Genomic DNA, 118,667 nt, shown 5'->3' with positions numbered 1-118,667 from the left:
GTTGCTTCTTGACCTGCATACAGATTTCTCAGGAGGCAGGTAAGGTGGTCTGGTATTCCCATCTTTATGAATTTTCCACAGTTTGTGGTGATCCACACAGTCAAAAGTTTTGGCATAGTCAATAAAGCAGAAATAGATGGTTTTCTGGAACTCTCTTGCTTTTTTGATGATCCAACAGATGTTGGCAGTTTGATCTCAGGTTCCTCTGGTTTTTCTAAATCCAGCTTGAACATCTTGAAGTTCATGGTTCATGTACTGTTGAAGCCTGGCTTGGAGAATTTTGAGCATTACTTTACTAGCATGTGAGATGAGTGCAATTGTGCAGTAGTTCGAACATTCTTTGGCATTGCCTTTCTCTGGGACTGGAATGAAAATTGACTTTTTCCAGTACTGTAGCCACTGCTGAGTTTTCCAAATTTGCTGGCATATTGAGTGCAGCACTTTCACAGCATCATCTTTTAGGATCTGAAATAGCTTAACTGGAATTCCATCACCTCCACTAGCTTTGTTTGTAGTGATGCTTCCTAAGGCCCACTTGACTTCACATTCCAGGATGTCTGGCTCTAGGTGAGTGATCACACTATTGTGATTATCTGGGTCATGAAGATCTTTTTTGTATAGTTCTTCTGTGTATTCTTGCCACCTCTTCTAAATATCTTCTGCTTCTGTTAGGTCCATACCATTTCTGTCCTTTATTGAGCCCATCTTTGCATGAAATGTTCCCTTGATATCTCTAATTTTCTTGAAGAGATCTCTAGTCTTTCCCATTCTGTTGTTTTCCTCTATTTCTTTGCATTGATCACTGAGGAAGGCTTTCTTATCTCTCTTATTGTTCTTTGGAACTCTGCATTCAGATGGGTATATCTTTCCTTTTCTCCTTTGCCTTTAGCTTTTCGGAAAAATAGGGACCCTTTAATCCTTATTTTTAAAGAATATGTTCTTTAGACTGAAAGCTCTATAAAGAAAGAAAATAACTTTTTTAACCACTCTAAACTTATCTCGATGTATGGGACATAGTGGATACTTCATAAATTCTTTTTTTTTGAATGATTGAAAAAGGGGTGAAAGAATAATATTATCAACATGAAGTAAGGGGTAAAGGAAAGTGCATATTTCTGTGGTCAGGCATGATCTAATTTGCAGTGGGTGTAGACTCTGTTAGGACCTTCCCAGGTGGCTCATGTGTAACAAACCTGCCTGCCAATGCAGGAGACACAAGTTCCATCCCTGGGTTGGGAAGATCCCCTGGAGAAGGAAACGGCAACCCACTCTAGTATTCTTGCCTGTGAAATCCCATGGACAGAGGAGCCTGGCGGGCTATAGTCCATGGAGTTGCAAAGAGTTGGACATGACTGAGACTCAGCATACACACACACACACACACACACACATGATTCTGGTGGAGGCCCAGGTATGTCTTCAGCAAGAATGTAGTAGGTGGGCCTTAAATAGGAAGGCGACTCCTCCACTCTCCGAGATTCAGCCTCAGGGTTTCCACTCTGAGCAGCCGAGACTTTTGGATCTGTGTTCCATGGAAGTCCTTGCTGAGATCCCCCCTCCCCTCCCCTTCATGGGAGGAGTGTGGGAGACAGAACAGGACCGGGCCTGAGAGCCTGAGAAGGAACTTTGCCTACAACCAGTTTATCTAGTTTCATGTTTCTCATGCTGTTTTATGGTTTCCTTCCTTTAGCTCGGTGGAGCATTTCAGCTTTGTCTTAGCTATGCAAAAGGACATCAAAGGAAGCAGGACACACCCCAGGGCTCGAGGTCCAAAGGCCAGCTGGGTGGCAGCATCCGCAAGTAAGAGACCTTAAGAGGAAATTGGCAGTCAGAGGATCAGAGCCTGACTTTGTGGCCTTGCTGTCCTTTTTTTAAAAAAAAACAAAACTTTTTGGCCACACCCCTCCACCTGTGGGATCTTAGTTCATTGGCCAGGAGTCGAAAATACACAGTCTGCATTGAAAGGCAAAGTTTTAACCACGGGAACGTGAGGGAAGTCCGCTGTCCGTTTTTAATTTGGAGATTTTCTTTCCAGTGATAAGCTTGGAGGGTTTTCTTTTCATTTTAAAAAGTGGGATGTTTCTTTCATCTGGTGGTCTGATGCAGCTGATCCCTATTCCCTTGAACAATTTTCTATGTTAATGATTTCTGCCTACCAGGCCAAACCAATGGCCAGTTAGATGGATGAAGATCAGCCTGCCACTGCCATTTATAGGAAAGCAAGGATCTACCTGGTGGCTTTATCCTGTGGCTCAGATGGTAAAGAATTTGCCTGTAATACAGGAGACTCGGGTTCGATTGTTGAGTTGGGAAGGTCCCCTGGAGAAGGGAATGGCAACCCATTCCAGTATTCTTGCCTGGAGAATTCCATGGACAGAGGAGCCTGGTGGGCTACAGTCCATGTGGTTGCAAAAAGTCAGACATGACTTAGCGACTAACACTTTCACTTTTCAAGGGCCTACCACGGTCACTTTTGTTGAACCAATACAGATCAGCTATCTGGCTGGAGATGGTGTTATCAACAATCATCTACTGAATTTTCATACAAGCTTGTGCGAGGACAGTTAGAGTTGGTGTGGAAAGATTTCTTCCCTAGACTTCACAAGGAAGGGAACGCGGGCAGATTTGTCCTCACAGACTACCAGCCTGTTGGATGGCATATTTGGCCCAGACAGAGAGAACAGATACTAGAATTCAGCCTTGTAGGGTCTAGATGGCAGGCCTTCTATGAGAAGAAGCTTCCTCAAGGGCTGCCCTGGTGGCTCAGTGGTAATGAGATTGCCTGCCAATGCAGGAGATATTGGTTCGATCCCTGGTCTGAGAAGATCCCACAGGCCGTGGAGCAACTAAGCCCGTGCACTCCAACTATTGAGCCTGTGCTATAGAGCTGGGGAGCTGCAAATACTTAGCCCACCTGCTGCAACTACTGAAGCCCATGCACCCTAGAGCCGTGCTCTGAAACAAGAGAAGCCCCCTCAATGAGAAGCTCCCCACAAGCAGAGAGCAGCCCTCACTTGCCTCAACGAGAGAAAAAGACCTGTGCAGCAACAAAGACCCGGCACAGCCAAAGATAAATACATTTTTTAAATTATTAAAAAGAAAAAGAAAAAACTTCCTCAAGTGCACCACCCAATATGAAAAGCATGTCACACACCCCTCAGGTTAGATCATGACACAGGAATTTGATCACTTGGTCAAACGCCTTTCCCTATGTAAAGATGACAGCAGTTCTACCCAGAGTAACCCTGACTCTGACTTTGGTGATGTTTCTTTGGTTTGACTTTTTCTTTTTTCCTCTTTTTGGTGGGACTGAAGCACTGGAAAGTAAAAGATTATTAACTGCAAGCTTTTGTTATTCTGCTGTTTGGGTGGAGTGTTTGCATTTAAGGAGGCAAGAACTGATCGTTATTTGGGTTGATATACTTTTGTTATTTTTGCTTTGCCTACCGTGGGTTCGTGTGTTGGAGTGGAATGAGGGTGGGGAGTGCTGGAACATGAGCTGTTTTGGGGTTGGATTGTTAGTGGAAATGTTCCTACTGCTTAGCAGAGAAGGCATGTTAGGTAAAACCACTCTGTCCCTTTGATCCTGAAGTCTTAAGGTATTTAAATAGCCTTTCCATCAGTGTTCAGTGCTCACACATGCCTGGGAGACTGAGTCAACAATCTGTACAGTAGACATAATCCTGTAACAGATGTTCCTTGTAAGTGAGACTATAAAGCTTGGTTCTTTTTTTAAAAAATTATTTTATTGTGGTTGATTTACAATTTTGTGTTAGCTTCCAGTGTGCAGCAAACTGATTCAGTTATATGTATGCATATATACTTACATATATATACACACATACACATATATACACACATACATATATATATATATGCATGTGCTTAGTTGCTCAGTTGTGTCCAACACAATCTTTTTCATATTTTTTCCAATATAATTTATTACAGGATATTGAATATAGTTCCCTGTGCTATACAGTAGAACCTTATTGTTAATCCAACCTATATATACTACTTTGCATCTGTTAATCCCAAACTCCCAACCCATCCCTCCCCTGCCAACCTTTCCCTCGGCAACCACAAGTCTCTTCTTTGTGAGTCTGCTTCTGTCTTGTAGATAAGTTCATTTGTGTCAATTTTAAATTTCACATATATGTGATATCATATGATACTTGTCTTTCTCTTTCTGTCTCACTTCACGCAGTATGATAATCTCCAGGTCCATCCATGTTGCTGCAGATGGCATTATTTCATTCTTTTTTATAGCTGAGTAGTATTTCATGTCATATATGTGAGTATATATTTATATCACATCTTCTTTATTCATTCATTTGTTGATGGACATTTAGCTTGCTTACTTATCTTGGCTATTGTGAATCATGTTGCTGTGAACATAGGGGTGCATGTATTTTTTTTGAATTATAGTTTTGTCCAGATATAGTCTTAGGAGTGGGATTGCTGTATCATAATGATAACTCTATTTTTAGTTTTTTAAAACAATTTTTTAAAGTGTTTATTGAATTTGTTACAATATTGTTTCTGCTTTACATGTTTGTTTGTTTGTTTGTTTCTTTATTTTTTTGGCCCCAAGGCAAGTGGTATCCTAGACCCCAACCAGAGATTGAACTGGCAAGCCCTGTATTGGAGATGAAGCCTTAACCATTGGACTACCAGAGAAGTTCCCTATTTTTAGCTTTTTGAGGAAATTCCATACTGGCTGCACCAATTTACCTTCCTCCCAACAGTGTACAAAGGTTTCCTTTTCTCCACACATTCTCCAGCATTTATTGTTTGTGGGCTTTTAAATGATGGCCATTCTGACTTGTGTGAAGGGATATCTCATGGTGGTTTTGATTGCATTTCTCTAATAATTTAATGTGCTTAGTCATTCAGTTATGTCTGACTCTTTGCGTCCCCATGGACTGTAACCCGCCAGGCTCCTCTGTCCATGGAATTCTCCAGGCAAGAATACTGGAGTGGGTTGCCATGCCCTTCTCCAGGAGATCTTCCTGACCCAGGGATTGAGACTGGGTCTCCTGCATTGCAGGCAAATTCTTTACTAATGGAGCCACCAGGAAAGCCCAGTACTTTAAAGCCTGGTTCTTAGAGAAAAGAGAGCACCGTCTGTTCTACTGGGAACAGAACAGAAGAATTGAGCTATGTTATGATTTGCTAAACATATGTCAGATCATCACAACAGGAAAGGGACCCTCCCCCACCCCCGTGGCCCAATGGCTGGGATTTCACCTTCCTTTGCAGAGGGTGCAGGTTCAAACACTGGTTGGGGAGCTAGTATCCCACATACCTCGTGGCCCAAACACTGAAACATAAAACAGAAGCAATGTTGTAACACATTCAATAAAGACTTTAAAAATGGTTCACATCAAAAATGTCTTAAGAAAAAAATAACAACAGGAAAGTTCCACATTTGGGATATTATGTGAGGATGTGTAGATCTTATCAAACCATCATGGCAGAAGCTATTGGTTACCTAGCCAACAACCATGCATTTCCCCCTACTTGCTTCCTAACAGAACGGCAGTTTTGTTGGAGCCTGTCATGGGTCCGGACCTGACAATGCGTCATAATCAGTCTAAGCCTATTTCCACTTTCACAGCTTTTATGACAGCTAAGGCTGATCACACAGCCCAGATACGGCCAATGAGATATGAGCAGATTTCTGCTGAGAAATCTGGGAAAGCTCTTGCTCTCCAGATAGGAGGAGGCAGAGGCAGCTGGCATCACCAGTTCCTCTTCTTCCTGGCTTGAATACAGACCTGAAGTTCAGAGCTGCATCAGCTGTCTTTTGACCATAAAGAAACATGCTAAAATCATGAGGAAACAACCTCTTATATAGTTAAGCCACTATCAGTTCAGGCTTTCTATAAGATATACACGAATGAATCTCTAATATGCTGTAACAATACAAGAGATATTTGAGTGCCTCACATTAACGTACCCAGCATTCTGACAGGACGGGGGCAGCAAGTGCGAATTATTTCCAGGGATTCTTTGATGACAGACCTGAAGATTCTAAGTCGAAACAGCTAACATTTCAGACATGAGTTTATTCGATCTTGCGCAGCTGGGCTTTCTCATGTGTTGTCCTAGATTGGCTCTGCTCGGTTGAGGAACCATTGTAGGATTCTGGGTGACCATTTATAGTTCCTCTCGTCACGCTCAAAGCCTTTGTCCCCTGGTCTGTCTCAGCACCTCTCTCCCTTGTCCCAAGTCTGTTGTGTGGGCTTGCTATATTTAGACTTACTGGAGAGTCAGGAAAATTCCTTTAAGACAGAGACAAGAACCCAAAGATAGATGAGGACTGGATGGGTTCAGGCATTTTTTTCTCTAGTTAGATGGCTGATCTTTATTGGTTTTTAAAAATTGACATGTTGGAGACCCTTTGCATGCATCTGTGTGCCCAGTCACATCCAATCCTTTGCGACTCCATGGCTTGCAGCATGCCAGGCTTCCCTGTCCTTCACTGTCTCCCAGAGTTTGCTCAGATTGACATCCGTTGAGTTGATGATGCCATCCAACCATCTCATCCTCTGTCGTCCCCTTCTCCTCCTGCCCTCAGTCTTTCCGAGGATCAGGGTCTTTGCCAGTGAGTTGGCTCTTCACATCAGGTAGGCAAAGTATTGGAGCTTCAACTTCAGCTTCTGTCCTTTCAATGAATATTCAGTGTTGATTTCCTTTAGGATGGACTGGTTTGATCTCCTTTCTGTCCAAGGGACTCTCGAGAGTCTTCTCCAGTGCCACAATTTGAAACCATCAATTCTTCAGTGCTCAGTCTTCTTTATGGCCCAGCTCTCACATCTGTACATGACTACAGTGCAATGAAGCAAATACTGTTATTCATGTTTTACCAGCAAGGAACCTGTGGGGAAAAAGAGAGGTTAGGTAATGAATAAATCACATAAGCTGTAGGCAGCAGAACTGGGATTCCACTCAAATCTGTCTCACCGCAAAGCTCTTCCATTATGGTGCCACCTCTCCTGTCTTCGGGGCTTCCCTGGTAGCTCAGCTGGTAAAGAATCTAATTGCAATGTGGGAGACCTGGGTTCAGTCCCTGGGTTGGGATGATCCCCTGGAGAAGGGAATGGCTGGTTACCCACTCCAGTATTCTGGCCTGGAGAATTCTGTGGACTGAATAGTCCATGGGGTTGCAAAGAGTCAGTCACAACTGAGCGACTTTCACTCACTCTCCTGTCTAGATGAATTTCTCCCCTACCCGTGTATCTTTCAGTCATGGAGCCATGTGGCCAAATTGCTCTAAGTTTGCAGATTAGGCAACCACCTTCTGCTCCCCTCTAGGAGAGGATCTTGGTTCTGAGGGCTCTTGTCAGGCTTCGGTTTCCTTCTGGAATTACTAGTTTCAACAAAATCAAGAATTTTATTGGACCACTTTCCTGGGTTGGCATGGGTGGACCTGGGGGTTTAGAATGGTGCTGTCAAGTCTGTTTCCCTTGCCATCTTTCAGCAGTGCTTCTCTCAGAGTCTCTCTGTGTTAGACTGACCCTCACCTTGGTGAAGAGGCTGCAGACAGGCACCAAACTGCAAAATTAAAAAAAAGAGAGAGAGGGAAAGACCATTCTCTGTATGAATCCATATACCAAATTTTGAAAGGGTTCTGTGCAGTCCTTCTTGGGTATTTCTCCACAATACTGACAAGCACTCCAGGAAAACACAGACTGGACCAAGCCTAGGATGGGATGCTGGCAGCCATAAACTCATCCATATCAATGCCTCCAATCATAGAGTGGAGAACTGTGGTCTGTTTCCTCCTTCTCAATATTACACCAGCACTTTATTAGCAGTTACCACCCTACCTAGAAACCTCAGGGGTTCCCAGGTGGTGCAGTGGTAAAGAATTTGCCTGCCAATGAAAGAGACTCAAGAGACTTGTGTTCCATCCCTGGGTTGGGAAGATCCCCTGGAGAAGGGAATGGCAACCCACTCCAGTATGCCTGGAGAATCCCATGGACAGAGGAGCCTGGCAGGCTACAGTCCATGGGGTCGCAGAGTCGGACATGACTGAGCGCAGCACACAAGCCCTGCCTAGGAATTGTTTACATCTCGTCTTCCTCACTAGGCTGTGAATATCTGTGGAACCAGGATTCCATCTTTCATTTTGACCTCTCAGAATCCAGCATATTGCCTGAGATAGAGGAACTCAAAACATATTTACAGAATATAATACAGGATAATGCTATGGTTTGCAATGTTGTGGTTAAGAAAATATTCTCCAGAGGTCTGGCAGGCACCACAAGGATAAAAGCCACTCCTTAGAGGCCTCAGTATAATTTACAAAGTAAATGATAGCTACTTTCCTGAAAACTTTTATATGTGCATCTCATTTAAACCTGAACACAATGAGAATGCATGTACCAGTACTTAGAAGCCTTGCAGTTAGCGGGTGTAGAGGAGGGTGAGGGAGGTGGTAGAGGCGGAGGATGTGATCTGTGAGGAGACAGTGGTCCTGAGGATAACTAAGGCAATGAGAAAATCACTAAGACAGTGGGGGACTAATTCCTTCATTCAAATGGATGCTCAGGTGCTCCCTGGCGAAGGCCCAGCGTCAGCTCAGGTTCCAAGGAGGAACTTCGGGATCTATTCAGAGCGGAGTTAGAAGGGTGACAAGAAGATGAGCTAAAAAACATGACATGTGTGGAAAGGTTAAAGGAACTGGGATGACTCAGGTTGAGAGGAGAAGGCCAAGAGGAAACTGAGTCATTTTCTTCAAGACAAAGAAGGGATCTCTCGCTGGGGGCTGGTGACCAGCTGTCCTCTGTTGCCTCTGCATGTGGAGCAAGGGGAAACGGGCTTAGACCGAAGGCAGGGCTAAGATTAGAGACAAGGAAGAACTTGGCAGTGAGGGATGTTGTATAACCTACTTTACAGACACTTGGGGACTGAGGAGACTCCCACATTCCTGGTCCCGGCCCAGTGGACTGGATGTGGGGATGGTCTGGCAGGCTGGCGGGGAACGGAGGAGGAAGGGATCCTGGGGGCCCTCCGTCCATGGCCTGATCTTCCTCGGTGTCCTCAATTTCCCGTTGGAAAATTCAGTTCCCCAGTTTTGGAGCTGGCAAGGCAGCACCTCCCCCACCCACCACGCACTGCACCAGTGTTCTGGGCTGGGTAATAATGCCTGTCATTTCCTCTCCCGGGGGAGTGGGGCTGCAACCGCCCTGACAGCCCCAAGGGGTTGAAGGCAACTAAAAATAGTGCATTAAATATAATCTATTGAGGGGCACGTTTGCATTGCTTTTCTTTCCCCCTCTGGTCTTTTTATCCTGCTGGGCAGGCCAGGCCCAGGGCCAGCTCCGGGGCCCTGGGAATCAGGTTTTGAGCTCCAGCAGCTCTCATTTTGTCGCAGAAGGATTCTCTCGACAAGAGATTTGAGGGAGCAAATCCACAAAGCACAACCGGGGATCCTCAGGGGCCACCCCTCCTCACTTCCCAGGGGGCCCTCTGGGTCCTTTAGGGCCCGAAGGTACAAGGAGAGAAGCTGGAAGTGGGGGAGGCAGTGTTGAGAAGGAGAGCCAGCTCCGGCTTTGTTCTCCCATCAGCCACTTCCGTCTGCTGCACAATCTCTCTGAGGTTAAATATTAATTAAGAGCAGAATGACAGTGAGCGCTGAGCAGTGTCACTTTCTGTCCCAACACAAATGCTAATTTCCTTCCCGGTATGAAGTGACTTTGGAGTGGGATTGGCAGCGCAAGGAGAAAAGCTGGTGGAGGGGGGTGGGGAGGAGAGATGGGTAGCCCAGCTTTAGAGAACTAAGAGGAATGATGCAAGGGAGGGGGAAGAAAAGGGCTGTCAGGTAACAAAATGTGGTCATGATGCCAGCAGCGCCTTGTGGGACTCCTGGGCATGGATGCCTTTGGTTCCCCCATCCCTTGCAGGCAAGATTCCAGCCTCCATGACCTTCTCTGAGTTCCAGAAGGGAGAACAGTTTCTAATCAAAAGGGAAGCAGCAATGAAACCCCCTGAGCCAGAGGCTCATCCAGAGTAGGAGTTGGCCCACCTAGGACCCTGCACACACCCTAATCTGTCAGCAACCCCGCCCTTTTGAAACTGCAGAAGAAGGAAGAATGCAAGATTGTTACTGCCTTGATCCTTATCCCATCCTCCTGCCTGACTATATAACCTTTCCCTACTCACCAGGAAAGAGAGCACAGTTCTTGAGGCGCTAGCCTACTTACTGTGTTCCCCCTTTGCCTGGCAAAGTAATAAAGCCACTCTTTCTTTCTCCTCCATAACTCTGTCTCCGTATTTCTGTCTGGCATTGGTGCATAGAGAACCAAGATTTTGGTAACAGTCACAACACAATCCTAGACTTTCTCCACTTTGTTTTTTTAAAAAGCTTTAAATTTTGTATTGGAGTATAGCCGATGAACAATGTTGTGATAGCTTCAGGTGGACGGCGAAGGGACTCAGCCATACATATCCATGTAGCCATTCCCTCCCAAACTCCCCTCCTATCCAGGCTGCCACATGACATTGCGCAGAGTCCCCTGTGCTCTACCATAGGTCCTTGATGGCTATCCATTTTAAATACAGAAGTTGTACATGTCCATGCCTAACTCCCTAACTATCCCTTGCCCCGTCATTCCCCACTGGCAATCATAAGTTCATTCTCTTAAGTCTATGAGTTTCATTCTGTTTTCTAAATAAGTTCATTTGTATCATTTCTTTTTAGATTCTGCATATAAGGGATGTCATATGATATTTCTCCTTTCCTGTCTGATTACTTCACTCAGTATGATCACTTTAACCTGATGATCTAAGAAGCTGGGATAGAGCTGGGTGTCCCTACATCTATAACGGAGGGTTCTTGACCTGGGTCCATGCATTGGTTTCAGGGCTCATGAAACTGGAAGTTGTTTGCAAAATTGTGTGGGTGCACATAAGCAGCTTTTTGAGGCGATTTCTGAATTTCCATCACAGCTGGTATTATGTTCCACGGGGTCAGCCCCAGTGTGTGGCACCTATCTCATAGCTCAAGATGGCTGCTAGAACCTTAGCCAAACATCTGTCTTCTAGGCAGGAGAAGGAAAAAGGTGGGATGAAGAGGGGAGGCCAAAAAGTTCCACTCCAGCTCTCTGTCTTCCTATCAATGAACTGTCTCAGAAATCCATAGTGGCTCAAACAGTGAAGAACTGACCTGCAATGCAGGAGACCGAGGTTCGATCCCTGGGTCAGGAAGATCTGCTGGAGAAGGAAATGGTTACCCACTCTAGCCTTCTTGCCTGGAGAATCCCATGGACAGAGGAGCCTGGCAGGCTGCAATCCATAGAGTTGCAAAGAGTTGGACAGAATGAAGCAGCTGAGCACGGCAGCACCGGGAGAGGTTAGTAGAAGAGAGAGGGATCTAGGGAGGAGTACTGATTTGTGTGAGGCCTTAAGTCAAAATCAAGCCCCCATTTTTAGGGCAGCACCTGGGAAGGAAGGGGCAGGAGGAAGAGAAAACATAATCTTTGGAGATCAGGTGTTTTGGCAGGGCTGGAGAGTTCCTTTGGGAATCTAGAAGTGTTTCTATTTGTTTTCACACGGGAAAACTATGCTCTCTGTGTTGGGTTGAGTACAAGGCCTGACTTTTTTTTCTGGAAGGAGACTGTGTTGTTCTTTTTTATTTTATTTTTTAAAATATTTTTTTGCATTTGCTTATTTGGCTGCCTACAGTCTTAGTTTTGGCATGTGGCATCTTAGTTCCCCAACCAGGGATAGAACCTGCAGCCCCTGCATTGCAAGGGAGAGTCTTAACCACTGGACCATGAGGGAAGTCCCTCTTGTTCTTATATAGCTTGAAGGTGCTGGTCAAGGTGTCAGGACGGCGAGATGGAGGTGTTCAAGGAGAGGAGGCGAGAGGCCAGGGTGGGGGCTGGGGTGGGGGCCACCTTGGTCCGAGTGTCTTGCAGGCCTCTGGGAAGGAGATCCCATGCTAGGTCCTTCCCTCGCCCTTCCTTTTTCTGTCTTTCTTAAAATACCCTGTGTCTCTGCAGCAGTGCGGCTGCTAATCTAAAATAAAAACAGCAGGAAATGCAAATGGTCAGGTTCTCCTAGCAACAGGAGCCAACCCACGCAGGGCGTGTGGAGCAGAGAAAACTGTCCTGAGGCTGAGATGTGGGTGGCTGGGCTGAGGAGCAAGTCTCCTCTGACAGTCTCGCCCCTCTCCCTGTCTGGTGGGCAGTCACCTGCTGTGCAAAGAAGCCCTCTATGAACTGGACTAGGGCAAAGGATCATGTGCTGGGGAGATGGTGTGAGGGTAGGGAGATAGCAGCAGCCTTGGTTTGCTTAAGACATCTCCTAAGCAACACAACACAAAATGTAAAGCCATTTTCCTCTGATTAAAAAAAAAAAAAAGGCATCTCTTGATGACAGTGGCTGGAGTGGCCTCTTAGAACCTGACAGAGGGGGGTCTAACTAGGTGTGTGATTGGGAAGGGCCTTGATTTATGAACATGTTCCTATATGTCCATTTGAGTCAACCCTTGGAGCCTTGCCATTCCTACAGTTATGAAATGAGGAAGGAGAAAACAGCTCAGATGCTTAGGTAAGGGGAACAAAACCAGGAGACTGCAAAGACCCTTAGAGACACCTGGTTTAGGGACTTACTTGGTGGCCCAGTGGTTAAGAGTCAGCCTGCAATGCAGGGGACATGGGTTTGATCCCTGCTCCGGGATGATCCCATGAATGGTGAAGCAACTAAGCCCGAGAGCCACAGTTACTGAGCCAGCCCTCTAGAGCCCATGCTCCGCAACGGGCTTAGGCAACCGACTTAGGTTCTGAGAATTGGATTCTTTATCTGTAAAGCAAGAGCAATTGTGCCTGTTTCACAGTCACATCTCACAGAGGTATGTGAGGTGCTAGCACCGCCAGGCAGACAGTAGGCCCTCAGCAGATACTGGTTTTTGCACCTCTTACTTGTGGTTGCGGCTGCTCAAGGTACCAGGTGGGAGTTTCGACTGCTATTGCCAAGGAGGGAATGCTATTTTCCAGGTAGCCCGAGATGGAGCTCAAAATGGAATTCTCCCCCCACCACACACACAAAGGAGCTTGCCTTTATTATTGATTAAATGGCTTTTTAATAGATAGGTCTGAGACCATAATGCCTATGTCTGTTTTTCATCATTGTGTCCTCAGCACCTGATACTCAGTAAACAATTTGTTGAGTGAATGAACCAATGTGTTGTTCCCGTGAGGAAAGGCATTTTAAATACAAGATAGCCAGCTTACAAAAGAATATTGAAGCATATGGATCCTGAGTTTGATCTGCTTAGGAAACGTCTTTGCGGCCAGGTCCAGAGAAGACAGGTCATGCTCCAGGGTGGGGACCTGACCTGCTAGTGGGTTTACCAAGCCATGACCTGCAACCCTGCTCTGTGCAGTTTCCTGGCTCAGACAAGACAACAAGCTGTACTGATTCATACAAATGGCTGATAAGGGGGTAGGTCTTTTCAGGAGCTCTCTGATGGGTTGTTGGGGTCAGAAAAGTGGGTCATCACCCTTAGCCTTGGCAACTCCATCCTCCACCCCACTCTTCTAGCAGATGAGGGGCATATGAGGCTGAGGTCACCTCCAAGAAGGGGTTTGCTCTTCCATCTTATTTGTAAACATCTCCCTGACCCTACACCACTGTCTCAGTCCCTCTCTGTGGTTTTTTTTTTAATTAATTAATTTGTTTGGTTGCGCCGAGTCTTAGTTATGGCAGGCCAGAACTTTGATCCTCATTGTGGCATGTGAAATCTTCAGTTGCTGCCTGTGGGATCTTAGTTCTCTGACCAGGGATCAAACCCAGGCCTCTTGCATTGGGAGCAGGAGTCTTAGCCACTGGACCACCAGGCACATCCCCTTTTTCACTTTCTTTTCTGTCGAACACTTCTCTTTCTCTCTCTCTCCCCCACACATGCACACACATACAGGCACACACATATGAATTTGGATATTGATTTTTACTATTTTAACTCCAGGTTCTGTTTTTCAAATGTGGGTAGTTCCAGCTTTTTCATTATTCCCTTGTTGCTGGGGCTGTCATAAAAATGAGTTTCCCGTTGCTGAGATAGTAGCCCCCTGTGTGTCTCAGGGAGATCAGCAAAGGCAAAGACCTTCCCATTGGACCCCTGGGAAATCACAGAGGCTATTGGAGTGTGGGCTCAGCATGTGAAGTCCCCAGGGAATTATGACCCACTCCTCCTGAGAATTGTGGACCTGCTGAGCTGATTTGCAATCTCCGTGAATCCCAGACTTACAGGAGTGTTCAGAGTCTCTTCTTTTTGCTTCCTCCACTGAACACATTAAAGACCTACAAGAGGACAGAGTACATAAGGAAGAGACAAAGTCTTTGGCCTTAGTTTTTTTTCTTTATGATATAAGGGTCTCAGTTAGCGCCCTAGAATCCAGCTGCCTGATATCATTATCCATGAAACAGGTGGAGAGTAAGAACTGTCTTTGTCTTCATGGGTAGAAAATCAGGTCATCCTCTCCAAAGGTATAGAATACTCCCCCAGGCTGTGGAGAGCAGGTTCTGACTTCTACCCAGAAAAGCTAGAGAGGAAAACTGTGGCTGCCTACTAGAGTATCAGGGGAAAAAGCAGAGATATTTTTAACATACGGAATATCAGTGAACAGAATGCTAAGGAACTAGAAAACTTATTCCAATAAATATGAAGCATATGCTCTGCCTAAAGCAAACCCAGCTTCTGCTATATACAAATTTCATGAAGAAAAAAAAATGTCGGAAACTGCAGAAATATCTGGCCTGAAGTGGGCTACAACCACTTACTGCAGGAGACCTGGAAGGCTGCACAGACGGCCTGGGAACAATGACTGGGGGGCCAGGGGTTCTTGGCCATCTTGTCGTGCAAGTTAGGGATTGTCTAGAGCCCTCTGGAGTTTGGGGAGCCCAGCTCAAGATGGACAGTCCAACACACAACCTCAGCTTGTAATGTCAGAGCATGCGTCACCAACAATCGGAACGTCCTCTCCAGCTCCGCTACCCAGAATCCCAAAACACAGAAAATGCCTTTCTGAGTGGCAGAGATTCCTGTCATCAAATGGCCTTTTGGATTCTCTTCAACCTGTTTTTCCTCTTGCAAAAGGAAAGGCGATTTGTATTCATCTCATTAGTAGGGTTTTGGTAACTGGGGCTATTATTAATCATTTCATTGCGAAACCTGACAAATATTTTACTCTCTCCTGTAGTGGGTAATTGCATGCCCAGCAGCCTCTCTTTGTGCCGCCAGATGGAGAGAATGTGTTTGCTATTCTCATTGATACAGTTAGTACCTTTGCATCGCGCCTGTCCTCTCCCTAGCCCCACGCGCTCCCGGCTCGGGGTGGGGAGGGGAGACCGAGCTGGAGGCCTGCTGGGGTGGGGTGGGGGGCGCCTGGGGCCCTGGGCGGAGGTGGGGAAGGCTGTGGGAGGGGCTGGCGGGAGAACCCTGAGAAAGGCGAGGCACTGCGGAGTGCTAAACCACAATAACAACACCGCCGCTAACAACAGGGTGATGGAGGAGAAACAAATCACGATGCTGCCTAAAACTTCCACTGCAGCATCTCAACCCCAGAACAGCTCTCCTGACCCAGGGCGCCAACGGCCACCCCCCCCCCCACCCCAACCCTACAGCGCCACCCCCGCAGCCAGATTGCTGACACCGTGCAGCCACTCGCGCCCCCGGCTGTCCCCGCACCCAGCACTTCGCTCCTCTCTGCCGGGAGATGCTGGGAGCCCCGTCGGGGAAGGGGGAGTGCTGGCTCTCAGCAGGCTGGTATCTGAAAGCCTGTTCCTCTTCCCCGGGAGGAGGAGGAGCAAGGATCGTGCTCTGATAGTCCGGGCCTCCAAGTCTCTCTCTCCATCCCCCATCCGAAGACTGCTAACCTGGCCACATCCTCACGACTTTCCTGGCCCCGCCTCCTCAGCCCCAGCTGGCCCCTGACCAGCAGACGCTGGCCTGATACGGCTTCTCTCCTGGAGGGATGGGGACAAGGGCAGACGCCTGTGAGGGATGTAGTCCAGTCCGCATCTCAGGGTTCCTTTCTGCGGGGTGTCACAAGTGAGACCCATTACACAATGACTGGAGTCTCCTGGCTCCTGTTTTTTCCCAGTTGTCGGGGAGATGGGTGAGGGTTACCCCTTATTCCAACCTCGCCTACTCCATAGGGAAGGCAAAACTAGGCAGGGTATCCTTTCTCTGGTGTCTGAGTGTGGATTTGGGGACCTTGAGGAAAGAGTCCCAGAGAGAAACCACCTCGAGGCCAGCCATAGTCTACTCCTAAGAAGGAGTCTGTCCTTCAGGAGACCTAGATTGTTACCGAATGAAAACTATTTAAAAAAATCACCCTTGGATATAGCAGCTAAGAGTGCCCATAATGCTGCTCCATCCAGGTTTGCCTGGGGGCATCACTTTCTTTTCCCCCATTTTGGGTCACCTCCCAATATCATTTGAGCCAGATATGGCATTGGTGGTAAAGACTGTTACAGTGGGGTTTGGACTTGAAGAACTTGGATAGAAGCAAGCCTATGGTCCCTAATCTTGTTAATGTCACCATAGGGTCCAAAGCTCTGAGTTTGTGTGACCTCTCTAATTTAAGACTGATACTTCTTCCTGAGCCTGAGGGTTAAAAAATTTTTTTTATTGGAAATAAAATAAAATTTTTATTGGAATACATAGTTGCTTAATAATGTGTTATTTTCTGCTGTTTAGCAAAGTAATCAGCCATACGTATACATATATCTCCTCTTTTTTGGGATTCCCTTCCCACTGAGGTCACCAGAGTTCCCTGTGTTATACCATAGGTTCTCATTAGTTATCTATTTCATATATAGTATCAATAGTGTATCTCCTTCATGGACCATAGCACTGTTGTGGAGAAGCATCACTGACTCCATGGACATGATATTGAGCAAACTCTGAGAGACAGTGGAGGACAGAGGAGCCTGGCGTGTTGCAGTCCATGGGGTCACAAAGAGTTGGACATGACCTAGCGACTGAACAACAGCAATCAATAATGTGTATATGTCGATCCCAATCTCCCAGTTCATCTCACTCCTTTCCCTTCTTGGTGTCCATATGTTTGTTCTCTATGTCTGTGTCTCTATTCCTGCTCTGCAAATAGGTTCATCTGTACCTTTTCCTAGATTCCATATATATTATTAATGTACAATATTTGTTTTGAGGTTTTGGAAACAAAACTGAATGAAAATACCTGAGTATTTTAGCGGTTTCCCCTGACTCAGATGGACTCATCTTTCCTTTCCAACATATGATCCTATATTTCTAATTCCCTCAAGAAACTTTCCTTGGGGGAAAAAACCTGTTCTTTTCCTGTGTTCTTTTCCTTGACCTGTTCTTTTCCATGACTTTTTTCCCATGAAGTCATCCTCATGGAGAAGGCACTACCTGTTTCACTCACCATTGATCTGACAACCTTATGATAAATTTCCTGATATGTGAGTAGGAGCAACACGATCATATGTAGTATATGTTGCCTCTAAAATTCGAAGAGGCAAGCATTGTGCTTCTCAGAGTATATCCTGACATGATCTAGACCTCTAGATCCTTAAGAATGTTGCTGATGTGGCGAGTCCTTGAGCTTTCTATCCTGACACCAATGTGACGGACTAGTATGATGTTCTTAGAGTACCAAGACAATCAAGATCTTCCCACTGTCATGACAAAGAGCGGGTGCCTTTACAGTGAAATATATTGTTGTCTCTGCCACCTGAAGTCAAATTGCTTCTGATGAACTTTGGCCATAGAATGGGGAGTGGGGGAGAATTTGTTAGGCTCCTATCTGCATACCAGCTTCCAAGGGCTCTGTTGCTTTGCTCCAGCAAAGTTATCTCATCCAGAATCAGCTGCAAATGGCATCACTGATTAAGTGTGTGATAATCTACAGCCATTCTCCAAGACCATCTGTTTTTTGAAAGAGCCAGAAAAGGAAGTTAAATGGAGATGTGGTTGGAATCACACCTCTGCCTCTTTTAAATCTTTAATGGTGACACTAACTCTGTGATTCCTCTGGTATGGTTTCTAGCTTGTTTTTGGGTTACTAGCTCAGCAGAGGAGAATGGGTTGGGGTAAGGCAGTTCGAGGACCTTCTACTTGGCCCTCCTTTCTGTATAATAGACCGTACTCTACAGGTCATGGAACCACTATGTTACTATGTTCCAAGTATATTTTCTGAGACTGGGAACCATGAAAATAGATCCATGGTCCCAGAGTTTCCAAGGAAGTTTGATCTTTCACCTGACTTTCATAAGCACATTCTGACTAGTGGACCAAGGTGGGGGGGCTTCAGATTTTAGGATTTGTGCGTGCATTTTCCAGGCAAGAATACTGGAGTGGGTTGCCATTTCCTACTCCAGGGGATCTTTCCGACTCAGGGATCAAGCCCGTGGCTTCTGTGTCTCCAAAGAGTTCTGCCAAGCATTGAGCCTGAGCCACCTGGATTAGATTACATTTACCACTGAGCCACCTGGATTAAGATCAGGTTAATTTATTTCTTAATTCCTTGAAGAGTGGAATACCTTCCAGGAACTCTTGAGGAAATATGGCTGCCAGGTGGTTGAGTAAGTTGCATATAATAGATCGTTTTTAGCATTCTCACGTTCTTCATCATTTAGACCTCTATCTATAGAATGTCTGATATTCCAGTCTTACTGGCTATAGTTTACTGTCAAGATTGGCCAAACTAGTTGAATATTATTACCTCTTCCCAAGTGCTCAAACCATAATATTACATCCTATTTTCCAGTTGAGCACCCATTTTGAAATATTTTAGGTAATCAGGCCTTCAATTATGTTCTTGTTTGTCTAGCAACCTTAGAATCTAGTTAAGTGCATGTTCCCCAGAACTCTTTACAGGAGTTGATGTAAGTTAATGAAATCCTGCACTTCTTTTGGCAAACAGTCTGTCTCCTCCAGGCACATGTCTTGTACTTTACGATCTGAACTATGCTGCCATTTAACCCTCCTTGGGCATAGTGGAGGTAGGTTCTGAAGAAAATCACATTTTCTTGGCGTGGTCATTGAAAGGTTTTCATTTGTGGAGGTTTCGGAGGATCTGAGTATTCAAGATCTTAGTTTCATCATGTCTGCACACATGTCTCCATTCCATACCTTGGGATCTTCCTTCTTTCTCATCGGTGTGTGTTTGTTCAGTCACTTGAGTCATCTCCAAATCTTTGGTGACCCCATGGACTGTAGCCCACGAGGCTCCTCTGTGCATGGGATTCTCTAAGCAAGAACACTGGAATGGGTAGCCATTTCCTTCTCCAGGGGATTTTCCTGACTTGGAGACTGAACCTGGGTCTCCTGCATAGCAGGCAAATTCTTTACCCACTGAGCCACCAGGAAGGCCTTTTCCATCAATACCCTCTGCTTATTGTAAGGGACTTAAACCAAAGGGTTTGAGTATTTGATTGGTTTGGGAACTCTGCCACATTAAAGTCATTTTCTAGACTTGATCCTCATCCACATCAATCCAGAGGCTACAGGAGGAGAGGTCTTTAGAGCCAACACAGAGACTTCCTGATTTTCCACCTGGTTCTGACTTTTCATTTATTAAAAGTTTTCAACAGGTCCTTTCCCCTTCCTACTGTCTTTGGAGCCATCAGAAGCAGCCAGCTGACTCTACAATCTTTATAATAACCATTGTCATCATGGTGACTGAGTACCACAGTCACTTTATTTCTATTGCCCACCACCTGAACTTCATCCCTCACAACACCAGTGATAACTTGAGTCACTGTGATGCCACTGAATGCCATGGATTACCAGTACCCATTTTCTCCTGGTAAAGAAGTTAGTTGTGTGCTTCTTAAATATGAGAGTAATGGAGACTTCTCTGGTGGTCCAGTGAGTGGCTAAGACTCTGCACTCCCAATTCTGGGGGCCCAGATTTGATCCCTGGTCAGAGAGCTAGATCCCACATGCCACAACTTAAAAAAAAAAAAATCCCTCATGCCCCAATGAAGATCAAAGATCTTGCCTGCCTCAACTAAGACTCAGCACAGTCAAAGAAATAAATATTTTTTAAAAATGAGAGCTATAGCATATTAGAATCCCATTTTTGGGGACAGTTTTCTTGAGTCCTTGTTTGATATATATTCTTACCTTAGTCTAGAGCCTGGAAGGCAACATATGGCACACTCTAGTAATGTAATTGAGGTGGATTTAATAAAAGGGGCTATTTATAATGACGGAGATGGGACCAGCAGATTGAATAACTGATTTCAATTCTTCATCCTTATTTTTATCCATATCCTTACATAGTATTGTTATTTGCAGAGTGTGATTCCTTGTTTCACTTCTTTGGGTTTAGAGGACTTTTTGGCCAATAGCATGTGGGTGAAAGTGAGACCAAGCCAGTCCCAAGCTTAGCCTTAAGAGGAATCCTATGTTTTGTTTGCTCTTTTGAGGCTCTGCCACTATCATGAGAGAAACACACCTACTGATCCAAGGAGGGTGAGAGGCCTGTGGAGCAGAGTTGCTTCCATCTCGTAGACCTCCAGTGAGAAAAGTAGCTGCCCCAGCTACCAAAGCATGAAGTAAAGAAGTCCAGCTGAGGCCATCCTAAGTCACCGCAGTTCCAGCTGACCTGGAGATCTGTCAGAACAAATGGCTGCTCTAAGACATGGACTCCAGAGTGGTGGAAATGCAGCATTGGTATATGCAGCAAATACACAAGAATAAGTAAAAAACAGTGAGAGATGGGGCAGAGCCTCAGAGATGCTGGTGGAAGGCTTAAAGGGTCAAGGGGAGGGAGAAGTTACTAGAACTTGGACAGTAACTGTAGGAGAAGGTGTTTGATGAGAGCTGTGGCCTTTCACAGAGGGATGTAGACAATCCACAGAACCCAAGTGAGGGGAACAAGTTTCATCCCTTTGCTCTTGTTGCGACCTCTGACCTCCTGGTGTCTTTTGTTATCAAAACTAGAAGGCAAGGGAGCTCACTAGTGCAGACCATGAAAAAAATTCTCTGAGCATACAGAGCAAGATGAAGGTCTGGAAGGGACAATGGAAAATACCTAACACACTTTGCATGTCTGAGAACATCTTTGTTTACCCTCATACTTGTATGATAGCTTGGTGGAGTATAGAATTCTAGGCTTGAAATGATTTCCTTTAGAAGTTTGAAGAAATTTCCAATACAGTGTAGCTATTGAGAAGCTTGAAATTCTTCTGATCTCTTACTCTGTATGTGGGACCTAGATGTATCCTGAAATGAGTAGAATCTTCTTGTCCCCAATAGTCACGAATTTTCTCCACATGCCTTGCAGTGGATTTGCTTTCAGTTGTTGTTCTAGACACCCGTAGGGTCCTCAATCTGGAAACCTATGTCCTTCAGTTGTTTCTAGAATTATTTCATGGATAATTTCTCCTATTCTGTTTTCCTGCTCTCTCCAAATTTCTAATTTTCTCTCTTCTATTTTCCATCTTTTTCTTTTGACTCTCCTTTCTGGGGGCTTTCCTCAACTTTTCCCTTCAATTCTATTGGTTTTATTTTACTAGCATTTTAAAATTGAAATATGCCTCGTATAGCATATTTACAACATTAAAGTGTACACTTCAGTGGTTTTGAGTCTACTCACCATTTTGTGCAACCATCACTGCTATTAAATTCCAGAACATTCCCAATATCCCTGAAAGAAGCTCTGTGCTTATTAGCAGTTAATCTTGATTGCCTCCTACTTTCATCCCCTGGAAAACACTGATCTATTTTCTGTCTCTTATGGATTCACCTGTTCTGAACATTTCATATAAATGGAATCATACAATATGTGGACTTTTGTGTCTGGCTTCTTTCACCCGGTTCACCCATGTTCTAGCATTTAACAATATTTCATTCCTTTTAGGACAGAATAAGATTCCTTTGTACAGTGGTCCCTCACTATCCGTGGGGATTGGTTCTGGAAATCCCCATGTATAACCCAAAGCCATGGCTGCTCAAGTCCTTTATATAAAATGGCATAGAATATAGTCAACCTTCCATATCTGAGGATGTGAAATCCACAAATAGAAAGGGTTGACTGCATTTATTGAAAAAAAAAATCCAGGTATAAGTGGACCCCAGAAATTCAAACCTCTGTTTATCAAAGGTCAAACATGTAGATATACCACATCTCGTTGACTCAGTCATCAGTTGATGAACATTTGGTTTATTTCCACTTTTTGATTATTATGAGTAGTGCTGCTGTGAACATTCATGTACAAATTTTGTATAAACATATGTTTTCAGTTCTCTTGGGTATACACCTAGAAGTGGAATTGCTGGGTCATATGGCAATTCTATGTTTAACTTTTTGAGGAACTGCCAACTTCATTGAGTTTTAAAATTCTGTTACCAAGTTTGACATTTCTGAGAGTTTTCTTTTCATTTCCTGAGTGTTTATCCTTTGAAAAAAATTGATTGTAATGTCTCTCCTCTCTGAGGATATCAATGGAATAAAAAAAAGTTTCTTCTCCCTGAATAGCCTGTGTGTTGGCTCCTTGGTGGTCCAGTGGTGAAGAATCTGCTTGCCAGTGCAGGGGACGTGGGTTCCACCCCTGGTCTGAGAAGATCCCACGTGCTGTGAGCCAACTACACCCGTGTGCTGCAACCGCTGAGTCCACGAGCCACAGCTCCTGAGCCCGGGTGCCCTGGGGCCTGTGCTCTGCAACGAGGGAGGCCACTGCAGGGACAAGCCTTCACACCTGCTCAGCGCACCTAGAGAAAGCCCGGATGCAGCAAGGAAGACCTGGCACAGCCAAAAAAACTAAAACTAAAAAAAACCAAACCAACACTCTGTCTTCTGTTAGTAGCTTTGACCAACTGTCTATATATCTCACAATCCTTGGCCGATCAAGAGTGATTTTATTCAAGAATAAAGAACCAGAAAACTGACTGGATTACATCTGTTATCACATGGGTCATCTTGTTGACTTTGAGTTTCAAAGTGATTTGATGGGCTGTTTATGGAGAACCCCTAATGTCAGTTATTTCCATGAAAGTCTTCAGAGAAGGACCTTCCAGTCTCTCATCTGGAAGGTTAGGATTCTTCTCCCTGTGCTGTGGGGGAGGAAAGGGAAAAAGGGTTGGATGTCTCTGGACTCACGAGTCAGTGTGCTTGTGGTCACGCCACACGCTTTTATGGGCGAGGTGGTTCTGCCCTCAAGGGGGCCTGTATCTCCCAATCTGGGGACTATTCTGTTTTCTCTGGATTACAAACCTCCAGATTTCTGCTAGTGTGTTAGGGCAGGTTCCCACTGGCATGAAATGGAGAAAGGAATCTAAGGATCTGACTGCTGCTCAAGCAGCTTTTAAGCCATTTTCTTTTACATCGCCTCCCGCCTCCCCCCTTTAACTAATGAGTCCCGTATATTCCTGCCAATGCGGTGGTGCGAATTGTGTTGATGCTCAGCCTTCCTCGCATTAGGCTTGGGATTTAGAGCTCTTAGTTCAGCTGAATCTAGTTTTCAGCTTCTAAAATTTGTTGATTTTTGTCTCATTTCCTATTGCACTAACCATGCTTGAATGTAAAAAAAAAAAAAAATCCATTTGCTGTTGCTTTTGTGGGGTTACTGGAGGATACAGAATTAGATGCATGTGTTCAGTCTTCCAACTTCATCCAGAAGTCTGCGTCCCACTCTTCTTAATGAAAAAAAAAACAAAAAAACACAACAACTGATATTTTGATTCCCATCTGAATTAGACACCATGTAATCACGGAACAAAGCCCGCTATAGTTATCTTAATAGATAGAATGTAACATAAAGAATTGTTAATCAGGTGTAAAGAATTGTTAACAAGGTGACTGAAAAAGTTAATAGAGGAACCTCAGCTATTAAGGAGATAGAAATTGCAGGAAGCAGCTACTAACTGTCAGGTCTGGAGGAATAAAGAGAAGAAGCTGGAGTTTTTAAAACATAGACGAGACTCACAGACTTAGAGAAAAAACTTATGGTGGCCGGGGGAAGGAGGCAGGGAAGGGATAGTTAGGGAGTTTGGGGTGGACATGTACACACTGCTATGTTTAATAAAATGTATAACCAACAAGGATCTCCTGTAGAGCAGAGGGAACTCTGCTCAATGTTCTGTGGCAGTCGGGATGGGAAGGGAGTTTGGGGGGAGAATGGATACCTGTTTATGTACGGCTGAGTCCCTTCACTGTGCAGCTGAAACTGCACATTGCTCACCGGCTGTACCACAATACAAAAGTTAAAGACAAACAACCAAACTTAGAAGCATAGTGAAGGGGCCTCACAGAGCTGAAAGTCAGACCTCTGAGGAGGAACACGTCTGGGCTGGGGCTGGCACCTCCAAGGGGGCACGCTGGGGCCGGCTGTGACTGATGGAAAGCTGGGCTCGGCTGCTTCAGGACTGGATGCTGCCCTGAGTTGAGAAGAAGCACAGTGAAACCGACGGGCCAACAGGAAGTGGACAGAAACGAGCACGTGTCACCTTCTCCTTCAGCCTTGCAGTCTCCCTCATGGCCTTACTGTAGGAGCCTAAAAGAGGTCCAGGGCTTCCCTGGTGGCTCAGTGGTTATAGAATCCTCCTGCCAATGAAGGAGACACAGGTTTGATTCCTGGGTTGGGAAGATCCCCTGGAGGAGGGCATGCAACCCACTCCAGTATTCTTGCCTTGAAAATCCCATGGAGGGAGGAGCCTGGTAGGCTACAGTCCATGGGGTCGCAAAAGAGTCGGACACAACTTAGCAACTAAACAAGAAAAGAGACCAGCTTGCAAAGGACAGGTGTGCGGTGTGGCGTGCGGCATCCAGTCCCAGTATCACAGAGCCAACCGGAAGGCGGGCTTGAAGCTGAGGGACAGTCGCTTATACCTAGTATAGTCTATTCTTTCGGGTACTCGAATGCCTATGTATCCTGCTGAGCCTATTGTAACAGCAACAAACTCCACTCCGTGTCTCCATCTTCTCACAAAACCGTCCTCACTCTCTCCCCAAATGGCAAGACGCCAAGTCCAAACAGCAGTTGTATTGATACGTGGGAGATGGTTTCACTATCTATTCTGAGCTATATTAATTGCTGATCAAATTCACTTGCTCAGTCGTGTCCGACTCTTTGTGACCCCATGGACTGTAGCCTACCAGGCTCCTCCCTCCATGGGATTCTCCAGGCAAGAGTACTGAAGTGGGTTGCCATTTCCTTCTCCAGGGGATCTTCCCAACTCAGGGATCGAACCTGGGTCTCCAGCATTCCAGGCAGGCACTGTAACCTCTGAGCCACCAGGGAAGCCCAATTCAGCCACAGTCCCACCCAAATATTCTGTTTCTAAACAATGTCTTTTGATCCCGGTGTTCCTCCTTTTTCTCAGTTGGTTCAGAATTTTTGGTGGGAAGAGAGGGGTATTATATACTGACCTTCTTCCACACTAATGGGTGTGCTTATTGTCGATACATTTACCAGCTTCTGTGCCAATTTATATTCATTCCCAAGAGCAATGTAAGTGACTTTCAACTGTTCCACAGCATCCACTCATTAATTACTGTCAGACTTAAATTTTGCCAATTTATGAATGAGAAATTGTATCCCATTATTGTTTAATTTACATTTTCCTTAATGGGGAGGCTGAAAATGTTTTTGCTGTTTGCTTTTTGGACTCAGGTTTCTGCTCATATTTTTTGCCCAATTGTCTAGTTTTTTCTTCTTAATGAATTGCAAGAATTCATAAATTTTTTTGGCAAAATGTATATGAAAAATGTATACATACGGCTGATCCATGTTGACTGTGAGGAGATACCCTATGTCCCAGGCCAGAGAAGCCCCAGCAAGATGGTAGGAGGGGCAAAATCACATTTAGAATCAAACTCATACCAGTCAGAGATGCTCAGAGGGCTGAAACATACCTTGCGGGCACCAGGACCCAGACACCCCACAGAGAGTAGACAGAACTGTGTCTGAGTGTGTCCTGAGGAGGGACGGGTCAGCAATGGACGGTTGCAGGGTGGGGGCTCTGGGTGCGGCTGACTTGGGTATGGCACAAGCCCTCTTGGAGGAGGTCGCCACTATCCCTGCCATAGAGCCACCAGAGCTTACACAGGACTGGGAAACAGACTCACGGAGGGCACAACCAGAACCTTGTGTGCACCAGGACCCAGAAGAAAGGAGCAGTGACCCAAGAGACTGACCCAGACTTGCCCGTGCTTGTCCAGGAGTCTCCGGCAGAGGTGTGGGTCGGTGGTGGCCTGCTGCAGGGTCGGGGGCACTGAGTAAACTGGTGTGTGCGTGGGACCTTTTGAAAGAGGTTGCCATTTTCTTCATTACCTCCACCTCAGGTCATATAACAGGGAGGGAACACAGCCCTGCCCCTAAACAGAAAATTGGATTAAAGATTTACTGAGCATGGCCCCGCCCATCAGAACAAGACCCAGTTTCCCCCCTCAGTCCGTCTCTCCCATCAGGAAGCTTCCATAGCCTCTTATCCTTCTCCATCAGAGGGCACACAGACTGAAAACCACAATCACAGAAAACTAACCAGTCTGATTACATGGACCATGGCCTTGTCTAACTCAATGAAACTATGAGCCATCCTTAGTAGAGCCACCCAAGACAGACAGGTCATGGTGGAGAGTTCTGACAAAATGTGGTCCACTAGAGAAGGGAATGGCAAGCCACTTCAGTATTCTTGCCTTGAGAATCCCATGAACAGTATGAAAAGGCAAAAAGATAGGACACTGAAAGACAAACTCCCCAGGTTGGTAGGTGCCCAATATGCTACTGGAGATCAGTGGAGAAATAACTCCAGAAAGAATGAAGAGATGGAGCCAAAACAAGAACAGGAGATGGTAGGAGTAAACATCGACATTTTAGGAATCAGCGAACTAAAATGAACTGGAATGGGTGAATTTAACTCAGATGACCATTATATCTACTACTGTGGGCAAGAATCCCTTAGAAGAAATGGAGTAGTCATCACAGTCAACAAAAGAGTCCAAAATGCAGTACTTGGATGCAATCTCAAAAACAACAGAATGATCTCTGTTCATTTCCAAGGCAAACCATTCAATATCACAGTAATTCAAGTTTATGCCTCAAAGAGTAAAGCTGAAGAAGCTGAAATTGAATGGTTCTATGAAGACCTACAAGATCTTCTAGAACTAACACCCCAAAAAGATGTCCTTTTCATCATGGGGACTGGAATGCAAAAGTAGGAAGCCAAGAAATAATAACCTGGAGTAACAGGCAAATTTGGCCTTGGAGTACAGAATGAAGCAAGGCAAAGGCTAATAGAGTTTTGCCAAGAGAACACACTGGTCATAGCAAATACTCTCTTCCAACAACACAAGAGAAGACTCTACACATGGACATCACCAGATGGTCAATACTGAAATCAGATTGATTATATTCTTTGCCACGAAAGATGGAGAAGCTCTATACAGTCAGCAAAAACAAGACTGGGAGCTGACTGTGGCTCAGATCATGAACTCCTTATTGCCAAATTCAGACTTAAATTGAAAGTAGAGAAAAACCACTAGACCATTCAGATATGACCTAAATCAAATCCCTTATGATTATACAGTAGAAGTGACAAACAGATTCAAAGGATTAGATCTGATAGAGTGACTGAAGAACTATGGGTGGAGGATTGTGTCATTGTACAAGACCATCCCCAAGAAAAAGAAATGCAAACAGGCAAAATGGTTGTTTGAGGAGGGCTTATAAATAGCTTTGAAAACAAGAGAAGTGAAAGGCAAAGGAGAAAAGGAAAGATATACGCATTTGAATGCAGAGTTCCAAAGAACAGCAAAGAGAGATAAGAAAGCATTCCTAGTGATCAGTGCAAAGAAATAGAGGAAAATGATAGACCAGGAAACACTAGATATCTTTTCAAGAAAATTAGAGATGCCAAGGGAAAGGACAGAGGTTTGTGACACTGCACAGGAGCCAGGGAGCAAGACCATCCCCAAGAAAAAGAAATGCAAAAAAACAAAATGGCAGTCTGGAGGCCTTACAAATAGCTGTGAAAAGAAGAGAAGTGAAAAGCAAAGGAGAAAAGGAAAGATATTCTCATCTGAATGCAGAGTTCCAAAGAATAACAAGGAGAAATAAGAAAGCCTTCCTCAGCCATCAGTGCAAAGAAATAGAGGAAAACAATAGAATGGGAAAGACTAGAGACTAGAGATCGCTTCAAGACAATTAGAGATACCAAGGGAACATTTCATGCAAAGATGGGCTCAATAAAGGACAGAAATGGTTTGGACCTAACAGAAGCAGAAGATATTAAGAAGAGGTGGCAAGAATACATAGAAGAACTGTACAAAAAAGATCTTCATGACCCAGATAATCACGATGGTATGATCACTCACCTAGAGCCAGACATCCGGAATGTGAAGTCAAGTGGGCCTTAGGAAGCATCACTACAAACAAAACTAGTGGAGGTGATGGAATTCCAGTTGAGCTATTTCAGATCCTAAAAGATGATGCTGTGAAAGTGCTGCACTCAATATGCCAGCAGATTTGGAAAACTCAGCAGTGGCCACAGGACTGAAAAAGATGAGTTTTCATTTCAATCCCAAAGAAAGGCAATGCCAAAGAATGTTCAAACTACCGCACAATTGCACTCATCTCACACGCTAGCCAAGGAATGCTCAAAATTCTCCAAGCCAGGCTTCAGCAATACATGAACCGTGAACTTACAAATGTTCAATCTGGTTTTAGAAAACGCAGAGGAACCAGAGATCAAATTTCCAACATCCGCTGGATCATTGAAAAAGCAAGAGAGTTCCAGAAAAACATCTATTTCTACTTTATTGACTATGCCAAAGCCTTTGACTATGTGGATCACAATAAACTGTGGAAAATTCTGAAAGAGATGGGAATACCAGACCACCTGACCTGCCTCTTGAGAAACCTGTATGAAGGTCAGGAAGCAACAGTTAGAACTGGACATGGAACAACAGACTGGTTCCAAATAGGAAAAGGAGTCTATCAAGACTGTATATTGTCACCATGCTTATTAAACTTATATGCAGAGTACAGCATGAGAAATGCTGGGCTGGATAAAGCACAAGCTAGAATCAAGATTGCTGGGAGAAATATCAGTCACCTCAGATATGCAGATGACACCACCCTTGTGGCAGAAAGTGAAGAAGAACTAAAGAGCCTCTTGATGAAAGTGAAAGAGGAGAGTGAAAAAGTTGGCTTAAAGCTCAACATTCAGAAAACAAAGATCATGGCAACTGGTCCCATCACTTCATGACAAATAGATGGAGAAACAGTGGAAACAGTGGCAGACTTTATTTTGGGGAGCTCAAAATCACTGCAGATGGTAGTTGCAGCCATAAAAATAAAAGATGCTTACTCCTGGAAGGAAAGTTATGACCAACCTAGACAGCATATTAATAAGCAGAGACATTACTTTGCCAACAAAAGTCCGTCTAGTCAGGCTATGGTTTTTTCAGTGGTCATATATGGATATGAGAGCTGGACTATAAAGAAAGCTGAGTGCCAAAGAATTGATGCTTTTGAACTGTGGTGTTGGAGAAGACTCTTGAGAGTCCCTTGTACTGCAAGGAGATGCAACCAGTCCATCCTAAAGGAGATCAGTCTTGCGTGTCCACTGGAAGGATTGATGTTGAAGCTGAAACTTCAATACTTTGGCCACTTGATGTGAAGAGTTGACTCATTTGAAAAGACCCTGATGCTGGGAAAGATTGACGGCAGGAGGAGAAGGGGACGACAGAGGATGAGATGGTTGGATGGCATCACTGACTCAATGCACATGAGTTTGGGTAAGCTCCAAGAGTTGGTGATGGACAGGGAGGCCTGTTGTACTGCCGTCCATGGGGTTGCAAAGAGTCAGACATGACTGAGTGACTGAACTGACTGATATGAAACATACAAATTAGAATAGAGGATCTGCTGTTGTTCAGTCACTAGGTCATGTCTAACTCTGTGACCTCTGAAGCAAGCCAGGCTTCTCTGTCCTTCATCATCTCCTGGAGTTTGCTCACACTCAGGTCCATTGTGTTGGTGATGCTATGCAACCATCTCATCCTCTGTCACCCTCTTTTTTTCCTGCCCTCAGTCTTTCCCAGCATTAGTCTTTTCCAATGAGTTGGCTTTTCGCATCAGGTGGCCAAAGGATGGCGCTTCAGCATCAGCATCCGTCCTTCCAATGAATACCCAGGGTTCATTTCCTTTAGGATTGACTGGTTTGATCATCTTGCTGTCCAAGGGATTCTCACATGTTTTCTCCACCACCACAATTATTCCATAGTTTTCTTTATGGGCCAACTCTCACTCATCTGTATGTGAGTACTGGAAAAACCATAGCTTTGAATAGAAGATATTAAGAAATACTGTCATGTTTTCCTCACCCAGCTTCATTAAATTGTTGCATTGGTTTTCTTTCATTATCTTCATTTGCTTCAGATTAAAGAAAACAGAGAAACACAGTGGACCCTCTGTATCCATGGAGGGTGCTGCAACCAATCCCCCACTGGCTCCCAAGGGATGACTATATACTTTTGAGATCCCTTTGGTTCCCTTCTCTGCTCTTGCTCTTCTCTGATCCTTCCACAGTCATCTCTATCATGGATTTAGTGTTTACCGTTCTCATGCACAGCTTTTATACTGAGTAGGAGTCATATTCTGGATACTAATCTTTTGTTAATTTTATGCATTTTGAATTGCAAATATCTCCTCTCGCTCTGTGCTGTGTTTTTCCTTTTGCTTATGGTGTTTTTTTGATATTTGAAAGTTTTAAATTTTAATGTGATCACATTTATCAGCTGTTTCCTTTATGGTTTGTGCTTTTTGTGTCATATTTTTAAAAATTCCTTTCTCTTATCTTCCCTGTACTCTTTTTTTGGTAGATGCTTTGTTTTATTTCCTTGATGAATGTCTGTGGTTCCTTGAGGAAAGACAAAATCATGATTATGCATGTCTTTCATCCTCTCCAATGTTAATAATTCCAGTGACTCCCAAACGGTAGGTGGGAAAGACCAGATTGGTGGACAGTCGCTTGTTGTCTTTCTCTGCAGATCGGGCTGTAGCTGCTGTTCTCTTTAGTTGCTATCTTAGATTCTTTCCTCTCTTTCCCTTTTTTTTCATATCTACATTTCTCCTTCCCATTCTTTTACACAGTACTCAACAGTTTAGAGGAACATCAGTTGCAACTGAAAACTACTAAAAATAAAGGGGATTTGCCATAAACAGTAAATGCTAGAGAGGGTGTGGAGAGAAGGGAACCCTCCTACACTGTTGAAGGGAATGTAAAGTGGTACAGGCACTATGAAGGATAGTATGGAGGTTCCTTAAAAAGCTAAAATAGAGCTACCATATGACCCTGCAGTGCCACTCCTGGGCATGTATCTGGAGAAAAACATGGTCCCAAAGGACACATGTGCCCCAGTGTTCATTGCAGCACTGTTTACAGTAGCCAAGACATGGAAGCAACTTAAATGTCGATTGACAGAGGAATGGCTAAAGAGGATGTGGTACATATATACAAAGAAATATTACTCAGACATTAAAAAGAATGAAATAATGCCATTTGCAGCAACATGGATGGACCTAGAGACTGTCATATTGAGTGAAGTGAGTCAGACAGAGGAGGAGAAATATCCTATAACATCCCTTATATGCATCCCTGGTAGCTCAGATGGTAAAGAGTCTGCCTACAATGAGGGAGACCCAGGTTCGATCCCTGTATCGGGAAGTTCCCCTGGAGAAGGAAATGGCAACCCACTCTAGTATTATTGCCTGGAAAATCCCATGGACTGAGGATCCTGGTAGGCTATAGTCCACGGAATTGCAAGGAGTTGGACACGACTGAGCGACTTCACTTCACTATGCAGACTCTAAAAAGAAGTGATACAAATGAACTTATTTACAAAACAGAAATAGACTCAAAGAATGAATTTATGGTGGCCGGGGAGGGGGGCGGGGCGGATATGGGGGGAAAGGATAGTTAGGGAGTTTAGGTGTTGGGATGGACATATACACACAGCAATATTTAAAATGGATAACTAACAAATACCCACTGGAGCACAGGGAACTCTTCTCACTGTTATGCTAAAGCCTGGATAGGAGGGGAGTTTGAGGGAGAATGGATACTTGTAAATATGTGGCTGACTCCCTTCACTGTCCACCTGAAACTATCAGAACACTGTTAATCAGCTATAGAGTGAAAGTCGCTAGGTTGTGTCCGGCTCTTTGTGACCCCGTGGACTATACAGTCCATGGAATTCTGGACTGTATACTGGAGTGGGTAGCCTTTACCTTCTCCAGGGGATCTTCCCAACCCAGGGATCAAACCCAGGTCTCCCACATTGCAGGTGGATTCTTTACCAGCTGAGCCACCAAGGAAGCCCTACTCAGCTATACCTCAATATAAAATAAAAAGTTTTAAATGGTATAAAAAAAGTAAAGGGGATTAATTGGCTCAAACAAATAGAAAGTCCCTGGACTTCAGCTTTGATTCAGCAGGTCACTGATGTAACACCATCAGTAAAGGAACAGATATGTGTCCTTCCACCTTTTTGCTCTACTTCCTACCAGGTCAGTTTTATTCTAAACTTGTTTTCCCTCTCAAGCGCATGACATTTTTAATGCCTAAGTTAGGATTTCTTAAACTTGACACTAGTGACATTTGGGTTGTCTAATTTGGGGATGTGGGGGTCTGTCTTGAGCACTGTAGGATGGTAAGAAGTGTGTGGAGAGAGGAGCCTGGTGGGCTACAGTCCATGGGGTCACAAAGAGTCAGACAGGACTGAGTGACGAACTCTAACAAGAAGCATTCTGGGCTCTACCCATTAGGTACAAACAGCAGAAATCCTCCCCACCCTGAGCTGTGACAACCAATGTCTCCAGACATTGTCCGATGTCTCCTGGGGCGAAATCACCCTTGGTTGAGAGCTTGTCTCCTAATTAGATAGGCTTAAATCTCATCACATGTCTGGTCTTGGAATAATGAGAGTCGCCTGAAGGGATGAAGGTGCTAATTGGCTTAAGCAGATCTGGATTTATTTCTAGAGCTGGCTCAGCCTTTGGTCTGTGTTGATGACTGGTAGACACTGAGAGTAGAAAAGAGGACGGTGGAGGTGATACTGAACAGTTAAGAAATGGCTCCCCCCAAAAATCTGACAGGAAGCCCAAAGTGACAGCTGAGCGACCTTTGCTACTCTTTCCCACTTTCATATTCAATTGTCAAGTAGAGGTAAGCCTTCACCATTAGCTCTTCCATTGTAATAGAAACAGAGGGAAGATGGATGGATAGACAAACTGGTGTATACATACAATGGAATATTATTCAGCTTCAGGATTTTCAGAAGGAAATTTGCAACAGCATGGGTAAATCTGGAGGACATTATGCGAAGTGAAATAAGGCAATCACAGAAGGAAAATACTACATTATTCCACTGGTATGAGGTATTAATAATAACTAAACTTACAGAGCAGAGAATGCAATAGTCATTGCCAGGGGCTGGGAGAAGGGGATAAACCAGAAGTTGGTTAATTGTTATAAAATTTCCATTAAGCTAGATGCGCAAGTTTGAGGGATTTGCTCTACACCAGTGCCTACAGTTAGCAGTACAGTACTGTGCATGTCAAAATTTAAAAGGGTAAATCTCACGTTAAGTGGTATTACACAAATAAATAAGAAATAACTTTTTTTTTTAAAGAGACGTAAGAAAACTCTGGAAGGTGTTGGTTATGTCTATTATTGTGGTTGTGATGACAGTGCCTCAGGTGTTTGCATGTGTCCAAACTATTCAAATAGTACAGGTATTATATATATGTTATATATATATTATATATATATGTTAAACATATATGTTAACATATATATATATGTTAAATATGTGCAGGTATTTATATATCAGTTGGATATCAATAAAGCTGCTTATAGCTATATATCTGTATAAATCCATGGTTCAAGAAAGACAGGGAGGGTTGAAAGGAGGGAGACAGAGATATCTGGAGTGACTTTTGATAAAAGTACTAATTCCATCATGAGGTAAGCCCTTCATTACCTCATTTAAACATAATTATCTCCCAAAAGCCCCAAATAAATCACATTGCCCCTTAGGACTTCGACATATGAATTTTGGAGGGGACACAATTCAGTACATAGCGTTAGTGTTTGCAATTTCGGTACTTAGAATTCATTTAAAGAATAGATAGAAACGTATATTCTTCTGTTACAGATTAGCCTCTGATCAGGTGTGTGCCCATCATAGAATTTTTTAACAGTTAAAAAAGCTATTTATTTTTAAAATTAATCTTTATTGGCATATAGATGACTTACAATGTTGTGTTACTTTCTACTGTACAGCAAAGCCAATCGGCCATACGTGCACATATATCCACTCTTTCTTGGATTTCTTTCCCATTAGGTCAGCGCAGAGTGCTAAGCAGAGTTCCTTGTACTTTACAGTAGGTTCTCCCTAGTTACCTATTTCATACATCAACAGCATACATGTCGATCCCAAACTCCCATTTCATCCCACCCCCCACCCCTGAATTTTGATACAGATGACATTAGAGGAAGAAAAGATTTTTGAAATGTGCAGATATATCAGAGATTTTCACCTTACAGGTTACGTGCCCTGGGAATGGTTTTTGAGACCAACTGTTTGGAGAGTTGGCGTGGAGGGGATTAACAGGAGAGTACATTCAGGACTGATATCTATTAGGATGGTAGGGACGCAGGACTGGATAGGACTGTGATAAAATTGCAACACAAGCTCAGTCAATGCTGTGACTGAGAGCTGGAATGGTCCTGCAGGGTTGCCTCGTTTCCAGGCAAAAGGCCAAGCCCTAGTACCACTGCAGTGACTAGTCAGTAGACGCAAGCTGCCTTGAGGGAGGGTGTAACCTAGACTGAAGTAGCTCCTTACTGCTGAAGGCTTAAGTTAGCAAAGCAATCTAAACTCACCATCAAGATTGTACCGTAGTTAACTGTGTTTCTTTTTTCTTTTTTTGAGTTTGTTTTATTTTTTATTTTTACTTTTTTTTGAGAACTGTGTTTCTTTAACAATTGCTTGTTAGGTCTCCAGGCAAGCAAGCTATTGTCTCAAAAGCAAGTTTTCTGATAGCTTCCAAAATTGGTTTAATGCTTGATTTATCAAACTGAGCCCTACTTTTTAAAAAAAATAATGTTTACTTATATATTTTTGGCTGCGCTGGGTTTTCGCTGCTCCGCTGACTTTTTTCTAATTGCAGTGAGTGGGGGCTTCTCATTGTGGTGGCTTTTTTTATTGCAGCACACAGGCTCTAGGGCACACGGGCTTCAGTAGTTGCAGCTCCCAGTCTCTAGAGCGCAGATTCAATAGTTGTGGCTTTTTGGCTTCGTTGCTTCACTGCGTGTGAGATTTTCCTGGACCAGGAATCGAACCTGTGTCTCCTGCATTTGCAGGCAGATCTTTTACTACTGAACCACCAGGGAAGCCCTGAGCCCTACTTCTTAGTAATATCATTTCAGTGGAGTAAAATGCCTTAGTTCTTGGTCAGAATCCTCTGAGACAGGAGCCTTCAGGGAGAGAATGATGGCCAATGTTGACACCTTCTCCTTATATATGATCCCCTTCGGGTAGTGTTGATATAATTCTCTGGTTATCTCTTGGTTTTGGAGTGTTGACCATCGTTTGCCAAGGTGTGTGGTAATGAGTATGCTGGCTGTCCAGATTTTAGTTACTATGACATCACCATCTGGCAGGCGTTTGCTTTTTAAGCTCCACACAACAGAGAGTGGTTACTCCCAAGTATGGTTCATTCATGAAAATCATTTCAAGTTGTGAAATACTGTATTTTGCATGTTAAGTCTCTTCTGAGAGCCTCATGGGCATAAATAACTGTCAATCCCAGTAGCTATATTTGTCTAAAGTACTTCAGATTTGAAATGTTTATCAACATCATAAACTGATACAAATTGGGTCATCATTATACACTCCTTAGACACAGATGGGAAAACAGGATTAAAAATGAAGAGTGACAGTGCTTGTCCCATGTTTGTAAATTGCTCTTTAGAAATAATCCTCCTGTCAAGACAGCTGCATGTGGGAAATTAGTAGCTGGCTCCTGTGTGGCCTCTCCTCCTTCCCATAAAATAAGATCTTGGGAAAACTTCACAGGAGAAAACCCACAGTTTGAAGAAAATATGGTACCTGCTGAAATGTTTTCAAATGTTAAGAAACTCAAACTCAAGTTGTTTTGAGGTACAGAGAGGAATGACTGGGTGAATTTTATTGAGAAATTAGGGAAGTAAGTATTTATTTTGCTTTAGAAAAATGACAAAAGTGAATGATATTATTGAGTGTGGAAAATTATTAAACATTGAAAGAGATGTTGGTTTAATTAGCAAATTTTGACATTGATGCATGTTCTAAAATATTTTTTTTTAAATGCAGCACTTTAAAATGAAGGTTATTTTAAACTAAAGTGTTCTGGGAAATTCCCTGGAGGTCTAACGGTTAAGACTACAGACTTCCACTGCAGGGGGTATGAACTCAATCCCTGGTTTGGGAACTAAGATCCTGCATGACATGGTAGGGCCAAAAATTTTTTTTAAATTTAAAAATTAAAGTATCTTGGACTAGAATAACTGTATGAAAAGGCAAACATATTTTGTTATAGAAAATCTAATCTGACTTAAAAAAAAAGGATGATACCTGTTTAGACGCAGAATCATAGCAACAATCATTCTTGATCTGGGCCTCATTTCTCCCTCCCAGAAACAGGATCGAGCTCTGTACACAGCGCAACAGAGAACACGTCCCTCCAGATGATATTGGACTTACATTTACTGAAAAGGACGGACTGATGATCTTGACAGAAGACTCTTTTTCTTTAGATACAGTGTTCATATGAAACGTTCATATGAACGTTTTATGAAAAATGCATGTTTCACAGATTCTCACACGCAGCCTCCAACAGAACAACATTTTGTGTGTGTTTTAAAAAAACCGTTTCAGTTTTTTCTCTCTCACATGATCTTCATCTTCTCCTAGAATCCAAAGCTCTTTCTTTTGGGAGGTTCCCCTGTCTGCATCGCACAGCTCCAAGGAACACCCGTTCAGATTGCAATTTCTGTGGCAGGCGATTTAAATCCCTGCAGGTCTGTGTCTGTTAAGCTCTCATTCACTGTTTTAACTATTTCCTTTTTTTCTCGATACTTCCCCAGCCTTTGGTCGTGACAGAAGATTTGATAGGCAGTGCAGTGTAGTGAGAAGCCCTGTGGAGTCAAATATTGTGAAAGGTATTTGTTGTTTGCTGTCCATCTCCCACTATTCCTTTCCTCTGACAATATATTACACTATTTACTGTAAGGGACTTCAAACTGCCTTGACTTTCAGCCAGGTGACCCCTTACTCCAGGGAAGTGTTATGAACAAAAGCCTGGAATATTCTCTTCTGTTGGATTTTCCTGCTTGTGCTTCTGTGACACCATGAGAAGAACATGCCCCAGGTAGTGTTTTCAGCCTAGGCTCTGAATGGGAGACGTGGAACAAAGGACTGCAGATGACTCTTGGGCTCACAGTCTGAAGCAGACCTTCCACAGCCAACCCACAAAGCCTTAGCTTAGAGCAGACCTGAACCTGCTCTTGAGCCTAAAGTCCAGCCCAGCTTGCTTCGTGGGTGGCTCTAGAGGTAAAGAATCTGCCTGCCAGTGCAGGAGATGTAAGAGACATGGGTTCCATCCCTGGGTCGGGAAGATCCCCTGGAGGAGGGCATGGCCACCCACGCCAGTGTATTCTTACTTGGAGAATCCCATGGACAGAGGAGCCTGGCAGTCTATAGTCCATGGGGTCACGAAGAGTTAGACACGACTGAGCATGAGAAAAAAATGTTTGAAATCATTGAATTTGGAGTGGGTTGTACAGCATTAGTGCGTCAATGACCAAGATAGAGGGAACCGAGATGCTTCATGAGAGAGATGATGGGAACTAGAACCAGGGTGGCAACAACAGAAGTGGTTAGATGCCGGGTAATTTTAGCCATGGAGTCTACAGATTTTGCTGATAGATTGTAGAGGAGGACTCCTGTGCCACAATTAAGACCTGATGCAGCCATAAAGAAGTGAATAATATGTTTAAAAAAAAATAAAGCCAAGACTGGACGGGATCCACAAGTAAGTGTGATCACTTGAAAAGAGGTCCAAGGACTAAGGCTGGGGGCATTTTGTATTTGGTGGTTGAGGCATTGAAGAGTTAGCAGCAAAGAAGATTGAAAAGGAGCAGCCAGAGAGATAAGAAGAAAATCAAACACATGCTAATAAAGTGTTAATTCATATGCCTTGTCCTAACACCACCACCATTTCTTTTCCTCCTTCACTAAAAATAGTACCATCCCTAGATGTGTCTGTGTATTCGTGTGTGTCTGCGTGTACACTGACTACATGGAAGACACAGTTTTAATCACTTCCCATGTATAATAGAATTATTGAAAAAGTTAACTGGCATCTTATTTTGCCCTGTTGTATATTCACTAGGGAAAAAGTCTTTGTCTCTTAAATCAGGCAGAACATTACCTTAGTCTGCTGGTAGATGGCAACAGCACTAATTAAAAGATAAGATTCCATTTTCTCTCTGTTTTATTCTGGGAAGGAAGCTGCAACTTTTGGCCTAAGACATGAGCCCTGCAGTCTTTTTGATATTCAAGGGTGGGGAAGCCTCAAAAAAGGAAAACTAAACTTTCCAAAAATAAGGCACCAAGAGCCTGAGTGGTTCACTGAAGAATAAAAGGCACAGGTTCCTGAGTTTGTGAAACATGTATTATCATTTACAATTTAAAGAAACTTGGGGAATTTTAGCTAAAGAACATAGTATCTATGACATGATGATAGATTTTGTTTTTTTGTAAATATTATATATTAGTCTAGTTCTGTGTAGTTCTGGAGAGCAAGACAAAAAAAACCCCAAAAACCAAAAAACTGCCAGCTACATGAGTGTAAGAGCAGATGTTTACTGCTAAACCCCAGCCCATGAATTGTGCTCAATACATTTTTTCAGTAAGATTGTTTGCATGCACGACAAATGAAAACCAATGAGTGAAACTTCCAGGAAGACAGGTTTTTGATTCAGTTTATCTTTCAAATAAATTTGAGTTACTCAAAAACTAAATGGACTATTCTAGAAAGGCAGTGAAATTCTCTACTACTGGGAGTGAAACAAGAGACAAAGGACTATTTTTCAGGGATGTGATAGAGAATATTTATTCATTAGATAAAGGTTAGGTCAGACACTCTAAATCCAGCTTTGTAACTCTAAATCCAAGGGTCTCTAGATATACACTTGGGAGAAGTATAAATAAGACTCATGATATCAGAGAAATCTTCAAGAGGCATGTGTTCAATGGCATGTTTATTAAACAAATGCTCACGACAGATTTTTCAAAACAGCAACAAATGTTATTTCACTACAGCAAATCTCACTTACTAAGAAAAAAAGACAATCACAACAAGGTTGATGGATTTGGATTTTTTTCTTGTTTTCTGTGGGGTAAAGCCAGTCTCCTCACTCGTTTTCCTCTGTTTTCTCCTCTTCAAGATCACTCGATTTCATTTTCTTTACCTCCTCTCTGGCTAAGTGTCCCCGGAAGGCTGCCTGGATTTTGAGAGCAGCATTCTCTTCCATGTCCTTGTCTGAAGAAGGAGATTCCTTCCCGGAAAGGAAAACAAGTAAGACTTTTAAACATCCCCCATATTTTGATGCCATAAAAATAAATGCTTAAATTTAATCAATTTAGGGATGTAACAGTCGAGATGGGTCGCTTCCTGAGGGAATTTTACATATCATCACACTGTATGTGTACCAAATGCTGTCGTTGTTGCTTAGTCACTAGCTTGTGTCTGACTCTTCGTGACCCCATGGACTGTTGCCCTCCAGGCTCCTCTGTCCATGGGGTTTCCTCAGCAAGAATACTGGAGTCGGTTGCCATTTCCTTCTCCAGGGGATCTTCCCAACTTAGGGGCTGAACCCTTGTCTCCTGCATTGGCAGGCAGATTCTTTACTGCTGAACCACCAGGGAAGCCCCTATGTACCAAACAGTGAATGCCAAAATAGTAGGCATTTTGTTTTGTCATTCTTTGATGTGTCTCTGCAATAAAAGATCGCTGTCAATTTTTCCCTCCCTGAAATAACTCCTATTTAACAGCTTCTTTTAACATTTTGGGGTGGGGAATAACTCAGAATCCTTGAAGCAGGGTAAAAATGCCAAGAAGAATAGTAAGTGTGCTGTTCAAAAGAATGGTGATTACACAAAATGGATTAAAGTATTCTTATATTCTCAATGATTAGCTAATCAGAACCATATATTTAAAATGAAATGCCACAGAGGAATCCATTCAATTTGACAAAATCAGTTTTAACATGATTAGTTGAATTTTTGTATATAGTTTCCTTCTTTTAAAAAAACAGGTATAATTTACAGATAGTGAAATGCACACATCTTCAGTGTACAGGTCAACAGACATACAGCTTTTAACATGATTTTTAAATTTTAAAAGTGATACATATGCATTTAAAAACTTAAGTACAATGGTCGTGAAGGTTTCCTTTGTCTTACAAAGTTCTACACCTAAGAGGTAACTGTTATTACAGATGAAGTAAATTTAACCTTATAAAATTTCTCTATATATCAAATGTAATCACATGGATATATATTTGCCTTTTTATTTAAAGAAATGAGATCATGCTAATCACAATGTTCTGCAACTACTTTTTCCATGTGACAGTGAATCTTGGCTCTCTTTTTCTATGTTATTCACTACATAATTCTGCCCACTTTTTAATGGCATCATTGTATTCCATTGCATTGATGTACTTTGATTAATTTACTCATTTTCCTACTAATGGACCTTTGGGCTATTTAAACCCCTTCTCCCCCCATGACAAAGAGGCAAATTCAGCTCTTGAAATTTATTAAAATGCAAACAGATTGGTATAAAATCCTCTGAAATGATATCCTAACATGGGCAAATGAATTATGCTGAAGTCAGAAATCAATGGGACCAAAATTCAAAGTCAAAAAACCTGTGTAAGGGCATCTGTTAGAGATGTAAGGAAAGAATACTCCCTCCCTTATTTCCTGAACTCCCAGTGTATCTTATGCTCATGTTAAGCAGATGGAGTTGCACTGAAGTGAATTATAAAGGTTATAAGCAAAACTCATACCCCCCTGGGGAGGGGGATGCCCATTTTGGGTGTCAATTACTGGCTAATTAACTGGGACATTAATATATGAAAAGAAACTCAGAAGTCTGGCCTTCAACACTGTAGACAATGAGTTCTTCTCACTAGGCTTGGTCCTCTTCGATCTGGATGATGAATTATATAGACAGTGATATGTTTATAGTAAATGTTTAACAAGTGGCTCTTCAGAAAAAAATAGTCCTGATCTGTAGTATTTATGATGATATTAATACTCCCACTATAGCTGATTTCAAATATCAAAGTGATATTTGGGGTGGTGTAGGTATGTGCACAATTGTCTCGTAAGAGCTAGCTTTAGCACACCATTGAATGTAAGCATTTTGAGGGTGGATGGAGCCTAACCCACCATCGCTTGGATGTAGGCCGTGAGGCAGAATTTTGTAGAGTGAAATGCATGGAAGATGAGTAGCACTCACTGAGTGAAGCCATTTAATTTGACTGTAATAAGTAATTCCCCATGAGAATAATTTCCCCATAACAAAGTTCCTTTGTTATGTCTGAACCTTTGCCACTGTGTGGTGGGGACAGCCTCGGTTAGTGAAAAGTTTCCCAAGTGGAAGAGGAATCTGAAGGATCAAGGCTTAGACTGTGATCTCGGTCTGTTCTTCTCCTTGGGGAGATTTTTCCCATCTGTTGACAATCTTGGAAAATAAGATTTTCTTTATAAGGGGAAGAATAGTTTTCTTTAAAGAGGCAGGACTAAAAATGATCCAGCAGTTAGTACATCATTGTTGCTAGTTATCTAGAAAGCAAAATCATTATTTTCAGTTCAGCTCAGTTCAGTCGCTGAGTCGTGTCCGCCTCTTTGCGATCCCAGGAACTGCAGCACGCCAGGCCTCCCTGTCCATCAACAACTCCCTGAGTCCACCCAAACCCATGTCCATTGAGTCAGTGATGCCATCCAACCATCTTATCCTCTGTCGTCCCCTTCTCCTCCTGCCCTCAATCTTTCCCAGCATCAGGGTCTTTTCAAATGAGTCAGCTCTCCACATAAGGTGGCCAAAGCACTGGAGTTCTAGCCTCAACATCAGTCCCTCCAATGAACACCCAGGACTGATCTCCTTTATGATGGACTGGTTGGATCTCCTTGCAGTCCAAGAGATTCTCAAGAGTCTTCTCCAACACCACAGTTCAAAAGCATCAATTCTTCAGTGCTCAGCTTTCTTTATAGTCCAACTCTCACATCCATACATGACCACTGTATGGATCTAGCCTTGACTAGATGGACCTTTGTTGACAAGTAATGTCTCTGCTTTTTAATATGCTGTCTAGTTTGGTCATAACTTTCCTTCCAAGGAGCAAGCGTCTTTTAATTTCATGGCTGCAGTCACCATCTGCAGTGATTTTGGAGCCCAAAAAAATAAAGTCAGCCACTGTTTCCACTGTTTCTCCATCTATTTGCCAGGAAGTGATGGGACCGGATGCCATGATCTTAGTTTTCTGAATGTTGATATTTAAGCCAACTTTTTCACTCTCCTCTTTCACTTTCATCAAGAGGCTCTTTAGTTCTTCTTCACTTTCTGCCACAAGGGTGGTGTCATCTGCATATCTGAGGTTATTGATATTTCTTCCGGCAATCTTGATTCCAGCTTGTGCTTCTTACGGCCTGGCGTTTCTCATGCTGTACTCTGCATATAAGTTTAATAAGCAGGGTGACAATATACAGCCTTGATGTACTCCTTTTCCTATTTGGAACAAGTCTGTTGTTCCATGTCCAGTTTTAACTGTTGCTTCCTGACCTGCATACAGGTTTCTCATTATTTTAGCAATATGGATAAGAGACTGGATTTGTATTTGGAGTATAATTTTAAATTGAGTGAAGTAATTTTTTTTGGTACGAACCCAACAGTACATAGAAAATATAACTTACTAAGGTTGTCTTCTCTTTCATAGATGTCTGAGAATTTTCTTTTCCAGGTTCATGTTTTTCAGGTGATTCTTGCTCCTGGATAGAGGGGAGAGGTCCAAATAGGTAATGTGCCCAAAACAATAAAGTCTTGGATCAAACTCTTTAAAGATGATTAAAGATTAAATTATTGATAAGTACTGGAGATTAAATACATATTATTTTTAAACAAGGAAAGCTGGTTGGATAAAATCAGAAAACTGTCAAGGGAATAGCACAAACAAATATTAAAGACCAAGGTACTGGTTAAAAAAAGTTTGACCTTCTGCCTTTGGAATGTGTGTAATATTGTTTTATATTAAAAACAAACCATTGTCTTATACTAAAACTTGATATGATGCTGTAACGAACCTTGAACAAAGAATAAAAAAGAGATGCCAATAGTTCCTCAAATAGGAATGAAATAAATCCTATTTTGTTCCATAATGTGCGGTCAAGTTGACTTTTTAATGAAGTTTGTAAATTAAAAACTAAAGAAGTAAGTTTTGTTGTGGGGAAGGATTTAAATAGAAAAAAAGGAAACCAGTTCTATCTTAACGTTGTTACTGAAATCTTCCTCCAGAAGAGCAGCATTGTTAATTCACAACCTATGGGAAGAGCTTCTTTAATTCATAAAACATAAATTGAAGGACTTATAAACTCATCAAATAAAGCCTTTAGAATTCAAAAGGGAAGAAAAAACATTCTAAAGTTGCTGTGACTTAAGATTTAAAAATTTTCAACATTATTCCTCTGCTTTCAAAAAAACAGGAACACAGAGAATCTAGTTAGATGGAAATAAAAAGAACACCCCTGTGTCTGGCAGGCACAAATGGATGGAACTTCACTTTTGAACTCACAGAATAAGTCTCAGTGGGATTTGCCCGGAAAATCCCCCAAATCTACTCTGTAACATCATCAAAATTTGACCTTTGCTTACTAATTCTAGTACCTGCTGATGCTTCATGGCTAATGTATTATCATAGTTGTCTAAAGTAGTACTTCTCAGACTACATCCAGATTTTGGCGTACCTACAAGTTAGTCTGTGGATCTTGTTAAAATTTAACTTCTGATTTGGTAGACCTGGTGTAGAGCTTGAGATTGAATTTCCACCAAGTTCCAAGTTGGTGCCAAAGACGCTGGATCACACATGGCCTTTCTCAACCAGTGTTCCTCACTGGAGTTACAGAACATAGAATGCTTTAAGTGATTATTTTCTCAATTTTCCCAAGGATGGTACATAAACATAATCATTCTGGATACAAAGGAGAGACACTAATTCCTGACATGCAATGGATGCCTTGGGCTTAGGGCTTAATTATTTTGAGGAGCCTTGGTTGAGAAAGGCTGGTTCTGAGAATGCTACTGAGAAAAAGATGGGTTCAGACTCTGAATGGATTGGCTTAATAGAGAAGGCTCTATACCATCTTTAATTCTAATCAGTCTTTTGTAAGATATCACCAATAATGAATAATTGTTTTATGTGTTTTATTTTATTTTATGAAATAGCACACATTAATTCAACCACTGTTTATTGCACATCTGCTATTGATAAGCACTGTGATACTCAATAACATTTGCACAATAAGTGAAAGTAATTATTCTATCTCTTTCAAGTACATTTTTCCCGTTGATCATCTGTAAATTTAAGCTAAGTATGGTACACGATTCAGATATCTTAGAAAAGAATTTCTTTCCAGAAAGAATAGCACAATTAAAAAGATTTCATGAAATATTTGTAATGCCTTTCACGATATTCATGATTATGGGTGATCCCCAGGATCTCTGTACTGGAGACAGGGAGAAGCATTAACCAAACCCGGAAGCTCATCGGGACCATACCTTGAACGCGTGGTTGTTATAGAAGCGGTCATCAACCTTAGCCCCCCATTCTGCTGGATCAAAGCTGGTTTCTAAACAACAAAGACAGAGTTCCAGGCTTACTTTGAGTCGTTAAAGGAAATGCAGACTAGGAACAAAAAACGCTTTCTCTTTCAAATTATAGGCCCTTTACTGACCCTCGAAAATTTTATTGACATTGTAGAGAGCCTAGTGCTGTGGATATAACCTGTGATGACAAAGAATTAAACAACAGATAAACCCTTGAAGATATTTAGAAAGGCAGTTAAAAAACCTACTTGATGCCTTCATAGAAGTTATAATAAAATGGGAGTGGTAGAGAACAAATGCCAATATTTAAATATCAGTATAGAAATGTATTATTATATACTTATAGAAACTTATTATGTATTAGTAAACATAAGAAAAATGTATAAAAATAAATGCTGAATAGTGAGGAAATTTGGAAAAATGAAAGATGGGAGAAGTTTTTTCTTAAAAAAAAAAGTGGGCATATTATGTAGTCAGGTAGACAGAAGTATTTATATTTAAATAGAATTTTTCTTTAACTTTTCATTATGAAGTATTTCAGACTTAGAAAGTAGAGAGAATAATATAACAAATTGCCAAGTGCACATTACTCAGATTCAATAATTACAAGCTCATAACTGATCTTATTTTATTTGTAACTTCATTCATTTTCCTGCCCTTTCTGATTATTTTCAAGCCAACCCCAAGCATCTTACTATTTCATCTATAAATACTTGCATCAGTATGTATCTCTGAGATATAAAGCTATAATGCCATTACCACACCTAAAAATAACAGCAATAATTCCTTAATATCATCAACTATCCAAATTCCTCCCATTATCTAGTATTGCTTGTGGTCAGTTGTGTCCCACTCTTTGCGACCCCACTGACTGTAGCCTGTCAGGCTCCTCTGTCCAGGGAATTTTCCAGCCAAGACTACTGGAGTGGGTTGCCACTTCCTACTCTAGGGAATCTTCCCAACCCAGGGATCAAACCCTTATCTCTTGCATTTCCTGCATGGGCAGTCATATTCTTTACTACTGAGCCACCTAGGAAGCCCTATTATCTAGTGTATTTTTATTTATTTATTTTTACTGTTGATTTGTTCAAATCAGGACCCAAACACACAACCTTTTGTAATGTCTTAAATCCCTTTTAATTGAAACCTCCCTATCTCCCACCCCACATTTTTTCCTTGCCGTTTATTTATTGAGGAAATTAAGTCATTTTTCCTTTGGAGTTTTCCACAGTTTGGATATTTCTGATTCCATTCCCATTATGATTTTTTAACAAGTTCCTCTGCCTTTGAATTTCCTGCGTATTTCCGGTTAGATCTGCAGGTTTGATCTGATTCAGGTTTGATTTTTTTTTTCCCAAGAATACTTTATAGTATAATATAGTATAGTTTATAGTATAATATAGTATAGTATATAGTATAATTTATGGTATCATTCTGTTAGGAAATGTATATCTGGTTGTTTCTCTTTTTCATAGTTTTTATGGGCCTGTTGATAATGACTCGCTTAGATAATTACTTTAGGGATTGCAAAATGGCAATGTTCTAATTTGATTATTACTTCTCTATTTCTGGAGTATGCAACCAAAAATACTTTACCTATTTGGTTACCCTGAAATACAGTTCTTACAGTTAAGGCAGGTTAGAGGTTTGACTATTTCCCAATTTTTAGATTAATAAGTAAGTTCCTTAGGATCCTCTCAAGGAGTTTTCTGTTGTTTGTTTTGTTTTTCAGTAAATAATTATGAAATAATGAACATTTAAGAAATGGAATGAATTTCAATCTCCTGCATTTATTCATCTTACTGATGTTCTAATTGTCCAAAATTGTCCAGTATGAGCTTATTCAGGTGTTCAAATGTTTCTGAGTCCTATGGAAACAACTCTAATAATCTTTGATAGTTTTCTTACTTTCTGGTACAACAAGGTGATGAGGCTAATCTTGCATGCTTTCTGCCCAGTTCATGGGATTGATTTGTTCTCCAAGAGGCCCTGGTTTTCGGAAAATGGTAGTTAGAGGCCATAGTCTAGGGACCAAGGGCTCACTGGTACTGGGCTGGTCATTGTTTTGAGGACTTAAAAAGAAGTATATAGAGCTAGAAAATAACACTGTCACTTTTTAAAGAGAAAATATACCATGAAGTCACACTGACGCTTTTCAATTCAAATTTAGAATTATAAGAGTTTATTAACTTCTTTCATTTTTATATTTGCATGTACTTTTTCTTATACTAAAAATCCTATTCCTAATTCCGATAGTTAATTATTTGTTATGTCCTACAATGTATAAAAACTTCAAAATAACTATACTGTAATATTATTAACAGTGATAAATGAAAACAATTTAACATATTTTTTTAAACATCATTTTGTTTTTAGGCTATATCCATCAGGAATGCTCAAAGCACTGTGTTATAAAGTAACATAAAATAATTTTTTTTTCTGTGGTCATGTTACCCATGTTAGGTTCATTTATTTCATTTTACTTCTAAATTTAGAAATGCTGAACAACTTTAACTCTATTTTTATAACTATGTTAAACATACATGATTTGATTTAAGATATAGTCAGAGGAGTCTAGCTTCTATGCTATTCCCTCCACTCTTCCTTCTCCTGGTAAGGGTAAAAAATAATTTTTAATAAGATTTATTCTCCATTTAAAAATATAAGTGAACAGTTATCTGTTCATATCAATACCTCTGTTAGATAATTGGTACATACTAAACATATTATCTTCTACCTTACTTTTTTCATTTAATATGCCCTGAAGATCACTCTATAGCATCATAGAAATCTTCCTCATTTCATTTTTGCTTGTTTTTTACAGCTGCACATTTATCAGTAGTGTAGACTTACTCAAGTTTATTTTAAAAAATCCCCTATGATGAATATTTGGGTTGCTTCCTCAAGTAACAATACAATGAAAACTGAATAAGATATGGGTCAAAGGTAAAAATAGATGTAATTTGGTAGATATTGCTAAGTCCCCTCCTTGGGATTGTTACCATTTTGCATCTCCTCCAGCAATGTATATGAGTGCTTATTTCCTCTAGTGTTGCCTACAATAAATTGGCACACGCCTGGCTTTTTGTCAACTTGATGAGTAGAGTTCTCTTGGCAGGTGGTGGGACTTCACTGTAGTTTTGGCTTGGGCTTCTGTTATTGTTATCATGGGTTATTTTGAGTACATTTTCATATGTTAAGGGTGAGTCATTTGCACTTATTTTTGTGTAAATTGTCTGCTCAAATCACTTGCCCATTTTTAATATAAGTTGTTTTCTTTTCATGTCTTTGACAAGCTTTTTATTCACTACATTTATTAACCCACTGTAATAGAATTTGCAAGTATTTTTTTCTGTCATTTTGTAGTTTTATTTTCCATGTGGTGATTTTTGTAAAAGTAAAAATCTATTTCTATGTTGCCAATTTTATCAATATTTTCTTTTAATTGCTTTTGGATTTTTAAAGTATAGTAACTTAGCTAGCAAAAATTTTTCCTCTTTTATGTTACAGAGAAATTCATCCATGCTTTCTTCCAGTATTTGTAAGGTTTCATTTTTTAAAATATTTAAATCTCTGATCAATTTGGAACTTTACCCTGGTATGTGATGTAAGAAATAGATCCAATTTAATCTTTTAACATCTTTATCTCAAGATCATTTAAGAAAGGCCCACCTTTTCCCTAGAGGTTTGATACCACTTTGTGTCATATAGTAAAACATTTCCTGTCACAAAAAATCTTCAAGATTAAGATGAGTAATTACCTATGAGGAATGCTGGCAAGGGAATTCTTGTACTCTGTGAGAGACTAGGCTAGAGGATTCTTTTCTGTCTTTTTGGAAAGGCTAAATTCTAATCCTTGTATGACCTCGTTTACATGAGTGGAAGGGTGTGGTACTTACATTTTTCAAAATAGTTTTACCCATTTTTTATTAGTTAGAAAGTTTGTATTCTGAGACCATTAATCTGAATCACCAGTTACTTTAATTATCATGATCTGGCGACAAATGACTCACATGGTTTTGTAATGGGATGTTTCTGAGGTCTAAAATCAAATAAACAAAGACTTTTTGTAATGAGTTTGTAAAATTAATGTTATAATAAGAAAATTAAAGTTCATTGCAATTCACCTCTTACTCTAAAGGATTTCTCTTAATAGCTTTTTAAGTGGCATTTAAGTTTCAGATTGGGTAACAAATATTCACACTGACTGGAAATGGAAAAGGCCAGCAATTCAGAAAATTGGCAGAGATTCTGAGCTTGGTTAAGGTAGAGCAAAGAGGAGAAGGAGGTGGAGCTATGTAGTGTGTATGGGTGTTGTTTCAGTTCAAGCCTCATGGTAGGTTTCCTCCCTCTGTAAAAGGATCAAAATGGAATGTTTACGTGCTTGTGACTATTTCTTGTTTTTTTTGTTTACTCACTAAGTTGTGTCTCTTTGTGACCCCATGAACTGTAGTCTGCCAGACTCCTCTGTCCAAAGGATTTCCCAGGCAAAAATACTGGAGTGGGTGCCATTTCTTTCTCCAGGTGATCTTCCTGATGCAGGAATCGAAACCAGCATCTCGTGCATGAGCAGGAGGATTCTTTGCCTTTGAGCCACACCAGGGCACCTTTACTACTCTGCTGGAATACTGTTATCAGAAGTAACGATAACAGCTTAAACAAAATGGTTGTTCTAGTCAGGATTTTTAATAGAAACTTATAGCTGAGAATTTGGAAATTTTATTTATGGAAGTGAAGAAACTCTGGCTCTTAGCCAGAATTAGCATGAATCTTAGTCTTTGGACAGTATGGGACCTTGGAAATACAGAACCAGAATATACATTACCTTCCCTACCTGGAAGTTCACTTTTCAAAGCAGTTTTTCTCTGTATTTTTATTGAGGAACAGTTTCATACACCCCTGTGAATACCAACTTATTTAATCTAAGGAGTATAAATTTTTTTTTTTTACAGCACTGAATAATACTTTCAAGTAAGGAGAGACAGGGAAGAAGAGACAGTCAACTGCCTGGGAGGCATAGGAACAATATTCAGGAAAAGAGCTAGGGCTGGGTGTTCTCATGAGTTCCCCTTCCACCCCAGGTGTCCCTGAGAAATACAAAGAAGGTCTGGGTGATAAACTGGTAATCTTCAATAATGTGAAATAATGTGATTCAAGGCACCCGCGTGTGTTCTAAGCCACTTCAGTCGTGTCAGACTCTTTGCGACCCCATGGACTGTAGCTTGCCAGGTTCCTCTGTCCATGGGATACTACTAGAGTGGGTTGCCATGCCCTCTTCCAGGGGATCTTCCCAACTCAGGGATCGAACCCATGTCTTTTAACTCTCCTGTATTCCTGTATAAAGTTGGGTACTTTACCACTAGTGCCCCCTGGAAAGCCCCCCAAAGTCTGTTTCAAATAACAAGAACTGTTAGCTGAAAACTCCCTGCTTCATAAAGGATTTCTGTGGAATGACACAGGTCTTAAGCAAGTCTCACCATAGTCAAATATTTAGTCTCTCTCTTTTTTAAATGCCTAGTTTTAAAAAGCTTACTTTCTCTTTTCTCTAGAAGATTCTCAAAATATGCTGCGGCAAAAGCTGGTATATTGTCCGGTTGCTCCCTCAGAATCTCCCGTGTGAGCCCTTCAAGAAGATTTCCAAATCCTTGTGGAATTCGGTAGTGGGTGTTGGAAAATGGAATCGACATCTCCTTGGGAGGAACTGTCTACTGTACCTAGAAATGCATGAAAGAGTACTGTCTTTAAATTTGTCTCATTTCACTCAGATAATCATAACTAAGACCACAAATTATTTCTGAGACCCCAAATTTCTGGACTTCAATCCTTTCACCCTCAGTACAACCCAAGTCCGTCCATTTCTTCCAAAGAGTTTTGAAATTTTCTATTAGAACATTAAAAATATTTAATAGGTGAAATCATTTTAAAAAATTACAAAAATCACAGATTTTCAGCATGATACTAAGTACTTTCTCCTCTCTCCCTTTCCGCCTTTAAAAGGGTAATTTTTCCTATCCCACAGGAATTTAGAAAATGATTGCTAAAATTTCATCTTAAATTGCCTAAAGAAACCCTTTTTAAGGTTTTTTAAAAAAAAGTAAGTCATTGAAACTACTTTAACTGGTCGAACGAATACGTTTCAGACTTAAGTCGTTCCCCTGGCTTCCACTTCTTAAGTATGACCTAGGATGCCTCGTCGAAGCATCTCTATACTTCTGGAAAAGGCAGTGCGGCGACAGAGCTGGGGGCAAGGTCACGACACAGCAATTCCAGCCTCAAAAGGTTTTGGGATTCTTACTTTTTTGTTTGTCTGTTTGGTTTTCTGTCTTAGCATACAAGGGCCGGGTAAGGATAGCTGCTAAGCAGCGGGTTGGGCTACTGAGTCTGCAAACAAGACTCAGGGACCTGGTCTGTTTGTGACAGCGTCACTGCCGAATAAGCCCGGAAGTCCTGGTAGGGGTCTCGGTGGGGGGTCTAGAAGGTTTAATGAGGCCGAAACTGTGGACTTTCTTCTCCTCCTCCTTCTTTTTTTTTTTTTTTCTGACGGAACAGGAGGTGAAGCATCGAATCACTGGTTGTGAAGAGGAAGAAACCCTGGACCGATGTCGGGAGTGGAGGGCGGGACGTCGAGGATCTGGGATTTCAGACTCGCACAATGGGCTACTGGGTTCCCAGCCTGACTTCGGCTTCCCAGATTGCGGGAGGGGATCATGAGAAAATACCAGAGACGAAGGGAAAAGGCGAGGTCTCTATTTCGGAGAGGAAATGGGATAAACCGCCTCACCTCTCCGTTCTCTCAGAGCTGGAGCCGCTGGTTCCCGTTGTTTTTTCTCGTTGCCGGGAAACCGTTTCCTCCCCGCCCCCGCTCTTTCCACTACGGTGGCCGAAGAGAGGCACGGGCCCGCCTGGCGGCCGCGGACAGCTTCGCGGACTGACTGGCCTGGGAAGGGCGGAGTCAGGCCTTTTCCGCCCCGCCCCGCGGCCCCGCCCTCGCTGGCGTCCACGCCCCGAGGCCTGCAGGGCTGGGACGGCTTCTAGCCAACATGATTGCGTCGGAATTTGTCTTGGGTCTGGTGCTGCGGTTATTCCTGCAGGCCCACGTAAGTGCAGGTGAGGCGGCCGCGCTCGGCCCGACCCCTGCCCATCCGTCGGCCTGCGAGGACCGAGATTCCGCGTCCTCCGCAGGACCGCCCCCGGCGCCTGCTTCTCTAGGTTGGGAGAGGATCCCCTGGCAGGAACCGGGTTCTACGGCCCAGGCCTAGGTTGCAGGTGTCTGCTTCCTCCTCTCCCTTCCACCGCCCTTATGACGCCTCCCGTGGGGGCAATGAGAGTTGGGTTTATCTCAGGAAGGGAGAACTAGGTGTGCCCAGACCAAGGCTCTCAGGGTCTTCAAAGAACTGTGGGGGAACTCGAAGGGGAGGGGGCGAAGCTAGTTAGATAATATTTGGAAACAGGTGACTGAGTCATCCGAAACGTTTCAGTGCTGCCCCCTCAGTGGTACCGTTGGGGAGGGTTTGCCCTGGGCTGGATTCCTTGGGGGAATTAACTTTTACTAGTTTAAGTGGTTATGATGGCTAAGACAGACAGCCCCCTCACCAGCTCGGAGTATTTGACTCAGCTTTGATTCCTGCTCGCCGGCATTGATAGTGGGGCGAAGAGGATGACTCTTCTTGGGGAAGAGGATGACTCACTCATTTTGACTGTGTGCTAGTCATATCGTGTCGTTTGACCCCGAGCTGGACGCTGGGTCACAGGAAAGAAAGTTTAAGTGGGAGAACAGACGGCGTGCAGAAAAAGGACTGTTGCTCTGTGTATGAATTCTCAAAGTACAGATGCAGACAAACTGCAGCTCATAAGTGGTTTTCGGGGTTTAACAGAGGCATAAACTAGCACTCTGTATATCATTTTCTGATTCATCCCCACACAGTGACCTTTGAGTCCAATATATGAAGTGGGGAGAAGGGAAAGAGGGCCCGTGTTAGTTTCTATGTTAAAGGCTGTTAACTTTAATATCAGTCTTTTTATTTATCTTTGCCTTTGGGTCATATTGTTACATAACCTTCATTAACAATGACTTTTGTTTTTTTATTCATTGATGCTCTAGGTTTTCTTTCCTTGGTATTTGGTTGCATATCCTGACTTCTTCAAATCATTCCCTCTCTTCGTTTATCATGTAATATTTGAAATGTACATGGATATATGTAGCAGTGAAGCAATAAAATGAACACCCAAGGGCTTTACACCCAATTTAAGAGCTAGACTGTTGAAGTTTTATTGAGACTTCAAGGATATTCCACCCCCAGGGAGCTACTAGTTCTTCACCAGAAGTAACCACTGCCCTCATGTTGTCAGTAGACTTTTAATAACTGCTTTTAACATCTCAGAACACTAATTCCTGTTTTCCTCTCTGACACCCAAATGAAGAAAAAATTGAAGACCTAAAACAAAAATTTGAAATGTTAAGTGTCTTGTAGTTGACAAAAACAATGACCAGTCCCACCACTTTACCACCAGTATCTAACTGTGGCAGAGTAGTGCTTTGCAGTAATCTTGGAATCAGGTGGCTTGAGGTCTTGTCCTGTCCTGAACTACCTGTGTGATTTGGGCCCGAAGAAGTTTAACATCTGTCATGTGTCTAGTTCTCTGCTTGCCACAGTTAAGCTCCCCCATAGAATGTAAGCTTCCTGCTGGCAAGGAATTTTGTCTGCCTCCATCCGCACACCCCCCCCCCCCCCCCCCCCCCGCACCCAATTCTTTCCTTGTTGTATCCTCATTTCCTAAAATTGTGCCTGGCACATAGTGCATGCTAAGTCGCTTCAGTCGTGTCTGACTCTTTCCGATGTAGCCCGGCAGGCTCCTCTGTCCATGGGATTCTCCAGGAAAGAATACTGGAGTGGGTTGCCATTTCCTTCTTCATGGCACATAGTTCAGTCGCTCAGTTGTATCCAACTCTTTGTGACCCCATGAACCGCAGCACGCCAGGCCTCCCTGTCCATCACCAACTCCCTGAGTCCACCCAAACCCATATCCATTGAGTCGGTGATGCCATCCAACCATCTCATCCTCTGTTATCCCCTTCTCCTCCTGCCCTCAATCTTTCCCAGCATCAGGGTCTTTTCAATTGAGTCAGCTCTCCACATAAGGTGGCCAAAGTATTGGAGTTTTAGCCTCAACATCAGTCCTTCCAATGAATACCCAGGACTGATCTCCTTCAGGATGGACTGGTTGGATCTCCTTGCAGTCCAAGGGACTCTCAAGAGTCTTCTCCAACACCACAGTTCAAAAGCATCAATTCTTTGGCCCTCAGCTTTCTTTATAGTCCAACTCTCACATCCATACATGACCACTGTATGGATCTAGCCTTGACTAGATGGACCTTTGTTGACAAAGTAATGTCTCTGCTTTTTAATATGCTGTCTAGTTTGGTCATAACTTTCCTTCCAAGGAGCAAGCGTCTTTTAATTTCATGGCTGCAGTCACCATCTGCAGTGATTTTAGAGCCCAGAAAAATAAAGTCAGCTACTGTTTCCACTGTCTCCCATCTATTTGCCATGAAGTGAACATAGTGGGCAACTCCAAAATAAATAATATGCAATCTATTTAAAAAAATTACCTAATCTACTTGGGTCTCAGTCTACTGATCAGTAAATAACATGATTCTACCCTAGGGTGTAAAAGATCCTTTCCATCTCTAAAATTCTGTAACTCAAAATAGAGTTGTGCACAAAGAGGTTCAATGAATGTGTGTGGTCAAAAACAGACTAACCGAGGGGGTGGGGGAAGGTATTTTTCCCCAAAGTTTGAGAAGGTGGCTGCACACACCCAGAACCCCTCATTTGCATGGTCTCATGCCTGCAGCCAGCCCCCTCCAGTATTCTTGTCTGGGAAATTCTACGGACAGAGGAGCCTGCTGGGCTTCAGTCCACGGGGTCACAAAAGAGTCTGACATGACTTACTGACTAAACAACAATAACACCTGCAGCAACCAGTTTTCTTCAATCCCTTCCCTACCCCATCCTCTTTCTGCTTAGCTCTTAGGCCTTGGATTTTCAGGTTTTGTTCCATTTGAAGCACTTACCCAAGACTGGGCCTTCCCACGCATGCGCCTCTTCCCTTCCCTCCAGCAGGCTGCCAAAAGTGCTTATGCAATTCTAGACTGTTGTAGTCTCCACTTAGAGCATTTTGCTCCTGATAGCTGTGCATCTCCAGCCCAGTGGATCTTCTGGATGATCTTTGATTGTCATGTAGATTTTCTGGTGGAGCAAACTCCTAAGAGAGAGCTGAGGATGTCTAGGGACTGGTCTGTTATTTGAAGTGCAGGACAAATAGGCCACCAAGTCTGTGTAGGAGACCCATTAGTGATGCTGCCCTGTTAAGTATAGCCTGAGGGGCTGTCATCATTTGGAGCTTCCGGGGAGAAAAAAATGTCAACTTTGTTAGTTCTGATTCTCTTTCCTGTCTATCATTTTTGTTTAAAACACTTGGAAAAAAAAAATCTTAATTTTGTTAATTATTTTCTTCTAGGGGGTTTTGGTCTGTTTTCTTCAGATAAAGTGGGATGTAAGTGAAAAAGTTTTTTTTTTTCTTCTCTTATTAAGTTTTGATGAGGAATTCACTGAGATAATTTGGATAGATACTTGTTATTAATAAAATACTTCGATATAGGCTGGAGGTTAAAAATAGGAATGATCTCGTTAAAGTGAATTCTTATTCAGCCTTGTTAGTGACTGTCTAGAATAGAATCCACAGTTTCAAGGGCTTTTACTCTTTCCATATAATTTAGCTTGCAAAATGGGCGAATTGCAAGGAAAGACCTTTGGTTCAGACACTTTAACCTTTTGTCTCTCACTGACCTTATTTTTTTGCATCTTAATTGATTTGAATTTACCTTAGAAGGAGTCAGACTTGTCACATATACTTATAAAGGTTTATTTAGAATTTTCAGTGGGTTGTCAAAAAAACAATAAGGAGAGTTGTTGGAGGGAAATTGACACTGAGAGAATGGAAGAGGGGAGATAAAGAGTAGAGAGAAAAGATTAGAAAGGGCTGTGATGGAGAGAGGCAGCCTCTTTATTCCAAGCTATGAGGAGTGATAATGGTAATGGAAAGTAGGGAAAGAAAGTGGTTTATTTTTCTCATAAATACCATCTGTGAGATGCATAAAAAGAGCGTGTTTGGTGATTTTGGGGGGAGGGAGTCAAGCGTTAGAGCCATGCCTGAGAGCAAAGGATCATGAGGAGCTTTGAAGGGGAGGAGGCACATATTAAATGCCCCAGGCTCTCTGAATTTTCCTTACTGGTCCTCTTATTCTGTGATGCATACTGCTGGAAACTGTCCTTGTAATGCTGCTTACCTAATTAGGAGGAATAAGATCTGGTTTTAGAAAATTGAAAGGACAGGGTAACTCGGAATTCTCACGTATTAAGACTGCGTGTTCCTCGCTGTTTCACCACATTCAATCTGGCACTGAATCTTTCCAATGATTTTTTCTAAATGTTTGCTGAATTTTTCAGATGTTGGTTTTCGCTTTGCTTCGTACATTGACGACTACATGGTGCTGCAGAGGGAGCCTGCAGGGGCAGTGATCTGGGGTTATGGCGCACCCAGAGCCACAGTGACGGTGACGCTGTGCCGGGATCAGGAGCCCATCATGAAGAAAGTGACCAGCGTGAAAGGTAAGATAGGTCAGCCTCTGTTTAGCTTTGTCTTCTTCTGCCACCTGCTGGATGATGTGAAAATGAATGCTAATAGTCCAGCTCAGGTTACCCATCCATCATCCATCCAAGTCACTTGAATATTTACCATGTGCACTCAGGATACAAAGAAAAATAAGACCAAGTCAAAGCCCCTGTCTTCCAGGACCTCGTGGTGTAATGGGAATAGACACCAAGCCATACAGTGACTGTGGTCAGTGCTGATGGGAGGTGGATATGAAGTGTCATGGGATGTGGGAGAGAAACACCTCACTCAGGTTGGATGGTAAGGGAAGGTTTCCACTGGAAGTGACATTTGAACTGAATCATGTGTAAAGGAGAGGTCGTCATACACAGAGGGTTAAGAACCTAAGCCCTGGGATTCACTGTTCTCATTCAGATTCTGTTTTCTTAATGTCTATATGCCCTTGGACATTTTATTTAACATTTCTGTGTCACAATTTCTTTATCTTAAAACAGTGATAAAAAAATAATATTTAGGATTATTTTGAAGTTTAAATGAGTTAACACATATCAAGTACTTCAAACAGTGCCTTGTGCATAATATGTCCTGAATAAGTGTTAGCTGTTGTTATTTCTGGGCTTCCCACTGGCTCAGTGGTAAAGAATCTGCCTGCCACTGCAGGAAGTGCAGGTTCGATCCTTGGGTCAAGAAGATCCCCTGGAGAAGGAAATGGCAACCCGCTCCTGTATCCTTGCCTAGGTTATCCCATGGATGAGGAGCCTGGTGGGCTACAGTCCATGAGGTCACAAAGAGTCAGACATAACCTAGTGACTAAACAACAACAACATTGTTATTGCTGTCATTATTATTATCATGTTATTTAGTCAGTCACTCAGGTATTTACTGAATCACTACTGGGTGTCAGATACAGGGTTAGGTATTGGTTATCCAGTGATCAGCAAAACGGAAAAGCTTGGAGGTTAGGGGAGGAAACAGAAAAATAATAATCAATTACAGTGAAGCGTGATGCCACAGTGGGGAAGTATAGAGTGCAGTGGGAGTGCTTAGGAGGGATAGTAAGCTTAATCTAACTATTCAGGGTCAAGAAGATCCCCTAGAGAAGGAAACAGCAATCCACTCCAGTATTCTTGCTTGGAGAATCCCGTGGATAGAGGAGCTTGGCAGGCTACAGTCCGTGGGGTCGCAAGAGTTGCACGTGACTTAGTGACTAAACCACCACCACCACCAAGGCTTGTTTTGAAAGCTGAGCAGGGCAAACCAAATAGAGGGAACAACCTGGGCAGAAGCATGGAGCTGTGAGTGAGCCTGGGTTACTGGAGGCGGGACAGGCAGGTTTGTTTGTCTGGACCACTAGGATGTGTGACTGATGGTGGATGGCAGGAGCTAAGGCTGGAAGTGTAGGGAGGTTTGTTTGTCATTGCCAGGGAGTATATACGCTACTTTGGATAGATGGCTTTTAAGCAGCAAAAGAACACAACCAGATCCGTATTTTAAAAAAATTACTCTGGCTCCACTGGGGAAGAAGAATTGGAGATGGATGAAACGAGAGGTAGGTTAGTAGGCTGTTATGATATTCAGGCAATAGACAGGGAAGGCCTGACCCCAAATAGTGGCTGTGAGGATATTCAGCAAGGAGAGAATTAGCAGTTAGCAGACTTCCTGAGCAGAGAGGTCATACAGAGGAGTCTCTGCCTAGAAGAGATAAGGATGCATTACGTAGTGTGTGGAGGAGCTCAGAGTTCCAGGATGCAGGAAGGCGGGCTCAGGGCTGGGTTAAGTAGAGACGTGGTCTATTTCACCTTAGCTGGAGGTCTCTATACAGCTCTGGGATGTTGAGGCGAGAGTCAGACAGGTGAGGAGGCTTCTCTGGGGTGGGTGGTGGTAATGTGGAGGTTGGTGGCTTGAGAAGGGGCTTGAATATACACGTGACAGTGAAGCTTGCGAAAATTTTATTGGCCCCTGAAAACAAAGATCACCTGATTAGCTTTCTCAATGTACGGGACCAATATCAATCCAGAGTGATGCAGACGCTGGTGCAGACTTTTAATAATTCATTTCCAGGGCCTTCCCTGGTGGCTCTGATAAAGAATTGCCTGTCGATGCAGGAGACACAGGTTCAGTCCCTGAGCAGAGGAGATCCCCCATATGATGGAGCAGCTAAGCCTGCGCACCACAACTGTTGAGCCTGTTCCTAGAGCCCGCACTCTGCAGCAAGAGACGCCACCACAACGAGAAGCCCACGCACCGCGGCTGGAGAGTAGCCCCCATTTGCCGCAACTAGAGAAAGCCCGCACAGCAGCGAAGACACAGGACAGCCAAAAATAAAAAAATAATTCATTTCTTTCAGCAAACATAAAAAAAGTATGTACTAAGTACTAGGCGTAGATGCAAGGTAAGTGCTTCTGGTTCTTGGGTTTTAACCAGACTTTTTAGCAGAAGAAGCTTATTGGGTGAAATTCAGAGAGCTGAAAGGGAAACTTAAGCTGATTGAGAAGGTGCTCTCTGTTAGATGTAAATGCTATTGGTGACTTGTAGGATAAACTGAAAATGAAGAATTTGGGAGACTAGTAGTGCTTTCTTTTTCTGTTGTGTCATCTCAGAAATAAGCAACGTGGAGGACAGGTAGTGGTACTCTCAGTAAAATGATGTTGACTTAAAGATCTAAAGTATTGATGTAGCTTAATTAAGTTTTGGTTTCCCAGGTGCTTCAGTGGTAAAGAATCCGCCTGCCAGTACAGGAGATGCAGGAGATGCAGGTTTGATCCCTGGGTCAGGATTATTTTTAATTAATTTTAATTATTTAATCTTTTAAAAAATTATTTAAAATTTTTTGACCATGCCCCACAGCATTGTGGGATCTTATTTCCTCAACCAGGGACTGAACCTGTGCACCCCCTAATCCCCCTGCCCCTGCATTGGAAGCACAGAGTCTTAACTGCTGGACCACCAGGGACGTCTCAAGAATTGATGTAGTTTAAAAATAAGAAATAGGATTTCTTTGGTGCTAATAATTAACATTACCAACTAATACTTAGGAGACAGAGATTACACACTACTGTAGAACAGGGAAAGCACATAATATGTAGCATTTCAGTCTTAAAAATATTCTTATGCATTATTTTTAGTTTTTTTTACCCATTCATGGCTGCTGCAGGACCAATATTTGGAGTGGCCGGAGACAACGCAGGAGAGTAGATGGTGACAAGAAGAAATAAAAGCTGATAATTAGGAGATGAGCCCCTCTCCTTCTTTAGTGAACCTGTTCACTTATCTTGAGTTCAATTCTGTAAACATCAACTGAGGGCTTATTATTTATAATAAGCTAGAAACCCTAGAGAATACAAAGAAGAAGGTAAGTAGTGTCCACCCTCCAGGAACTCACTCGCTCATGCCGTCCTTTCCTTTCCCATTTAGCAGTTTAGGTTCAGCTTCAGTTGCATCCCTGGAAAGTGATGCATCATTTGGAGTTTGGATGTATAGCAGCAACTGAAGGGAACCAAGTGATTCATGGACTATTGATGAGAATTTCACAGAAAAAGAGATTGTTGTTATTGATGGGGTCGGGAAGGGGGCAGATCTATTTGTTAGGCTCTCCACACTGGCATGGTAGAAAAGAAAGGTACGATAGTTTATACAGATGCATAAAATAACTTCAGTGGACAGCTTGCTCTGTCCTGCCCATGAAGCAACATGGATAAAGTGTTATTTGGAATAAAAAAGATAGACATGTAGGAAATTTCACTGGGCAGTGAAGAAAATGTGTCTCAAAGGAGATGCTGTGGGGCATTTTGAAGGGTTGACTTCTATTTAGATTCTGATGACGACCCTGGGATTTTCAGCCAGACGACCTCATTTGGCCATTCTGTCCATCTCTGTTAATATTTAACTTATTACCTATAATCCCCTAAGTGCCCACAGCAAAGTGAAATTTAATGACATAAAGGGTTTTGTCCAGTAGACTGACACTTGAGCTTTGGGAAAATTGAGACCTGAGGGATGGCTGGGAATATGGGAAGGTTCTGGGCCTGTTTGAGGTATGTCGTCAGGTGACGCATAATGCTGCTTTCAGACACAAGGTGTAAACTTGGGGCAAAGAGTCTGTATCCTCTCACTTGGACACACGTGGGGGATGTACCTGCAGGTAATACAATGAAGGTGTATCTGCTTGAATTTGTCATCATGATTGAGGTAAAACAGAAAAACACAAAAATCCTAAACCTCTTAGAAAGTCAGAAATCTCCTGCACTAGTTTTCTACGTCACATAGTAAGTTACCGCCAACTTAGGTGCTTAAAACAACATGCTTTTACTATCTCTGTAGATCTGAAACTTGGCCGTCGTTTAGCTGGGTTCTCTACTCAGAGTTTCAGAAGGTTGAAATCAAGGTGCTGGCTGGGCTGAGTTCTCATCTGGAGGCTCGACTAGGGAATGATTAACTTCCAGGCTCCGTCAGGTTGCTGGCAGAGCCCTGTCCTTGTGCCTATAGAATTCATGGCCCCATCTCTGAAGCTTTACATCTCTGACCTCTAGACCCTACTTAAAGGGCTCACCTTCTTTAGGTCAGGCCCACCCAGGACAATCTCCCTTTGAGTTAACTTCAAGTCAACTGATGAGGGGTTTTTCATTATACCTGTAAACCCCCGTCATCCTTTCCAGGTAACATAACCTAATTATGAGGATGGCATCTAATCCCCTCTGCCATTTTCTGTTGATTAGAAGCAAATCATGAATTCTGCCAGCACTTGAGGAACTCTGCAAGGGTGCAACTTACTGGGGGTCATCTTTGGCTGTGTCTGCCGTAGCAGGCTATAGGTTAAGGAACTTACAGGAACAGTTTTATTGATAGAAAAATATTTAAGCTTTTTTTTTTTTTTTTTCATTCATGGTGGTGGTAGAGGTGAACTTTATACAGAATAAAGCAGGTCTGGAAGGGGTAGTTTGGGCAGTAAGGCCTCCTTTACCCCCAGGTCACTTCCACAAACCAGTGAGCCTGTCTGCGGTTGGTGGGGTGCCAGGGTTCTATGGGGGAACAGTGACTGGGGGCTTCTTCCTGATCTAGGTTTTTCCTCTTGGGAAGGAAAGAGTTGTTGGATAATTTTCCTTTTTCTCTTCTTGGCTGCTGAGATTTGGCACAATAACCTGAAAAATAATTAACATCTGATGTGAATGGCAAAGAGGAAAAAAGCAAGATGTGCTTTATGACTAATCATGTCTCTAGACCCATTATTTTCATTTTTTTTTTGCCTTTGATTTGTTGATTCTTCCCATTTTGAGGTGGGGGCTGATCTGGGGGATGGAGAAAACATGGAGAGAGTTCTTTTCTTATGCCCGTGGCTGGAAAATGAAGAGAAGCGGGACAGTGAGAAATAGGCCACCAGATATGCTAGTTGTTGGGCAGGAAAACACAGAACCCCAGTCAGTTTGCGTGGCTTTCTTGTGAGTATAACCTGGCACTGAGGTTTGCTCTCTGCCCTTACTTGGTGATGCTTCTGGCACATGGTAAGCACAATGAAGGAAGGACATCCTTCCTCCTGGATGGAAGAAGAAAGAATGAAGGAAGCAGATGTTTGATTGCAGGAAAAATGAGCATTTATAGAAACCTGGACCTGGATTGGTAAGAGATATTATAAGACAGCAAGTGATGGGGGCCTAGAGGAAGGACCCAGAACAGCTGTTGCTCAGAAAGCCCATTGAGGTCAGCAAACGCCAGCTGAATAGTGAGCTTCAACTCTTGGTGGTCGGTCACTCAGTTTTATCACTTGGACTCAACTTAATGGACTTGGTGGGTCAGTGGTTTCTGAAATCTACAACTGTACTTCACTGGCCTATGGTCAGCTCCACTTTAAACAGCCAGCCCTAAATGGATGGGCCAAGGCCGAATCAGCTCCTTGTGGACCGTCCCACCCTTGCTTTCAGTCTAAGAAACAGTCTTCACAAGGGCTGCTCTCCTTTGTATACACTTTGTTGTTCAGGCGCTAAGTCATGTCTGACTCTGTGACCCCATGGACTGCAGCATCCCAGACTTCCCTGTCCTTCACTATCTCCCAGAGTTTGCTCCAACTCATGTCCATTGAGTCAGTGATATCATCCAACCATCTCATCTTCTGTCTCCCCCTTCTCCTCCTGCCTTCAGTATTTCCCAGCATCAGGGTCTTTTCCAGTGAGTCAGTTCTTGGCAGCAGGTGGCCAAAGTGTTGGAGCTTGAGCTTCAGCATCAGTCTTTCCAGTGAATATTCAGGGTTAATTTCCTTTAGGATTGACGGGTTTGATCTCCTTGAAGTCCAAGGGACTCTCCAGAGTCTTCTCCCGCCCATGGAAGTAAATCTGCATTGTTTTAAACTGATTGTTTCTGAGTTAGTTTGACCATTAACAACCTCTTTGTAGTGGAGCTGGTTTTTCCTGCCTGTGTGGCTGTTAACTTTACTTGACCCTCATTGTGTCGGAGTTTTTCTTTTATGAAGCGGGAGAGGAAAGAGCTAGAAACTAAAAGAACTTGGGGACTAGAACAGAAGGAAGTTCTCAAGGTCTTTGAGGAAGTTGAGAGGTTTCCTAGGGGGAGTGGTTTGGAGGACAAGGCGCAGATCTGGACGCCTGGTTCTCTTCAGACACTTTGGGCTCTGGGGGAGTGCCTCTTCTGGCTGAGGTAGCGGGGTGGTGCTGCGCTTTGCCCAGCTTCCTCCCCCTTTCCTTCTTTGCCTTTTTATTGCTGGGCAGCAGAGCTTTCCAGAAGCTCTGGTGAAGGTGGTTTTCCACACCAGCCATATTGCTTGGATGGAGACTAAGAGCAAACACCTAATTAATAGCAGTGACTCAGAATAGCATGTACCATAGTAGAAGGCTCGAAAAATAGCCCTGTCCTAGGTTTTCCCGGGATTGACCGCATTATCACAAATGAGTAACGTTGATGGCAGGAGGACAGAGCTCCGATAAGAAGCCTGGGAAGACCTTGGCAAGGCTGTGGTTGGGACAGATTGGAGAGTCTGCCTGCTCAGACGAGAGCGCCATACGGATCACCTCACACCTGTGCTGCGTGCAATCTGTGCTCACTGCCCACTGTTTCCAAAACAGAGGTTTTTGTGCTTTAGATGCATTCTACATTTAATGTGTTGATGTCTGTGGCTATTGGCGGTGTAAAAACAATAGCAGACATTCAGTCCTGGGCCCAGTTGACCTCTCACGGGTGGGATTGGCAGACTCAGTCGGCTCTGCTTCTAAGAGAGGTGACCGTGAGCCCTTTCACTGTTGCCTAAGGGTTTTGGATATTTCTCCCAGACTCTGAGTAATCCTTTACCCATCTCCTGCCATGTGTCTGGACTTCTCCCCTTAGCTCTTACTGACTAGGAGGACCTTGGCATGTGGTACAGAGTAGGCACTTGGCTAGTATTTTTGTTTTTTAGTATTTTTATAATTGATATTTTTTTTTCTGGTTGGTACAATAACCTTGGCTTCCCAGGTGGCTCAGATGGTAAAGAATCCTCTTGCCAACCAGGAGACATGGGTTCAATCCCTGGGTCAGGAAGATCCCCTGAGAAGGAATGGCATGAGAAGGAATGACGACCCACTCCAGTATTCTTGCCTGGAGGATTCTGTGGACATAGGAGCCTGGCGGGTCCATGGGGTCACAAAAGAGTCGGACATGACTTAGTGGACTCAACAACAACAACAACAATAACCTTAGGATGCCTCATTTGCAGTTCTTGCCATTCCTTCCCTTTGAATTGACATTGATCTGATGGGCACAAATTATCAATCAGTCCATATTCTTCAACATTATGCCAAGAGTATTTCTTTTAAAATGATCATGTCTCTATTTTATCTGTTTTCTCCTTCCACTTCTTCAACTTTATTCGTGTGGTTTGGTTCTCCTAGGCATAATTTTGCCTCTTGGAAGATATTCTTCCTAAGTTTCTGAGTATGATGTTGGCAGTGGTGGTGGTATGAGTGGGTGAGAGGTGGGAAGGTGGTAGGGGGGTGGTTCCTAAGGAATATGCTCTGAATTTCTGAAATAGGGCCTTGGATGGCTTTTCATCTCCTTAATTGAGTCTGAAAACATTAAGACTGGTAAATAACTCTGTGAAAATAATTAATTGGGCAAGTACAAATATCTTCTTCAAAGAGAGATGCATTTATTTGCCTCCTACTAATTCGTTGTGTCAGTTTATCCACTCACCTGTTTAACTGTAGATAGAAGAGCCCAGAACCACTGGTGTTTTTAATCCCCAAGACCAACACGGGGAAGAGGTGGGGGTGTTGATGACAAGGATGGTACCATCAAGTAAGTTTCAGATGATGAGTGGTTTTTTCTAACCTGTGCTCACATTTGATTGGATAGTTACAAGTTAGTTTGGGGCACTGTAAATCTATTAGATTATGATTATGTTGATTTTGACAGTTTGGTGGTATAGTAAGAATTTCCATCTTGCGTTTTTGTATTAAAATCCCTTGCATTTAATATCTGTATTTTTGTCTGTCCTCACTTAGGATTATAACTGGGTGATTTATTTTTCTTATAAATGCTTCAGTTAAAAGTAAGGAGGGATTGGTACAGATTAAAGAGAGCCACGCTGCTGCTATTGTTATTTCTGTTGACATGTCTAAAATTTGGCTGGTTTTCATAGCTTTGGATCCAGTTCATCACAGAAGAGGGGAATTGCCACAGATAAGTCTGATGCATGACTCTAGGCTTCAGTTTCATTTTGGTGGAATGAGTCATTAATTCCTTGGAGCCTTGTTATTATTTCAGCAGACTCTAACACCTGGACGGTGGTACTGGATCCTATGAAGCCTGGTGGACCTTATGAAGTGATGGCACAGCAGACTCTTGGGAGGATAAACTTCACTCAGAGAGTTCATGATGTCTTGTTTGGAGACGTCTGGCTTTGCAGTGGGCAAAGTAACATGAAGATGACAGTTTCACAGGTAATTTGCAAAGTCTCAGTGATAATAATGTTGATGATGAAGAAGAAAAAGATGGAAGAGGAAAGGGGCGAGGAGGAGAAGGAGGTAGAAGCCAAGATCTGTTCTAAGTGCTTTCTCTGCATGTGCTAATTAATTCAGTTTAACAACTTCATAGGGTGAATACTTATAAGACATGCATATCCCACAGATGAGGACACTGGTCCAACTGAGGTTAGGTTCCTGCCTAAGGTCACAGCATAACTGTGGAGCCAGGATGTGAATGTGACCCCAGATCTGGCTTTGTTAGTCACGGCCAGTATGCTGTCAGTGTGAGGGCGCTCCTTTCTCACCTTCCTGGGCTAAAGGCAGAAGCTAGACAGTATCTGATGGTAACAGAGATTTAATAGCACATTGAGGGCCATGTAGGTTACTCTCCTTTTTGAATGGCCTTAGAAGATGAGCTTCTGGAGACAGCCTACGAGAGCAAAACAATTAGATTTTGTTTTGATGCTGAGCGGCTAACACACGCTGTCTTTTGTTGCCATGGAGATTTAAAAATTGAGACTGAATGTTGGCTTTGCCTCTTACTAGTTGTATGGCTTGGAGCAAATCACTTGGTGTTTATGAAACTTTGTTTTTAAAACATGCTTTTAAAAACTGTGGTTAAAATGAATATAACATAATGTTTATCATTTTAACTGTTGGTAAGTGTACAGTTCAGCAGCATTAAATATATTCACAATGCTTTGTGTACACAGTCACCACTATCTGTCCCCAGAACTCTATCATCATCTCTAACGTTTACTTTGTACCCATTAAACAATAAATCCCCCTTTCTCCTTCCTCCTGCCACTGGTAACCTCTATCTTGCTTTCCCTCTCTGAATTTGCCTCTTCTCGGTACCTCCTAGAAGTGGAATCGTACAATAGTTATTCTTCTGTATCTGACTTATCTTTCTAAGGATCATGCTTTCGAGGTCCATGCATGTAGTATATATCAAACTTTTGTCCCTTTTTATGGCTGAATTGTATTCCATTGTATAGACCACATTTTGTTTATCCATTCACCTGTGGATGAACACCTGGGTAGTTTCCACCTTTTGGCTATTGTGAGCAATGTTCATAGCAATATTAAATCAATGCTATGAACATTGATTTACAGATAATCTGTTTCAGTTCCTGCTTTCAGTTCTTTTGGATATATGCCTATGAGTGGAATTGCTGGGTTCTATATTTAACTTTTGAGGACCTGTCGAACCACTTTCCACAGTGGCTGTACCATTTTACATTCCTACTAGCAATACACAAAGGTTTTAATTGCACTGCATCCTCACTGACAGGTATTAGGTTCCATTCTGATTATAGCCACATTAGTAGGCAAGAAGTGGTATCCTAATATGGTTTTGATTTGTGTTTCTCTAACAACTAGTGATGTTGAATATTACTTCATGTACTTATTAGCCATTTGTATGTCTTATTTGGAAAAATGTTTATTTAGCCCTTTTGCCCATTTTTGAATTGGGTTGCTTTTTGTTAAATTGTAACAATTATTTATATCTTCTAGGTATTACTTGCTTGTCAGGTGCATGATTTGTAAATATTTTGTCTCATTCTCTGGTTTGTCATTTCATTTTTTGAGGGTGTTCTTTGATACATAAAAGTTCTCAATTTTTATGAAGTTCAGTTTATCTGTGTTTTCTTTTGTTGTTGCTTATGCTTTTGGTATCATCTTCTTGATACTGTTGCCAAGTCAAGTGACATGAAGATTTTTCCAGTGTTTCTTCTGAGAATATTTTAGTTTTAACTGTTAAGTTTAGGTCTTTGAGTCTTTTTGATCACTTTTTTATATATAGTATAAGGTGAGGGTCTAACTTCATTCTTTTGCTAGTGGATATCCAGTTCTCCCAGCACCAATTGTTGAAAAGACGGTTCTTCCCCTACTGAATGGTTTTGGCACTTTTTTCAGAAATTCATTTGGCTATATATATGAGGATTTATTTCTTGGCTTTTTAGTCTATTCCATTGGTCTATATATCTCTCCTTATGGCAGTACCATACTGGTTGAATTACTGTCGCTTTGTAGTAAGTTTCAAAGTTGGGACATGTAAGTCTCCTCCAAGAATTTCTTTTGTTAGTGTCAATTTTTCTCTGTTTTAGTCTTGGCCTTGTAGATTAATTTTTTCTTAAATTTTGAAAACTAGCATTTTTTTTCTCCCTTATTGTAGCTATAGAGAGGTTTCACTAGGCTCTGTTTAAGCATGATAGAAGGTCAGGAGGAAGAGTACTGTAAGGGCTCCCAGGTAGGGATGGGCATACTCAGTAAACAGAAAATCAAGTGCAAACGGGGAATGCCAGCCTGTTGAAATGTTGTCAGTGAGGAAACTCAACTTGAAGTGTTCCTACCTCCATTGCTATTAGAGCAGTGAGTGAGTCTGACACATAATGAGTGAGTCTCTTAAGTGAAGCAGGATAAAGAGGACATCAAAAGGGCTTCCCTGGTGGTCCAGTGGTTGAGGATCTGCCAGCCAATGCAGGGGCCACGAGTTCGATCCCTGGTCTGGGAAGATCCCACATGCTGTGGAGCAGCTAAGCCCGTGAGCCACAACAATTGAGCTTGTACTCTAGGTCCCAAGAGCCTCAACTGACTTTAGCCACTTGCCCTGAAGCCCATTCTCAAGAGAAGCCACCACAATGATGAGCCCACACACCACATACACGCTACTAGAGAGTAGTCCCTGCTCTCCACAGCTAGAGAAAGCCCGTGCACAGCAGTGAAGACCCAGTGCAGCCAAACATAAATTAGAAAAATTTTTAAAGAAAAGGACTTTGAAAAAGTCATCAAGGAGGCAAGCTTCTTTATAGTTTACTGGTACTCTAGCAAGACAAGAGTGATAGAATAGAAGCCGTGGGGCTCTGAGATTTCTTTCTGGAAACAACTCTGCTTTCTGATTGAACACAAAAACAGTCTAGAATAAAGGGAGTGGATTTCTGGAGAAAGTGGTATGGGGTTTTTGCTTTTGGGCCTCAGAATTGTCCTTCCTTTGTTTAGTGCAAGCTCTCTGATTTAAAAATAAAAGTAAGGGAAACCATTGCTGTTTCATTTATATTAGGATCAGAGCTGGACAGTAGCAAGTTCATAGTTATATTTAAAGTTTATCAGCTTAAAACACTGCTGAGAGATTAGAAAATATTTTTTTTACTCACTTTCAGACCTCCAGAGAAATTCATGTGAATTAAGTCTTTGACATATTTGAAATTAGGGTTGCTTTTCTTTGCTTGTATTTATTATCTGATTTTTCTATAACGAGCATGAAATAATTATAATTTTTAAGACAAAGTTATAAAAACAAGAAACTGATATTCACTTAACTGATACCTTAAATATATATCAAAGGCTCAATTTACAATAAAGAGGCACATTATATAAATAAGAATCTTAGGAATAAACAGTTTAATTTGCATTAGGGATCAGAACTAATATGTTTATACTTTGATATGTACTTACATTTGTTTCCATTAATAGGTTAAGATCTTGAAAAGATTATTATCTTCCCTAGTAGCTCTTTCTCTAAAACTCAGTTCCTCAAGTTGATTTTTATTTTCTTGCCTTTTTTTCATCATCTACTTCTTCATTTTTGAGGGATAGTTAAGTTTGACTTTTAAAAAAACTCTAGAACTAGACCATGATCTCAATTAATCTTTTAAAAAAATGTGCAAAATTGAGCCCTTACACATATTTAAGATCTCTTGTTTTGCTTCTGTAGCTTCTGCCCCTTCTGGCTTCTTTTTTTAAAAAAACCAGTTAATAATTAATGCTTTTAAAAATATTCTACTTTGGACATATCTATTTCCTTTCATTATTAGTTTTCTAATTTAAAAATCTAAATTCTTGCATTTATGTCTTCCTAACCAATATTTTACTTAGTCTTGCTTTGTACCCTGCTTAAATATATGGAAACCTTTTTAATTTAAATGTTTATTAAATTGGACTTAACTGGGCTCCATTTTAATATCAGTGAATAGAAGCAAAATGAAAGTTTCATCTCTTGATAGAAAGCATGGTTTTATATAGAAGTGGGATTGCTGTTAACTCATTAAGGAAAACAGTATTTTCCTTAATGCTTTAATTGCAGTTCCCTGTTTGCACAGAGAGGCATGGACCAGATCTGTTTGTATCTGCACAGTCAGGTTCTCAACTGTACTCTGTGCCAAGGGATCTCATCCCATTTTCTGTCAAGCTAAGTCACAGTTTAATTGTTAAGACTGAACACATTTTTTCTGCCTGGAATTTACTCTTAAGCATCTTCTATATCAAACTAAGGCTACAAGCTCTGAGATACAGCAAAATAGAAAAAAGATTCCATCTGAAAAAGCCAAGTGTTAATTTTGTTTGTTTTAAAATCATGCGCTTAGTCTGCAAGACAGCATTTTAGGTGCTGACAGTACAAAAAGCCAAATTTTCTAGTCTCTTAACGCTCTGTATAACTTTGTTTTTGGATCATAAAGATGCTTGACACGACTCCTCCTTTATTCATTTTCCTCCCTTCCCCTGAAGACTCCCAACACACACACACACACACACACACACACACACACACACAGTGCCTCCCTCTTTCCCCTTCTCTCCCTCCATGTGACATTTCTGGGGAGACAAAATTTCCAGTATAACCAACCACTCTTCACAGTCAAATGAGGGAAATGGCAGATTGTGTGCCCATCTTGTTGTTAGGGTAAAGTGGAATTTTAAAATCAAGTGTTATTTATAACACCGAGTGAGATGTTTATAAATGGAGGAAAGTCTAAATGCTCATCTGTCACCTTCTAAGTCAGGGTACATCTTAAGACTTGGCTATTTCTAGTTAGGCTCAGAAGAAGATGGCCAGTGTTCGATGGGAAACCCAGTTTTCCCTATCTCAGCAGTCCCCACATTCCTGCTTTACAAATTGGGAAATTAAAATCCAGAAGAGAAGGGCTGGTGCCACAGTACAATAAAAGATTCCCAGGAGGCATGATGACTGGCTTATTTATAGTTATTCTCTCATCTTTAAATCTGCCGTGTTGTAATGTGGTAGAAGGTAAGGTGGCGCTTCCCTGGCAGCTCCATGGTAAAGAACCCGCCTGCCAATGTAGGAGACACGGATTCAGTCCCTAAGTCGGAAAGATCTCCTGGAGAAGGGAGCAACCCACTCCAGTGTTCCTACCTAGGAAACCCCAGGGACAGGGGAACCTGGTGTGGGCTACCAGTCCACGGGGCCGCAAAGAGTTAGACATGACTGAGTGACTGACACCCTCACTGCACAAGCTGGTAGTATTTTGTAAACTGTTATTATACACGATAATGACACAGTCCATCACTGCCCTTCGGACACAACCGAGCGACTGAGCACACACCACACACCCACACACACACACATGTGCCTTGCTCCCCTGTGCAGACCCCATGCCACGACTCTCTGAGGAAATAGATTCTTGACGTTTCTTCATTAATTCAAGAATGTGGTGTAAAGGTTACAAAATGAACACTGGCGAGCAGCTGGTTTGATGGTGAGCCATGGGTCCCCAGAGAGGTGGAGGGCTCTCCCCATCGCTGCAGCCCTAATGACTTCAAATACCTTGGTCTTCATTTACATCCTCATTTCAGTACTTGGTAGGAAAATAATTACACCGAGGCGTTTGATGAAATGAAATTTGATCTCAGCAGATGGAGGAAGGCTTCCCCTTTCATCAGCAGGGAAACCAAGTGTCATTTAAATGAAAATCTTCCTGAAATCTCTTTATTCCTAAGTTTGCTGCCAATATCCCCGAGGAAATGCTTCCATCAAAAAGATGGCTTGGTGAGACCTACTGTAAGCACAGGGAACTCTGCTCAGTGTTAGGAGGCTGCCTGGATGGGAGAGGAGTCTGGGGGAGAATGGATACATGTATATGCATGGCTGAGTCCCTTTGCTCCGTTGGCCTGAAGCTATCACAACATTGTTCCTTAATCAGCTATACCCCAATACAAAAAACAAAATTTTTTTCTTTCTTTCTTTTTTTTTTTTTTTAAAGGCTGGTGATCCTGGGAAAGGATACCCATTTCAGAAGTAATTGTCATCAGGTCCAGCAAGAATTCTCCCCACCCCCATTTTTTGCTAACACTTTCTGTGGCTTTTGAGTTTTGGCTTGAAATACTGCACACATGTGAGTTTGAAAATGGAAGTTTTCCAGCCAGTGCTTTGGATTCAGTTCCGTGTGTGCTGGTAACAATAGAGGACGATGCCACCCCCTCCCCCAGTTCAGCTGGCCTTGCCATTCTCTGGAGTGTTAGCAAAGGGTCACCGCGCCACCTCCCGAGCTGGCCCCGAAGTTCCCAGTCGGTGCGGAAGCTGGTGTGGGTGGAGGGAGCGAAAGCAGTTTCATCCTCCGTTTCCATGGAAGCAGCATACGATCCTTAGCGCTCGGTGCTGAACTGAATTTCAAGGGAGGTGACTTTTTACAGGTACTTGCCGCTGAAAAATAACTTCCCTGCCAAAATATACTGAGTGCATTAGCCTGTTCTTCGTCTTCAGTGTTTATTCTGCATGAAACTTGCCAGGCAAGATCCAGAACGAGCAAGCCTAGACTTCCTGTGGAATTTTCCTGAGACCGTGTGCGGAAGCCCTGTAACCCCGGCAGCCTAGAGCCACGTCACCCAGGGAGCGCTACAAGCTGCGGCTCCCACTGGGACCAAAGGGCCATTGCCTTTGCATCTGGCCGGCTTATTGGCCACAGCAAGCTCCGTGGCAAGTCAAAAGGCGATTCCAGGGGCAGCGCATCTCAATGACATGCTCTGTGGGCGCACTGCGGCTGCTCCTGCCCGCTGGGCTGCAGGGCCAGCTGTATTCTCTGCGGTGGGTGGGAGGGAAGGCGAGCCAGCTGCACGCCCCGTGGCCAGCGGCCAAAGGAGAGCCGCCCGGCCTCCTGCGGCCTCCACGGTCTTGTCTCAGCTGGAGCTCTGGTTCCCTGAGGCCAATGATAACTGGCCTTCTTGAGGCTCCTATTAGGCCTTTGTTTTGGGACCACCAGACTGTCCAGAGGGGCGGAGAGGAGACTAGTAAAAACAAACACTCATTAAAAAGCAAAACAATATTTTTATGACACATTCTTTTTTATTAAAATTTTTTTTTTCAATTAGAGGATAATGCTTTAAATGTTGTGTCTGCTGTTGCACAAGGAGAATCGCCTGTAAGTATACTTACATCCCCTCCCTTTTGAGGCTGCCCCTGCCATCCACCCATCTAGGTCATCACAGAGCACCGAGCTAGGCTCCCCGTGCCGGACAGCAGCTTCCCACCAGGTACCTATTTTGCACATGGTAGTGTAAATGCTACTCTCTCAATTCATCCTCTTCCACCGCATTAAAAAAAAAAAAACAAACAAAAACATGCCTACTCAACGATCAGGATTGAAGGAAATAGCACTTAAGTGTGAGCCTTGAGAGGAAAGATGCTTGATAGGTTTACAAGGAAACCCTTAGGTGTAGCACACAGATTCATGTCCAGAGGAACCCTAAGCCAGTCCTGTCACATTCTTGGCAGCTGGTGAGGTTTCATCCAGTTGTTTGGGGAAAAGTGATGTGCCTTTGGATAGACCCTTCTCTTTGTCTGGTTTCTTGGGACTGATCTCAGCAATCATCCTGAACCCCACCTTCCAAACTTCTGGGCCTGCTGTGCTTTTCTTGGGCAATTTTCTAGGACTGAGATGAGAAGATAAGTGTATTGAGGCTGATTTCAGGATGTTTCAGGCTTTCAAAAATTGTTTCTCAATTGTGTTTCTTTTTAATACACATCCCTTATGGGGTATGGATTACATAAACCTACCTCTCCATGGCCTTTTTAGCTTCATTTTTTTTTTTCAAAGAAGATAATGCCATGGCTTTAGTGGATACTTTTCCTGAATAGAAGTATTTTACTTTCAAGGTGTCGACCTTTTTTAGCCCAAACTCATCCACAGCTCCTCTTACCCAATACAGACTTGTCCTTGAGATTGCAGATGTCATGGTGTTCCCACCTTCTTTGAGGATATGACTCATCATAGTGTCTGTGGGTCAAAGTGGATCCAGGTGATCTCGACCAGCCCATCATTGGTTTCGATTATGCATTCGGTTTCTCTATCCTGAAGGTGCAGAAGGAGCTGAAGGCGGGGGTGGGGGTGGGTGGGTGCGGTAGCATTTATGAGGGGGCAGCAGCAGCATCAACCATCCACTTGGCTGGTGTAAGAAATGACGTCCCTGCTTCTTTTCCAGGTATTTAATGCCACAGCCGAGCTGTCGGACACGGCTGCCTATCAGTCTGTCCGCATCCTCTCCGTGTCTTCCACCCAGGCTCAGCAGGAGCTGGAGGACCTCGCCAAGGTTGACCTGCGATGGTCTAAGCCCACCTCGAGTAAGTGACGGCTGGAGCACATGCCAGCTCCTCTGTGAGTGGTGGCGCCCTCTGTGGCATCTGGGAGCCTGAATTGGGTTCTGTTGTGTCTGTCAGAATTTGCCCATCCTTCTACTCACTTCTTATTGACACCCACCCCCTCCCGCCCCAGTGCCCCCGGCTCCTGGTGGTCAGTGGTAAAGAATCTGCTTGCAATGTAGGAGAGTCAGGTTCGATCCCTGGGACAGGAAGATCCCCTGGAGTAGAAAATGGCAACCCACTCCAGTATTCTTAGCTGGGAAACCCCATGGACAGAGGAGCCTGATGGGCTACAGTCCATGGGGTCACAAGAGTCAGACACGACTGAGCGACCAAACCACCACCACCCACTTCCTGATGGTATTCGTTTCATGCGTTCCTTCCCAGGACTCCACGGTGAACCTTGCCCCCTTGCTCTGAGCAGATGGTGCTTCCTCCAGCTTCACTGGCCTCACGGAAGCCACTCAGCACAAACTCCGCCAGCATCTCCTCAGCACCTGACGTTCTCCTTTCCTCTTTCTTCCTCCGTTTCTGTGTCTGAACACAGCTGACTGTTTCCCTCCAGGCTGCCTCTGATGCAGGCTCTTACCTTCTCCAGGGCCTCCTCTTAGCCTTTTACCCCACCGTCCAGCCTGCAGGGAACCTTTACTCCAGGCTGCTCTGCACCGGTCTCTGTTCTAGGTCCCAAGGGTGCACCTGTGATCAGGACCCAGTCCCCCACCCTCAGGGCGTCACTTATCTTTAAGGAGACCAGGCGAAGCTGAGCAAAACACACCCCTTTCTCCTGGAACCGCTCCTGTCTCCTTTGCTTTGTTAAACCTTCTTAGAACATCTTTCCATTCTTTTCACTGCCTTCCTGCGTGTGCACTCTCTGTTATTCATTCTCTAAGTCGCGTCTGACTCTACGTCCCTATGGACTGCAGCATGCCTGGTTTCCCTGCCCTTCACCATCTCCCAGAGTTTGCTCAGACTTATGTTCATTGAGTTTGTGATGCCTCCAACCATCTTGTCCTCTGTTGTTCCCACTCTTTAACCCTTTATGATCTGGCTGCTGTGTCCAGGTCAACAGCTGGTTCCCCCAAGGTTTCTCCTGTTCTTCTGTGATGTGCCCTGGACAGCCCGTGGCATCGGCTCTGCTGACCGCTGCTCCTAGAAGCTGCACTTCCCTCTGCGCTTGTGAGGTGCTTCCTCTCCCTCATGCTCCCTCCCTGCACCGTGCCTGTTTCTTTGCTTTCTCCAATCCCTTCCTCCCGAAGGGAGGTCCCTTGGGCTGTTTATAGTCCCTTTTTTCACCTGTACGTGCTTTACCTTGGTAACCTCAGTTACTCCTACATTTTCAAGTATTAATTCATTCAGCAAATATCTGGGTGCCTTTTGTGTGCTCGGCGCTATCCTAAGTGCTGGGGGTGATGGCAGAGAATAAAGCAGGCAGGCACGCCTGGTCTCCTGGATGGAGCTTACAGTCTAGTGGGAAAGTACAGAAAATGAATAAGAAAACTAGTAAGTTGTAAATGAAGTATTGTACTATTCAGTATCACACTGTCTGAACTTTCCCTTTAAGAACTCAGGAACTGAAAAGATTTGGGTAAAAATTTTTTAATGAATCCTTTGGTCTAGGAACTCTTCCTGCATGTCCTCCAAAACTCAGGAATCAATTAGATTCGGATAAGATATTATACCTTGCTATCGGTTCCCTTTCAGTCTCTGAACTCAGAGACTCGAATGTTTGAACATCAGGGGATAGGTTAGATGGTGGTACGTGCTGAGAAATAAGTTACATAAAATACTTATCCAGTGCAGGGGCAGTACTGCTGGGGCTGGGGTGGGCTGGTGGTTTCTCTCTGAAAGACTGGCCATGGAGGTCCCGCCTGAGAAAGGCAGCATTTCCATAATAACTTGACAGAGGTGAGGCCACCCAGGTGTCTGGGGAAGAGCCTGGTAGGTCAAGACCCTCTCATATTTCAAGTCTCTCCTGCCTCTTCTGCTGTCCTCATGTCTCTGACTATGGTTGGGAAAGGTCTCTGATTTTCTTTCTTTTTTTTTTTTTGCCTATGCTGGGTATTCACTGCAGCACACAGGCTTCTCTACTTTGGCTCATGGGCTTAGTTGCTCTGTGGCACCTGGGATCTCAGTTCCCCAACCCAGGGATCGAACCCGCGTCCCCTGCGTTGCAAGGTAGATTCTCAACCACTGGACCACCAGGGAAGTCTCCAGGGTCTCTGATTTTAAAGACTCTTATATTGAGCTTGGACCTCTCTGGATGATTCAGGACAGTTGCCCCCTCTTCAGGTCCTTACTCTCAAAACATCTGTGATGTCCCTTTAGTCACATATGGTTCACTCACAGGGTCCAGGCCTTAGACTGGAGACACCTTTACTCCCCACCACACATGCTCATTCCCACGCCTTTCCAAGTGGCTTTCCACTTTCTTTACTCCAACCTCCCCTCCAACTATTCTCCTTCTGTAACTGATACTCTACTCAAATACTCGGGAAGCTTTCCAGTTCTGCATGTCTCTGTATGTATTATTTCTTCTGCCCAGAATGCTAGCTCTGCTTACTGCACTCCTGTCTCCCAAGGTCTCCCCACCTCCCTCCCTTCCCTCTTAATTGCCTTCTCCCTCTGCCTCCCCATCAGTGAATCCACCCTTATTTGAGCCACCTCTGCCACCCAACACCAGCCCACAAACATTCACTGACTCCACACTGGGTCCCAGACGCCGAGCATACAGAAATAAATCCTAATGGTTTAGCGAGGTGAGGGAAAGCCCAGGCACAGAGCAGGACCAGAGCACAGGGAACAAGTCCGCCTTTCCTGGGCGTGTTCCAATCTGCCTTTCATTTGCTATTCTTTACTTTGCTGTTAGAACTCCTTAACCCACTTTTGTACTTCTTCAAGCACGAAACCATATTTTGCCATATATTTGACTCTGCTGAATATTTGTCTTATTCTGTAGGATAGAAGACCTCTGAAGAGAGGTCCCATGTCTTTCCTTTTCCTTTTCCTTTATATATCACAATCATCTAGAAGTCCCTGGCACCTGGTAGGTACTCAATCCATTTTAATTGATTTGAAACTGGTTTTTAACTCCTCCTATCACACTTTGCATGTTTTGAGAGCCAGAAATGCGTTGTTTGGATCTTTCATGAGCCAAGGCAGTGACTTACACCTCGTGGTTCTTTCACAGCTGTTGGGTTGGGTTGATCCCACCAGTTGTGTGTGTGCCTGTTCCCCTGTTCAGCAGCCTTCTTCTGATGTGGAAATCACCCATTTCTGGTCTGTGTTGGTTCCTGGGCTATATGAATGAATAAGCTCAATGGTGCTGAATTCTGAAATGCTGGTTTTGGTTTCTGTTGCTTTCCCTTTTGGCCAAACTCCCCATCACTTGTTTGTTCTTGTCTTCATTACCATGGCTATAAGCTTGGATATGAACCACCCAGAAAAAATATACCTTTCTTCTGGACATTCTCTGTGCTTGTTTGTCCCCTTCCACAGAGCTAAGTGGGATGGATGCTGGGTAAGAGTGTAGGTGGGGGTGGAATGGGGCCGGCAGCCTTTCTGCCCCTCACGTGTTGCAGAGGGGTATCAATATTCCTAGGTTCTCAGGGCCCTGCACGTGGCGGGGAAGCCTCCTTGCCTGGCCAGAGGGCCTTTGGCTTTCTGCTAGCCAGCCAGCAGCCTCTCTGTCTTCTCCTGCCCTTGGAAAGTCTTAGAAAGGAATGCAAGGCCTGACCCACACCCGAGCTTCTCACCTAGGCCCACGCCGGAGCTCCAGGCAGTGTCCACCTACTTTTCCCCTGACTGTCTCTGTCTGTTTCTCTGAACAGAAAACTTAGGCCACGGCAACTTCACGTACATGTCAGCAGTGTGCTGGCTCTTCGGGCGTTTCCTGTATGACGCCCTGCGGTATCCTGTGGGGCTGCTCTCCTCCTCGTGGAACGGGACACCCATCGAAGCCTGGTCGTCCAGAAGGTCCCTTGAAGCCTGTGGGGTCCCGAGGTCAGGGTAAGAAAGCGTCCTCCGGTCCAGCAGAAAGCCTGCCTGGAAATTCTGTGAGAGAGAAGGATCACGGTCTCCTTGGGGAAGTTAAATATGAGCTAATGTACAGATATGTGTTAAATGTATGTGACTTATTCAGGTGTTATTTTCACTGTCATCACCACCAGAGTCATTTGAAAATATGTCAAGAAGTAATTATGACCCTTTTCCTTAATAATAGGGATAGCTAATTTTTTAAGTTGTTTTTTTAATTTCTTTCTTTAATCAGATATTTTTAACTTTTTGTATTGGGATATAGCCGGTTAATAGATACTATTGTGATGGCTTTAGGTAGACAGGAAAGGGACTCAGTATACGTGTATCTGTTCTCCCCCAAACTCCCCCCGTGTCCAGGCTGCTTCATAACGTCGAGCCGAGTTCCTTGTGCTATGCTGTGCTGATTATCCATTTTAAATACAGCAGTGTGTATACGTCCATCCCAAACTCCCTAACTATCAATAGGGATAAGTTAATACTTAATAGAAGCTTTCTAAATGCCAGATACTGTCATAAGCACTTTATATAGTATTAACTCATTTAATGCAACACTCTCTTGAAGTGTAGGTACTATTAACACATGAGGATAAAGGGACTAATTGGGAGAGAGGTTTGGTGACTTGCTTGGGAACACGACTAGTAAGTGATGGAGTCTGGTGTCAGTGCTCTTAACCGCTGTGAGAATAAAAACAGTCTAACAGTTTGGAAGAACACGGTATCCATGTCATCAGAAAAAGGTACTGGAAGACTGATGGTGAAAGCATGCTCAGGAAAAGCTGGATCAGGAAGAAGAGTGGGTCGGGGCAGAGGGAGAGAAGAGGCTCGTTGGTAACTTCTTGACGCTGATGTTGCCATAGAGATGGACAGTACGTGAGCTGCTTTCACAGAACTTGTCTCATCAGTTCTGGCAAGAGCATGCATTTGAGCTCCTGGTGTGTCTTGGGTAAAGGCCTGCCTGCTGGGGAGTAAAGTCATCCTGCTTTGGAACAGAAAAATTACTCTCAGTAGAGGTGGAAGAATCTAAAGCCAGGCTTCCCAGACCTCAGGGGGCACGGCAGGGACAATACCAAGGGGTCATGGGGGTTCTCACACGCCGCCGCTCCAAGAGAAATTCACACAAGAATTCCATAGAGACAACTTAAGGCCATGTTCCAAGTCATCAGAAAACGTGCCCTCTGACCTGGCCATCTCATTTCTGGGAATTTAGCTTAAGGAAATAATGAAGACTGTATGTAATGATTCAGCTCTCAGGAAGGTAATCATGGCATTGCTTATAAAAGCAAAGAACTTAACCTCAGTGTCCATTCAGTGAGTGCTGGTTAAGCACACTTCTTGCCTGTGTGATAGACTCATTAACACCTGCCTGCTCTGCCCCCCGCCCCCGACCCTGGTCTCAATCCCTAGATGGAAACGGGGGTGGTGCCACTGAACTCCCAGAGAGCCGACTGACACATGTTTTCATGGAAACAGAGTGGTTGACTTGAACTCTGAGCTGCTTTCATCAGGGGTTTGCCCCAAGTGAAGCTGGATAGATACCTAGCTCAGGGATTGTCATGGGATCAGTCACTGGTTCTCTCCTGACACTTGTGTGTCTTCCTCATTTTAGGTCCATGCCATCTGACCTTCAGTTTGGTCCGAGTGCACACTCTGTTCTCTGGAATGCCATGATCCATCCACTCCGTAACATGACACTGAAGGGGGTGATATGGTACCAGGGTGAGTGTTCAGTTTCCTGGTTTTCCATCGTATCGGTTAGCTGTTGCCACATAACAAACCACCCTGGAACCTAGTGACTGCAAACCATTGTAATTTTATTTGCCTCCCTATTCTTTGAGTTAGCAGGGTAGTGTTTCTGTCGGGGCTGCTTTGGCTCATTTCTGCTGGGATCTCCTATGTGTATTTGGCAGCCTGGCAGGTTGTCTAGTGGCTGGATGACCTAGGATGGCCTCTACCTCATGTCTGTTGACTGGGGCTCCTGGTTCTCATGTGGCCTCTCGTCCTTCAACAAGCTGTGATAGTGATGGTTTATTGCTCAGTTGTATCTGGCTCCTTGTGACTCCATGTTGCTCACCAGCCTCCTCTGTCCATGGGATTCTCCAGGCAAGAATACTGGAGTGGGTTGCCATTTCCTCCTCCAGGGCATCTTCCCGACCCAGGGATTGAACCCTGGTGTCCTGCATTGCAGGTGGATTCTTAACTGACTGAGCCACCACGGAAGATCTTCAGCAAGCTAGTTCAGTCTTATTTATCATTTACATGGCAGTGTCAGGCTTCCAAGTGTATCAGGAGAGAACAAACTCCAGAGCCCATTTGCTCTTGCAGTCATGTTTGCTGATGGCCCATTGGACAGAGCAAGCCCAAGGCCAGTCCAGGGGGACCTCAGGATAGAGGCTTGGGAGCAATGTGGGGGCATCTTGCATCTACCCCAACTCCCTCTCACAGTTTGGACTGTTTTCAGGGGAGTCCAATGTAAACTTTAACAGGGACTTGTACAATTGTACATTCCCTCTGCTCATTGACGACTGGCGCCAGACCTTCCACGATGGCTCCCAGGGGCAGACAGAGCGCTTCTTCCCATTTGGATTTGTCCAGGTAGGTGCTGAGAGGAAGAGGGTTTGTGGGCTTTGGTGGGGGAGGTGCTGCTGAGACCTCTTCCCTGGAATCCATGTTCCTTTTTTTTTTGCCCTCATCGCCTGCCTGCTGATCAAAAACTGAACGTAGCTTAATTCATCTCAGCTCACTGACAGGACAATTAAATCTTAAAATAATTAATAAGTAACCAGTATTTGGGCTTCCCAGGTAGCTCAGTGGTAAAGAATCTGCCTGCAATGCAGGAGATGTTGTTTGGGTCCGGAAGATCCCCTGGAGAAGGAAATGGCTATCCACTCTAGTATTCTTACCTGGGAAATCCCATGGAGAGAGGAGCCTGGGCTCCCGTGGGCTCCAGTCCATGGGGTTGCAAAGAGTCAGACACGACAGAAGCAACATAGCACGCACAAAACCAAGTTCTTGAGTGCCTCACCTAGCCTGGTCACACGACCCCTCTAGGACCTAGACGCCCTAGCGGGGCAGTAGTTCTGACTTTTCTGGAACATAGGAATTCAACAAGTAAGGTGTGACAAAAACGAGGCCCACCTCACAGCATAGGCACGGAAGAGGCGTTAGTATTTGAGTTGGACACCCCTGTCTGTAGGCGTCTGCCTCTGGTAGCCCACAGATGCTTCCCTCTCACCATCCCCCCTGGCCTCCCCCCGCCCCGTTCCTCTACCCTGCCCGAGTTCACAGGCCTTTTTTTGGGTAAAAGATTTTTATAGACCTGATTTCCACTTATAATTACGTTACAATCATTTCCTTTCTCCTTTCTTACATTTGTTTTGACTTTGAACAAGAATATTCTGCTCATTATTTTCAAAATAGCAACGCCTGTCACCACTTCTGTATTACTGTTGGTAGAAACTACATTTGGTGCTTGGAGGTACTTTTTTTGCCTCTCAGCCTGTGTACATGGTGGTTGGAATGTGACTTCAATCAATTCAGGCCAAAAATACGTTTACGTGTCTATTATATACCACAAACTGTGTGAGCTACTAGAAATATACAGCAGGAAGCAGAGAGACCTGCTCCTTGTCCTGAAGCCCTGGTTTAGCAGAAGTGCCTTAGCCTCGGGTGCCAGCTTTATCATCATCAGCAGTATGTTGGTTGCTTGTGAAAAACTGGGACTATAAATGTTTAACTTCAAAGGGAACTGTCAAATACAACAGTTTAATGGTTCTAAGCATAGTCTGGGGATTTGAATCTCAGCTCTGGCACTTCCCTTAGCTGTGTGATTCGGAGTAAGACATCGAACCTCTTTGTTATTTTAAGTATTAAATGAGCTAGTCCATGTAAAGCTTGGCACAAGTGAGAAAATGCCCGTGTTTATTATTATTAATGAGAGAAGTCGGAAAATCTGGAGGGACAGTTGGTCTGTAAAGGAAGACGAATTGGCTTGATGAAAGGGCTGCATATGAAACCATGGTGGCAGTAACTGGAGCGCACAGTTAGAGGGGGGACGCGAGCTCTGTGGGGAGGGCAGGGCTACACCACGTGTCTGCGAGTTTAATACTGATGTGTGGTCCAAGGCCTGGGGAGAGAGAGGAGCCGGAGTTCAGGACTGGACACCCTATTATTGTTGTTGTTCAGTTGCTAACTTGTGTCCAACTCTTTGTGACCCCATGGACTGCAGCACGCCAGGCTCCCCTGTCCTCCACTATCTCCTGGAGTTTGCTTAAATTCAGGTCCATTGAGTCAGTCATGCCATCCAGCCATCTCATCCTCTGTCGCTCTCTTCTCCTCCTACCCTCAATCAGGATCTTTTCTGAAGAGTCAGTTCTTCACATCAGGTGGCCAGAGTATTGGAGCTTCAGCTTTAGCATCAGTCCTTCCAGAGACTATTCAGGGTTGATTTCCTTCAGGGTTGACTGGTTTGATCTTCTTGCAGTCTAAGGGGCTCTCAAGAGTTTCCCCCGCACCACAGTTCAAAAGCATCAGTTCTTTGGCACCCAGCCTTCTTTATGGTCCAGCTCTCATGACACGACTACCAGAGTCTCGAGGGAGTATATGCTTTTTCAGAAGGATTTTGGAGGAACAGTGAACCAGACTACAAGCCACAGATGCTATTGTAAAATCCTGCAAATGCAGCCACTTTTTATATTCTTTGACTGTGACATGCCTTCTTTAGCAGCAGTGTTTCTCCTAATCCGTGCAAGTTCCCTGCTTTATCTCAGGGAAAAAACACAGGAATTTCCTGTGGGTGTAGAGTCTGCGGGCGCCCCCATGTGGTCAGTCTGTGGTAGTACAGCTGACGAAGTAGTGGGGAACGACTGCAGGAATTCTCCGCCAACTGCCATTTTGAAACAGCTTCCTCGGCTTGAGTGGCTCTTGGTAGCATTTCTCCCTCAGCCTTCAGGCTGGAACTCCCCCTAGACTCTTCCAGGGGGTTCTTGCAGGGATCCGCATCATGGCGCCCATTGGCGCACATGGCCCCACTTGCAGCCTTCTCTCTTGGGTGTTGTGTGGGAAGCAGCAGGGTTACTGTGGATCTTTTTATTGCCACTCTCAAGTTTTCGTGACATTTCACTGCGAAGCTCCACCACCTTTTATCACTTCATGTGTTAAGGCCAATTTGCATAGGAGAGTTTAATAAGAATCAGTGGTGGGGAAAATGTTCTCTTTCTTTCAGTGGGAGAAACCACACGACCAGCAGGCAACAGGGCATGGCTGCTGGAACGTGCGAAGGACTGGGGTCTTTGATGAAGTCTGCTATGTGCTCAAGGGTAGATGCTGAAGCTGAAGCTCCAATACTTTGGCCACCTGATGTGAAGAGCTGGCTCTTTGGAAAAGACCCGGATGCTGGAAAAGATTGAAGGCAAAAGGAGAAGGGGGTGATAGAGGATGAGATGGTTAGAAAGCATCACTGACTCAATGGACATGAATTTGACCAAACTCTGGGAGATAGTGGAGGACAGAGGAGCCTGGCATGCTGCAGTCCATGGGGTTGCAGAGTCGGACACGACTTAGCAACAAGGGCAGGGTCCTGTCCACTTCCCTACAGAGCTTTGCCCTATGTTGTACACAGATGTACAGTAGGTCAGTGACCTACGGCTTTGCAATAGATGACCTCAGAACTTTGGGACTGTCAACAGCAGCCACTGCGTTTGCTCCTCATTCCATGGGTTGGCCAGGCAGGGAGAGGTGGTCCCCCAGAGCGGCTCAGCTCTGCTCTGGGACATTAGCCAGGCTTGCTCGTGTATCTGCAGTTGGAACTGAAGGATCCAGAATTCACGTGACTGGCCCCTCAGCTGGGAAGGCTGGGGCATGAATGCCTCTCTCCGCCTCTCTCCTCATGACCTTCCAGTTCCCAAGGCCGCTGTCTCCACGTTACTTCAGCAGGGTAGCGGCACTTCTGTTCTGTGGCCATCTCAGGGTTCTGAGAAGACAAAACCAGAAGGCAAGCACTCCTGAGGCAGAGACTCAGTAGCTGCTCACCATCACCTCAGCTGCATGATGTTTGTCCGAGCAAATCACAGGCTTAGCCCAGGTTCAGTGTGAGGAGAAATAGACTCCAGGTCTTGCTGCGAGGAGGGGACTGGAGGGGCGGAGTTCCACCCCGGCTTGTGGGATGAGCAGTTCAGCCAGGAGGGTGAGAGACTCGGTAAGAATGTGTTGGATCAGCCCGTGGGCGAGTGAGTGAAGCAGAAGCAGGGTCTGCTTGTGAAAGACTCCAGTGTAGGTTTCTTTTCAAAATTTTTTTCTTAATGTTTTTCTAGCTTTTCTGAAGTGTAGGTTTCTGATGCAGTGAAGTTCTGATGCACAGTGTCTGCTTTCTAGTTATCTTCCTATTTGTTTGATGAAGCCCTGGATGATGGACTTCCCCAGATACGTTGGCATCAGACAGCCGACTTTGGCTACGTCCCCAACCAAAGGATGCCCAACACCTTCATGGCTGCCTCCGTGGATCTCTGTGACAGGAACTCACCTTTTGGCAGGTGGGTGCTTCTCGGGCTTTGCTTGAACAGTAATATGTGTTCTCTGTGGCCTTCTCTTGATGTTCACTTGTGAGGGGGCCTAAGGAAGGGACCCTCGAAGCATGATTTATTCATCATTCACACCCTGGATGTGCTACAGTAACTAAAACCCCTCCCCACCCCTGGGCCTTGATGCCACCGAACCTTATTTTGTGTTGACACTCCATGTCCAAAGAAGGTCCACTGAGGGGTTTTGCTGTCATCATCATTCACAGATCCAGAGTGCCAGAGGCTCTGGGGGATCTGTGCTTCCACAGCTGCCTGATGGTCTCATATTCGCAGCTGGAGGCTTCCACCTGAAGCAACACAAGTCTCTTCTGCTCACGTTGCACTGGCCGCTGCAAGTCCCATGGCCATGTCTATTTTTAGTAAGAGCAGGAAGTGGAATTCTACCACAGACTCAGAGGAGGACTACCGGGACGTTGGTGAACAGCCCCGATGACTGCGGCCTACTAGCTGTAGGATACCAGGGCATGTCAGTGTGACATGGAGCCCGATTATAGCAGGAGCTTGAATGAATATTTGTTTTTTGAAAGAATGAATGTTTGTTAAGTGAACACATAAAACCTGGAGGGGGCCAAGTAATGAAAAACTGATTCAGATGAAACACTTTGAGAACTTTGAGTGCTTGCAACAGTCTTAGGAGAGCTCTCCTTGGTTAGTTCCAAAGTCTCCCCTCCCTCCTCCTCTTCCCTTATTCCTTCCTTCCAAGCCATCAGTTATTTCAGGGTTGTTGACGCATAGAAGACCGGTCTGTGGTTACAATTCACCATTTCTCTTAGGCTGACTAGCCACAGATCACTGGCTATTAGATTCAGTCTCAGCTTCTTAAAGGGTTCTTTGTATAAGAGTTCCTTTTTTTTCAAATGTGACTTATTGTTGAGCCCAAACCTGAAGTTCTCTCCCTGTTCTGCGTCCTGTAGCATACACCCTCGAGATAAGCAGACGGTGGCCTACAGGCTGCACTTGGGGGCCCGTGCCTTGGCTTATGGGGAGAAGTTGATCTTTCAAGGACCACTGCCTCAGAAGATAGAACTCCTGGCCGACAAGGGGCTGCTCAACCTCACGTATTCCCAGCCAATCAAGGTGCAGAGGCGTGACGACAAGATATTTGAGGTGAGAGTGCAGAAAACAATAGGGGTTCATCCTGTGTGGGGATCAGGATTTCTTCCACACCGAGGCTCATCTCTAATTATATACGAGGCAGGTCTTGGTTGGTCAGGGGCTAAGTTTATCTCAGAGTGACAAGTAAGCAGCTCTTGTTTCATTCAGTTAGAGGCAATTTTGATGGGACAAAAGCTAATTTAAAAATTAAATCAATATTAAATAAAAATATATAGACATGTTATAAATCTATTTTTATTTTATAAAAATATATAATTTTGTTTAAAATTTATAAAATAAATCGAACAATTAAATAAGTAACTTAAAATAAAAAATTATTAAAATTAATTAACAAATTAATTTAAGAGTCCATATTAAAAATATATTCCTTTTGTATTTTCCCTCCCAGAGCAACCATTTTTGCTCAGGACAGGTAGCATTATTTGTGGGTACCTATTTGATAGGAAAGGATCCTGGCTGCAGAATATTTCCCTCATCCTTGGACATCTTTTTTTTGTCACACTATCCTACATTCTGATTTTCTTTTGAGTTTAATCTCTCTTTTAAAAGATTTAAATGTGGTGATTTGCAGCTTAGTTTGAATTACTGTAATGGGCTTCCCTGGTAGCTCAGCTGGTAAAGAATCTGCCTGCAATGTGGGAGACCTGGGATCCATCCCTGGGTTGGGAAGATCCCTTGGAGAAGGGAAATGCTACCCATTCCAGTATTCTGGCCTGGAGAATTTCATGGACTATAGTCTGTGGGGTTGCAAAGAGTCAGACATGGCGGGGCGACTTTCACTTTGACTGTAATGGAACTCTGTACTTGCTTCTAATACCTGGTGAGGATCATTTCACTGTGGAACTGGGGCTGTTGACTAAACAGCTTATTTAGGAGTCTCCTAAGGTTGAGGCTTCCCTGGTGGCTCGGTGGTAAAGAATCCACCTGCCGATGCAGGAGACTCGGGTTGAATGCCTAGGTGGGGGATTCTGATCCCTAAGAGAAGGAAATGGCAACCCACTTCCAGTATTCTTGCCTGGGAAATCCGACCGACAGAGAAGCCTGGTGGGCTACAGTCCCTGCAGTCACAAAGAGTTGAACACAACTGAGCAACTCAATGTCAAGGCCAGGGTGGTGGCTGGAGGCATCCCCAGGTGGAATGTTTAAATGAGTGTCTTTGGGAGTCCTGAGGCCCCAAAGGCAGTTGGGGGTGGTGAGTGAAGAGAGGGCATTGGAGGGACAATGAAAGAATGCAGAAGACAAACTGTGATTACACAAGAGTTCCTGGGGCTGTTCCTGCTCTGGAATCCCCCTGCCTCAGGTGCTTACTTACCACCTAACTCCACTTAGCTTCCCTGGATGCTGGGTTTTAGGTGAGTCCCAGCTCCCAGGAATCTGTGCATTCCGAGTTCCCCTCTGTAGTCAGCTGCTGGTAGTCTGCCTGGCCCTGGAGTCTTGAGTTGGGGCCAGGACAGATTTGAACCTTTGGGAACTGGGTATGTTAACACTCCCTTCACCAGAATTGCTTTCTGACTTGAGGACAGCTTACCATCCACAGTTCCATGTGTCCCTTCATCTTCCCCCAGCTCCACTGGGAGTCAGAGAACAGCCCAGAGGCTGGCCTGCTCACCCAGACTCCGGTCTGACTGTTCAGGGGAGCGTTTCCTAAGTGCTTTATGTCTCCATGCTGTCTTGTCTCAGTAACTTGCTGTTTTATTTCTTGATCGCAGCTATTTATCTTGTGAACTTTTATTATCGATCTGTGGCTGTGATAACCAGACCCGATTTGTCCTTGGCCAAGAGCAGCCCCCTCTCTCCCTTCAGTCTGTCTGCAGAGCAGTCCCATCTCTTGGCACATCCTCCCAGCTCTCCTAACTATTCCTGTTCGTGACTCTCCTGTTTAGGTCTCCTGTTGCAGTGACCACCAGTGCAAGTGGCTTCCGGCTCCCATGGACACCTTCTCCACCCAGAGCCTGGCCCTGAACATCACGTCTTGTCAGGACACCCCTGCTGCTCTTCGGTATGCCTGGACCCCATGGCCTTGTGAATATAAGCAGTGTGCCCTGTACCACCCCACCAGTACCCTGCCAGCTCCTCCCTTCCTTGCTCTCATTACAAGCCCGAGCCCTGGCTATCACAGCAGGACTGCTAAATAATTTCATAGCGGTGTAATCATGTCTTAGACACAAGTGTGGCTCCTTTAGATTTGGGTATTTAGGAGTTTAAATGACAACTACTGATTTTTAATGGAAATTAATCAAACTGCCTCATTGAAAGCACCCGGCTAGCACATGGCTGTTTCCATATTCTAAGATCCCAGGGTGGTAGGCAAATGGAACGCTTGCCTTATGTCCTCAGCCAGGCCAGGTATCCATATTAGACTAATTACCAACTACAAACAAGTTGAACCTGTCATTCACTTCCTTCATTATCTGGAGTGAACAGTCTTTTGTGTTACCTCTAGACTGTGGAAACTCAGGATTGGAAGAGATTTCAAGGTCGTGGAGGCTGACTAGCATTTACGTGTTTGTTTTTTAATAAAATCTGACAAGTGGTTATCAAATTTCTGTAGTTTCCATTCTAAACTTCCCAACAGTTTTTCCTCACGTGGAACTGAAATGTTTCTTTTGGTACACAACAGTCTTTCAGAGAATTGAAGATGGCCCTGTTTTGTGCTAAGCCAAAACCAATTCTGTTCCTTCAGTCTAAATGCTAATGTGAACATTTAAAACAAAGAAACCCCAACCACGCGCTGGGATTTTGGGAGGTGCGAAGGAACGGCGGCGAGGTGGAGCAGCCCGTGCGGAACCACGTGACTGCGGAGGGCGCAGAGCGGCAGACAGCGGATCGGGCTCTTGAGAGGTGAGAGGTTTAACGACGGAAATAATCCAGATGGGAGAGCAGAGAGCCTTAAAATAAAGCTACAGGATAACATTTAGAAAAATAATCCGGATGGGACAAATGTGAAAGAGGGCTTTGGTGTATGCTGTTGAGAATCATAATGGTGTTTACTGGCTGATTGAAAACAGCTGACGGCATTTGATAATTGTCATCTATTAAGAAGCTGGAAATAAAAGTATCATCCTGAGTCATGGGTACACACTAATCTCTAGACAAAACTGCGTTTGGAACAGGCTTGCAAACTGTCCTTTGAAGCTGAGAAAGGAGCGAGATAATCTCGCGAGTAGTTTCCATTGTCTTAATGTGAAAAACAAGCACAGAAGCACAGGCATCACTCCCCACACCTGCCCCAAGGCGTCCTAGTGTAACTGAACAGCAGGAGTGCTTTGTTAGTAACAGGATTTTATTTAAAATTTGATTTATTTTTTAATTTTTTGGCTGTGCCACACAGCAAGCAGAATCTTAATTCCCCGACTAAGGATTGAACCCGTGCCCCCTGCAGTCAGTAACCACTGGACTACCAGGGAAGCCCCAGTACCAAGATTTTAGTTAGCAAAAACCAAAACAGCTATACAGCATGCAAGGAACTTTGGCTCCTCTGAGGACTTCTAGCGTACAATTAACTTCTCATGCTTGCACCCTGGTCTCTGACTCATTTGACCTCACAGAAACCACAAACCCTGCACCAACTCCTGAGAAAAAAAATGAATCTACTGTCTACCCCCATCATAGAGGCGCTCAGTAGCTGTTCTAACCTGGAAGGAGCAAGAGACGGCCAAGAGCTCTAGGCCCATGTTCCCTTCACTCCTAGTAACCTAGGGCACACCATATAACCAGTTAGGTTTAGGTAGTGGATATCTTAATGCAAAGTCATGTGAAAATTAATTTATTTTTAATGGTTGAATAACTTAAAACATTCTGCAGAAATTCAGTTTATTTTCCAACTGAAAATAATACTGTTTGAAAGTGAAATTTATGATCACAGTAGAAGACTTGGATGCTAAAGAAGAGTATAAGCAAGTAAAAATCACTCCCAAATTCATCATCTGGACACAGTGTTTTGGTGAACATCACTTGATTTGTTTGGGTCACATTTTAAATACCACTACAGGGGTATATTCTTTTGTAATTGGTGTTTTTGACTTATTCTAACAAAGTAACTTTCTTAGGTAAAGTGAAAAGAGATTTCATTTGCTTCAGTTTGTGGGTGCCCCATACTTTAACCAATTTGCTATTAGTGGACATAGAGGGTTTTAAACTAATACTGTGATAACTGTTACATGTCAATGTCATTCTGCACTTAATCTCTTAGGGTCCTTAATGTGGACCAACAGGTTTAAGGATAAATACATTTAACATTTTAATGCCTACAGCTTAACCCTTCCAAAGGATTCAACAGTTGACATTCCCACCAAGGCAGAGTCCCGTATTTCTGCCCTATTCTCACCAACATTGAATGTTGTCAAACTTAAATCTTTAACAATAGATGAAAAAAATTTTAGGTGTATAGCTACGACAGTGTTTTTCAAGTTATTTAAAACAATGATCCATAGTAAAAACACTTTGTATCATATATCCCCATGTGCATCATGTGAATGGGAGATAAACACCTATATACACAGTATAGTTGAATTCAACCTTTCAACATGCAATGCATTCCAGTATGTTGTCTTCTAACTTAATTTTAAAAAGACGTGGGTCTTGACTGACTGCCAAAGTTGAAACAACTAACAAGGTTGAGCTTCTAGGGAAGCTACAAATGAATACTTATTAAAGTAAACCATGCACTAACTTATGGGCTTCCCTTGTGGCTCAGCTGGTAAAGAATCCACCTGCAATGCAGAAGACCTGGGATCGATCCTTGGGTTGGGACGATCGCCTGGAGTAAGGGAAAGGCTACCCACTCCAGTATTCTGGCCTAGAGTACTCCATGGACTGTATAGTCCATGGGGTCACAAAGAGTCAGACACGACTGAGCGACTTTCACTTCATGCACTAGCTTATAAAAACTTTTTAATGTCTTTCTTAAAATGAAGCTCACTGTGAACTTGTGATAACTCGGGCTGTGAGAGAATGGAAAAATATAGATTATGCAGCAGATACCATTTCTGTGTTAAGTGCAAATGGGTTCTGGCATCTGATGCAGAGAAATAAGAAAAATGAAAACATGCAAGTTTTGAGTGATCTCCTTTCTATCCCTGATTTGCTATTATCCAGATTTTATTATATTTTTGCACTGTAAAAGTTATACAAACTTGTAAGACCATAACTAAGAGTCATAAAATTAACAGTCACTTCAGCTTCTGATACGTTATGGTGGCCAGTGTGATGTGCACTAAAGGCTGCATTTGATCCATCCCTCGGCTGTCCAGGTACAGTCCCATAAAGTGTCAGGCCCCGTTTGTTTTCTCCCTGTTAGTGGCGATGGACTGTAGCACAGTGACAACTCAGTTCTCACCACTCCTTCCCCAGCCTTCTACCTCTGGCCTCCTCTGGTTCCTTCCATTCCAGCCAGCCCTGGTTCCTGGCTGGGTGACAGTGAATCATCACACAAGGTACTATGGAGGTGAACTGGCTGGGTTTCAGTGATGGGGTAAGCCTCTACCTTAATGCTTTAAGTGGAGTCCAGAAAATTCTCATATAGAATGCAGTGTTATTACACGACTAATGAACTGATGGGGTGAGTCTGTTATGGAGGATGGGAACCAATCATGTTATTTGTGTTAATGTGTGGCTTCAATGTATTCAGTGGAGCCACAAAGGGGATGTAGACAAGGCTAGAGATGACTTTTTGAATCCTCTTGTGAAATGTGAAAAAGAACAGTGGGCTTTGGACTGGACCTTCCAGCTTGGGGAAGAGTAGTATCTGATTCAGATCACACCAACATGAAGATAAAGCAGCTGCAGGGGCTGAGACTTACAGTCAACGATCCAGGCTCAGAATAAGGGCGGAGGGTTGTCAGAAGGTGTAAGATTCTGATTATATCATGACAACAAGATGAAAATAAGCAGAACTGTCAACAGAAATTTATTACTAAAAATAAAACAGTTGAAGTTTTTCCCAGGAAAGCTGTCACCATAGGAACCTCTGTGACAAAATGTTGTTAATTTACTATCTTCTTCACTCCTGAGTTGCTGCCTTCTTCTATATAATCTAAATGTTACTTAGTTTAAGCTAAAATACCCATCCTGATGAGAATGATGTGGTATCGATCCCTTTTACTTCAGTCGGAAGACTGAGATGGGCTACATGGCGACGGAGACTTCAGGTGCTGTAGGTGAGCATCTACCAACGGTTCATGGGTCAGAAACATGGGTTGGTAAGAAGACACAAAGGCTGTGGGCTGAAGCTCCGGGAGGTCCAAGGATCCTGGAGAAAAAAATTCCTTGAGTTCCACTGCTGCCTGGGAATCTTAGGAGACTGGCTTGATCAGACACATACATATCCTTTTAATTCTTTCAACTCCTTCGCATCTGTCAGCCCAATTCTGACCTTGTCTGATGAGACAGGACAGATGTTTACTTTTACAATGACACAAACTGGCTAAAATAACAGCAATTGGTGCTGGGAAAGCTGGAGAGCCACATGTAAATCAATCACAACCCCACACCCTACACAAAAATAAACTCAAAATGGCTTAAAGATTTTATATAAAACACGACACCATAAAACTCCTAGAAGAGAACACAGACAAAACATATGACATAAATTGTATGTTTTATGTTTTCTTAGGTCAGTCTCCCAAGGCATAAGAAATAAAAGCAAAAATAAACAAATGGGATCCAATCAAACTTAAAAGTTTTTGCATAGCAAAGGAAACCGTAAAACGAAAAGACAACCTATGGACTAGGAAAAAATATTTACAAATGATTTGACTGACAATAGTTTTGTTTTGAAAACATACTAAGAGCTCATACAATTAAAAAAAACCCAACTGAAAATGAGCAGAACTTCTAAACAGACATTTCTCCAAAGATGAAATACAAATGTCTAATAGGCACATGAAAAGATGCTCATCATCCCTAATTATTACAGAAATGCAAATCAAAACTACAATGAGGTACCACCTCACATTGGTCAGAATGGTCATCATTAAAGAGTCTACAAAATAATAAATGTTGGAGACTGTGTGGGGAAAAAGGAACCCTTCTACACTGTTGACAGAATGTAAGTTGGTGCAACCACTGTGGAAAACAGTATGGAGGTTCCTCAAAAAACTAGAGTTATAAATATGATCCAGCAATCCCACGCCTGAGCATATACCCAGACAAAACTCTAATCCAAAAAGATATGTGCACCCCTATGTTCATAGCAACATAATAGCCTGACAGATGAATGAATGAAGACGTGGTATGTAAACATATATACACATACATACATACAATGGGATATAGGTCAGCAATTAAAAAAAAAAATGAAATAACGCCATTTGCAGCAACATGGATGGACAGAGGTTATACAAAGTGAAGTCAGAAAGAGAAAGACAAATACCATATGATATTGCTTAAATGCGGAATATAAAGTACAACACAAATGAACATACCCACAAAACAAAAACAGACTCATAGAGAACAGACTTGTGGCTGCCAAGGGAGGGGAAAGGACTGGGAGTTTGGGATTAGTAGACCAGACATGCGGACTAGTATATACATGAATAAGATGGATGGGTATCTCGTGGATGGATGGATAAAAAACCATCCATGATGGATAAAAAACAAGGTCCGAGTGTATAGCACAGGGAACTACAGTCAATATCAAGCGACAAAACATAAAAGAATATAAAATATATATGTATAACAATCACTCCGCTGCACAGCAGAAATTAACAGTGTAAATCAACTAAAATAAAATGTTAAAAAAAGAAAGAAAAAAAAGAAAACTGTGGCTGAAATAGATTAAGTAACTTGCCTAAGGTTACAGAGCACAGTAGGCAAAGACAAAGAAGTTAATTCTTCCCTCATTTCCCATCCAGAGCTCTCCCTATGACTCCCATGCTGGATCCCCTGATCACTCCACTCATTTGTGGGGGGAATCCATGGAGCATAGGCAGGACCAAGGCCATGGATCTCCTCACTACATGTGATGTTTCCCACAGTAAACTTCCCCTGAGAGTTCTGCTGAGGACTTATCTAGCTTAGAAAATGAGCTGCCCTAAGCTCCTGGTGAGCCACCCCAGAATCTCAGCCATGCCTTGAGACTTCTACTAGGGCTACCTGTGGCTGGAGCAGGGAAAGCCTTTGTCACTCACTGCCCAGGTCAGTGGGATACTCAGCGATGAAGGAAGAGGGCAGCTTAAAAATGGCCAACTTGCAAACCAGAAGGGAAAAATAAAAAAGATACCTTGTAGAATGGGATCACTATGATCTTCATCAAAGCTATGTCTCTGAAAGGCTTCAAAGCTTGTAGCTATGTCATTCTCTAGCTGTTCTTGTGGTGGCGGGCTGTCTCCAGGTTTGCACACGTCAAACTTCACCCACTGGTAACTGCAGGACCACAGGGAACATTACTGAGTCATCTTTTGGCTGTTAACGATCCTTTCGTCCCTCCAAAGGGATCAGGTATTTTTTTATTTAGGTCTCTCCCATATATATCTGAAAAACATATCAACTAACCAAAATTGAAAAGCACACAGACAGGCGTCTCTAGTGACACTTATTCTGCAGGACTTCCCCATCCGTTTGCTGTCGTGATGCACACAAATAAGACCTCCAGGACAGCGGGATACTGTCCACAGGCCGCAGAAGACAATACTGTGCCTTAGGTACAGAAGCAGCTCAATAAATAAGAGGAATGAGCAGAGCAGTGACCACCAGTTTAGTCCCTGGCCCACGGATCATGGAACTTCTTTCAAGGAAATGGATTCAATCCCACTTACTTGACACATTTCCGAGCTCCTGGACAACTCTGGATCAGGTTGTGGATGGTTGGATGAGAAAACCCAAAAAAGTCAGCTCCAGACGGATGCAGGTTGGGTATTAGTTTCCCCCTAAATGGGAGAGAGAGAATTTTTGCTTGAGAGCTGAGAGATGAGTATGAACACACAGAGTAGTCTTTCCTGACTTGGAGAGTCTGGAGACTGTAGCTGCCAAGATACGCCAAGGACACAGGCTAGCTTTCTATACAATAAGGGATCTCTACTCATTAAAAGCAAGAGAGGAGGTCTCACTGTACCCCAACTGACCTTTCTAGCCTGCCTGCCAGTTACTGGTCAACTTACATAGCCGCACTGATGGTCTTGAGCAGCTCGGCGTGACAGGCGTCAGCGGAGGAGCTGATGATAGCATTCTGGGGGTCGTCTTCAGGAACAATTTCAAACTGAGAAAGATAAGGAGCAATGAGCCCAGTCTTCAGGGAGAAGGTGGCAGAGTCAAACTGCTGCTACTGCTATTCTTCACTCTGGAACCTGAAGCAAGGTGCACCTCTTGTTTAACAGTGTCTTGGCTGTTAGACACTCCAAGCCATAAAACAAAGGAAGGCTTTCAGCCGTTCGATTCTACACCCTTTATTTAACTACTGTCCAGAGGGCAATGCTTAATTTTTCCATATCTTTCCAGATGCTTTCTTATCCACTAACATATTTATAAGCTATAAATATAGATATTCTAAAACAAATGAGATTGTTCTCCACATAATCTTATGTTGATTTTACATTATCTAGGAAGAGATCTAGGCCATTTTGACTACAAATCCCCATTTCACTTTATTTGTAAAATATCTTGATTGTTTATAAAAAGAAACTGTTAGATCAAGATTCTACTAATACTGAGGAATTTTTGCCAGCAAAGTTATTTTATAACAAGTGTGATCTAGCCAACAATTCCCTGACGAGTTTTCTATACTGTTTAGACTTCTGGCAAAAAAAAGAAAATTAAATTCTTTTCTGTAACAGGTTCTATATTTAGTCAGTTAAATTCCATGACCAACTGGTTTTCTATAAAGTTCAATTAAGCAGTTTCCAGTCTTTTAAAGTTTAATCAAATTATTCCACACAGGATTAATCTATTTTCTATATATCTCTATATATACACCCACACCCACACACTATATATATTTATATATAGTATATATATCTTTACAATTATGTACATTTATAATTTTTTTTTTTAGACTCAAAACAAACCTTACTGAGTAGCTTCTACTACTGTTAGTTTTCTTCTGTGGTTATAATTTCATTTGATTCAATCTTCCTGTGTCAAATTTCAGAGCTCTTTCAATTTTGTCAATAATAAATTATCTTGTGAGTAGTTTCAGTCAGAATGGTTTTGTTATTTCAATGACACACGTTGCAAATTTAACATTCTGATGGTTTATATTGATTTCTCAGCTAATTCATGAAAAAACTGAACAATTATCTTCAAATATTTCAGGGTTGCTCTTCTATTTGATATTGATCATGCCAATTCCAATCTTTTATATTTTGTGTACACTTATATATCCTATCTGAGCAAAGCACAGTTAAAAGCCTAAAATGTATTATTTTGGTCTTGGGATCTTTCTCTACTTCATTCTTTTAACTGTTGTATAATATTACACAAGGTGGATATATCTTAATTTTTAACCATTCTCCTACTGATGGATATTTAGGCTACTTTTAAATTCTTGCTATTGCAAATAATGTCACAATTATACTGTTATATGTAACTCTTCTGTTCACATTTGCGCATTTCTCTAAGACATTCTAGAATATCTAGAAGTATCCTGGATCAAAGAGTCACACATTAAAATTGTTGATACTACCCCAGCAGCCTTCCAAAAAAAGAAACGTTACAATTTTCACTCCTACTAATGCCATTTGTACTTGTTTTCCTACACACTGGCCAACATTTGCTATTATCTATCTGATATTTGAGTATGAGAAAAATGAGATCTTTTTGTTTTGTTTTCATCTCCCTAACTACAAGTGATGTCTGCTCTCATCGACCATCTGCACTGTTTCTGTGAAATACCTGTTTTTTTTTTTTTTCTTTTCTCATCTGATTGCTTTTATATCTTAGACTACAAGAATCTGGATTTTAATCCACTGTGATATGTTTTCTTCTTGTTTGTTGCTTGAGTTTTAACTTTGATTATGGTGGTTTTTGTCATTCAGAAGTGTTTAAAATTTTAATAGTCAAATCTGTTACTATTTTCCATTATAGCTTCTACTTTTCACATCTTGCTGAAGAAAACCTTTCACCTCACCCTAGGACTATAAAAGTATTGTTCTATGTTTTAACATATTATAGTATAGAACATTCTATGAAGCTAAAGCAAGTAAAAGTCACATTGGCATTTATAGTCAAATAGATGAAATAGAACTGTCTGGAAACACAACAAAGTATTACACGTATTTAGTATACATTAAAGGTGTCACTTGATGTCAGTTAGGGAAAAAAATGAAAGCTCAGTCTGTGGAATTTTCTAGGCCAGAATACTGGATAGCCTTTCCCTTCTCCAGGGCATCTTCCCAACCAGGGATCAAAACCACGTCTCCCGCACTAGACGCAGATTCTTTACCAGCTGAACCACAAGAAAAGCCCACTTCATTTCACTTCAAAGGTGTCACTTGATGTCAGGGAAAAAAATGAAAGCTCACAAAGTACCTGAAAATTCTGTCTGGATGGACTAATGGCTTAATAAAAGAAACAAAAACCCCTACAGAATCTGTGTTTTCAAAAATATTTTAGCATGTGTCTTTCAGGGCTCCCTTGGTGGCTCAGATGGTAAAGAATCCACCTGCAATGCAAGAGAACCAGGTTCAATCCCTGGGTTAGGAAGATCCTCTGGAAAAGGAAATGGCAACCCACTCCAGTATTCTTGCCTGGAGAATCCCATGGACAGAGGATCCTAGTGGGCTACTGTTCATGGGATGGCAGAGTCGGACATGACTGAGCAACTAACACTTTCAGAGGGAATTAAGGACCGGCTTGTTGGTTGCCATTTACGTTCTATAAGGATTCTGATTAGATTTTCCTTAAATACATAGATTTGTTATAAACATTGCTACAACATCAAGTCTGTCAGAACACTGTCTAAAGAGAAATGCTGCATGGCCAAGGTCATCAGAACTCTCAGCTGCATTTAAGAGCCTTCTAACAAGGATAGGAGTGATGCAGTATTATCCACAAGTGGCAGACAGGCTCTCAGCTTCTGCTCAAAGCTTCCACCCCATTTTCCAGCCATCTGCAACATCATCAGACAGCGAAGCCTGCAACTCTGACAACAGTCTATCTTCCCCAAGGATCAGAGGACATGGTGTGGGAAAATGAACCGTCTTGAACCACGTACTGAGAGGATGCGCAGTGGTTAAGAGTCTGCCTACCAACGCAAGGGACACGGGCTCAGTCCCTGGTCCCAGAAGATCTCACATGCTGTGCAGCAGCTAAGCCCATGCGCCACAACTATTGAGCCTGCATGCCTAGAGCCCGTGCTCCTCAAGAAGAGAAGCCACCACAATGAGAAGCCACGTGCAGCAATGCAGAGCCAGTGCAGCTGAACATAAATGAATACATTAAAAAAGAAAAAGAGCATGTGCAGTCAAAAGTGAATATGTAGTTTTCTGCTGCCTCCATTTCAGTTCCACCTGAACTGGCAGTGTCACACTAATCTTCCACAAGTGTAAGCATACATTTCACACACGAGCAGTTTGGTCAGGCCTCACATGGTCACCACTAACGTGAGGAGCAGAACGGTTCGGGGGAAGGGGTGTCAGTCGGGGAATCACACAGATGCAGGTTCACATCCTGGCTCCATCAGTTACTGGCAGAGTGCCTGTCACAGAGAAGGTGCTCAGAAAAAGAGGGGGGAAAAAACCAACAAACCCCAGCAGTTATCCTTAAGGCGGGTACCTGAGGCTGCGTGCCACCATCCTTTATCTGACAGGTGTACAGGCACTCCTGGTCTGGACTCCTCATGCTGGCATAGACCCGAGTGCTGCAGTAGCCCACGGGGTAGATGGCAGTCTCGTCATGGAAGCCAGGTCGGTCGGTGATGATCTAGAAAAGAAAAGATTCCCCCCAACTTGCCACTGAGGTCGCCGGAGAACCGAAAAACCCAGGGTACTGTGGAAGCCTCTAGAACCACCTTGGGGCTGCAAAGAGTGACTCAGATCAGAGAGACAGAGCGCAGGATGTGTAGCCGATGAAAACAATCTGCTTTCCTAGGGACTGGAGGTTTTCAGGGGTTGCTCTGGATCAGCAAGGGACTGCTGCTAATGGGAACAGGGAGGGAAGGCTCAACCCCACTCCCGAATCTCTGCTTCTCCTTTCTCTTGGTTGCTGGGCTCACTCACCTCCCCCAGGCTATACACTGTTAGGCCCCCTAGTCCGATGGGGAACACAGGCCGTCCTGAGGGGTCCAGGGCAATGGGCTGAACCGGCTTGCGAGCACCTGCCTCCATTTTCTTTTTCTTGGATGTTTTCTTCAGAACTGAAACGCAAATCTGGGGTCACCCACTTTAGGCCCCTCCCAATGCTGAGGGGAAGGGAAAAAACTTACACGATGCTAAGAGCAATGAGCCAATCCTGGTTTCACGCACACACTGAAAGGGCACATGGGGCTCTTCCTCAAAGCCCTGTTCATCTTTCTAACCCGCCCACCTGGCTGTAACCAATTTCAGCATCAGTGCTTAGGATCTAGAAGCCTTATATTTTGTATATAAGGCTTCACTTATAAGATCAGCAATTTCCCAAGCCATCTGTGTGCTCAAAGGCCACCGAGCCCATTTCCCTGCCTCTAGGAAAGACTGAACTGGAGGCTCCCAGACAGCTGGGAGTGTAGGAGAAGTGGGGGAGACCCTGAACTGCTCCCATTACGTTTAATCAGGTCTCACTGTGAGTACTCTACCCGGAGTGGCTTGAAGACACTTGGTTTTCATGGGCTTTTACCAGGGGTGCTTAAGGACCAGCGAGACTTTACATCATCTCTGTGGCCGAGTGTCTACCAGTCAGGACCAGGTTCTTGTCATTAGTTGCTGAGCCACCAGGACAACTGATATCCTCTCCCCAAGGTACCTTCCAGTTTGTTGTTCTCTTTGCCTTTTTCTTTTTTCTCCTTCTTGGATTTCTTCCCAAATGGTTCCTCAGCCCCAGTGGTTGGCCCAGAAACCGGCCCAGCTCCCTGGAGGGTTCCCACAGAGCTGGCCACACTGTAAGTCAGGGGCAAACTGGAGGTGTGGGAAGGAGCTGCAGCCTGTACGTCCCCTTCAGTTAGGGCCTGCAGCTGGAGGAGCTTCTTCAGCAAGTACCTGAGGTTGGGGAAGAAAGGAAGCAGGGGTATGAGCTTCTGTTTTGGCTCATATATTATTCTGTCCGTATTTTATTCAAGCACTAGGAAGTCAGAAGTACATGCAGAGATGATCACAGTCACAAAAGTAAAGTTCTGCTGCTCACTCAAAGAGTACTACATACTGAATAAATATTTATAGGCAAAAATGCAGCTTTTTTTTCTTCCCTGGCTTTTATAGTAGCAGAGTTATAATAAGATTACTTATTAGATGTGGTCAGAGGGTTTTGTCAGAAAGATGGATCACACTGGTGGCCGGTGCAAAGTACAAATATCTTGATGGAGGAAAAAACCCCCAAGAGTGCTAATACCATATCAATCACCAAAAATATGATTCTGAACACAAAGTGACCCCAGCTCACCGTCTCTCTTCTTTTGCTTTAAGAAATTTTTCTTCAAGACGAGCAATTTCATCACAAATAGCAGCATTTTCCTTGAAGAAAAATTTGGAATATAATCACACAAAAGGAATAAAAGATCAAAGTACGCTGAGAAGAGGAACTATATTCTAAACCAAAGAGGTATGTGTTGGTAGGGAGAAGAGCCAGTCTACACTGCAGACAAACTGTAAACAAACCTGTAAGTAAAGGCAGGGCCAACTTCTACTATGGGCACAGTAGTAATTTGGAAACTGCACCACCTCTGAGTGAAAAGGGGGAGTTAGTAATAATTTTTCCAGAATAATACGGCAAAGTAGGGTTGTCCCAGGAAGATCAACACATACGGTCACCTTAATTAGGGTAGACTTCAGCAGCAAGAAGGCCATACTGCTTAAATCTATCGATACTTTAGCTCAACCCTTATAACCATGGGGATTGTCCTCATTCCCAAGTGCCTTGACTCTTAGGGAGCTTATAAATCCAACCTAACCCAAAGCAAACCATGCAGTAATGAACCTTAAAGAGAAAAAATCTGGATGGAACAAAATCAAGCCTAGTCTATAAAATTTTAAACTTCATAACCTATTTACATGTATTCAAGCATCATCTTTCTTTACTGATGGCGCCACTGATCTCCCAAACATGAGTCCTGAGGAGTCTGTTTCAATCTGGATGGTCCACAGTCGGGACCTCAAATGCTGAACGATCAAAACAATACCTTTCTCCTTCACAAAACCTTCTTCATGGGTCTGATGGAACCAACAGCCTAATAATACAGATGCCAAGCTTTAGGTACCGCTGATATTCAGGGATAAAAGAAAGGCAACATCAGTTAGACACCAAATCCTTTTAATTCTGCTCTTCTTACTTTTCTCCGCAGGTGCCAAATAAATGTCCTCAGAATAAGTGTTCTATTGCCAAACCTTTCCCTGTGCATCCAAAAAAGCTAAGCAAATTTTGGTATGCGAAGAGGTAAGGTGTTGATTCACATGTGGGAGGACATTTGAGATACTTGCTATCTCCAAGCACTGAGCTGCGCTTGAGCAAGCCACAATATCGTCTAAGGGTTGTGGATGGCAAACCATTGAAAGAGTTCATTCATTCAATAAAGCCGGTGCATCTACAATAAAAGCGGGGACTATTGAAAGCTTCATGTGCCTGTTCAGGGAAGGGGTCGGCTGTGGGTGTGCGAAGTGCGTGGGAAACAGGCTGCGGTAATGGAAGTAATAAACTAGAATCAGGTGTTTGACTTGTTGGGAGTCAGGGCTCTGCCATAGTTCTCAAGTTTCTCTGGAGAACCAAAGGCATTTCCAAGAATTCTGTGGCAATAATGATAATGACTAAAGCTTACTGACACATCTTCTAGGTACTGGCCCCTTAACTTTCTTCACTTAATCTTCATTAACTCAGCAAGGTAGGTAGTTAGCGCTCATTTGCAGACGAGGAAACAGAATTACAGGAATTACCTAATTCGCACAAGGCTAACAAGTAATGTACCCTGGAAGAGCTAACATTCTATTAACACTGCCACTCTGGGAAGGGGAACAGTTCGGGGAAAGATTTCAGGAGTTAGGAGAGGCTAAAAGTGGAGAAGGCCCGAGCGGCGGCATACTTACAAAAACCGTGGCTTTGGCCGCTCTGCGCAGCCGCAGGTACTTGAGCCGGTACTTCTCGTTCTGGCTCTTCTTCGGGAGCTTTTTCATCCTGGCCTTGCTGGACTGCAGCGGGTCTCGCGGCGAGGAGGCCAGGCTGCCCAGCAGACTCATGGTCCGGCCCCGCTATGGGGGCTCCAGGGCGCGGCCTGCATCAGCCCTTCGGCTGAGGAGCGGCCCTCAACGCCGGCTTGGTCTAGTCTGGGCTGGCCAGGGAGCAGGCCTCTAAAAACCGACCTCTCTGGAAGGTTCACCAAGCGCCTGACTAGAGCAGCCGCCTCCTGCACTTCCGCGTCTACCTCGGAAGCCAGCCGCGACCGGAGGTTACGTCACGGCGTCAACCTCACGTAACTTCCGGTGCTGGGAGCTGTTCGGTCTCCGCAGGGCGGATCCGCGGCTCCGGAGCCGGAGAGGAGGGCGGGGCCTGGTGAAGAGGGAGAGCGGCTGGAAACGACCGTTTGAGACCTTGTGTACATGTGTGTGTTTAGCTGAGGCTTGTTACTCTTGAGCTAAAGACCAACACACAAAAATCACACGGTTCGTCAGCCCAAAGTGTTTCAGCACCTCTTCCACATTCCTTAGATTGGCCTTCCCCGATTGTACGACGCGCTGGAGCGCCATAAGCGGGCTACTGTTGTCTTTGCTTCTTTTCTTCATACAGCTCGCATGGATTTTTCCTGAGGGCCTACTACGCTATCATTTTACTGGGATTACAGTGGTGAATAGAAAAAAGAAGTCCCCTGCTTTCAGATTAGTAGGGAAGATGGAAGGTTTAACGGGCACTTTTAATAAGGAGCTTGCACTAAGTAGGCACTCTGTAAATATTTGCGTAAGGAAACCGAAAGTATGTTTCTGTGGTTAAACTTACATAGCTCTAACTCTGTAACCAAGATCTGCTTGATATCATCAAATAAGTAGAATAGACAGTTCTTTAGAATGCGGTATTGTTAACTGTACTGGGTTGGAAGGTAAAAGGCTTGCAGTATTCTTTTTCTCCCCCCAGCCATGCCACTAACTAGAGTGAGCCTCTGGGTCCCAGGCTTCTCAAAACCCAGGTATGCGCTTTAGAATGATGAGGTGAAAGAGAGTTATAAACTGAAAGATTCTGTACTGATACCTAATTACTGTTGTGTATACTCAAAATTTGGAAAAGGTCAGTTTTCATTCCAATCCCAAAGAAAGGCAATCCCAAAGAATGCTCAAACTACCGCACAATTACACTCATCTCACATGCTAGTAGAGTAATGCCCAAAATTCTCCAAGCCAGGCTTCAGCAATATGTGAACCGTGAACTTCCAGATGTTCAAGCTGGTTTTAGAAAAGGCAGAGGAACCAGAGATCAAATTGCCAACATCCGCTGGATCATCGAAAAAGCAAGAGAGTTTCAGAAAATCATCTATTTCTGCTTTATTGACTATGCCAAAGCCTTTGATTGTGTGGATCACAATTAACTGTGGAAAATTCTGAAAATTCTGCCTCTTGAGACAACTGTATGCATGTCCAGTTAGAACTGGACATGGACCAACAGACTGGTTCCAAATAGGGAAAGGAGTACGTCAAGGCTGTATATTGTCAGCCTGCTTATTTAACTTATATGCAGAGTACATCATGAGAAACGCTGGGCTGGAGGACGCACAAGCTGGAATCAAGATTGTTGGGAGAAATATCAATAACCTCAGATATGCAGATGACACCACCCTTATGGCAGAAAGTGAAGAGGAACTAAAAAGCCTCTTGATGAAAGTGAAAGAGGAGAGTGAAAAAGTTGGCTTAAAGCTCAACATTCAGAAAACTAAGATCATGGCATCTGGTCCCATCACTTCCTGGCAAATACATGGGGAAACAGTGGAAACAGTGGCAGACTTTATTTTTTTGGGCTCCAAAATCACTGCAGATGGTGAATGCAGCCATGAAATTAAAAGACGCTTACTCCTTGGAAGGAAAGTGATGACCAACCTAGACAGCATATTAAAAAGCAGATATATTACTTTGCCAACAAAAGTCCATCTAGTCAAGGCTATGGTTTTTCCGGTGGTCATGTATGGATGCGAGAGTTGGACTGTGAAGAAAGCTGAGTGCCGAAGAATTGATCCATTTGACCTGTGGTGTTGGAGAAGACTCTTGAGAGTCCCTTGGACTGCAAGGAGGTCCAACCAGTCCATCCTAAAGGAGATCAGTCCTGGGTGTTCATTGGAAGGATTGATGCTGAAACTGAAACTCAGATACTTTGGCTCCCTCATGTGAAGAGTTGACTCATTGGAAAAGACCCTGATGCTGGGAGGGATTGGGGGCAGGAGGAGAAGGGGACAGCAGACGATGAGATGGCTGGATGGTATCACCGACTTGATGAACTTGAGTTTGAATAAACTCTGGGTGTTGGTGATGGACAGGGAGGCCTGGCATGCTGCGCTTCATGGGGTCGCAAAGAGTCAGACACAACTGAGCAACTGAACTGATAGTCAAAATTTAGACTTCTAGAATTGTATATGGAAATTAAGAAAAATATGTACACTGTCAAAACAGTAAGTTACTGGAGAAAAACCTGAAGCTTAAATAAGAAACTTATGATCAGTTCAAAAAAAGAGGTTTAGGATAAAAAATTCAGGTACTTCGTTTCTAGAAATTGGAAGAATAGTGGCAAGAGTCTTGATAAAATGGCTTTCCCACAGAGAGAAAGGTTATGAGTCCTTTATGTCCATCCATAGTGTAAGGTGCCCCATTGGACCTCATGTTTCTAGTGTGCTTTTACAAACATACTCAAGGCAGCCTTATAGATTCATGTCCGGAAATTGCCAGGAATACTTTCAGCCGACCAACTATCCATATTCATACCTTTCATAGTATAGATTGGCACTTTACCTTGGAACCTGAAAATAGATTGTTCTAATTGACAGGAAGAGTTTTCTTTCTTCTTTTTCTTCTTATAATCCTTATTTGCTAACTGCCTGATTTATTTGATGTTCAGCTGTATTTTTTTCTTGCAGGCTTCATGATTTGACTTTGTTTTTACTATTCCTCCGTGTATATTACATATATCCTACCTAGTGGGAAGGAAAGTACTGTCATTTATCTTAGTTTGCAAGCTTCTCTGGCCAATGGATTTCTGTGGCATTTACATTAACATTTTATTTTTCATTAGAAACACTTCCTTATGATTTATGAAACAGTTCATGCAAAAATCAGAAAATATAAAGATTTTTAAAAATTCAAACATCTGCTACACGAGATGAATCACTTAACACGTTTAATTTTTTAAATTGAAGTATAGTTGATTTACAATATATTAGTTTCAGGTGTACAGCATAGTGATTCAGTATTTTTGCAGATTATATTTCATTTAAAGTTATTACAAGATAATGGCTGTGATTTCCTGTGTTATACAGTGCATCCTTGTTCTTATCTATTTCATATGTAGTAATTTTTATGTTTCATATTTTAATGCATATTTACATAGGTTAGATGATAATATAATATTTCCTCTTTTGTTCACTTACCACTGTTATAGTCATTTTGTAATGTTATTACAACTTCTTTATAAATGTAACTTTAGATGGCTGCTTAATATTCCAGTTGTGGTGTAATAATTTTACATAATTATTTATTTCCATATTTGACTTTTTTTTCCATTTCAAATTAGTTTAAGGGTTCCAGTTTCACTCCTCAGTGAAGTGAAAGTGAAAGTTAAAGTCGCTCAGTTGTGTCCGACTCTCTGCGACTCTGTGGACTGTGTTGTCCAATAGATTCTATGTATTTCTCACATGCTTCTTTGCTCTTTAGTTCATCTAGTTCTGAAGGGTTACCAAGTGTTATCTTGATCAGTCAACCATCTTCATAACAAAATTTGTTGACACACCGTGGATTTTCTGCTAGAGCTTCATTCATTTCAGTTATTTCTCCTGATAGAGAAGAATAGAACTCTCTAGCAGCTTTTATGCTTTCCAAAGCATCAGAGTCCTCTTGTTCAATTTGTTCCCAACTTCAGGCCAGCTACAGGAAAAACATCTCCCAAAGCTTCTTGTTCCTTATGTATTCAGAAGAATATTTATTTATTAGTGCCTATGATGACACACACTTTAGGTAACTTATTTAAGTGGAAAAGACAAGTACATGGGCTATATTAATACAGTGTAGTAAGTTTTATCTCAGAGGTAGGTATCAGACGATATGGCAACACTCAGTTGGGGGAGGAGTGTGGAGATGGGGATAGCTTCTTGAAGGAGGAGACCCTGGGCAGACTTTGAAGGAGAGCATGGTAAACTGTTTATCCTAAAAGGCCATAGAGTAAATACAGTGGGAAAAACCTGCCTCCATGAATAGCCTATAGAACTTTCTCCCTTTTTACAATGTCTAAACTTCTAGTTTCAGTGTTCTTCTTGTCTTCATATTATGCTGTAGACCTAATATATATATATATTTTATTTTATTCTTCAGCTCCAACTTTCAGATGTTTCCATATGATGATTTTATCTTCTCATCTTTGGGATGGCATAATACAGGATGTTCGACTCAGCTAAATCCAAGCTTAGCAATCCTAACATGGGTGTTTTTGTATATTAGTGCAGAGGCTTGTGAAAAAGGGGAGAGATTTTTACTTTCCATAGGACTTCTTGCTTCACAGTTTCTTAACTAAGGATTTTCATCACACATCCCATGGGTGAGATGTTTAGGTTTTGAGGGTTCTAAGCCAGCCAGTAAAGTCATGAAATCAACCATGGTGTCAATGTTGTGCTTCTGGGTGGCTGTGTCCTTCAGCTCACAAAGGACACTCAACCAGCTAAAAGAGATGAGCTCAGAGATGTTGGCTCGTAGGAAAAGAAGGATCACATTGAGGTCATTGATGGGACAGCCCAGCATTTTTCTGCTGAGGAGATCAAAAGCTGGGAGCATTTCGTAGATGGAAAGGAGCCGTTTGTCCCACCGGCAGAGCCGTGTGAGGTTGTATAGTATCACTGGAACCAACAGCGTGTAGATGGCTACGCTGGCGAGACTGACAATCTGGAAGACAGACAAAGAGGTCAGCCTGCATGTGATGAGGTCGGGGATGTGGGTCTCATCATGTAGCAGCCCTGTCTTGATGGAACAGCTGAATTCCTCTTGGAAGAAGACGTCCAGGTGAAAGTGGCCCAGGTACAGGTAGGTGGCGGAGGTGAAGAGGAGCAAGAGGGAATTCCTTAGGAGGTAGGTGGCCACTAGTGAGTGTGAGCGCTGCTTACAGGCTAGGTACCGCTCCAGCAAGGGGAATTCAAAGTACCGTTCTTTCCGAGCCCTGGGCAGGGGAAGAAAGTGGCCAAGGTTAGGAAGAAGCATTTAAAACTATATCCTGAGGGGGCTTCCCTGGTGGCTCAGTGGTAAAGAGCCCACCTGCCAATGCAAGAGACACGGGTTCAATCCCTGGTTTAGGAAGCTCCCACATGACGAGGAACAACTAAGCCCCTATGCCACAACTACTGAGCCTGTGTTCTAGAGCCTGGGAGCTGCAACTACTGAACCCACGTGTTGCAGCTACTGAAGCCCGTGGTCCCTAGAGCCTGTTCTCCACAAGAGAATTCAATGGAGTGAGAAGCCTGTGCATCACAACTAGAGAGTTGCTGCTGCTTGTCACAATTAGAGAAAAGCCCATGCAGCAACGAAGACCTGGCACAGCCAAAAAAAAAAAAAATAAAAATCAACTATATCCTGATGTACTTCTCTGGTTGCCCAGTGGTTAATACTCCATGCTTCTGATGCAGGGGTCCTGGGTTCGTTCCCCGGCTGGGGAACTAGATCCCACATGCCACAACCAAGACACAGCACAGTCAAATAAATAAATAAAATTTAAAACAAAATTAAAAACAAACTATATCCTGAGAGCTGCGTGGGGGAAGTAACAGAGTCTGTGTATCCAGCATGGTATTCTTGGCTCACAGGAACATCTATCTTTTTTGAGCATAAACATGAGTGTATCTTAATTCTCCAAGTTATGAATGCAATGCAGTAAACCCAGTGAATGATCAGTGAGTAATAAATGACTGATCACTCTGAATTTCTTCCCAGCAGGGCAGACTAAATCTCTAAGCTGAAACAGGAGTCTTAAGAAGCACTGATTTATTAAATTAGCATAGGTCTGGGATTCTAAATTACCATGTTCTAGTTTTTAGTCTGTTTACTTTGTGTGTGATGTTTAGGCCAGTTCATTCATTTTATAAAAATAAGTGTGCTTACAAGTGTTTGTTGAGAGTTGTATTTAGGTATATGTAATCCAGTCTCTGCTCTGAAGAAGCTTACAGTCTGGCTTTCAGGGAAGGGTGGATGAGACATGCAAATATGAAATGAAAATAATGCTTGATTTGTTGCTAAAAGGATGGATATAAACTACAGCAGTTGTAAAAGGAGACAGACCATGGTGTGAGCTGGAGTATTCAGAAACATCTATGGAGAGTATTGTTTTAGATTGATCTTCCAAAGGTAGATAGGGTTCAGAAAGCTAGACAGGGGAGGAGATTTTTTCAGAGGATAGAAATGTGCACAAACTAGGTGCCTGCCCTGGCCACCCAAATTAAAACTGTGCCTCCCTCCTCCTCCCAGTTTTCCTGAATCCCTTACCCTGGTTCAGTTCTTTTTATACCACTTATCTTTTACCATATAATTTATTTGTGTGTTATGCTCATTCGTTGTCTGGTTACCCTCAATACAATATTACCCGTTCTTCATTCAATGCACATGTACACACGCCTCTCCACAGCACCCAGAGCTGTGTCTGGTGCTCCCTAAATGTCAGATGAGTGCTTAAATGAATGAATGGCATGTTCTGGAGAAAGGAAGACTGCCCAGGCAGCATGGATGGTTTCTGTTACTTGGAAGTTTGAGAGAAGCTTGACAAAGTAGTTGATAACAGTGTGTGGAGGGCCTAGGAAAAATACTTGGGAGAACTTGGACCTTTTTTCCTGCAGGCCTGGGAGGAGCCATTCAAGGTTCTGGAAAAGTGGTCTTTTATGACTTCTCTAGTAGTCCAGTGGTTAAGAATCTTATCTGCTAATGCAGGGGACATGGGTTTGATCCCTGGTCCAGAAAGATTCCACATGCCGTGGGGCAAATAAGCCCTTGTGCCTCAATTACTGAGCTCGCTTGCCCACCGTAGAGCCTGTGTTCCACAATGAGAACCACTGTAATGAGAAGCCTGCTCACTGTGCAGCCAAAAATGAAAATAAATGAATAATTAAAAAAAACCATTACCGTATACTAACACATATATATGGAATTTAGAAAGATGGTAACGATAACCCTATATGCAAAACAGAAAAAGAGACTCAGATGTATAGATCAGACTTGTGGACTCTGGGAGAAGGTGAGGGTGGGATGTTTCAAGAGAACAGCATCGAAACATGTATATTATCTAGGGTGAAACAGATCACCAGCCCAGGTTGGGTGCATGAGACAAGTGCTCGGGCCTGGTGCACTGGGAAGACCCAGAGGGATCGGGTGGAGAGGGAGGTGGCAGGAGGGACCGGGATGGGGAATATATGTAAATCCATGGCTAATTCATTTCAATGTATGACAAAAACTACTGCAATGATGTAAAGTAATTAGCCTCCAACTAATAAAAATAAATGGAAAAAAAAAAGTTTGCATATCTGCAACATAAAAAAAAAAAAAAAAAAACCTCAGGAGAGATTTTTTAAAAAGTGGTCTTTTAGAGGTTAACCCCTTTGTGCCACTTTGGGTTCACCTGTAAACTGGAGGCACACCCCTTTTCCCTCTCCCTGTATATAGATGATAGCATGTTAATGAGGTGATGTGTTAAGTACTTTGAGTTCTAGAGAAGGGTGGCACAGAGGAGAGTTTTAAGATTACCCTGCAAGGTACCATTTTAGTGCTCGACGCAGTCTTTCGGAAAGGTGTGGAGGGGAGAAGACAACTCACTTCTCCAGCTCGTCCCAGAACACATCAGGGTCCGAGCTCTCCTGTCGGATCTTCAGCATGTGCTGCACCAGGCGGATGGCGCGGTTGTAGGACTTGTCCAGCTCGCTGATGATGAACAGCAGGTCTGAGCTGAGGGCCGGCACGGCTGCATACTGCCACAGCAGAACCGGCAGGTACATGGCCACGGCCAGGGCCAGCAGTGAGTAGGGAAGGGCCTGCAGGGTGAGAGAAAGCTGAGGAGGGCAGCCCAGGGTTGCCCCGACCTTGCAGCCTTGCAGAGAGCGTGCTGAGGGAGGGATCTCATTCGCTGATTCCTGCCTTGGAAGGGGAAGGTAGAGAGAGACAGAGAGAGATAGACAGAGACTGGAAGGAAGGGAGGAAGGGAAGAGAAGGAGCGCTAGCTGCCTGTTCCCACTCCCCATGCACGTTATCCTGGGTAGCCACCTAGAGATCATGGCCATGGTCATTATGGCAGTCTAGTGGGGAGCACCTCATTCTCAGTCTTCCACTTTTCTTGCTCTGACCACTCCAGATTCTTAACATCAGACCTCCAGAGTTCACTAGCTTTCAAAATGCTGCCGGGTGCCCTGACGTGACTTTTATTTAGACTCTCCAGGGAGGAAGTCAGAGCCCATTTCCTCCATGTAGACTGCCCACCACCCCTCCCCCACCCCCGCTCGCCCCACCCCCATACACAGTGGCTTTTTCTCCTCTCTGGATTCTTGGTAAGACCAAACTACACATCAGGCACTGTCTTGGATTCCCTGGGTGCTGTGTCTGGTCTCTGTGTGTGGAAGCTGATGTCGAGGTGTGTATAAATTTGGTGTTGTTCTTTATAATGTTTACTCCCTGAGATGAAGGCTTTTTCCTTATGGCTCCTTTTCATGCTCACCACACCTAACAGGTTAGGCCCATTATTTTGCACACAGTAAAAACTCTACTTATAGAGAGTTAAGGACATGTATGCTGGGTACTAAATATGCATTTTTCATTCAGGGTCAGGTACTATCAGTATTTCTATTTTATAGACCAAGAAATTGAAGTATGAAAATGTTGAGAAACCCCCATAGGGTTGTGTGTCTACTAGGTGAGTGAACAGGATTTGGACCCAGGCAATTTGATTTTGGAGTTTAATTCCTTAATAAATGGGCTTCCCAGGTGGCTCAGATGGTAAAGAATCTGCCTGTAGAGTAGGAGATGTTTTTTCAATCGCTGGGTCAGGAAGATCCCCTGGAGAAGGGAACAGCTACCCACTCCTGTATTCTTGCGTGGGAAATCCCATGGACTGAGGAACCTGGCAGGCTACAGTCCATGAGGTTATAAACAGTTGGACATGACTGAGCAAATAACACATACCTTTAATAAATACTTGACTATAACTTCTCCAAACTATAGTCTGAAGAAAAAGAGGGAGGGTGCATATTTGGTTGTGTGTGTGTGTGTCTCCGAACTAAATGAGAGACAGGTTAGAAAAGTCATATTAGGCCACGAGAAAAAATGGGAACATTTTCACTCCTGTCTAAGAAATTATATTTCTTGAAAATGAACTCTTCACCCTAGAGCTTCTGTTTCAATAGGTTTAAAGTGGAGCCAGAGAATATGGGCTTTAAGAGCTCTCAGGACATTTCATGATTGGCAATTTGATTCTTTTCTGACATGTAGATCCCCGCTGCAGTACTTTGAACTTGTTTCTGTCTAGATCCTGCTTGAATACTTCCAGAGACAGACACCTCGTGAACTCTTTCTATGAAGTCTCTGTTTTTTTTTTTTTTATTAAACTTTTTATTTTATATTGGAGTATAGCCAATTAACAATGTCATGATAGTTTCAGGTGGACAGCAAAGGGACTCAGCCATACACATACGTGTATCTATCCTCTCCTAAACTCCTCTCCTATCCAGACTGCCACATAACATTGAGCAGAGTTCCCTGTGCTATACAGTACGTCCTGGCTGGTTATCCGTTTTAAATATAGCAGTGTGTACAAGTCGCTCTTAAACTATCCCTTCCCCCATCGTTCCCCCCTGGTAAAATCTCTGGTTTTGTCTGGGTCCTAGAACTGTGGCATTTTGAGGTGTAAAGTGTCATAACTGTCATAAGCTGTAAATTGTCATAGCTAGAAAATGCTATGAGTGACTCTGTTTAAAACTGTAAATTGTACATACATAGTACTTCTGCTCCCTCATGAAACCTCACTAGAATGACAATAAGGGGATCCCCCCATAATCCTATAAGGACAAGGGAAATAGGAGAGGAGACAAGAGTGGCAGAGTGTTGAAACCTGGGAAGCAGATGTGTAATAGAGGGTACCAGCCTGCAGAGAGGATGCGGTGTTGAGGTGGGGGCCAGAAGCTGCTTTTCACCACACACAGAAGCAGAAAGGCTCAGGAATGGGAGATAACCAGCTATGTCTGAAAGTGGGGATGCAAGTGGAGCTGGAAACAGGAATACTGAGAAAACAGATCTGCAGGTCCTTTCTGAAACATGATGCCCTCAGCCAACCACCCTTATGGTTTATTCTTTGGAAATGTTAAATCAGACAGATTCTGCACTTGGGTCCATTGAGGGCAGGGGGCCATACTGAAAATGGGGGCAGGGGGCAGTGAACTGTGTAAGTACTGGATGCTGACACTCACAATTGAGTTCTAAGAGGGTTGGCAGACAAGCTTGATGCCAACTGCCTGCTGCCCCCTCTGCACAAGTTAGGGACTGACTGATTCTTCTTGGGAAAACTGACCAGTCCAGAATATCAGATTGCAGCTGTTATCAGCAGATATTTGAGGTTTTCCTAATGAAATGGCCCAAAGGGATCCCTTTAAACTGACTGCTTCAACCTGAGGCAGTCAGATAGAAGCGGGTGAGCAAGTATGACCAGATATTTGAAGAATGTCTGAAACATGAAAGTGAATGACCAAAATAAAATGGCAGGGGCAGGCAAGGGGAGAACTTAATGACTCAGTCCCTCCCCTTCCACCCAGAAAGTAGAGCCCCAGCCACTTTACCTTGTGAGGCCAGAGGGATTTCGTCTTGGACTGGCCAGACTCATCCTGTTCGTGGTGAACCAGGGAGTCCCAGCAGGAACTGTCCACGTAGGCAGCCTGCCGGATGCTGAAGTTACTGGGACAAAAGCAGCTGATGGGAGACCCTGAAACAGGAACAAAACTTGAGGCAGCCCTGGGTAGGGGTGGAGGAACAGGGAGCTAAGGGACAATCAGATAAGAGCTTTCCAGGGGTCACTTCCAGGACTCTGACCATCTCTGTATCTGTCAGGCACTGTCTTCTTCCCAGGCCCTAGCTTTCTGGGTGAATGAAGAAGTAGGGCAAGGCTGACACACCTCCTTGGGAAAGGTCGGGAGCTCACTATGCAACCAGAAAAAGAGCCAGAAATCCCAGATCTGAGGGACTCCCCTGGTGGTCCGGTGGCTAAGACTCTGTGCTCCCAATACAGGGGCCCAGGTTCAATCCCTGGTCAGGGAATTAGACCTCACATGCTGCAACTGAGACCTGGCACAGCCAAATAACTAAAGAAATATTAAGAAAAACAAATCCCGATTCTGAGAAAGCGCACATTGTCTTTAATAGAGGTGGCAGATTGGCTGAATTAATCTAGCACCTAGACCACTCGGTATATGTATTTGTTAGTGTTTGTGCACAGGGCTGGGGTTCTTGAAGATGAAAGAGTGGATTTATTGAGCACCTGTCATGCTGTCTGGCTCTGTCAGGCACTTAACCTGTTCTCAGGTCAATAATCCAGGAGGTGGGGAATAAGAAAAGGCCCCAAGAAGATAAGAGATTTATCTAAAGCCTAATTAAAACCTTTACAGGTACTGAAAAGACAATATGATTCTAATGTCTTTCATCCCCAAGAAAATCAAAATAAAACTAATTATTGTGATGATTTAAAGCATGCTGGAATTAAGGCTATTTTTAATTACAAAATTTTGGAAATGACTTTCACAATATTTTGCATCTCAGCTTTGCTGGCATCCTAAACAGATACGTAATCTGCCTGTTGGGTGATGCCCGGCCGGAGTCATGTGATCTAGACAGTGTGGGGGCTGTCTTGCTTCAGGGCCCGCTGGGGCTTGGAAGCCACTTACCGGAGGAGAACTCCTGGGCAAAGGCCAGTGACACCAGCAGCAGGGGGAAGCCCACGGCTACGAACTTGACCATCCGGTCCAGGGGAAGCTCCAGGCGCAGTCCCTTGAGGCGGGGGCCCTTGCGGTCGGGCAGCAGGGCATCCGAGAGCATGTACTCAGCAGCTGTGTGTGCAAGCGACATGCTGCTGTCGAGCTTGGGCCCAGGGTCAGCAGAAGGGGGTCCTGGAGAGTGGGGTCCTGAAGAGTGGAGTCCTGGTTGGTGGCAGCTTCAGGGAGCCAGCTTTCAGCAGACGGCGCCTGCAGCCTGGGCCTCACGAGTATCTGTGTGAGGAGCGGGCACTGGTTCTCTAAATAACTGCCAGGCCCTGAGCCTGGTAATTAGAGGGAGGCATCGCCCAGTGGGTCGTTACTGGAGGAGGGTCGGGTGTCGGCTGGGGCTGGTGCCAGGCCGCCCTCTGGACCGTCGAAAGGCAGACACAGTCCCGTGGCTTTAAGCTGCCCTCTCATTAATCAAGTATTTTTGGTGGGGTGGGGGAGAGGAGGAGGGCTGTCTAGCAGGCCCCCCGTGTAATTGGTGTGGAATCTGGGTGGAGATTGCTTAAATGTGCAGAAGGCCCTCATTTTGTGGTTTGGGGTGGGAATGGAGCCCCCAGGATTCCGCTAGGGTTGCTGCTTCTACATAGTATTCTCTGTCCCAGTGATGATTTTTGCTTCGGGCCCAGGCTTTTTCCCAGAAACTGATCTGTTTTTGGCATCATGTCCCCTGCCCTGCCTGTGGTCTTTTTCTAAAATGTTTCAACCACGTATTTACAATTTCCTTATGTTTACATTTTTTTAAAGATCCCGTTAGTTCTCTAGAAAGCTGAGGGATGGGTGGCAGTGTTGACGTGCAGAGAGAACACGACTTGTGAAATCTGGAGGGAAAGTCTTCACTGGACACCCAGCAGCACTGTTCTTTTTATTTTATTTTTATTGAGTGCCTGCAGGGAATCACTTTTGGCTCAGTATTCTCATCTATCAAATGGTACTATATTGGTTGTGAAAAATTATGAAGATTGATGAAGAGTATTTTATGGGAAGATGCATTGTAAACTGTAAAATGTAGTGCAAGGGTCTACGTTTTATTTATTTATTTAAAATTTATTATTTAGCTGTGTTGGGTCTTCGTTGTTGCACATGGGTTTTTCTCTAGTTGTGGCGAGGAGGGGCCACTCTAGTTGTGGTGCTTGGGCTTCTCCTTGCGGCTGCTTCTCTTGTTGCGGAGCACAGACTCTAGGGGTATGGGCTTCAGTAGTTGCCCCGTGGCACCTGGGATCTTCCTGGACCAGGGATTGAACCCAGGTCCCCTGCATGGGCAGGCAGATTCTTAACTACTGGACCACCAGGGAAGTCCATCTTTTACTGTAATTTGGTGGGGTTGGATGGGTAGTTGGAAAAGCAAACACTGGCATCTATGGTAATTGTTGAGGCAGTCTGAATGCAGGTTGGAAAAGAATTTCCAGACATAGAGCATTTCAGAAGGGAGTGAGTTTTTATTAAGAACAAAGAGCAGAGATAAAGTGGGCACTGTGAGCTCAGGGGGCCAACCACCTGACAGACTAGGGAAAGTTGACTGATTTCCTGGGTTAAGAGCCAATTTTTACAGTTTCAAGACAAAGAAAATTCCTGCTGGAAGGTTGGTGTGAGGTGATTGGTTGGGGCGCTATAGGGTGTTTACTGGAGTGGGCATCTTTGCCTAATTGGGAGCCAGGAAGCTTGTTAGTGATCATCAGGGGTCTTGTGACAAGGTTACAGAGGGGCTCAGTCAGCTTCAGAGGTGACCTTCGTTCTGGGCTACGCTTCCGTGGCCTTGGTGTAAAGCTTCGCACCTGTGGCCTTTGGGGCAGGACTCAACAGTAATTGCTCTTACCGCCCTTAGACTTGGCAAGGGAGGCCTTGACCTAGGCTTTCGGGCTGGTCCCCTTTGGCTGTGGCCTTCCCACAGGCAAGGAGTGCATGGGGCCAGGGGGATGTGCTTGTTCAGAGCCCATGCCTCTGCTCTAGACCACTCTTCTCACATCTAGGGTGCTGTCATTCCCTGCTCCGGTGGCCCCCGTCTGCCCCCGGGGCTTGTGCAGGCCTTTTCCTCAGGTACACCACCCCATCAGCAGATTATGCTGCTGGCGTGCACCCCTCACTGAAGGGGTGTGGATGGAATTTAGAAGTCCTGGGTGTGTCCACACGTGCAACTGTGAGGCCTCTTGCAAGGTGGGACTTAGTTGGGTGGGGGAGACGGGACCTGAGCAGATTGCTTATGTAATTGTTTTTTTTCCCTTTGGCTGTGCTGTGAGGCTTGTGGGATTCTAGTTCCCCAACCAGGGATCGAACCAGGCCCCAGGCAGTGGAAGCACAGAGTCCTAAGCACTGGACCGCCAGGGAATTCCCAGGGACCTGGGCAGTTTGAGGATTCTTAATTTGAATCTGACATTCCTGATCATTTTGAAGGGCTGTGTGTGTGTGAGCGTGTGTGTGTGTGTGTGTGTGTGTGTGTCAAGGTGGGCAGATAGAGCATATTTTATTTAAGTTTGCTAACTTGATTTATAACTTCTGATCTTTTAGATACATGGCATGTGGGCTGGCATTACCTCTCTCCATCCCTAGGCTAGAGACCAACTCTGATTCAGAGCTGCCCTGTGTGTACTAACTAGGGATCCTTACCTAGGAGCTGGAGAAGGGTCCTTTATTTCTGTTCCTCATCAGCCTCTCCACACTATGTGTTTTTGCCAAATGTATTTTTGCTAAACATTATTGATTTGTATGCATGCATTTTTTTTTTGCCTTTTAAAAATACTTTACATCTCAAAAATAGATAGCCAATGGGAATTTGCTGTATGATCCGGGAAACTCAAACCAGAGCTCAGTAACAATCTAGAGGGGAGGGATGGGGAAGGAGGTGGGAGGGGTGTTCAAGTGGGAGGGGACATGGCTAAACCTATGGCTGATTCATGTTGATGTTTGGTAGAAATGAATGCAGTATTGTAATGCAATTATCCTTCAATTAATAATAAATAAAAAATAGTTTACATTTCAATGGCATATGTAATATATATTAATATACACATATCCCATATATTTTCATCTGATCAAGAAATAGAACCTCAGTTAATACCCCAAAAGCCACCTTTGTGCTCCTTTCCAATAACCATCATTTTCCAAGGGGTAACCATTATCCCAATTTCTAATAGCATAGATTAATTTTGCTTTCCTTATGCTTTATAGAAATGGAATCATGGGTGTATATGCTTCTGTGTTTGGCCTCTATTGCTTTACATGATATCTAGGAGAATCCATTTTATTGCCTGATTTTATGCTCTGTGTAAGTGGAATCATATGTATGTATTTTTTTGTGTGTCTGGATTCTCCGCTCAACATATTTCTGAGGTTCATCCACATTACTGTTATGTGTCAGATTCCCATTCTTCTTTATTGCACAGAAATACAACAACTTGTTTGTTCATTCACCAGTCAATGGACATTTGAATTTCCCATTTTTGGTTCTTATAAAATAATGCTACTGTAAACATTCTAATTCTTGATGTCTTGTGGGGGATATATGTATTCATTTCTGTTGGTTATATACAGATGAGAACTGGTATATTAGAATTGCTGGGTCATAATGCTTTGCATATATTTGTTTTCAAGTGATTGTTTTATTTACATTTTCATCAATAGTTTGATGAAAGTCCTATTTGTGAGAGTCCTATTTGCTACATATCCTTATGTTTTTGCAATTAAGAAAGTTGGGCCATTTTGGAAGGTGTGTAATAACATTGAATTGGGGTTTATCTTGCATCTCTCTGATGTTGAATGAAGTCGGTCACTTTGACCATTTGGAAATTTTCTTTTTGAAGTATATATTTAAGCCTTTTGCCTGCTTTTTTCTTGGGCTGTGTATATTTTTGAATATTTATTTGAGAATTTCTCTTTACATTCCACATATGAGACCATCATCAGATATTTGTTATATTTTTACCTTCTGGGAGTCTCAGTTCCTTGTTGGGTATTGCCAGGAGGCCTTAGTTCCTCAACAGGTAGACGTCTCCCTGCCTCCCAACCTCTCACAGGGAGAGAGAAAAGAGGGAGCCACCATGCCTTTAATGACCTAAACTCTGAAGTTGGATTTATATTTCTATTATTTTTCCTATTCAATAAAAGGTAGTCATGAAATCTAGCATGTTAAAGGTTATGGGAATTGGGCTCCATATTTTAAAGGGAGTGTCAAAAGATTTGTGGAATATTTTAGGCCATGATTCCTGAGGAAATTTTCTTTTTCATCCAAATTGTCAAATTTTTTCATCCAAATTGTCAAATTTACTTGCATATGATTATTCACAATATTCTCTTATCATAGTGTATTACTATCTTATTTTGGAAAAAAAACCTTAAAAATACAGCAAAGTTGAAAGAATTTTACTGTGAACATCTGTAATAGTTAATTCTATCAATAGCATTTTACTTGGCTTGCTTTGTTAGTTATCTGTTTAACTATCCACTCCTCTGAAGTGTTAGTCACTCAGTCATGCCTGACTCTTTGTGACCCCATGAGCTGTAGTCTGCCAGGCTCCTCTCCATGGGATTCTCCAGGCAAGAATACTGGAGTGGGTTGCCATTTCCTCCTCCGGGGGATCTTCCTGACCCAGGGATTGAACCCAGCTTTCCTACACTGCAGGCAGATTCTGTACCATTTGAGCCACCAGGGAAGACCTTCCACCCTTCTATCCATCCATAGACCATTTAACATTTTTTGGATTCACTTCAAAGTAAATTGCAAATATTGATATACTTCTCCC

General features: G+C 43.4%; 4 protein-coding genes across 18 annotated transcripts; 1 reads left to right on the top strand and 3 right to left on the bottom strand.

Annotated features, from left to right (window-relative positions):
• Positions 1–39,302: 39,302 nt before the first annotated feature.
• On the bottom strand, positions 39,303–51,832 carry SPA17 (sperm autoantigenic protein 17). Of its 3 annotated transcripts, none has more exons than XM_070457327.1 (5): positions 51,728–51,832; positions 50,480–50,660; positions 44,899–44,969; positions 43,041–43,115; positions 39,303–39,616 (listed from the first exon to the last, which is right to left on the bottom strand). In XM_070457327.1, exons 2-5 carry the CDS (start codon positions 50,631–50,633, stop codon positions 39,473–39,475), a joined length of 444 nt encoding a protein of 147 aa, XP_070313428.1. In that variant the 5' UTR covers positions 50,634–50,660; positions 51,728–51,832; the 3' UTR covers positions 39,303–39,472. The 3 variants fall into 3 exon arrangements, with proteins under 3 accessions (XP_070313428.1, XP_070313430.1, XP_070313429.1); XM_070457329.1 differs by lacking the exon at positions 51,728–51,832 and adding an exon at positions 51,666–51,686; XM_070457328.1 differs by lacking the exon at positions 51,728–51,832 and adding an exon at positions 51,242–51,336.
• Positions 51,833–51,887: 55 nt separating this feature from the next.
• Positions 51,888–88,731, top strand: SIAE (sialic acid acetylesterase). Of its 12 annotated transcripts, none has more exons than XM_070457318.1 (12): positions 51,888–52,053; positions 55,468–55,503; positions 56,457–56,618; positions 65,365–65,540; positions 73,782–73,920; positions 77,766–77,943; positions 79,580–79,689; positions 80,432–80,565; positions 84,343–84,500; positions 85,463–85,655; positions 87,548–87,663; positions 88,348–88,731. In XM_070457318.1, exons 1-12 carry the CDS (start codon positions 51,987–51,989, stop codon positions 88,370–88,372), a joined length of 1,494 nt encoding a protein of 497 aa, XP_070313419.1. In that variant the 5' UTR covers positions 51,888–51,986; the 3' UTR covers positions 88,373–88,731. The 12 variants fall into 12 exon arrangements, with proteins under 12 accessions (XP_070313419.1, XP_070313420.1, XP_070313417.1 ...); XM_070457319.1 differs by having other exon boundaries at positions 88,285–88,374; XM_070457316.1 differs by lacking the exon at positions 88,348–88,731 and having other exon boundaries at positions 85,463–85,492; positions 85,526–85,655; positions 87,548–88,206.
• Positions 88,732–91,549: 2,818 nt separating this feature from the next.
• TBRG1 (transforming growth factor beta regulator 1) lies at positions 91,550–102,170 on the bottom strand. Of its 2 annotated transcripts, none has more exons than XM_020912749.2 (9): positions 101,804–102,170; positions 100,170–100,240; positions 99,537–99,769; positions 98,816–98,952; positions 98,373–98,519; positions 94,763–94,860; positions 94,421–94,531; positions 93,886–94,028; positions 91,550–91,914 (listed from the first exon to the last, which is right to left on the bottom strand). In XM_020912749.2, the coding sequence occupies exons 1-9, from the start codon at positions 101,951–101,953 to the stop codon at positions 91,769–91,771; spliced, it is 1,236 nt and encodes a 411-aa protein (XP_020768408.1). In that variant the 5' UTR covers positions 101,954–102,170; the 3' UTR covers positions 91,550–91,768. The 2 variants fall into 2 exon arrangements, with proteins under 2 accessions (XP_020768408.1, XP_070313427.1); XM_070457326.1 differs by lacking the exon at positions 91,550–91,914 and adding an exon at positions 92,246–93,764.
• A 4,295-nt stretch (positions 102,171–106,465) lies between these two features.
• PANX3 (pannexin 3) lies at positions 106,466–114,019 on the bottom strand. The gene is made up of 4 exons (XM_020912751.2): positions 113,839–114,019; positions 112,741–112,883; positions 109,739–109,953; positions 106,466–107,105 (listed from the first exon to the last, which is right to left on the bottom strand). Exons 1-4 carry the CDS (start codon positions 114,017–114,019, stop codon positions 106,466–106,468), a joined length of 1,179 nt encoding a protein of 392 aa, XP_020768410.1.
• Between the last annotated feature and the right edge of the window lie 4,648 nt (positions 114,020–118,667).

This window comes from Odocoileus virginianus, chromosome 28 (genome assembly GCF_023699985.2).
Source record: "Odocoileus virginianus isolate 20LAN1187 ecotype Illinois chromosome 28, Ovbor_1.2, whole genome shotgun sequence".
Classification (NCBI taxonomy): Eukaryota; Metazoa; Chordata; class Mammalia; order Artiodactyla; family Cervidae; genus Odocoileus; species Odocoileus virginianus.
This window is presented reverse-complemented; position numbering and strand designations above follow the sequence as displayed.

Coding starts and splice junctions, on each gene's coding strand:
- SIAE (XM_070457314.1), top strand. CDS start 51,987: ATGATTGCGTCGGAATTTGTCTTGGGTCTGGTGCTGCGGTTATTCCTG. Junction 73,921..77,765: donor ATGGTCTAAGCCCACCTCGA/GTAAGTGACGGC, acceptor TTCTCTGAACAG/AAAACTTAGGCCACGGCAAC. Junction 77,944..79,579: donor TGTGGGGTCCCGAGGTCAGG/GTAAGAAAGCGT, acceptor TCCTCATTTTAG/GTCCATGCCATCTGACCTTC.
- SPA17 (XM_070457327.1), bottom strand. CDS start 50,633: ATGTCGATTCCATTTTCCAACACCCACTACCGAATTCCACAAGGATTT. Junction 44,970..50,479: donor TCTTCTAGAGAAAAGAGAAA/GTAAGCTTTTTA, acceptor TTTGTTGTTTAG/AAACCAGCTTTGATCCAGCA. Junction 39,617..43,040: donor TGAAAGAGAAGACAACCTTA/GTAAGTTATATT, acceptor CTTTCCGGGAAG/GAATCTCCTTCTTCAGACAA.
- TBRG1 (XM_020912749.2), bottom strand. CDS start 101,953: ATGAGTCTGCTGGGCAGCCTGGCCTCCTCGCCGCGAGACCCGCTGCAG. Junction 99,770..100,169: donor AAAGCAAAAGAAGAGAGACG/GTGAGCTGGGGT, acceptor CCCCAACCTCAG/GTACTTGCTGAAGAAGCTCC. Junction 94,861..98,372: donor ATGGTGGCACGCAGCCTCAG/GTACCCGCCTTA, acceptor TATCTTTCTCAG/TTTGAAATTGTTCCTGAAGA.
- PANX3 (XM_020912751.2), bottom strand. CDS start 114,019: ATGTCGCTTGCACACACAGCTGCTGAGTACATGCTCTCGGATGCCCTG. Junction 112,884..113,838: donor TGCCCAGGAGTTCTCCTCCG/GTAAGTGGCTTC, acceptor TTCCTGTTTCAG/GGTCTCCCATCAGCTGCTTT. Junction 107,106..109,738: donor TTCTGGGACGAGCTGGAGAA/GTGAGTTGTCTT, acceptor TCCCCTGCCCAG/GGCTCGGAAAGAACGGTACT.